The 113,603-nt window shown below is 50.4% G+C and overlaps 10 protein-coding genes and 1 non-coding gene across 16 annotated transcripts; 2 read left to right on the top strand and 9 right to left on the bottom strand.

Annotated features, from left to right (window-relative positions):
* Positions 1–3,122: 3,122 nt before the first annotated feature.
* On the top strand, positions 3,123–17,941 carry LPCAT3 (lysophosphatidylcholine acyltransferase 3). Its single transcript, XM_057404446.1, has 13 exons — positions 3,123–3,283; positions 12,073–12,180; positions 12,280–12,386; positions 12,540–12,633; positions 12,755–12,792; positions 13,850–14,028; positions 14,435–14,543; positions 15,217–15,303; positions 15,624–15,790; positions 16,408–16,555; positions 17,054–17,212; positions 17,331–17,457; positions 17,592–17,941. Exons 1-12 carry the CDS (start codon positions 3,187–3,189, stop codon positions 17,445–17,447), a joined length of 1,410 nt encoding a protein of 469 aa, XP_057260429.1. The 5' UTR covers positions 3,123–3,186; the 3' UTR covers positions 17,448–17,457; positions 17,592–17,941.
* A 226-nt stretch (positions 17,942–18,167) lies between these two features.
* EMG1 (EMG1 N1-specific pseudouridine methyltransferase) lies at positions 18,168–20,251 on the bottom strand. 2 transcript variants are annotated; one of them, XM_057404447.1, is made up of 6 exons: positions 20,092–20,251; positions 19,899–20,000; positions 19,476–19,617; positions 19,051–19,109; positions 18,792–18,941; positions 18,168–18,485 (listed from the first exon to the last, which is right to left on the bottom strand). In XM_057404447.1, the coding sequence occupies exons 1-6, from the start codon at positions 20,230–20,232 to the stop codon at positions 18,372–18,374; spliced, it is 708 nt and encodes a 235-aa protein (XP_057260430.1). In that variant the 5' UTR covers positions 20,233–20,251; the 3' UTR covers positions 18,168–18,371. The 2 variants fall into 2 exon arrangements, with proteins under 2 accessions (XP_057260430.1, XP_057260431.1); XM_057404448.1 differs by having other exon boundaries at positions 19,476–19,566.
* Positions 20,252–20,415: 164 nt separating this feature from the next.
* Positions 20,416–26,507, top strand: PHB2 (prohibitin 2). Its single transcript, XM_057404445.1, has 9 exons — positions 20,416–20,602; positions 20,682–20,766; positions 20,857–20,936; positions 21,032–21,216; positions 23,161–23,290; positions 23,780–23,883; positions 24,282–24,359; positions 24,893–24,969; positions 25,919–26,507. Exons 1-9 carry the CDS (start codon positions 20,476–20,478, stop codon positions 25,947–25,949), a joined length of 897 nt encoding a protein of 298 aa, XP_057260428.1. The 5' UTR covers positions 20,416–20,475; the 3' UTR covers positions 25,950–26,507.
* A 994-nt stretch (positions 26,508–27,501) lies between these two features.
* PTPN6 (protein tyrosine phosphatase non-receptor type 6) lies at positions 27,502–41,924 on the bottom strand. 4 transcript variants are annotated; one of them, XM_057404435.1, is made up of 16 exons: positions 41,705–41,924; positions 41,429–41,529; positions 36,627–36,749; positions 36,151–36,345; positions 33,092–33,314; positions 32,326–32,442; positions 32,050–32,163; positions 31,563–31,659; positions 31,094–31,173; positions 30,855–31,004; positions 30,605–30,736; positions 30,193–30,347; positions 29,843–29,910; positions 29,298–29,449; positions 28,563–28,660; positions 27,502–28,442 (listed from the first exon to the last, which is right to left on the bottom strand). In XM_057404435.1, exons 2-16 carry the CDS (start codon positions 41,440–41,442, stop codon positions 28,337–28,339), a joined length of 1,824 nt encoding a protein of 607 aa, XP_057260418.1. In that variant the 5' UTR covers positions 41,443–41,529; positions 41,705–41,924; the 3' UTR covers positions 27,502–28,336. The 4 variants fall into 4 exon arrangements, with proteins under 4 accessions (XP_057260418.1, XP_057260421.1, XP_057260422.1 ...); XM_057404438.1 differs by lacking the exon at positions 41,705–41,924 and adding an exon at positions 37,016–37,312 and having other exon boundaries at positions 27,503–28,442; positions 41,429–41,526; XM_057404439.1 differs by lacking the exon at positions 41,705–41,924 and adding an exon at positions 37,016–37,277 and having other exon boundaries at positions 27,503–28,442; positions 41,429–41,517.
* An 863-nt stretch (positions 41,925–42,787) lies between these two features.
* Positions 42,788–70,189, bottom strand: CUNH12orf57 (chromosome unknown C12orf57 homolog). The gene is made up of 4 exons (XM_057404443.1): positions 70,185–70,189; positions 43,413–43,485; positions 43,153–43,329; positions 42,788–43,079 (listed from the first exon to the last, which is right to left on the bottom strand). Exons 2-4 carry the CDS (start codon positions 43,465–43,467, stop codon positions 42,931–42,933), a joined length of 381 nt encoding a protein of 126 aa, XP_057260426.1. The 5' UTR covers positions 43,468–43,485; positions 70,185–70,189; the 3' UTR covers positions 42,788–42,930.
* Positions 43,580–43,638, bottom strand: LOC130596662 (U7 small nuclear RNA). Its single transcript, XR_008971579.1, has one exon. It is a non-coding gene; the product is annotated as a U7 small nuclear RNA (small nuclear RNA).
* On the bottom strand, positions 44,104–52,173 carry ATN1 (atrophin 1). Its single transcript, XM_057404432.1, has 9 exons — positions 52,025–52,173; positions 51,696–51,833; positions 51,227–51,340; positions 48,922–50,924; positions 48,504–48,720; positions 47,708–48,425; positions 46,272–46,415; positions 45,810–45,990; positions 44,104–45,278 (listed from the first exon to the last, which is right to left on the bottom strand). Exons 1-9 carry the CDS (start codon positions 52,100–52,102, stop codon positions 45,245–45,247), a joined length of 3,627 nt encoding a protein of 1,208 aa, XP_057260415.1. The 5' UTR covers positions 52,103–52,173; the 3' UTR covers positions 44,104–45,244.
* Positions 70,190–77,030: 6,841 nt separating the features above from the next.
* Positions 77,031–86,609, bottom strand: ENO2 (enolase 2). Its single transcript, XM_057404440.1, has 12 exons — positions 86,446–86,609; positions 83,620–83,711; positions 82,832–82,927; positions 82,533–82,591; positions 81,468–81,537; positions 81,167–81,300; positions 79,756–79,978; positions 79,115–79,312; positions 78,787–78,988; positions 78,470–78,578; positions 78,273–78,331; positions 77,031–77,980 (listed from the first exon to the last, which is right to left on the bottom strand). Exons 2-12 carry the CDS (start codon positions 83,702–83,704, stop codon positions 77,911–77,913), a joined length of 1,305 nt encoding a protein of 434 aa, XP_057260423.1. The 5' UTR covers positions 83,705–83,711; positions 86,446–86,609; the 3' UTR covers positions 77,031–77,910.
* A 171-nt stretch (positions 86,610–86,780) lies between these two features.
* Positions 86,781–92,961, bottom strand: LRRC23 (leucine rich repeat containing 23). Its single transcript, XM_057404441.1, has 7 exons — positions 92,759–92,961; positions 92,570–92,682; positions 91,078–91,331; positions 90,851–90,981; positions 88,207–88,343; positions 87,408–87,630; positions 86,781–87,135 (listed from the first exon to the last, which is right to left on the bottom strand). The coding sequence occupies exons 1-7, from the start codon at positions 92,834–92,836 to the stop codon at positions 87,097–87,099; spliced, it is 975 nt and encodes a 324-aa protein (XP_057260424.1). The 5' UTR covers positions 92,837–92,961; the 3' UTR covers positions 86,781–87,096.
* A 4,237-nt stretch (positions 92,962–97,198) lies between these two features.
* TPI1 (triosephosphate isomerase 1) lies at positions 97,199–100,009 on the bottom strand. The gene is made up of 7 exons (XM_057404442.1): positions 99,798–100,009; positions 99,078–99,201; positions 98,908–98,992; positions 98,647–98,779; positions 98,312–98,397; positions 98,025–98,112; positions 97,199–97,764 (listed from the first exon to the last, which is right to left on the bottom strand). The coding sequence occupies exons 1-7, from the start codon at positions 99,907–99,909 to the stop codon at positions 97,646–97,648; spliced, it is 747 nt and encodes a 248-aa protein (XP_057260425.1). The 5' UTR covers positions 99,910–100,009; the 3' UTR covers positions 97,199–97,645.
* A 140-nt stretch (positions 100,010–100,149) lies between these two features.
* Positions 100,150–112,847, bottom strand: USP5 (ubiquitin specific peptidase 5). Of its 2 annotated transcripts, none has more exons than XM_057404433.1 (19): positions 112,700–112,847; positions 112,340–112,406; positions 109,893–110,026; positions 109,443–109,588; positions 108,980–109,164; positions 108,308–108,402; positions 107,607–107,800; positions 107,383–107,454; positions 106,088–106,169; positions 105,742–105,867; positions 105,161–105,314; positions 104,610–104,784; positions 103,227–103,315; positions 102,837–103,028; positions 102,142–102,285; positions 101,839–101,984; positions 101,605–101,755; positions 100,886–100,970; positions 100,150–100,746 (listed from the first exon to the last, which is right to left on the bottom strand). In XM_057404433.1, the coding sequence occupies exons 1-19, from the start codon at positions 112,796–112,798 to the stop codon at positions 100,653–100,655; spliced, it is 2,430 nt and encodes an 809-aa protein (XP_057260416.1). In that variant the 5' UTR covers positions 112,799–112,847; the 3' UTR covers positions 100,150–100,652. The 2 variants fall into 2 exon arrangements, with proteins under 2 accessions (XP_057260416.1, XP_057260417.1); XM_057404434.1 differs by having other exon boundaries at positions 102,906–103,028.
* Between the last annotated feature and the right edge of the window lie 756 nt (positions 112,848–113,603).

The following is a 113,603-nucleotide window of genomic DNA, read 5'->3' as shown; positions in this document are numbered from 1 at the left end:
GTATGGCATTGCACTGTACCCAAAGAGAAGTATTTTAAATTAATAAGTATTCTTAAATTATTCCTTCAGTTTTTTAACTGAAGTTCTGCATGTCAGAACTGTGCAGTCTACAGCCTGTGACTGACTTGTAGCCCATCAGCACCTTAGTCTGTTTAATGTGAACTTAGAAAGAAGCAAACAAACTTTTTTTGGTGAGGACATTGTATGGAGGTGGCATGACCTGAAAAAATAGGCACTGTGCAGTGGGAGAGTGGAAGATGAAGAGAGGCATGGGAAATGGGGATAAACTAAAACTTTAGGGGGAAAAGCTAGAGACAGGAGGAGAGCTAAAGGGTATGAGGCTGATGTGTGATGGCACAGAGAAGCAAGAATTCAAGCTGTAGAAGTGGGATCCACATTAAAGATGTGTATATACATAACAGGAAAAGCTGGACTCCGGCATGGTGGAAGTGATGATGGATAGGGGCTTTTTACCCTTTTCCCCACTATCTGCATAACAGATTGGATGCACTGAATAAACTATGAGTCCCGTGCTGTAGAAGCACTGGACTAGAGAAGGAAGGCACAGGAGTAGGAATTTAATGTCACTGCACATACGTCTAATCAAACTGTAATAGCTGTAGAACTAGACCATTAGCCATAGAATAATAATAAGAAGCTGGTCCTCTCCTGTGAATGTCCAGTGCCCATGTTTAAAAATTTAATTTCAGGCCTTGAGGAAAGAGAGATGTATTTCTAACAGAAGCCAGCAACTGGTTGTCTCTAACAATCCACCCATGCTTTTGAGTTGTGCATCTATGTAGTCATCCTCTGCTGCTTCCCGAATCTTCTGTGTGCAGTCTTTCAAGGATGGCTGCTGAACATGCACATACCATCTTGTGGCTTTTATTTTTTTCCTCTTCCTTCTACTTTTCTTTAGATCTGTACTTCACTTAGAAGTGTTTTCACACTGACAGGAGTAAACAGAAACTTCTCCATCCTGGCAAATTTCTGTCTTCCAGTTATCACATGTAGCATGACCAGGTATGAATGGAGTTGAGATAGATTGTCACTGAAGAAGCAATGCTACTTAAAACAGTGCCTAATGGATTGATCAAAATTTAAAATAAAAAAGATAGCAATGCTCTATGAGGTTTGCCACTCCCTTTTGTTTGTATCTCTGGAACAGAGAATGAAAGGTACAAGTGCTGCTGATTCCTCACTCCCCTGGGGTGATATTGCCTTTACCTATATCACATGAATTTCTTTCCAGGTAGCCTGCTTGCACAAGCACTAAAGCATGATAGCAGGCACCATGCCCATAGCGGAGAGTCTACACTGAAAGAAGGATTATGAGGCATAAGCTGTGTGGAAATGCTTCTTGTCCTCCCCTGCAAACAGAGGAGAGACTCTCACAGGTCTTGTTCTTCTCCAAGTCCATCCTGAGTGATGTGCTTCTTCCCCTTTCTGAAGTCACTCTTGTTTACAACTTATTCTTGAACTGAGGGGTTCTTTTTAAGGGGAGTGGAAAAAATGGAACTGGTTTCTTATTCCAGCGAGGAATCATCTCATTTGCCGTGGTATCTCTCCATCATTTTCCCATCTCTGTCTTTACATCAGAGGATATTCTAGTTAACATGAGCAGAATGTCTCTGCCTCCTTCCACTAATGTCTGCCCACTGATAACCCTTGGGCTGTGAGCCCTCAGGACAGGGCATATACACCCTGGAAGATATGGAACACCATAGGCCCCTGGAAGTCTGGAAATAGTTTAACAGCGAGGACCTCAAACAGACTTAAAGCTGGAGAATTGGTGGGACACAAACAGCTTAAAAAAAGTTGGTATACAAGGGACAAGAATTACCAAGAAGGTCCTGCCTATTCTCTATTCTTAAGAGCAAGAATGCAAAAATGCTAAATGCAAGATATAAAATGAAAGAGGATGAAGAAGCATAAAGGGAGAGAGAGGAAAAGTGAGAGAAAGGAGCAGAATAATTTGCACTGGAGGGGAAATTTTCAATGGAGTATTTTAAATAAGAGCAAGTATAAGTTTTATTAAAATTTGTTTTGGGTTCAAACACTCATTTTGCACCATCGTAAAAACACTGAATGTGGAGAGACATTTCGGGAATAAGCTGTGCATATACACATAGTGACAGAAGTTTATACTGACAATGCTTCTGTTGTTTGGGTTCCAGAAGAGTTCAAAATTCTAATAAACATTCTGCACAATGGTTTAAAAGCCAGTAAATAACTTAGCAGGCTGAATGCACTAGGATAAGCTAAAGCTAAAAGTTCATTCTTTCAAGGCAAGATGCGGAATGACGAGTTTCCTCCAGCAAGGGAAGGCTTGTCTCCTCATAAGCACTCTGGAGCAACAGTGATAAGCTGTGCAGTGGTTTGTGCAAATCAACAGATTCAGTGTTCGTTCAGCAACAAATGACACTTGTGCAAATGAAGCGAGTGTCATCAAAACCACCAAAATCTTTTAGGCAGCATTTGGTCTGAAAGGGTGGAGAGAGGTCATATATGTCAATGTCATCAAGACACGTAAGAGTTCCTGGGATCCCAGCCAGGTTGGAGGCAATTTTTTGATAGTATCTAGAGGCTGAATCTAACTCAGAGTACATTCACTGACAATGAAAACAGCCTTTATGAAAGTCAAGTTGTTTTATTTATACATATCTAGAGTCACACTGCATCCACAGTAATCTTGCTGTGCTGTGATCCCACCATTCATACTCAAATCAAATCATCAAGGTATGTACAAGGAATTCTGTAATTTCATGTTGTTTTTCAAGTGTTTGCGAGGGCGTTACATACATTTCTTTCATGTAGTCTGCCTTCTATAGAGAAATATGCGTTCACTAGAAATACTTGTTACAGTGACTAAGCCTATGAGAGCAGGGAATATTGGGAATGCCAGAAAAAGACCACTAATTGTTAAAAATCAAACTTTTTTTTTAAGAAGTTGCCCATCTTGTGTAGCAGATAACAGAGAAATTTCATTGTAACAGCAAATCAAAGTGGGTACATTAAGATTGTCTAATCAGGCTTAGACAAGAGATGTTGTAATATTGTTGTATTACTGCCAAAACTGTAGCAAGGGTGGGGTAAGAGAGGCCCCAATTGAAGAAGGGGCCGCGGTGGCTGGTGCCGCTGCCGGGTTCGAGGAGGTACCGGCCGGCGGGGCGGCCGGCAGAGAAGATGGCGGTGGCGGGGTCCGGCTGGGGCCTGGCCCAGCTGGCCGAGGCCCTGGGTTCGTCGGAGCAAGCGCTGCGCCTCATCGTGTCCATCCTGATGGGTAAGGGAGGGCAGAGGGTGCAGCGGCCAGGGCTGACGGATCTGGCGACCCGCCCGCCGTTCGACCGGGCCACCCCGCCGCTCCAGCGCCGTGCCGTGCCGTGCCGCGCGGCGCCACGCTGCGCGGGGTAGGGCCGGGGCTGAGGCCGAGCAGCGCCTTGCCAGCACGAAGCCCCAGCTGTGTCAGCGCCGTCGTGCCAGGCCACGTGTGCGCGGAGCCCCCCGCGGCTCCGGACCCGCCCCGGCGGAGGGTGCATGCGCCCGGGTTGTGCCGTGGCGCGGCGGGGAGTTCGGGACGTGCCTTGCAGCAGCTGTTGGTGGGAGCATCCCTGCTCTCCCGGTGGGGAGCGGGAGCGGGGCGGGCGAGCCGGTGGGTTTCCCCGCAGGAAGTCGGGGTGCGGGCCTGGCGGGCCGCCTGTGAAAGGGGTCCGCGGCGGGGGGGGAGCCTGGCTTTGAGATCTGCGCAGCCCCTTCGCCGTGGTGCTGGCACTCGGCGTGCTGCGAAACGAGTCCGGTTTGAGTCTGTGTCGTGAGCACTGTTTTGGGCACAAGAACTTGGTTTGCAATTGTGCCGATGGTGTTGAGTGAGTGACAGGTGCTTCATGTGCATCGCATTCCGCATGGGCATGTGTCTGGAGAGGGGTGTACGCTCCACAACCCTGTCTGAGTGCAGGGACGTCTCTGCCAAGAGGCATTAGTAGCGTCTGCAGGAGCGATGCAGGAGTGGCATGTCATCATCATGTCATCAGAGGGACTGCCAGGTAGGGTGAGCAAATCCTGCTAGCTAAGTGGCCAGGAGAACTGGGATGTTGTGCTGCACTCCACCTGCAATGTGAAGTGTGTTGCAAAACATACACTGCTTACACTTATCTACATGTGAGATAGTTCAGTCACGTGTAAAACGCTTAAGGCAGGGCTAGAGTTACAGTGTGGGCTAGCAGCTGAAGGCAGGTTATAGCTCCCAAAACATTATTTCAAGTGTATTTATACATGCTATCTACATACATCTCTGCAGATGCCCAGTGAAACTTCGGGTTTTGGAAGATTTTGGTGGTGTAGTCACCAGCGGAAAGGAAATTCAAACGTTCCTCTGAACCTGAATGTATATTTGAAGTGGTGCAGCTGGTGCGGTGTGATCTGTCAAAATCAAGTTGCTTTGGCTAGCCAGCAAGTATAATTTCTAAAAAGAGATGTAAGAATAGTTGTGTCACTTCAAAACCGTGGTCTGGACCAGACTTATTTCTGCCTGATGTTACACATTTATGATGTGTAAGATCAAACTGAACCAAACCATTCTTCATGTCAAGGGTATAGGGGACTGAACTGTTGAACTTAACATAGAAATTAGTTAAACCAAACTTCTTCTATAAAGAACATATGAAGTAGTAAAGAACATATACAGGACACACACATAAACCAGCATAAATTAATCTAGCAGCTCTCCACAGCTGAATGGGAAGAGTCCTGCTTTCCTGTCTCCTGTGTCTGTCTCTACTTTAATGCAATCTGATTGAATTTTCTTGCCTGGCAGAAACCTAAACCAGAAAAAGACGATAATTTACTGCCAGGTTAGTCAACTGAACCGGTCAAGGGAGTAGTCCAACAAGTATTGATGCAAAAAGGTATTAGGAAGCAGACACCTACATTAGAGTGATTCTTTTGCAGAATGCACCTTAAACATACTCCCAAAGTTCTTTCTTGCTTCTTACTAACAGTAAGCTAGAATATGGCATTGTAAGGCTGTTTCCTGCTTGGTGTATTATGGGTGAGCAAAAGCACTTCTCTGAAATGAATAGCAGGTAATTGTCACCTTAGTGATAGGAAGAGATGCCCAGTCCAGTCACTAGATTCTTTTCAAGTGTGAGATTCGTGTGTGTTGTTACAAGTGTTCCACATACAGTGTTGACACTAAGCCACTGAGATGGCAGTGTCCCTTCCTGAGGTAGGCCACTTTCTATTTTGCATGAAGTCTTAATGGATCTTTCTAATTTGTATTAAAAGTTTGGGGATCAGGGACTGGGAACGAACTCACACCTCTTTCTCCTCCATACCTGAAATGTGTACCAAACCAGGAGGCTAGAGCTGCACTCTTCCCTGTCCTTTCTCCATAACCCAGTATCTGTTAATTATATGCAATTGAAAGCATAACTTCAGTTAGGCTAAAGGCATGCAAAACCGCCTCCACTGTACTTTGGTACTCATGCAAGTCATGTAGATTGAACCACTGAGGCAGAGGGGATTGACTCCAGCTTTTCTGCTTAATGGATTGGTAGTAAAGCATTATATTATTACATTAAAAGGAAGGGCCAAGTACCACTCCAGAGCAACATGAGAGGAGAGTGAGAAGAGCTTCTTAATCCAGTGCTAGCAAAGAAATGTTCATTTAATTGCAGTTTAGTTTATAATCCTTGAAATCCTTGAGCCTTTTGGTAATGCACCTATTGCAGATGACCATTTGGTAGGATAGCATAAGGTATAAATGAAAGGCATTTCTAAAAGCTGGAAGTGGCATTAGGTATGGCTTTTCCTTCACTTCCTCCATTTCAGGTGTTTGTATAGATTCAGGAAGAAAATCATTTTTGTTGGCTGCAGCTAATACTGCTGAATTCTTTCAGAACAAGACCATGAGGATGAAGCACAGTACCCTGTTCCAAAGATGGATTTAAAAGTTGTTTCTTATTTCTCCCTCTGTGATGCATTTTACTATCTCCGCTGCGCAGTTTGACTGAAACAGCTGTTCTAGGGCTTCACTGTTCAGGAGATCACCAGAAATTGGTAAAAATAGCCTTCTGAGAAAGAGGCAGAATCGCAAAGGACTTTGCAACTTCTTACATTGATTTCCAGAGAAAGCAAAATTGATGTTGAAAAAATAGTCTGAATGGGCTTGATTCAGAATAAGAGTGTTCACTTAGTCATGATCTGAAATAAGCAAAAGAGGTAAATGAATGCTGTTAACATTCTGCCATTAATGAAAACAGAAACAAATACAGGGGAGAAGGAGAAAGCATGAAGAAAGAGCAATCAAGAACAAAAACTAGAGTAGTCCTAAAGGGCACGTTGCTGAGTAAAATACAGGCATTTTAATCACAGCTTTGTATTTAAATCGGACACCTTTTATACATCCTGCAATTCTGAAGTGCAGAATCCAATTTGAATAGAGCCCATTACTCAGATTATACGAGATTAAACATTTACTTCAGGTTTCTTGTATGTGAAAATTTGCATAAACAATCTTTGAATAAATGAGACTGTAATTTGGCAAATACTATCAACAGCAGGAATACTTGAATTTAAATTGTCATTTAAAAAAAACCTGGTGTGTCTAGTACATTAACATCTGCTGATCCTATAAAAATGTCTTTTGAGAGACTTATTCTACCTTGCATTCTTCAGTAAGCCAGGGTCCAGTGTTCCCCCAGGGGAAACTGTCTTTAGGTCAGCATGGAAGTCACCAGTGGCCTCAGCTCTGTACTTGCAGAGTTACTTTCCAGTTGCTGGAATAAATGATCTGAACCAATGCTGTCCTAGTCTCTTGGCAGAGAAGAGGAAGGAGCCCCTCCAAGTGGTGCAAAGGAGAGAAGATGGTTTCTGTGCTGCTGCTCTTCTGCTCTCACTGCTCAGTGTGTAAGCAAGGATACAGGAGGCCTCGTGGCACTGTGTATTTCAGACTTTAGGTTGGTCTTATTTCTTGCATGGCTATATGGTCCCAAAGAATTAAAGATATTTATCTGGCCATACTATTACACAGTGGCATGCAAGCTACCTGGCATGTTCTGCTGCATAATATGGAGGAGGGCCAACATACTGTTCACAGCCCTGAGCCAGAACTGACCCTGCTGATCTGCCCAAGATCTGCCAGGAAGAGCACTGGTGAAGCGTTCCCTCATCTACACACATAGCAGTGACCAGCAGAAACTAACATATTCACACTGAATAGGTGCCAGAAACCAGCTGCTTTGCTTGCAGGTGGTGGTGTCTCCCCCTCTTCTACCTGTCACCATTTATTTCTTTTTATTTTGCACATCCTTTGATTATTCTTGCTCTTTGCATCCTGAAGATTTTCAGGCTCAGTGAAATTCTCCCTGTGGTTACATCTAGCTGAGGACTTAGCCCAAATCAAGTCCCCAGCTACTCAGCCAAGCAAGAACCTTACTGAAGGGGAGTCAAGCAACTGATTTTAATGGGTAAGAGATGTCCCATCTTAACACGTGGTTAAACCAGCCAAACCACAAAGCACTCATGTGCTGCCTTTTTTAATCTCTTACCTTCAAATGCTGCTTAAATAAATAGAGATTTCTGTAATGCTACACACTGTGTCTACATTAGCAAGTAAAATGGTACAATAGGAGCAGATCCATAGAGCAGACTCATTTGTGTGCTGTACCTGATGGGTTTGGGACATTTACTTTGGATTTGCTTCAGTCTGGTCATATGGACTGAGCACCCACTGCAGTGCATTTTCAGTTCAGTTTTGTTTGAAGAGAGCCTTGTTTACATGCTTTGAGACAGTTGTGCTATGCAAACTAAAGCACTATAAGTGGACTTTAAAAGTGCACTCCTGAGCCGAATTAAAATACTCATATATATGCACCCAGTGTTAAGCAAGGTGTGGGAGTTTTGCAGTATTATAGACAGAAAAAGAGAATACTTTTGAAGTCAAAATATTAGGTAAAGGCTTATACTTCAACATGTCTTTTTCCTGTTGTCTCTTTCTTTTTAGTTCTAGCATTCTTACAGGAAAACGGACACAATTTATCTGCTAGATGTTAACAAAGGTAGAGTTAACTGATCAGCAAAAGGAAGAAGAGGAAAAATAGTCTGATCTGCTCCCTTGAAGATGAAACAGAGCTAACACATATAAAAGGGAAAATAAAGGGAGCCGAGATGAAAAGAATGGTATTCTTACTTGCAGCTTTATCTCCAGAAAAAGAGAGGCATCTTAATCACCCATTCCAGAAGATGCAAACCTGACAGCGCTATTTTTGCTTGGAATTAGAACTTTCCTCCTCCTTAATCCAGCCTCTTGATCCTTTACTTCTTTTGCTCAAGTAGATTGTTGTATGTGTGAACAACCTGGGCACTGTGCAGTGACCCATTCCTCTCCCAGATGGCTGTGGCCAAGAAGCTGACCTTGTCCTTTGCTTCTAGCATCAGGGTTCTCTTAACCAGAGATCTCCTCTTGTTCCTGTGAAAAAGTTAAAAAAGAAGCAGGGATTTATCAGCAGCAGCATCTCCCAACTAATATGTACCTTTTCTATCAATTGATAATTCCCTTCTACAGGAAGTATAACTAGAGGCAAAACCCAAGTCCGCATGCAGACTGCTTTTCACCTCCATAGTGCATAGGGGAGGAGAATTACTTCAGATCAGGGGGTCACCTTCTGTTTTCTCTAGAGAGCCAGTTTCCTCCTTGGTCTGCTCTGCCTGAGGGAGCTGTGAAAGAGGAGTTGGCCAGACTGGGAGCTGCTGGGCAGGGTCCCTCTAGGAGCAGGGAACTTTAGTCCTGTTGCTTCTGAATGGCAAAAGCAAAGCAGAATGGCATCCTGCTGCTGACATACCCAAATGTGACAGCAAGCTTGGCAGGAGGCAGAGATAACCGCTCTCCTGCTTCTGCTGTGCTAACCCAGGCTGCTTCAAGAGCACTGTAGTTGGGCAGGAGCACGGCTGTTGTTACTGGTAGGACCACCTCCTTATCTAATAAATAGTTTATTAGTGTTCAAAAGGGCACAGGCCGCAGCAGAATGGCCACTGATACTCAGAATCCACTGCCATTCGGGGTTAAAGTTTCTATCTGCAAATGGCTCAGTTGTAAAAGTGAGAAAACTATGTTGTGTGCAGCAAACCTGGAACTAAATTGCAGTCCAGAGTACTAGCAGGTTGCTCTGTATTGCAGAAGAATTTAGGCTGATGTTGTGACTTTGGAACTGGAACAGCACCCACGTAGTGGGTAGCATTCTAAAAACATACCTGCTCTGCACATTAGTAGCTGTCATATTTGCAGGGACTCATAATTCTTTTTCCTTCAGAGAAGCATTACCTAAGCCATGATATGATCTGCTGTGTAGAGCTGAAAAGGAGTACACGTGACAAGTGAGACAGGTCTTTGAAAGAGTAGGAATGTTAGCTGGGGATGCAAGAAAATAAATGTCTGGCTTTTAGAAATCTGAGGTATAAAATAGTATTCAGTGATAATTTAATTCTGTCTACAGAAATAGCTAGAGCCAAAACCCGGTGAAAATGGAGTATTTTGTTGGCTTGTACTGATTTTTGAGAGTGGGAAACCCTTGAAAAATGTGATTTTAAAACCATATATGTAGACGAACAACAATAAATTGTGCTTTGCCTGTATATCTGTTCTGCTCTTTCCCCCCCCTTGATCGACAGGGTAAACATTTTCCTACAATAAACCTCAGTATTTTAAGTTTGGATCTAGACTGATGGTAATACTTTGTATTCTTTTTTACCACTTTCACAAAGGCAGCTGTTAATACAGTTAATAGCAGGAAGGAAAAGGGATGGTTTGGGTATGGCATTTTGTAGGACAATGTGGAGCCACTGTTGCAGAAGGGAAGAGCAAGCTGGATGAGCAGGAGCAAGGTTGCCAGGCTCTGCAGGCGAGGGGCCATGGTATGTGGGGCTGGCGGGCTGCTGAGACCAAGAAAGCAGCCTGTGGCGTGGAAACCAGTGTGGGACACAAAAGCAGGAAGGAACAGGAACAAGGAGGCAGGGAAAACCGAAAGAGAGGTAGCAAGAGGCTGAGGAAATGGGAGCAGCAGCTCAGTTTCAGGAAGCAGCAGGTACACATCTGGGCTCAGCAGTGTGCTGCCACCCGGGATCCGCAAGGGAACCCAAACATCCCAAAATCTGGAACTCCCTCCCAAGGGATCTTGGAGGGAGGAAGAGGATCTTAAAATGTCTCCAGTCACACCTCAGCGTGTTAGTGCTGCCTGACTGCAAGACACGCATTTTACATAATGTGACAGAGTTTCTCGTTTCCTGTCACAGTAGTGACTAGATTTGGCCTTGCTTGTTGGAAACCTTCCATCCATCAAATGCTTCTTGGCAAAATGGGCATTTCATCACCTTTTATTACTGCTCCATATAAAACATGACTACCTACTGCTACTATTACTCCATGAGTGTAAGTAGCAGAGATCTATCCACTGCTACAGATTTCATCTAGGCTAATAAGTAGCATGGATGCCAATATTGTGGTATATGATTAATTTCTTTTTTTGGTTGGGTTTTTTGTTGGTATAAGAGAGTTTTTTGTTGTTTTGTTCTTAATCAAGATGAAAGCAACAAGCTTGCAAAGTAGAGCAGTAGTAAGTTACAAAATGCTAGAATTTAAATGGATTCTGCTATCCCAATTCAGCTCATGGTATACATGCCTTTAGGAGCGCTAATTGCCTGAACAGACTTCACATACTCATGAGATGGACAATGCTGCTTGTGTCAGTATCATGGAATGGTTTGGGTTGGAAGAAACCATAAAGCTCATCCAGTTCCAGCCCCCTGCCATGGGCAGGGACACCTTCCACTAGAGCAGGTTGCTCCAAGCCCTGTCCAACCTGGCCTTGAACACTGCCAAGGATGGAGCAGCCACAGCTTCTGTGGGCATCTTGTGCCAGCGCCTCAGCACCCTCACAGGGAAGAGCTTCTGCCTGAGCTCTCATCTCAGCTTCCCCTCTGTCAGGTTAAAGCCATTCCCCCTTGTCCTGTCCCTACAGGTGCTTGGCAAGATTCCTCTCCAGGTGCCTTTGGTGCCTTTAGGCACTGGAGCTGCTCTGAGGTCTCCCCTTAAGGAGCATTCTCTTCGTCAGGCTGAACAAGCCCAGCTCTCTCAGCCTGGCTCCAGAGCAGAGTACAACATAATATAGTTATTGTATCATACGTAGCAATGTTTAATGCACGTTATGTGAATCTCACCTAGACGACAAAATTGCCTTGACTCATGGGTTTCTGTATGGCACTTCTCCCCGTACTACCAGAGTGCTTCACAAATGTTTGCTTCTCACTAGAGCCACAGATGAATAATCTGGAGGCATTCCTAAAATACAGCAGGAGCCAACCAGCAGAAAATGCAAGGAAAAATTCCTTCTATGAATCTTAGCAGCTCCATATGCAATGCTTCTGACTTTGATATTGTTAAAAAAACACTACATCCTGGTCCCAGTGGATGTTAGTTACAGCTTTGTGTGCCCAGGAGTTCACAAATCGGATGCAAATCTGAGGCTGGAGAGTTAGAAAAGAAAGAGTGCACTACTGGAGGTCACTTGAGGCACTCTGGTCAGCATCATGTAAGAGCGCATTGAAGTGAGAGCAGGGATTGAATGTTAGGGTAATGTAATGGTATTAACCATAAAATATCATCCTTCCCACCTTTTTTTTTAATCTAGCTTCTTGCCACATTCACTGTGTTTGTCACTGAATCTGGAAGTGAATCAGAGACTAAAGTGTCTGATTCATGTATTTCAGCATTATCCATCTCATGTATTGAATGAGGCCAGAAACTGTACCCCTGGAATTTCTTGCACTTCAGCGTCGACTTTGACATAATTATGTTCCTGTTGAAGTATTTTTGTCTCTATAATATACAGAGTATATGGCATCTTACCTCCCAGTATGGAAATACAAGATCAGAAATGTACAACATGACCTGGGTTCATAATGTATGAACATAAAGTACATGTTCCTATTAACATGTTGAAGAAAGCTGTAATCTGGACCATCACAAATACTTGTCTATGCTCATTTACAACACTTTCATCTTTTTTGTTTTCTCCTCAGGATATCCTTTTGCCTTGTTCCAGCGCTATTTCCTTTTCCAGAAGGATACCTACCTCATCCATCTCTATAATATGTTCACAGGACTCTCAATTGCTTACTTCAATTTTGGTAAGATGAGTTTGGGAAGAGAGAGCTGCCTGGCCCAGGGTGTGCTGCAGTTTGTGTCGTTTCTACTTCATCTCTTTCTCTTTCTTTCCCGTCCCACAGGGATGCAGTTCTTTCATTCCCTGCTGTGTGTCCTAATCCAGTTCCTCATACTGAGACTAATGGGTCGCACCATCACTGCCGTCTTCACAACGTTCTTCTTTCAGATGGTAAAACTCTCTTTCTTACTGCATCAGTTTGTAGAAAGGAGCCCTCTGTTCAGTTTTATACTTCCCAGTAGCAACTGTGGGTGGAAAAGTGGAGGCAGATCAAAACCAGCTGGGGGAATTAGTTTGACTAACCCAAACAATGGTCTCTTTCAGATATACCTTATGGCTGGATATTATTTCACAGCCACAGACCATTATGATATCAAATGGACAATGCCACATTGTGTCTTGACGCTCAAGTTGATTGGTGAGTGACACCTCCTTCCTATCTCTTGTACTCTGCAAGCCATGTGTCAGGGAAGGGAGGACTGCTTGTTCAGCCCAACAAGCCCATCCCAGGCCTTCAAATAATTGTTTCTCACCTCCAGGTCTGGCCATCGATTACTATGATGGAGGAAAAGATCCGGTAAGACACCATTTCTCCTTCATTCCTTCTCCCTTCTTCTGTGTCATCCCAGTGAGCTAGAGGTCAGCAAATCAGGTTCAAAGGATGCAAGTTAGCAAGCCACATGCATTGTTTGGTAAAAGCCGTAGTTGAGAGGGGAGCCTTTGTGAGTGTCTAAGGGCACTGAATTCTGGAGTGGAAAGAAATAATTTGAAACAGAGACAGTAGTGATTAGAGAGAGAAAAAAGTTGTTTCAATCATGTCAGAATATTCTGCTCCCTTCCAAATACCCCAACCATCTCCTTCCCCCAAAACTGTTGCTTTAGATTCCCAGTCCCTGATGCTTTGTGTCTTGTGGGTAGTGTACTTGCAGACCATCAGCACTGGATCTCAGTTCCCATCTTCCTTGCCTTTGTTTAGCCTTACTATATCCTTGCCCTTTACCATTTGTTAGGGCCCTGTTTTTAGAGCTGATGAAGCAGTGAGGGAAGAAGCACAATGTGAGGGAGAGAGCAGAACACTTACTACAGTCCCTTAATCCTGCTTCAAGTATCTGCATTCCTCATCTCCTGTTGGGGCCTGACCAAGATTTTAGCATCCATGGAATCGCTATTGACTGCAAGAAAACAAGCTTGAGCTGAAATTTCCTAAACTGAAGTTTCAAGTATTTAAATACAATGAATTCTTGCATCAAGAAGTAGGAATTGTAGGACAATAAGGTCTTTGGAGAATACATGCAATTGCAGTCAGGAACTGGAATAGGTCAGATAGAGTGCTTTTACAATGCTTAGCATGCTGGCAGGGATGCATGTCAATAGATCCCTTCCATGTTTTGAGCTTATTTAGGAAGAGAGATCTGTGCAACTGCTGTCAACCATTGGATCTCGTTGCTATTTAGAGGGGGTGGGGATAGAGAGGGCTGGGGACAGGGATGGTTGTGAAGTACGAAGTGGAAAGTTATATATATATATATGGAGGGCAAGAACTGAAACCATTGAGGAGGTAGGCTGAGAGCCTAACATCCAGAGTTAGTATGAGATCCCCTAGGATGATGTTAATGCCACTCCCTTTGGTGCAGGAGTTCCTGACCCCTGAGCAGCGGCAATTTGCTGTCCGGGGAGTTCCTACCTTGCTGGAGGTCTCGGGATTCTCCTATTTCTATGGTGCCTTCATGGTGGGGCCTCAGTTCTCCATGACAGACTATCAGAAACTGGCAAGGGGTGAGATGACTGACGTTCAAGGCCAGAGACCCAATAGGTAATACAAAGCCACTTAGCTCCTCACCTTCCTAAGATCCCAGAATGCTGAATCCTCCACATGTTCCCTGCAGCAGAGTGCCTTCTTACCTGGAGACTAAAGTACTGTGATCAAAAGTGATTTCTAAGACAAGGCTGTCTTTCAAAAGTTGCTCATAACAATCTGGTTAATGTCCTCGCATTGTTCCAGGACATGAACGTCAACCAACCGTTTGACATGTTTAGTACAGACTCGGTCCCAACCTGCCAATGTTAGCATCCCAGCTTCCAAATGAAGTCATTTGCTGCAGTGGAACACGGTGACTCCCTTATCGCTATCTCCCCTAACTGCTCCACTTCTGTTCTTCAAATTATGATGGTTGCCTTCCATCGCTTTCTTTTTTGACCTTCATATTTTTCTTTCTCAGTTTTGTGCCCGCTCTGAAGCGCCTGAGTTTGGGTCTCTTGTTTCTAGTAATATATACCTTGTCAAGCCAGTACATCTCTGACGAATACCTCACCTCAGATGATTATATGGTATGTATTCATTTGGCAGTACTGGGGTGTGGAAGAATTCTGCTTCTCTTGTGGGCATTGGATCTACAAGAGTGGGTTTTTTTTCTTAGTTTTGCTTCAATTTAAGAATAAGGTAAGTCATCAACTAGTGATAAGCCTTTCCACAACTGATTTGGCTTTACTGCTTGTCCTCTGGATTCCATTTGATGCAGGACAGGAATGTGTTGAACTGAAAACAAATCTTAGATGCTACTGTTGTTCTTGAAACCTTACGCATTTTGTGACCTTCTAATGATCTTCCATTTAACCATTACATGCAAATAACTTCACTAGAGTAACTTGCAAGGCTTACCAGTCTTTGACATTCTTAGAAGACTCTTAACAAGTCATTCCTACCTCCAGATTATCAGTGGTTTTGTGTCAGTCTGAATAAATGAAGGTATGAATTCTGCAGTGATTATGGTAACCCCAGAATCGTCCCAAAGTACCTATTTCAGTACAGCCAAGTGTTACCAAAGGAAGGAGAATGATGTGTGAACTTGCGTAAACCCATAGCCTAGCAGCCAAGCCCATAGAGCAGTCTCAACACATGCATCAAATTAAAACAGAGTGAAGAGATCTCATCTACTCTGTCTTGTTATTGCCATTTGGCTCCATTTTTCATTTTGATTCTGTTTCACTCTCACCTCTGCAGGAGAAGCCTTTCTGGTTCCGATGTGCTTACATGTTGATCTGGGGCAAAATTATACTCTACAAATACGTAACTTGCTGGCTTGTGACGGTGAGTCTAGATGTTGTTCCAGAGACAAAAGACAAATGAACAAAGGTCACACTTTTGCAGCTAATTAGTATGCTATTGGACTTAGCCCTAATGGAAATAGCCCAAGTATCTGGAGATCAGTGCAGGTCAGTTTGCTTGCTCTAAGTTAGCAAAGGCAAGCAAACTAAAAAGCAGGCAGTTTTTCAACCATTTGTTCCATCTGCAGTGGTGCTCTCCACTCACCACAGTGAGAGTCAGAGCCTGCCCAGCTCTGCCTTTCAAAACAAACTAAAAAAGGAGGGGGAACAATGTTTTCCTTCTTTTTGAATCTTTTTCCATAGGAAGGTGTCTGCATCCTTGTTGGTCTGGGGTACAATGGGAAGGACCAGAATGGAAAGCCTTTGTGGAATGCCTGTGCCAACATGAAGGTCTGGCTGTATGAGACAACACCCTTATTCACAGGGACCATTGCTTCTTTCAACATCAACACCAATACTTGGGTGGCCCGGTGAGCAGGACAAAATTCCCATTCTAGCCTGGTTTGGTAACATCTGTGTCAACAGAACCAAGATCCTACGCTGAGAGGGAGCATTAGGGGAAGAACCTGCCAGTTTTCCTTTCTTCCACTCTTTCTTCCATGTTTTGCTGCTGTGCCATTTGGAACAGCTTACCGGGTTAGATCTTTTCATTCAGTCTAAAAGGGCAGTTCATTAATAACAGTCAAGCAGTTGACTGCAGCAGGAGGGCAGACTGAATATAGCGAGCCCTTGCGCCTGCCTGGTCAAAGTGCCATAGAGCTGCCTCTACCAGCTGGATCCTGTATCCTTGTGATGCTCCCTTAAGCAACGACTTGACCAGGTTTTGTTTCAGCACTTGCGGGACACACAACTGAAGTGTAAGATCTCATTTCTGGGTGCATTGTGGGATAACCACTTCTCCCCAGGAACTGGGATTTCTTTAAGGCAAGGGCTGCTGTACATTTTGCCCTGGTACGGGGAGCTGCCTTGTTCTTTCTGTCACCACAGGGTGTGCAAAGGTGTACAGCCCCCTGGGCCCTGCATCCTTGACATGGGGAGGGGAGGGTAGACAATAAACCAGAAGCACTTTGTTTCTTTTCCACTCTAGCTACATCTTCAAGCGTCTGAAGTTCCTGGGTAACAAACTGCTGTCACAGGCACTGGCCCTGTTCTTCCTGGCCATTTGGCACGGGCTGCACTCTGGCTACCTGGTGTGCTTCCAGATGGAGCTGCTGATAGTCATCATTGAAAGACAGGTGGGCTTTGTCTGATTGACCAGGATTGGGTGGCCTGCAGGAGACTTTCCCTGTGAGCTGGGAACTGCCACGCCGAAGGCTTTACTTGGAGTAAAACCAGGAAAAATAGCTGCTCACTTTGGGATTGGTTTTCAAGCACGAGATGGTTCTGTTCTCTACAGAGAGTTCAGTAGGTGGCTTCTGCATGGGTAAGCCATACATTTGTTGCAGAAGCTGAAAGGAAGGGAAGAAGTTGGCATATGGGTAGAGGGCAGCTGAAGCGCTTGGCAGCTGGAAAGGTTGGAGGACATGAGTTGAATGCCTCTGCTAAATGTCCCAGTACTGAGAGAACAATACTTGAACTATTGTTTGGAGGGGGTTGAGCAGCTACTTTTTTAGACTAACTGCTCACTGAAATCCATTTTACACAGCTGGATAGATAATATTGGCCCCAGAGTATGCATGTACAGGCACAGGACATTCAACTGACAAGAATTTTGTTGCTTTTCTCTAAATTAGATCATAAAGCTTATACAGGACAGTCCCACCCTCAGCACTTTGACCTCTATCACTGTCTTGCGGCCCATCTTCTACGTGCTGCAGCAAGCTAACCACTGGCTGTTTCTGAGTTACTCTCTGGTGCCATTTTGCCTTTTCACCTGGGACAAATGGATTAAGGTATTTAGTAGCCACAAACAGACAACACGTGCAACCAACCCTTTTTCCTCCAACCTGTCTCAGATGTTCCTGGCTCAGAGCTGCTTGCTGGTCCTTAACCCTGCCTTTCTCTTTCCAGGTGTACAAGTCTATTTATTTCTTCGGCCACGTGTCGCTCTTCATCTTATTACTGGTGTTGCCTTACATTCGCAGACTACTGGTGCCACGAAAAGAAAAGCTAAAAAAAGCAGAGTAACAGCCAAAAGGTAAGGCTGTCCTAGGCAGAGACATGCCCACGCCTGGGCTGGGAGATGAAGTAGGGCAGCAATGTTACAGGCCAAGGTGAAAGGCAAAGCTGAAAAATCAAGCAAACCAAATCTAGCACTTTTCTCTTTTGCAGATTGTACCACCTGTGCATTTGTAGGAGTTACTGAACACTCCGGAAGCAAAGCATCACCTGCCAAGTTTGCTGTGTTGAAGTATGACTTCTTTTCAACGTGAGGAGGGGGAAAGAGAAAGCACAGGGTCAGAGACCCAAAAGGAGGGGAATGGAGCCAACCTCCTTCCACATCCTCCACCTTCTGTATGTTGCCTTATCTCTCTGCCGCCCTCCGATGGACACTCGTGTCTCTCTGCTGATACCCGATGATTGTAAAACATTCAAGGCAGGCACTGTATTGGATTGGAGCCACCTTCTTCTGACTTTTCTACGTTTTGTCATCCAAGATAAAAATTGCTCCTGGTCTTTTTTCATATGGGCTTCAGCTCCTTTCCTGTTGGGTGCCTCGGTGGGGGAATGTGAACTGTCACACACCACCAACTACGGGGATTCTACAGGACTGAGCAACACCACCTGCACGGCAACCAGGGTGCAGCTGAGAATTTCATTTCCATGACAGATTTGGGCAGAGTTCCTGCTATAAAGGGATCGAGCCTACCCATGTATGAAACATGAAAAAGTAAAATACACGAGCACTCTTATAAAAAATGGCCTTTAATAGGAGGAAAAAGGGTGAGTAGGGCAGTCCGTTCAGTCTCATTGCTCCAGAAGCTACAAGGAGAAACTGATGCCTTTTCCCTTCAAAGAGCCCAAAGTTGCACCAGGTCCATCCCTAATTGAAAGAGCCTTTCCAGAATATGGAGTCACTGCACAGAAGTCCACCACAGCAGCAGCAGAAACTCATACTATTCCCCAGACTTCTTCAAAGGCAGTGGTAATTTTAGCACACGTCAGGGCAGCAGAGAGGGGATAATTGCTGATGGAAACCATCTTTTCTGTATAGTCAACACTGACCTGGGGAAGAGAGAGAAAGAAAAGAAGCCGCAAAGTATCAGGCTGCAAGTTTTCACTTAGTCACATCTATCTATCGCCATTGGCTGGGGAGGCACAGTATTCCTGCAGGACAGCTGCCAGCCCTCACTAGCTCCTTGGGAGGGAGAGAAGTACCAAGTGTTACAGCATTGGGTTGGGGAGGGTGGGTGGACAAGGGAGACCAAGCCAAAAAAAGAGCAGAAGTAAAACAACCCATACTCAGAACAAGAGTGAAATCTATGCTGTTAAAGGGTCTTACAGCTCTAAATAAGGGATGCATGCACTTACCGAACCATGAGCAAAAGCTCCAACAACAATGGCAACTGGCTCTGCTGTAGGAACCAGTTCACGCAGATCTGACACTTTTGGGACTGCAAAAGAGGTACCTAGCTTCAGGCAGCCCACAGGGAGATGGTCACTGACTGGGTTTTTAATCACCTGCAGAAAGCAGAAGGTTACTAGAGGTGCAGAGGTAAGATACCCTGCCGCATAGCTAACGCCACTGCTTGTACAAAGCAAGCCCAACATGAGCTGTCAGAGTGTTTACCTTCAACAGTTTCTGAGGCCCATCAGCTGCTCGAACGCTGAGCTTGTGCAGCAACTGAACTGGCAAAAGAAGAAAATGACTTAAGCTGTCTGTTGTTTTGCTGGAGGAACCCTATCCTCTGCCTAGAGCTGAAGCAGACAAAAGTCCATCTTTAGCGTTCCCTTTAAAGTATCATCTAAAACAGTCCAAAAGAATACTAATCAGTCACTTTGCTGCTAGCTCAGTCTCCTGCAGGCGCTCCCCCCTGTGCTAAGGAACACACAGTTGGACATGGAACTCACAAAAAGACACTTTGGTTTCTTGGCTCTTTTCTCACTTTCACATGTTTAAGGTTGGTCCAACTGTGCGCCTCTTCCCAACGTTCCTGCACTCCTAAGCACCTTCCCGCATTACCCTCTGGCTGGTGCGAAGTTTGCATCGCTTACCCATAAGACCACAGAACCGATCAAAAGTTCTCGGGATTCTGGTTTGGGGATTGATTTCAATTAGAACATTCTTCTGGGTATGGATGTAAACCTGCAGGAGACCAGCCCGATTCAGTGGGCTGTCCATAAGCATCAGGAGACTCTGAAGGACAAAAACACACAGTAGTGGAAACAGACAAGGCACATGGGAGATGACTTTTGGAAAAGTTCAGAGTTATGCCCCACGAGTGCAGAAAGAACTTACGCTGAAGCAGAAATAAGTTCATTTGGCTGCGTAACGCTAACCGAAAGCAATCCCATTCCCAACCACACACTAAACGCACAAGCCACAAAGCGCAGCGGGCAGGACCAAACTTGCCCCGTTCAGAGGCACACGCAGACCCGCACACCTGAAGGGCAGCCCCGGCCACCAAACCCCGGTACCTGGTGGGTGATGTCCGGCCGCACCTCCGCGGGGTCCCGGCCGTTCCGCAGCAGCAGCGCCTTGTGCTTGTCGCAGTTGAGGAGCTCGAACGTTTTCCCCACCTACGGCCGACCACGGACAGGTGGGCAAAGGCTACCGCAGCCGCCTTCGGCCCGGCCAGACACACACACACACCCCTCCCTCCTCCCGCACCTTCACAGTCTCCAGACTCGCCCCCTCCAGCACCACCAGGAGCCGCCGCTGCCCGCGGGGCCGCTTCGCCTCCAGCGAAACATCTGCGGGCACCGCTCCCTCCCCGTCCTCCTCCTCACGCTGCCGCCGAGGCGCTGCCATCTTGTCACGGCCGCATGCGCGGCACCAAGCGCACCGCGCCAGCCCCGCCCTCAGGCCGCCCACCCAAGATGGCTCCGGGGGCGCGCCCCTAATATGGCTCCGGCCGGACGCACTTCCAGGGCGTGGAGCAGTCTCTCCGGAATACGGCGGCGGGACGGAACGAGGCTGTTTCCTCACCGGAGCGCCTTGTTCGACGGCAGCTTCCGGTGTCCTTCCCGGTGGGGCGCGCGGCGCGGCGCGGCCATGGCGCAGAACCTGAAGGACCTGGCGGGGCGGTTGCCGGCCGGGCCGCGCGGCGTCGGTACCGCGCTCAAGCTGCTGCTGGGCGCCGGCGCCCTGGCCTACGGCGTGCGAGAGTCCGTGTTCATCGGTGAGTCGTGCCCCACTGCCCCCGCTCCCGGTAACCCGCCTTCCGCGCTCATCCGTGCCTCTCCCCCCTCTCTCTGCAGTGGAAGGCGGCCAGCGGGCCATCTTCTTCAACCGGATCGGCGGCGTGCAGCAGGACACCATCCTCGCCGAGGGGCTGCACTTCAGGTAGGGCCCGGCTCCCCCGCCCCGAGCGCGGGCCCGCGGGCCCGGCCCCGATGGGTGCCCGCGCCGTGACACGCCTCCCGCCCCTCGCAGGATCCCCTGGTTCCAGTATCCCATCATCTACGACATTCGGGCCCGGCCGCGGAAGATCTCCTCCCCCACCGGCTCCAAAGGTGAGAGCGGGCCCCGCGGGCAAGCACGGGGACCGGGGAGAGCGGGCAGGAGCCCGGCTCCGGCGCCGGCAGCGCTCATCTCCCCCCATCTTCAGACTTGCAGATGGTGAACATCTCGCTGCGTGTCCTCACCCGTCCCAACGCTGCGGAGCTGCCCAGCATGTACCAGCGCCTGGGGCTGGACTACGAGGAGCGGGTCCTGCCTTCCATCGTTAACGAGGTGCTCAAGAGCGTGGTGGCCAAGTTTAATGCTTCACAGCTCATCACTCAGAGAGCCCAGGTAAACTCGCACTCAAAAGGCAAAGAAACAGCTGTGCATATGGGGAACCTTATATAGGGGATAAACGTGTTAGGTTGGTAGGTGGTGTATTTAAATGAAAAAGGCATGGAACTGTATCCCACTTGGAGTTTTGATTCCAGTACAGATGCAAACACTAAAGCTTCTGAGAGGAAAACTGGATTTGTTGGTATATGGAGTGCAGAACTGCACTATAATGTAATGGGGGAGAGAGAGCTGATTTACATCATAATCCACACATAAAAGTAGATCTGCCTTAAAAAAAAGTATTACCTGGCTTTTCATGGGTCTTGGAATTGCTGTCAGAGCGTATCAGTTTTAAAGGACCTGGAAAGTGAAGTGGATGAGCAGTTAACAAAGCAGTAACTTTTCTGTAATGGGTGGTACAGAAGGGCAACAAATATTTCTAGTTAGGAAAAGGTTAGAGGGTAGCCTGGGGACAGGTTGCAAAATAGAAATATTTAGCTTTAAAAAAGCCTGTATCTGAAAGTTTGTGTTCTCATAATTTGATTGCCAGGGATTCTGAGAATATTCATCACCTGTCGCAGCTGAGGGAGAGAGAAGTTAATGGTCTTCCTTTAAAAGGCTTTAGAGGAGACCCTGCATGAGACTGCTAAAGAGGATAAGTTGTCAGATGAAATATGAAGCATCTCTTAACTAGTTACAAAAAGAGGAGAACTAAGTGTCCAGGTCTTGTTGTGAGAACTGTTCTATAGCAGGGACTCCAGGGTTTTGTGCTAGGCCACATGCTATGTGCTGAAATGATTTGTTAACAGTTGTATAAAGAGAATGAGTGGAAAGGGGGAATGTGACTGCTTTGTCTGCAGGGGATTTAGGTTTATCAGAAGCAATGACAACTGTTAAGTATCTGAAACTTCTGAACAAACTGAATTGAGTGCAACCTTGTCATATGTTCATTTGTTAATGTGAAGTTATTTGTTCATTTGTTAATGTGAAGTGATGGATATTGTGGCCCATGGGTATTGACTTTACAGTTATGCACTTGGGGCTCACACAGTGAAGGTTTCTGGCAGCATTTTAGAGCTGTGCTCAGAAACAGCTGCAGCAGAAGTAAAAGCAGATACTAGGCTGGCCCAGCATGTGATACTGCAGCAGCTACTTTTATTGAAGCCAGTATTTGGTGCAGGACTTGTCAGCCTGCCTGAGATAGATGCTGACAAGTTAAAGGTAGAACCAGTCAAAAATACCTACCAACAACACTCTTCCAAAGAGACTGATACAGGTGGAGTACCCACACTGGAGGGGTCGCTACAGTAATGAAGAGAGATGTGATACATAGTTAACAAAAAATTATGTGGGTTTTTTTTCCCCTGCATCTGAATACAGATGTGAGGAGACAGTCGAACTGCCAACAGTGGCAAATGCAAGGTGGACAAGGAAATACTTGTTGCCAAAACATGAAACGTGGAAACTATGGAACTAGATGTGGTAGAATGTGAAAGCAAAAAACAAACCCAAACCAGAAGATTTATTTTTTCAATATGAACTGTATAGTTAATAATAACTGTAAATAAGATGTGATATACTTTTGGATACATCGCTTTGGCTATGCAGCGACAGATTCAGAGATGATATTAATGATAAATGGCCATGGTTCAGGGTTTGTTCTAGGTAATGTCTCTCTCTGTGAATGAGCTGTGAGGAGCAGTTGTGCTTCACTTGTGGGGTGCACAGGAGGGTGAAGTAGCCTGTGTTTGTACTCTTCCTGCTGTATTTGTACTCTTCCTGCTGTATTTGTACTCTTCCTGCTGTATTTGTACTCTTCCTGCTGTATTTGTACTCTTCCTGCTGTATTTGTACTCTTCCTGCTGTATTTGTACTCTTCCTGCTGTATTTGTACTCTTCCTGCTGTATTTGTACTCTTCCTGCTGTATTTGTACTCTTCTTGCTGTATTTGTCTTTCAGGTGTCTCTGCTCATTAGGCGAGAACTGACAGAGAGAGCCAAAGACTTCAGCCTCATCCTGGATGATGTGGCTATCACAGAGCTTAGTTTCAGTCGTGAATACACAGCAGCTGTGGAAGCTAAGCAAGTGGGTGAGTTCCATTTATGCCTGAAAAGAGTGGAGCGCTGCCTTTGCCCTTCCTCTGAACTGGTGAACAAGGAAGCAGAATTTGGGCTAAAGGAATCAGAATTTGGGCTGGCATGTCTCTGCTTCTGCATTGATACAGCTACAGAATGATCAATCCCAGCCTCTTTTATAAATGCTGTCAGAAAACTCTGGGCTATAGCCAGTGGGATAGACCATCAGAGGGACCGAGCTCCCAAGACCAGGCTTCCTCTTCAAACTGGGACTCACCACTTACTGTGGGGATTATGTGTAGAGGGTCTGGATGCTTCTGACTTTATCTAAGAAAAAAACTAAAGGACACTCAAATGCATTTCACAGTTGCAGATCTGGCCCCAGAATGCCATCAGTGCTTCTGGAAGCAGAGCCCCCAGGCCTCGGCTCCAGGGTTCCAGTTCTGGTGAAGGGTTCCAAAGATGGAATCCATTTCCAGTGTTTTTGGCCATTCTCTTTGCAGCCCAGCAGGAGGCACAGCGTGCACAGTTTCTGGTGGAGAAGGCCAAGCAGGAGCAGAAGCAGAAGATTGTTCAAGCTGAAGGGGAAGCTACAGCTGCCAAGATGATATCCTGCTTTGGGAGATTTTGTGGGATGTGGCTTATGAGCTTGACACAGTCTGTCACATCGGGTCCATGCTTAGGAGACTGTTACAAGATGATAGCTTCAAGTAGGTCACAATTTATCATCCTCACCCCACAGCTGGCTGGAGTTTGATTTGTCTGAGCTTACAGGTCAGACCAGAGAAGGCCATGAGCCTTCTCCCTGTTGTAAGGTTTAGCTTCTATTGGCTGTGTGTGACCGTAATCCATAATGTTGTTATTGATTTAGAGAAGTAGAAATATGCCTGCCCGGAGGTCTGTGTTAGATGGAGATTACTTTCCACCCTAAGATGTCTCTAGGAAGAATTCCTTGGGGGTATGTGGCTTTTGTTAGGATTTTCCTTAACTTTGGCTCTGCTGTACCTGGGGGAAGCTCTCAGCAGGAATCCAGGCTACATCAAGCTACGTAAGATCCGAGCTGCTCAAAACATCTCAAAAACGGTGAGCATGGAATTCCCTTTGTCCTTTTGCAAGTCCCGAAGCTGTTCGCTCAGCCCAGTGGCCACATGATGAATTTAAGGCGAATGTGACCTGCCCTGTCCTGATCTCTGTTCCTGTGCAACCCTTCTCTACTCAAGTAGACCTTAAGATTTAGCTTGCAATGATCGGCAGTTAGAGGTGAGGCCAGGAGCTCACGCCCTCCGTATGACAAGGCCAGATCCACATCAGATTCCATCACCCACCCTCAGCTGCAGCCACCAAAAGCTCCTGGTTTCCTGCAGGCTGAGAAAAGGGAACAAATAAGTGTGGGATCAAAGGTCTTTCTGACAGAGAGACAGAATGAGCACTTCTTTCAGAAAGTCTGATGGCACTGGGATAAAGTCCAGAGTTGTTTTGGCGAATTGCATTGATTTAACTGAGGTCTCAAGTGAGTAAATCAACTGCTGTATCTAGAGGGGGAGAGAAGTTCTTGATTAGTGTTGCATGTGCATTTATACTCTTTGTGCCATCTCTGCCATGGATTTCTTTTTCAGATTGCTGCCTCACAAAACCGTGTCTATCTCACAGCAGATAACTTGGTACTGAACCTACAGGATGAGGGTTTCACCAGGTAAAGGGGCCAGATGGCTGCATTTATCTGCACCCTACTTGTGAAGCTGATCCCAGAGGATACAGCTAAGCAGGGAGCTGTCTGTCTTACTTAAGAAATGACATTTTTGTTGAACTGTTATATCTAATCAATGTACTCTTTGTTTCCCCCCCTTCTCCATTACTGCATCTCCTGACACTCAGAGGAAGGTGAGGCACTGTTTCTTTTGGTCCTTTTGTTTGTGTACTTGGAACAGGGGTGTTGATGTTTGCCTAGTGCCTGGGATGTTTCTGGCATGGGCCTTTGTGGCCACGGGACATTTATTCCATGTCTACCTCAAGTCCCATTAATGATGTGAAGCCTGAAACCTTACTTGCAGGGGCAGGGAGGATATACTGAGTAACTGGAGCTCTCTGTGTGTCCGATAGGGAACCTTGTATGGGAAAGGCAGGTAGAAATAACTGAGGAATGTCCCTGTGTAGACAGGGCATCCTGCATGTATGGCAGAAAAGGCTGTAAGAAGGCAATTAGATGGTTGTAGGAATTCTGGTTGAGTTGGGGTAATGGTCCTACGAAAGGTGCTTTTGTTACTCACCAAAAGCTTCCCAACTCCATCGTAGAAAACCCCATTCCCTGCTTTCAGAGCTGGCAGGTGTTTGGTGGCTTTGTGTAACCCGTCCAGTGGTTACGGACAAGGCAGTGCCAGCTGAGCAGCTGAAAACTTACATTTCTTAGAATCAAAAAAGGAAGCCAGAGCTGGTTTCTTTTTGCTGGCATCTCTGATGATTCTTTAGCTCTGACCAGATTGTCTTGCTCATCCGAGAAGGCACAGGGGACTTTGCTGGTAGGAACAATGTGGAAGCCCATAACCTTTGGATGTGACACCCCACATTCCCAAGTCTGTAGTGTAGGCCTGGTTCAGCTTTGTTTGTGCTTTCTGGACTAACGACTCTTTTCTGTCTCCTTTCAGTGACAGTCTCCTACCCAAGCAGAAGAAATGAAAGAAACTAAAGCCTCCCAGAACCAGCGGCGCTACCCAGCAGCAGATAGGAGTGAGGAGCTTCAACCTCCCTCCACTGGCATTGTTTGCCCTCACTTTGAAGTTGTTAATCCAGTAGCCAGATTTGGTTCTCGTGCCCCTGCTCCATTTGTGGTGGTCCAGTTAAAGGACTGGGCTCTGCCTCTGGGCAGCTGTGATTCCTTCCTCACCCTACCAGTTAAATATGGGGAGGGGGGAAGAGGGGACTTACTAGGATTAACTCATGTGGATATAGTAATTCACCTCTAATCTTCATTAATCTGTAGATTTTTATAGGTAAAATCAGAATTTTTTCTTTTTTTTTTTTGGCCAAGTGAGGGAGTTCTGCTGCCAAGAGCACCAGGCTTCTTTGATAGTAAATCACATTTCTCTTTCACTCTTGAATCCCAAGAGAACCTGGGCCTGAATTCAGGAAAATGTCATCCATTGGGTGCCTGTTACTGCTGGAAGGTCTGTTTGTGTCACTGTCTGCTCAGTGATTCATTCAAACATTTGTAACAATTAAACCCCCCCCCAAATTTACACTGTGTCCTGGTGTGTTTAGTGTCTGAAAAAGAGGTTATTTTGCGTAAGGGGAGGTAGAAAAAGAACTTCTACTTGGTTGAAGACAGAATTGGGAAGTTGTGGAGAAAGGAGCAAGAGACACAACCTCCTGTTCACTGAGAGATCACAGGGCGGGGAGAGAATGTGGACAATCATGTAGCTGCATGGGCACTGAAGAGCAGAAATCAGCACCTCCCTCTGCTCCCTCTCATGAGGGAAGCGTAGATAGCTGTGAGGACAATCCTCAGCCGCCTCTAACAAAACAAGCCTGGTAAACTCAGCTCTTCCTCTTAAGTCAGGCCTTTCACCATCTTTGTTGCCCTCTTTCAGACACTAATATTTTCGTATCTTTATATTGTGGAGTCCAGAAGTGCACGCAGGACTCAAGGTGAGGCTGGAACACTACTGAGTATAGCGGGATCATCACCTTTGACTGATTAACTACTGTACCTAATGCATCCCACTATAATGATTTCAGTTTTGCCTGACAGGGCACATTTTTGACTGGTAGAGCTTACCATCAACTAAAATGCCCAGATCCCTTTCTGCAGGATTGCACTCTAGCCTCTTGTTCCCCAATTTACATGTCCAGCCAGGATTACACTGTTCAGGTACAGAATCTAGCATTTGTTCTTGTTAAATTCCATGTGGAATATGTGCAGAAGCCTTTGTGTGGGTTTGTCACAGCTGACTTTCTGTGCTCAGGCTTACCTGACAACTACCAACGCTCAAGCCTCAAAGCAAGGAGCCACCATAACTGATTGCAGCTTCTGGTCAGGAGTCTGAAGGCTGCAGAAAAGTGATGAAAATCAAGCTAGAGCCATTCTTGTAAGTTCTTGCAGAGCTGCAAGTGAAGCCAGGAGTGCAGCTATACTCAGAGAGAGAAAAAGCTTTTGGGACTCAGCATTCAAAGAACTACAAGTTTATTTACAACCAAAGGAGAAAACATGGCAATCACATCCAATTCGGGTGTATTTACAGCATCCAATCAAATAGAAAAGGGATCATGAGAAGAGGGCCTCTTCATCAGGGACTGTAGCAACAGGACAAGGGGTGATGGGTTTAAATTTAAATGGGAAGTTCAGGTTAGATACAAGGAAAAAGTTCTTTACTGTGAGGGTGGTGAGGCACAGGCACAGGTTGCCCAGAGAAGTGGTGAATGCTCCATCCCTGGCAGTGCTCAAGGCCAGGCTGGATGGGGCTTGGAGCAACCTGGATTCGTGGAAGGTGTCCCTGCCCATGGCAGGGGGTTGAGAACTGGATGACTTTAAGGTCCTTTCCAACCCAACCCACTCAATGATTCTATAGGGCAGAGGGTTGGTATTAAGGAGAAAGGAAGTTTCCTGTTGAACTGTAGAGTTGCTGAGCTGAAACAGGCCAAACCCTCTATACTTTAAAAGCTGAGGCTTCAGGGAACACTACTAACAGGCTAAATTCTAACTCACAGCAGTGGGCAGAGATGTAGCTCCTGTAAAAAGCTTCCTTCACCCTTCTTCAAGTTCACTGGAGCTGACCCAGCAGAGGTGAGCTTGGGCCCCAGTGCTCAGCAAGGGGAAGAAGGGGCCTTATTAACGTTACTGAAGGATGAAGGGGCAGCAGGAGACACTGCTGGCCTGCACAGGCAAGGGATGAGGAAGTCAGTCAGCTGAGCTGGAAAGCAGTCTGGTTCAGGGCTGGAAGGTGGGATGGAAAACAAGGAAAAGACCTAATTTCAGTCCAAGGGTGAGGAATGCAAGACAGCCCAGCCTGGATGTGAGCTTCAGCCCTGCACCCCTGGTTCAAACCCCCCAGGGGGCTACCTGCAACCTATTTTTTCTTCAGCGAGCCTTTCAGCTTTTTCTCCAAGGAGTGCTGCTTCTGTGCCTTCTCCTTCTTCCCCAGGTTCTCATAGACCCTTGACTCCTCTTTCTGCCTGGAAACCAGGGAAAAAGAAGGAGAAAAAGTGAGCAACAGTAGGAAACCTGCCAAGGCAGCAGGGAGACTTTTGTCAGAGGCAGGCCAAGCTGTGCCTCTGCTTTAGGTGAGCTCTTACTTGGAGGGTTTCCGTGAAGCTTTGGCATGCATGTTCCTTGCTGCAGGGGGATAGGTAATGTTCCCATACTCAGACTCTTTTGGCTTCCCTTTCTGAGACTACAGGAGAGAAATACCAAACAGAGATGAGTGTCGTCTGGGGAAAGCAGATGGGGAAAGAAGGGTTCTGGCTGTTTAACCATGCTCCATGCTAGGATCTCAGTGGAGGTTGGTGGATTGCTGAAGGCTTCAGGCTCAGTGCACTCTGCCCACTGCTGTCACAGGGGGCTGCAAATGCATCCTTGTAACAGGGGCAACCAATATCACTGGAACACCTGAGAGTGCCACATGTCAGCCAAAGAATATGAAACAGCAGCAGCTACTGGATGCTGCTAGAGGCTACAAAGAGAGATAAAAGATGCCACTTATCAGGTAGCAGGAGAAAATCCTGCAACTGCAGAACCAGCACAGGAAAGACAAAGACGAAAGGACAGGGCAAAGTCTTGTAATCAGATAATGCTTGGTGGAGGTGTCATGTAGAACATAGCTGAAATAACTGCATTAAAACTGTCTAGTAGTTCAGAAGGGGTTGGTACTCGAGCTGCTAATGTTGTGCTCTGAATTTCAAGACAGGAACAGGCACTCAGACCTGGGTGCAGCATCATAGTCTGTGTAGGTCCCAGTGCTAGCCTGGAAACAGAACACTCCATCCCAGACCTCAGCTCACAGGACAGGAAAGCAGAGTCCCCTTTCTTACCTGGATAACTTCCAGCTTTTTCTTGGTTGTCTCTATGAACTGGCAGATAGCCATATAGATGAACTTGTACTGGGCCTCTGTCTGCACCATCCCTGAGCGCTGGGCCCTCACCATCTGGATGGTCTTCTGGATGTCAATGTCACAGTCCAGCCCTAGCAGGAGATATCAGGAAAGCTTATGGACATGTCCACTGGCCCCTCTCCCAGTTCTCCACCAAAAGCAGTCTCAGTGGAGGTCAGTCAAGAAGTTTCCACCTCCCTCCATACTCTTTACTCCTGTATGGACCTCCTATCCCTCCTTCCTGCTCAGCATTTTTCAAGTCTGGCCCTGGAGAAAGAGCCCAAGCTCAGGAAAAGCTGAAGTAAGTGGGTATGGTGCAGAGATCCAGCGGCTGCCACACAGCAAAGACAGTGCAACCTGCTTAGGGCTGTGGCAGGATCTCTTCCACTGATACCTGATGGTTTTCATCCATTTGCAGCTGGACTTAAGGGCACAGCCCTACTGGGTAGGCCAGCTCACTTCAAGATACTCTGGGGTCCTCTTACCCTTGGTGGAGATTGTTTCCACTATCATATCAATGATGATGATAGTCCCAGTGCGGCCAATCCCAGCACTGCAAGGAGAGGACAAGCAGAAGTCAGAGCAATACAGCTCCTGAAACAAAATGCAGCTGCTTCTGGGGAAGGACACAGCACTTGTAGAAGCTGTTCAGCAATGCCACAGAGTCATAGATTCAACAGGCAGAATTTGATTTGGGGGCATCAAAGAGGACAAAGTAAGTATCAGAGCTGGCACATTCTTCATTCACAAGTCCTGGGAACAGCTGGTGGAGCAGGAGAGACTTTCTATACCTCACCCTAGAGAAGGGATGGAGAATGCTTCAAACCCTACTAACCTGCAATGCACCAGAATAGGCCCCGCATCAGGGATGCTCTCTTGCTTCTGGTTGATTTGGTCAAGGAAGCTGAGCACTCCTCCTGGATCGCTGGGTACACCGTGGTCAGGCCAGCTCAGGTACTGGTAGTGCCAGATCTCACGCACAGCCTTACCCTGATAATAACAAGACACCCCACTGGTAAAACTGCAATCCAGTCCTATCCTTGGCCTCTGTCCCAGCGAGAGGTGGGTCTGAAGCCAGAAGGAATCTCTGTCTCCTGTGCATTTCTTGGCCACTCCACCAGCTCAAAACAGGTGGGAACAGCCACCCAATGATGACTCAGCAACACCACCAGCAGTTCCCAGCCTTAGACAGACAGTGACTGTCAGACCCCCTGGTTCAATGGCAGCCCTCTACCAGGTATACTCACGTTATCTTTTGGACACACACAGAGGTAACGGAGTTTGTACTCCAATGCATCATGCTCCCCAGTGTTCTCCACGAGGTAGGGACCATATTCCTTCATGCTGCCCACCTCTGGCCAGTAAGGCACACATTTGTTCTGTGTAGGCAGAGAGGATGGGGTGAGGACGGGCACAAAGCAGGAAAGAGAGAAGATGCAGAGCAATGGCTGAAGGAGAAGAAGGGGCAGCTCTGAGACACCACAAGCCACTGCTTACCCGTCCTTTTTCTACCTCCCGTGTAGTCATCACGATAGTGCGTGTGTTCTCCTGCCACACCATTTGCCAGAAGTCATTGACTGTGGCATCCAGGCAGCCCTGGCTGGCAATGTAGGTCTTGGTGCACTCATCTGGGCTGGCCAGGTTGTTCTGAGTGTGGACAAAGGAAGATCGGAGGGCTGCAGGACCAAGAGGCCTTCCCCCATTCTGGGCATGCAGGCATCTTTCAAGAGCCTCACCTTGATATAGTTGGCATTGATATAGTCAGATCCGGGTATATTTGGGTCCCTTCCTTGGAGAATGACTCTGGAATGATCAACTGGGGATGCAGTGGGAAAACAAGCAGAGCACTGAGATGCTCCAATTCTCAGAGCCACGTGAAGCTTTGTCATTACCCCACTCATCCATACTACCCTGTGCACGCAGCATGCCTCTTATTTTCACCTCTCCTTCTCTCACCCTGTCCTCTCATCTCTCTACCCCTATTATGGCACATTGGAAGCTAATGCAACCCAACAATGCAACCCTCCTTCCTTCAAAGACATGAAAAGGCTGTGACCTCTCCCATCAGCTCTTACATCCTCAGTGCACACCTTTAAACCTGCTCTGAAGGCTAGAGCAGGCTGAGGCAGAGCCAGGGATGACTCAGGCAGCTCTTCGCTGCCTGTGTCTGTTTTAGGATTTTTATGGTGGAAAAGCAAGACTCACAGGGCAAGATGTTCTTGTATCGGTTCTTGCTCTTGTTTTCAGGTCTCTGACCCTCGTGGCGGTCAAACAGCTGCTTGGCTTCCTGTTTTTGCAGGCTCTGAGAGCAGAAAGAACAGTCATGGCAAGGTCACAGTGTATGACAAAGGAGGTGGGCACTCACAGGAACAGTGGTGACTCTGGGACACATGGACGGGCTTGTGGGAGAGCAGAGAAGAGAAAAGGAAACCTAGACCTGGAAAGTCCAAGGCTCAAGCCCTTGCTGTCTTGGTAACTTCCAACCATGAAAAGCACATTTCTGCCTCTCTGGGTTTGCTTAAAGGTGACCCAGAGGAACAGGCTCCAGAGACTTCTTTCAAGAGATGAATTGTCAAGAATTGACAAGACACCCGAGAAGTTTGTGTCCAGGAAGAAATCCAGGATGGAGAATAAAGGTGGTGCACAGGGACTTCCCAAAAGGCCAGAATCATGTCCCCCAGCAGTTTCTTACATCAAACTCCTCCCAGAATCCAGCCTTGGATGCCTCCTCAGATAGACTCTTCTTGTTCAGTTCCTGCACTCTATTCTCAATGTCAGCAGCATTCACCCTCGTAGTATAGTAGGGCTGGGGAAGGGAAAACACAATGGGTTGGCATGAGAGAGAAGCTGCTGGAGAGCAAAGTCTCCTCTGTGTGCTGTGGAGAAAAGGAGGAGGACACAAAGCAGAAACAAACAGCAAGTGGGTCCCTCCAAAGGATCCGTGAGAAACAGAGGAAACAGGATTTACCTGCTTCAGGTACACAAAGGAGCCAGACACCTCTTCAATTCCAGTCTTCTTGAAGTGCTCCACCAGATCTGCCAAGCTGTCAAACGTTTCAGCATCTCCAACTGTGTAGCGTCCGTTCTAAATAGAAGAAGGATGTGTAATAGCCCACTCACAACCCCATATAGAGAAAGCTGATACTGCTCAAGGGTTCAAAGCCATAGGCACTACCCTGTGCCATCCAGAAAAGCATCCTCCCTCCGGCAGGGAGGTCAAATGGCAGAGAACACGAAGTTCACAGCATGGTGAACTGCCTCCTGTTCTCAGTGGATGGAAGCCCCCAGAAGGAGTATTGCTCTCAGCTCCCATTTAAGGTCACTTGTCATTGAAATCTCCCTCCACTATCTGCACCATCCCACATGAAAGAAATAGAACTGGGGCCAGCCAGGTTGGTCACATCCTTCAGACCAAGCGTGAAGGCCTTGCAGATGCTCCTCCTCCAAGAGCTTTGAACTCTTCTGATGAATTCAGACTTAAATTGTGAATCCTCCTCTGTCTTTCACCACAGACTCCTTGTACCGGAGTTCTCAGTCACACTGAGCCCTGAGCACCCAGCCCATAGTCACCCAGACTGGGGTGAGGACACAAAGAACCTGTTTTCAGGATCCAGTCTCAGGAACACTGCTGCTAGTAACCAAGCTGTCAGAGCCCATGCTTTTGAGGACACAACCAGCAGGGATCGGCAGAGACTTCTTCCATTCCCTTTCCTTTTCCTCTCCCAACTGCTCACCTCACACATGATCTTGATGTGTGTGACTTTGAGCCAGGCTCCTGCAGCACTGGTTGCCCCAGCTGGTGGAGCATCAGAGCCAGGTTTAAGCTGGTCAGTGAGGACAGACAAGACAAAATCCCCAGGTTTGCTGAGGCTCTCCCGCACCAAAAAGGTCCAAGGGGTGGCTTTGGCCTGGAGAAGCGACTCAGCTGCAGAGCCTGACAGATGCCCATGGTACCATCTAGGAGAAACAAGAAGGGGGAGATGCAGGTAAGTGCTCTTGAGTTGATGAATGAAGGACAGCAGTGCTGGGGAAGGGTGAGAGAAAAGGAAGGAAAGGGGAGAGAGAGGGGAAGGAAAGAGATAGGGAAGAAAACCAGGGGAGGAGCAGGATCTTGGGACCCAGGGAGCAGAATGATGGTACCAGAGGACAGAGTGGGAAAGCACCAACTGTGATCCAGTTGTGTGATACATGCAAGCACAAGTAAGCAACACTTGCTGGCTTGAAGACCAGTTGGGAGAGGGTAGTCCATGGGTTTCAGCACCCCCCAGCACTACTGGCATTCTTGCCTTACTGCTGCAAGGTGCTTTGGAAGCTCAAGCACCAAAGTCAGAAACTCTCCCATAGGATTTGGCAGTATCCAGATGGTTGTGTTGAGATCAGATCCATTAAAGAGCCACCCCAGCAGCCCCTCTTTCTGAAACTCAGTCACCTCTTCAATCAAAGGATAATTCCCATTCCCTGGGCACACTACACCACAGCAATCAGCCTAGCCATGGGATTGGACACCAGGAGCCACCTAAAGCCCATATTCTGCTCCGGGTACTTATCACTGTTGTTGATCCATGTGCACATTCCTGTCCTTGGTGCAAACATCCACTCTGCAGCTCTTTCTCTCAGCACAAGTTGAGGAGCATCCCTCATTGACCAATGGGCTCTCTGCCTTGCTGCAGGAGTGTCCCCGGGTGAAGAGGGATACAAACATGGTGCAAACGGCACCACTGCTGCCAAGCTCCTTCCCTCCCCACAAAGCTCTCAGGGCAGTGTGTGTGCCAGGTGGGATCCCATTGCACTGTGTGGTGTGGGGGGAAGTGACAGGCACCAGAAGCAGGCTGGGAGGTCAGGTCATCTCTGTGCAGATCCTCTGTTTCCTCATGCCTGTCCCAGGCTTCACAGTCTCCCTGGACCACACCAGAAGGTCTGGGGGGGCACTTCTGAGTTGACAAGTAGAGATGCAGAAGGCCACGGTAACTGCAGCTCTGTCCTGCTTCCACAAATCTTGCTTGGAAGCTGGAGCTAAAGATACAGACTACAGAAAGCCAAGAGCTGCAAGGTGCTCTGGACACTGGGAAACACTCTGGATCATCCCACTTCTCCATTACCCATTTTCTGGTGGAGCCTCTGCTGGGTCTGACACATAGAATCATAGAATGGGTTGGGCTGGAAGGAACCTTCAAGATCATCCAGTTCCAGCATGTCTCAGCCCAAGGGTCACCACAGGCCTGGGGCTCCTGCCCTGGACCCTTCATTCCCTCCCAGTTCAGTGTCAGGGAGGGGATTGGGGCACTTCCCCTCCAGCAGGGATGGGTCCTGGGCTGGAGATACAGCTGCTGAGTTTGGCCATTTTCCGTGGTGAGCAGCGTTTCCAAAGCAGGCATCTGATGCATCGGACTGACTTGTAATGCTCCTCCCTGCTCCTGCTCCTTGCAGGTACCACAAGCATCAGTGATGCTCCGTACGTCACTGCATGCAGTGCTGTCTAGGCCAGGCTGATGCTCCCAGAGCTGTGTGAGCAGGTTTGATACCCACGGAACAGCTAACAGTGGAGGTCTAGAGCAATACTGGTTTCTATGGTGAGCTACAAATTAAGCTATCTGTCCCCAAGAACTGAAATGGAGCCCAGGAGGCTCAAGTCACAGAAGCAGCTGTGGCATTCATTCACCCCAGCATCTGGCCAGAGCAACACATTCCTCTACACAACCTCTAGGAATCATTTTGACAGCAATACGTGGCAGACAGTTACTGTGCCTGGGCAAGTAATTCCTGTTTGATCCTCACTTCATGCACTGCAAGGAGCAATGACATTCACTGCATGGCAGCTGTTAACTCTTGAACCTCCTCCCAAAGAAGCGTTCAGCCACCATGTGCCAGTGCTCAGATGCTCCCCAGGGAATGATTGACCCCTCCTGCCCATCAGAGAGGTCTCCAGGCCTCCCCTCCTCAGGTAGGAAGGGGTTAATGGCTCCCAGTTAAGCCCAACTCTTCAAAGCCACGTGATGGAAAATCACTTGGGGAGAGAGTGAGAGGAGCTTTCGTAAGAGCCTTGCGGGCAGGGAGAAGTTTCCAACCGCAGAGAGGAAGGGAGGAAACTGCAGGGCCACAACCCAACGGCCCTGAGTGGAGAGGACAGCCGGCAGACAGATGCTGGCCCCTCTGCAGACCCATCCACAGAGCAAGCGGGGGCATACACAGGCGCTTTGCCCAGGGAATCTTTGTCCTGTTTCCAGGACCCAGCCACCCCAGAGCACCGTGTGAACTGCTCCCCAGCCTGCATCAAAGAGCCTGAAGACACAGCAGCAAGAGCAAACCCACCTGATTCGATTTAGGAACTTGGCGTCAGAGGGATATGCAAAGTGGAGAGAGGAAAGAGACTAAGCAGGCTAGGAACAGCTGGGGAACATGGTCCTGCTCTCAGCTACGCAAGTCACTCAGGCCTGGAGTAACCAAGGAGGTCTGCGGCAAGGCTGAGGGCTTCCCCATAATATGTCACTCTACAGGCTGCTGCAGACCCATAGCTCACACCATAAACCTTTGCTTTTAGGAACAGTATATAAATAGCAAAGGCAACAGGAAACCAGAAGCAAAAGTAAAGCCCTCTTAGGTCTGTTGTGATGGGTCAAGTTATAGTCAGCTATTGCTGGAGATGCTGCCCCTGTGGAAACATAAGGAGGCTACAGGAAGCAGGAAATACTTTTTGCAGGGTTTGCCCTGGGGATACAGGCAGGGCAGAAAGACAGACTTGAAGCACAGAGGAGGTCTCATCACAGACACGTTGGCTGCTTTCCTTTCTCCATACCTCTCCGTAGTAGGGTCAGAACAGTTAAGCGGGTATCGCAAGTCAATGATGGTTCCATCTTTGTCCTGCAGTGAGCCCTGTTGCTGCGTGTAGTACTCCACCAGTTCTGACAAGGTGGCAAACTTCTCCCCTCCATACAGGTCATAGAAATCCCCGGTGTTCTGGATGCGGATGTGAGTTACCTGATCACCAACCCTGTGGGATGATGCACAGTGAGGTGGTTGCAAAAGAGGCATAAAATGTTCTGTGTTACCTTCTGCCACAGAGCCAGAGCAAATAGACCCAATGAAAGGAGGCAAGAGAGAAACTCCTGGGGCAACTCCCAGGGTCTAGAAGATCCTGGGAAGCCCAGGTCCTTTGGAAAGAACTCAAAGGAATAAGGACAGAATGAAAACGATGCCACAGGATGCGTGAGGATCGAAGCATCCTGTGTATGTAACCCTGGGAAGACAGCAGCTGTGGTCCAAGTTACTTACCGGACTGAAAGAGAAAAATCCCCCTGATTCTTCCGACTGGGTCTGGCCAGAAAGCTCCCATGGACACCTCGTCCCTTCAGTAAGGCTTCAGCTTCCAGCCCACTCAGGTCACGGTGAAACCACCTACCAGAGGAGGTGGAAACAAGACCAAGTGAATAAAAATGACTAGGCACTATTACAGAGACTTGTACAGCAAAGCATGGCCCCAGTCAGCACCCCTAGAGATACCCATGCGGATGATGGCAGCATCCCTTTCTACCTGACACCTCCCTCACACTATGAAAGGTTTCCATTGAGATACAACTTCCAGGATGATTGATCACCCCAGTCTGTCCTACTTCCCTGGTTCCCCCTCTTTACACACACACACATTTCTCAGTCCCTCTTACCTCACCATCGTGGAGAGCCGATGAAGAAGGGGACAAGCGTCTACAACCAAGGCAACTCAAAAAACACAGAGGAGAACTCGGTTTGCGCTGGTGAGAAACGGGAAGTTGGAGGTCTGCGCTGGAGCACCCAACACCACGCTGGTTCTGCGCCTCTCGGGGGCTGGCCGTGCATCTCTCCTGGTGTCTACCATCAGTCCATTCTGACCCTTTCCATCCACCTGTGTCTGGATCGGTGCCTTGATCTCTGGCCCTCTGCACAGTGCTGTGGGGCACAGGCAGGTGCGAGCCTGCGCGCAGCTTGGCACACGCGGCTCCAGGGACAGGAAGCGCTCTGAGCCATCACCTCCCCAGCCCCAAGCTGCTTTGCACACACTTCTGCTTCTCCTTTTGTGTCTTTCCTCCCCCCATCCCCTGTTACTCTCTGGTTCCCTGTCTTCTTTCACACCAGGACTGACTCTCCAAGTGCATCTTGGGTCCCAGCTGCACGTTCTCTGGTCCCCTTCTTCCCCAGAAGGCCAATGACAGGCATGAGTGCTCCCCACCTCCAAGCCCTTGCCATGGTGCCAAGCTGCCTGAGGTCACTCACATGCCTGCAAGGCTGAAGCAAGCAGTACATGGTGACATACACTGAGCAATGAGGTACCCCACTGCAGGTTACATCTGCCCAGCTACACAGCTTGGCTCTGCTGGGCTGCCCTCATCTACCTACCTGAAACCTCCATACTCTATTTCACTGATGAACTCTCTGGGCAGTTAAATGTTCAATGTGCCCTGTACAGCCACAGGGGGAAATCTGTGCAAACACAGATGCTGAGGTGCAGGCAAGCATTTTGAGCAGAGCTCTGCCTTCTCAAAACAGCCTGTTGGAGGATGTGACTGATGTGAGCAGTGCTAGCTCAAAAGGGATGGGGTGGGAGGTAGCCTTAAAGCTGCCCAGAGAAGAAGGCAGACACCAGAACAAATAGCTACTACCTACAGTGTGCCCATTCAACACCAAGTTTGCTTAGCCTAGGACCTTCAAGATCCCAGTGTAGCATACTGAAGCCAACCTGGACAACCAGACACAAAGAAGGAAAACTACCCATTTCCAGTTACCTAGCAGCCATTTCCAACCATAGCTCATGACTGCTCTTTTCGACAGCACTGGTTTCAAGGTCTGCAGATCTCAAGAAAGAATGGGAGTTAAGCAGTGGCCAAAGAGGGAAATCCAGCTGGCAAAGGAGCCTGGCTTTTAACTGGGGCCACTGTGGCTACCCTGTGTGGTGGTGTGGGCAGGAGGAACAGCAAGAGATGTGCTCATCTCAACCAGCAGCCTTCCCTGCACCCCACCAGAATGGGAAACTGAACAGGCTGCTAGCAAGGATTGAGACAAAGCTCGTGGCCAAGACAGGAACTAACAACAAAGGGAAGTACAGGGGAGACGAGTGGGAAGCTAAACCTTATTGCTAGAAAGGCAACCCAGTCACCTACAGGAGCTTCCTTTGAAATGCTTCTATTTTCACACACATGATGGATCAGGGTGTGGGGAGCTGCAGGGATCCAGCTGTCCTGACTTAAATCCGATAGTAAAAACAAGGAGAGTTTAAAGGCTTAGAGACCTGTGGCTCTTGGGAACAACCTCTACGCAGAAGTGTAGAAGCTGCACCTAAAAGACTGCAGCTAAGTCAGAGCCACTCTAAGCACTGACACAGGAAAGAAATATTGTTTACTTAGGAAAGAAATGACAGAAATCCCAGAAGAGAATTCCTGATATCAAAAGATTATGTGGGATCAATATGAAGCCATGGCAGACAAAAACTAAAACCTAGACATTCCTACATCTTATGAACTGGCTGAAGGAAAAAAAGTTGTCTGAGGAAAAGAACATCAGTGGGACACAGAGGAAGAGGGAAAGAACAAGGTAGCAAAGAGCCCAGATTAACAGGTTAAGAGGTTTCAGCAAAGAGACTGCTCCTATGCTGCTGTTTCAGTACAGCACAGGTGGCAGAACCTCATCTTGTAAAATCTTAATGGAGCCAAGCCACAGCTAGCAAAGGAGCAAAGGAGATAAATGAAATAACCAATTAAAAGATACACACATCTGGACTGCTGTAAAAGAAAGGACACTGAGAAACTGGACAGAATCCAGTATAAGGCCACTAAGGCAGTGAAGAACATGGAACTCAGCAAAGACAGAGGAAGATGGGCTTGTTCAGCTTGGAGAAAAGATGCTTGAGGAGAGATTTAACAGCTGCCTGAGACTACCTAAAAGGGGACTTGTGGGGTTTACAAAGAATAAACCAGATTCTTCTTTGTGGGACACATTAAAAGGTCAAGAGGCACCAGGCACAGCTTGCAGCAACGGAAATTCTGATTAGATGTGGAGAAAAGCTACACACATGCTCCCCCGCCCCAAGGGTGGTTCAGCAATTGCCACAGGTGCCCAGGGAAGCTGAGGAACCTCCACTCTTGAAGATGTTCAGAACTCACCTGAACAAGGCTCTGAGCAATCTGATACAGCTTTGGGGTTAGCTCTGCTGTGAGCAGGGCGTTGGAGTAGATGATCCAGAAGCCAAAGTGGTTATCAAAGGAGGAGTAGAGGAAGAGGTTATGTATAGAGTTTCTTTTCCCTCTCTATTCCCTAAACCTCCATTTGCAGCTACTTGTAGACTCAACCCTCAAATCCATAACAAATTTAGCATCCTTCGGCAAGGAGTTCCAGGGCCCACCTACAGAAACACTCCCTCCTTTGGCTTGCTTATAACCTGCTCCCTGCCTCATTTTTATTAATGTCTGGTTATTGTAAGAAAGAAAAACCACTGACTGATTCCTGACCCCTATTCACCCCATCCAAACTGCTCATTACACTGACCTGTAACATCCATATCCTTCCTCAGCGTTTTGCTGGGCTGAAGACTCTGACCCTGTTCTATACCTCTGATCATTCTTGCTGTCCCTTTCTGAGATGTTTCCAAGACTGGTGTGTTGTTTTGGAGATAAGAGTGAAAGATGGCACAGAACTGCAGCGTTCCAAGATGCTGGTGAGTCACAGACAGTGGGGATTTCTGCTAATTCTTCACCACTACCAAGCATTAAGCCAGCAATTACACATGCTTATGTATGACCACAGGCTTACTCCAGAGAGGTTATGATTAGTTCACAGTTCATTGGTTTAGATGTAAATGTTGAATTCTTTTTCTGCATGAACATTGTTTTACATATGCCTATATGGGATTCCGGCTGCTCTTCTAATGCCCACTCGTTCACTATCATAAGGTCCTTCTGCAATTATTCAGTCAGCTCCCACCCTATTATCCTGAATAACTCTCTACCACCAGTCAGTTTTCTCACCTCACCAAGCTCTATTTCCGGGTCATTTGGGAATATACTGAACAGCAGAGACTCCCAGTTAAGCCTGTGATTCGACCACTGATGACTTCCCTTTGCTGTAAGAACCGAATGCTTATTCCCACCTTCCAGTTCTTATTTTCTACTAATTCTTCACCCATGAAAGTCTTCATCTTCTTTCTTATGCCACAACTGTAGCTTTAGTTAAAGACTTGGATGAAAAAATCTTGTCAACTGATTTTTTGGAGCTCCAAGGAATCTGTCTCAACCAGACCTGCCTTATCCACAAAACTGGAGTTTTACAAAAAAGTTATCTTTCCAAAAGCAGATGCCGACTCTTTCTTTAATATCACACTCACTCACTTCTCCAGTCTACTCTCTACCCTCTTGCCCAGATACCAACTTGGTTGCTTTGTGCTTCCCTGAAGCCTAGGGATCTCATTTGGAGACCTTTTTGAGCACCAGCATTGCATTTGATACTTCAAATCCTCACCACTGAGATGATTTTAGTCAGGAGGTTTTGCTGTTCCACACAGAACTGCATCCTAGTTCAGCTGTTGGCGCAGAGGGAAGGCCATCTGGGCTTGGGGATGGGCAGATGGAACGTGGGACCCCAGGACCACCGTGGTTTCCCAGACTGTTACCGTAGAGTAGCAAATCCCATTCCTGTACATCATGCTGCTGCAGTTTCCAGAGCAGAGCAACTGGTTGGACTGACCCTGATGATTTTATGTCCTGCTGTTCTATGAAGGGCTTGAGAGACTGCAGTGAATCAAGCAATAACCACCCTCCCTCCTGCCCTGTCTCTGTACGGGGACACTCAGAAACATTGGCAGAAAACCTGTAGCAAAAGGGGCATCACAAATCTGCTTGCTTTTTAGCAAAGTGAAACTGCTGTTTCACTTTGATAAAAAGCAAGAAACCGTAACAGCAGTAAGAATCTAAACCACTCTCAATTCCAGTCCTCCAGCTACTCTGAAGCTCCTATCAGAAGGTGAGTTCTGCCCACTTCCTACTGCCAGTATTTGTGGTTTTCTCCCCAACAAGTCCTGTTTGCTTCCCCTGAGGAGCATTCACAGCACTCACCCACAGGATGCCATCAGGATCTTGACTCACAGATCCCCTCTGCCGGAGGACTGACAGCAGCTGGCGGAGAAAATACCACCGCTCTTAACCAGGGGGTCCTACTAAAGAAAATAAAGCAGTATTGGAATGAGCAAGTCAGTATCTTGAGACAGACTTGGGGGAGAGACCACAGACCCTGACAGAGAAGGATGGAATTGCAGCCTCCCCAAGGGGCTGGATGCTCCTGCGTTGAGTGCCACAGAGCGGCCGGGGGCTGCACCACCTCCTGTGACTCACCTGCGTCCGATCCCGCAGTCCCGAACTCCGCCTGTTCCTGGGCGGACTGAGGAGAAGGCAACTCCAGGTCAGCCAAACCGCAGAGGGCTTAATTCTCACCTTTTGGAAAGCACTTCCTGGGGTGTAGTTAATGAGTAATTAGGGAGGTGGAGGAAGGCCAAGGCGGGAGAGGTAGATGGAGTCGGAAGAGACCGACTGCGCTTCCTGCCTCCTATCCACTGAGCTCACGCCCTTGCTGTCTACATTCCTGCCTGGTTTGTAACTGGAAGGCAGAACCGGAGACAGCTTTCTCACACCTGGCTCGCAGCTACCTGTTCTCTCAGGCCCGGCTTCATCACCCCCAGCCCTGCCATGATGGCCCACATCACCCTCCCCAAAGACCTCAACGCTTCCAAGGGCAACAGGCTAATGAGGCTACAAGCAGAAGCATCTGATGTCCCTCCATTTGGATCAAGTCCGATAAACCAAACATTGCCATGGAGCAAGGCTGCCCTGCTAGTTTTGTCTCTCTTCAGTTCCGTAAGACATAGGATGCGATTTGATGTTGTTTGCATTGCTCTAATCCAGGCTGCAGCCAAACTGGGCACAGTCCTCCCACACCACTCCCCCTGCTGCTTTTTTCATTAGGGCTGGTATGTCTGATAGCACATTCAGCTGTGAAACAATGCAGCCAGTGGGTAGAGGTGGGAGGAATAACCTGCACCCACCCTGCTGACGAGAGGGGACTCACAGGCAGTTGCAGCACTTGCTGAACAGCACTAGCTTATGTTTTACAGACACATTAGGTAGTGCATTTCAGATAACACATTTGCAAAGCTTGCTCCAGACAGGGCTTAGCACCGCTGAAATAGAAAATAAAGTCACTTTATTTTATATCACATCAAGTCCCAGGGCTTCACACTAAGACTTTGCTTAAATGATTACCTTTCTGCAGAATTAGGTACAACTAGGCCCCTCAAAGCACCAGCACAGGTTTTGTCAGGCATAAGGCAGGCACTTCTGTAACCATTTCTGCACCAGGGAGAGGCATCTGTGCCCCAAACACACCACTAAGTTTGTGTCCATTCATAAAACAAGGGCAACTTCGAGACATGGTTTATTCAGGAGCAGACACACAAGCAGGCACAAACCGCCCCGTTCCTGTCGGGTCAGCGCCTCCCCCGTTCGACTGCTCCAAAGCATCCGAGCATCGCGGCCCGCCGGGGCTGGAGGAGAGGTCGCCGGGCTCAGGAGGTGGCCACTCCGCCGGTACCGGCGCCGTGCGGCGGCAGCGTCATGGGCGGCAGGAACATGGCTTTGAGCTTGCCCGACATGCCGGCGATCTCCGGGTCCTGCGACTCGTACGACTTGATCAGCCGGGCGAACTTCAGGACCCCTGCGAGAGAAGGGCTGGGAAGGACGGAGGCGGCCGCCCGTCGGCGGGCCCGGCGCTCCGGGGCACTACCCACCTTCGCCGTCGCTGCTGAAGCCGTAGGCTTTGATCACGTCCTGCTGGATCTGGGTAGCCACAGGCAGGAGGAACTGCAGCATCTTGCCCATGTCGTTACAGGCGTTGTCCCGCGCCTCCTCCATGCGCTGCGCGTTCTCGGGCGCACCGAAGGCCTTGATCACCTCCGCCAGCACCGCTGCGGAAAGCAAACGCACACTCAACCGCCGCGCAGCGCAACGCAGCGCAGCGCTCCCGGAGCCTCCTGCGGCCCTCACCTACCCTTGGCCTGCTCCGCGCTCAGCGGCGCCGCCGGGGCCGGCGCGGACGCCGCCATGGGGCGCTGCGGACCGGCTACCGCTCCACCCTCCCGAGCGCCGCGTCCCCTCTACCCCGACACCGCTCATGCGCGGCCCGGCCCCTCTCCGCTCTGTCATTGCACCGGTGGGGGTGGCTTCCCGCGGGCGGGAAACCTGCTAGACAAATACTAAAAGAGCTGAAATCACTGCGGAGCTCCCCCCTCAGCGCCGCACCCCACTGGCGCCGACCCGCCCCAAGGCGAGGGTGAGGGCCGCCCGGCCCGCTCCTCAACACGCCGTCCTTCGCACGGCTCCCCCTTCGGTCCCGCCTGGTTGCCCCGCCCCGCATCGGCGACAACGGCGAAAAGCCGGGCCCGGACTCACCGCCTTGGTCGTATGCAAATATACCGCTTCCCATTGGTGCCGAGCGGCGTAAGTTCCGCCCCCTCCGGCGGAGAGGGCTGGGGGTTGCCATGGCACCCCCTGCCGGCCACGCCTCCGCAGGCTCTTCCCCCGCCGGCCCAGGCCGGTGCTCAGCGGCTCCCCCCCCCCGCTCCTCCTGCCGGCCCCGGCTGCCATCCCCGGGGCTCACCCCCTGCCTGCAGAGAGCGAGCGTCTGCCCCATGCACGGGTCGCTCCTGGCCCCGGTGAAAATAAATGAACACAACGCAGTCTGTTTCTGCAAGGGTTTTTTTGATCCTTTTTTTCCCCCCCTCTTTTTTAAGATCTTCATATAGATATTTATATATATAAATTATTAGAATGCATGTCGGGGCTTGGGAGTGCGTGGGGAACTTTGTTCGGGTGGTTTCTTTTTCTATAGCTGGGTTGTTGGTTGGTTTTTTTCTCTTCCTTTTAATGGTTAATTAAGTAAATATATATATATATGGGGACCAATCAAGAGATACAATTGTGAAATCAGACACGCACGCGGGGATGGGAGGGGGCAAGGGGATCACAAGTTGCTACATAAAACTGCCACGTCTAACAGGATGTGCATGAGTTTTAAAAGTACATCAATTAGAAGGGGTGAGGGGAAAGGGGGCAGCCATCATCTTCAAGACAGTCCCAAGGACGCAGTGTCATTGCTCTGGGCCACACTGGCTCTCCCGATGGGACTTGGGGGGATCACGGTGGTGACTGTGGTCTGGGAAACAGCCTCCCAGTGCTTTGCACCTTGTGGGGAAGCACAGCCACCACCTCGCAAACAGTCTGCGGTGCTTTGCACCCCGATGGCTGGGACCGGGCTCTGCATCGGATGGGATGCTGGAGAGCAGGAAGCCACCCCAGCTAATGGGGGAAAGTTCCACATTGCTTTTCCATATCGCTAAGCAGTATCTTACACCTAAAGGGGGGTGGGGTGTGAGGAAAAAAGGCTGTTGGGTTGAGTTCCTCCTCGCAGAAGCAGGAAAGGTGGCAGCATCATGCACATGAAGTCCTGCGATGCTCTGCGCTTCTTATTTAATGCAACTGTTCCCCCGAAACAAAGGATGGAGCTGCTGCCACCCTGAATTCATGTCTTTGTCGCTTTGAGCTCTGTGCAATGCTGATGCCATTTCCTCCAGAGCTCTGCTGAAATCACGTACCGATCAGTTCATGTCCGTTAAGTGGCGTATCAGTCCCTCCCCATTTTCTGTCCTCTGCTCTCTGCTCCCAGGATGCCATCCTGTACTGTTCGTCCGTCTTCTCTGGCACTCTGCTGCATGGTGGGATCAGGATGTGTCACTGCAGCTTCCCCTCCCCCAGGATTTGGTTGATTGATTGCTCCTCTTGAGAGAAAGACATGATGATGTCACGCCCACAGTAGAAGTCCGCTTAAAGGGGTTTGTCACTTTCTTTCTTCAGGTGGCTGGAAGAAAGAAGAGGAACAAGGTGATTGAGAAAAAAGGCAATTCAGGCTCTCCTTCTGCCTTCTGTTAGTCCAGACCTCCACAACACCACTGGCTCGGAGGGTTTTTCAAATCCTTGAAGAAGGAGATGCTATTGAAAAGGAACAACCACTGCACATCTTTCTCTCTCACTTGTAAAAGCCTCATCTTGGCAAAAGCATCCAACCCTCGCAAATGTTTGGTACTTTGGCAGGGGTTATCAGTTAGTGGGAACTGCGTTAGCATGGGTGCAACATGTCAGTTTATCCCGTCCCCAGAGGGGAGGAGATGAGACCCCACACAAGATTAGCCATGGAACAGCCACTTGCCAAGAATGACCTTCCTGGTAGCCAACCCACTGCTGTGCCCCTGGGGCACGGATCCCTGCTCCTGGGTGTGGGCTCAGGCTCGGTCACTCACTTCAGAGGCAATGCTTCCCTGGGCCCAAAGGTGTTCTGGCGAGGACAGCGCATCCACCCACCCCACAGTGAGGAGAGAGCAGATCCATGCACCTGTAGTAATCCTCCTGCGTCGGGAGCGGCACGCCGTGCAGAGGGTGATGCGCGTGGAGCCACTGCTGCTGTTCCAGAGCCAGGCGCTGCAGCTCAGCTGACTGCGCATGCATGGCCTGGAGCTGATGTGCTGCGGACATGGGTGCCGAGAGGGAGCCCGGCAGGTCCCTGTAGGGTGCAGCTGCAGCCAAAGATGAAACATAAAATAAACAGGTTAGTGTGATGGCTCCTTCCTCATCCATGGCCCCCCAGCTCAGTCAAGACCCTACTGCGCATGCTTTTCCAGCTCTGTTCATGTGCAGGACTTGCTCACCAAATAGTGTAAGCCCGTTCTATGCCATGCCAAGGATCTGTTTAGTAGACCTCAGTTCGGTCCTGTAATCCTCTCATAACCACCCTGACCCTTGGAGCTCTGCTGAGACTCTTTAGAGGAGACCAGCAGTCCCTGTGAGCATCCCCTACCAAAAAGCTGGTGGCGCAGCACTTCGTTCTCATGTAGAGGGTGAGGCAGGAGAGGGTTTGGGATGGTTCCAGCTGGGTATGGTATCCGGGTCAGGTGTGATCCCGAGGCGAGTGGGTCAATAAGAGGGTGAACAGAGGCTGAGGCTGGGAAGAGAAGATACCACAAGATAATTGTCCCATGCTTTCTAAGAGGCCACACACAGAAAGGTGCAACAAAACAGACATGGAGAGGGTTGGAGTGCATTAGGGATGGAATGATTTCAAGGCTAGAAACACAGTACCGTGTCCTTCTGAATGTTACTCTTTTTAGTGCACTGAATCTCATGTGAACCAGCCTGGCATAGCTCTGTCCCTACACTCCTCAGGGAGAAGTACTGCTTCATAAAGTCAATCCTGCAAGGACCTGCTCTCCAATCACGTCCATACCCAGTACTGTGCCTATCTGCCAGCCTGGCTGTCATTCACGTGCCTCCACAGACTGGGTGCTTCCATTTCCAGATCTCACCCAGCACAGAGGCTCAATGCCAGGCACTCACGTTTGCAAGTGCTTTCTAAGGCTGCAGTGTAAGGTACCACCTACATGAAAACTGCTCTTCCCAGTGTTTTGGACTCACTGCCAGAGTGCTGGTTGGAGGAGCCCAGCTCCAGAGCGTGGGGGGAACGAGCTTGATTTGCACCTGATGCCATCTCCAAGTAGCTGCAGCTGCTTAGAGTGGGTGTCTGTCAAGTGTCTCTGCCACCAGATCCCACTGACCACTCACAGTACCCACACAGGCATGGCACATTTCCCTCTAGCACTGTAGTTTGGGCTTTGCTTCTCTGAGCTTTTCATCCCTAAACTTCCTTTTATTTTGCTTTCCTGAGGAGGGGAAAACTGAAGGGATCACCACCTCAATTCTGAAGGACATCAGTCTCCAGCTGCTTACAATCAGTCCACCTTCTGTCCCATCCCATCCCATCACCTGCAGAAAGAGCCACAGGAGCAAACTGGAGAACCAAGATTTCATTAGTCCTAAGGATACTGATGAAACCCACTGTTTAGGAGGGTTCCCACTCCCTCTGCAGACCACAGTGTGAGGGATGCACTCCGCAGCAGCACCAGCCCCCAGGTAGGCAGAGGGACCCTAGCACTGACATTGCATCCCCAGAGATCCAAAACTAAAGGACATAGTGCAAACAACTCTGCTTGCCTATAAGCAGCAAACTCACAGATGCCCCGACACTTGTAACAGGTATCAACGTCTTTGGTGGGACGGGAGCTAGGGCAAAAGTGAATGACCATGATGTTGACCTCTTCTGGCTGAAGTGATGGATCTGGGCCCTGAAAGTCTCTGCAGCTTTTGGGCTTCCCCAGGGCCAGAGGGAGGAAGTGCAAGGAGAGCACAGTAGGAGGAAGAGTGAGGTTTTGTGCAGGGCACCCTCACCATGGTCCTCACCTGCATGTATGGCATCCTGCTGGTGGAGATGGAGGTGGGAATGGATGTGGGAATGCTGATGATGATGAGGTGTCACATTGAGCATCTGCAGCCGGGCCAGAGGGTCATTGCTGAGAGCAGCCACCCGCTCAGCATGCTGGCGCTCAGCTGCCAAGCGCTCGGCATAGGACATGTCGGGACGAAGGGTCGGGCCGGCTGCCAGCGCCAGCCTCTCCCGCTCCAAGTGGCCCAGCCCTGGGTGGAACGGAAAAGCGGGATGAAGGCCGGGAGCTGTCTGCAGACTCAGCCCGCCGTGGCGTGGGAACGGATCCATGGCAGCAGCTGGCACGGCGTGGAGCTGCTCCAACTCGGCTGGCTTGACTTCAAAGCCGGGCTTGAGACGTTCACGCAGGTCCCGGTCCCTCAGGTCTCGTTCACGGGCTTCCCGCTCCCTCAGCTCCCGCTCCCGCGTCGCTGGATCACTGCTGTAGATGGCCGGGACGTTGTACCCCAGCAGGCCTGGGTCGACTGCACCAAGCGGCACATAGAAAGGGTGGTTGCGGTTGCTGGGGGACATGACGTGGGGCCGGGCATATTCGCTGAGGGTGCGCAGAGCCGGGGTGTCAGGACCCAGGTATGGGGGAACAGTCGCTACGGCACTGCCCTGCTCAAAGGAGGGGCGGTGGGGGACCGGCCCCAGGGATGAGCACTCAACCGGCCGGCCCTCCTGGGCCATCTTCTGCAAGAGAGCAGACACCAGCGTCAGGGAGCAGCCGAGGGGGTCCTCAAGCATCGGTAATGGGACCCCCAGACTTACCACGCTCCTCTCCAGCTCTCGCTCCTTCTCCCGCTCCCGCTCCTTCTCCCGCTCCCGCTCCCGTTCCTTCTCTTCCCGTGCCTTCTGCTCAGCCTCTCGCCTCACTTTCTCCACCAAGTCTGCCCTTTTCTTGGCCAACTTGGAGCCATCGAGGGGCACGAAGTACAGATCCGTGCGGGAGCAGGAGTTGAAGCCACGGTCCAGGTGCTTGTTGAATCTAGGGGCAAGAGGCAAAGCCTGTCAGTGCAGAAGGGGCTGGAGGGCAGGAATGGGGACGGGGCAGATAAAACCAAGCCCAAAAGTGTAAGAAAGGGAAGAGCATCACGGAAAAAGCAAAAGGGTGCAGGTGTACCCCACGCTTGGGGCGCCCTCCCTTTCCCTGCCCCATATGTCCCTCCCCAGCGCAGGGACACCTCACCTGGCTGACTGGCTGGCGTGGCTGGGCACATCCACCACCTTGGGAGGCGGCGAGGGGCTGCGAGCCGGCGGCACGGGGCTCTCGGGGGGCTCGTACTCCTCTGACGGCTCCTGCTTGATCTGTGCAGCGCTGAGGGGCAGCGGGGGCGCAGGGGGGGCCGGGGCGGCCATGCTCCCCGGCAGGGCTGCTGGGGCAGAGGGGGCAGGCGAGGGGGCTTTATAGCCCCCTGCCACGGGGGAGGAAGCCACCCGGTAGCCGGGAGGGGTGGCTGCTCGGAAAGGGGCAGCTGAGGAAGCAGGGGGGGACCCTGGCTTGTAGGGGACCGGGGGCTGGAAGGTGGGGACAGGCGAGGCCGCCCGCTTTCCATAGGGGACCACAGCCGACGGGGGTACCGGGGGTGAGACTGTCTTGTAGGGGGCTGCCGAGGGGGAGGCCATGGTAGCGATGACAGTGGAGAGGGTGGTGGCAGTAGAGGTGACCGGAGGGCCAGCCCCATGGGCAGGGGAGGGGGGTGGCGGCGGGGGGAAGGTGTAGGTGGCAGGACTCTGGCCCGGCGGGTGAGCGCACATGCTGGGATAGCTTCCCTGGGAAGAGGAGGCGGAGGAGGATGAAGAGGAAGAGGAGGAGGATGAGGAGGAGGAAGAGGGGGGTGCAGCGGCAGTGGCTGAGGGAGCCTGGCTGTAGGCAGCCTGGCTGTGGGGAGGGTAGAGGCGCAGCCCATAGGTAGCATGGGAAGGATGATGGCTGTTTGACTCCAATCCATGGGGGTAACCCCCAGGGGCCTGGGGGGGAGCTGCGGCTGCTGGGGAGACCCCCCCACCGCTCCCATGCCCGTGGTGATGCTGCTGGGGGGGCTGCTGGTGATGGGGGGGCTGGCCAGGGAAGGGGGCAGCTGGGTGGGAGCCTGCATTGCCCAAGGGGCGGCTGTAGGGGGGTGGCCCCTGGCTCCAGACGGGCTGGGAGGGCAGGGAGGGCTGGGTGTACTTGGGGGGCTGGCTGGACACAGACAGGCCACTGGGTGGGGGGAAGGAGTGCCCATAGGAAGCACTGTAACTGGGCAGGGGCTGGGCCGGGGAGGGCTGCGGGTACTGAGCTGAGGAGCTCGAGGGTGGCAGCGGTGGGGGGGCATAGGGATAGCGGGAGGGGGCTAGGGCCGGTGCCTTGTCCTGCCCCATGCCGTGGGGCGAAGGAAGATGGGTGCTCAGGGCCTGCCCCACCATGCCCGGGGAGCTGGAGGCAGCCGCAGCATTGTTGAGCGGGCGCAGGGCTGGGGGAGGAGGCAGATTGGCAGAGACGTGGGGGAAGGAAGGGGCCGAAGCAGGGGGGGCGGCTGGAGGGTTGGCTGGGGGCGTCTTCTGGGGGGGGAGCCCCCCAACCACTGACGCCAGAGAGATGGGGGTGGTGGGTGGCGGGTTGTGCTTGGCACCGAGGGTCTGCTCGCGTACCCCCGGTGTGGGGAGACCCCCCACGCCACCGGGAATCTTGGTCCCAACCTGGACCACATTGGCTGTAGGGTAAAGAGGAGCATGGGAGGAGGAGGATGAGGAGGAAGAGGAGGAAGAGGAGGAGGAGGAGGAGGAAGGAGGAGCAGGAGGGGCAGCGGCAGCAGAGGAGGATGTGGGTGTCTGTGGGGCTTGAGCCTGGAAGAGGCGTGAGGGCTGGCCATCCAGCTGGGAGTGGTAGCTCCCCGCCGGGGGTCCCTGGGGGTGCACCTCGCCCGGGAGCCCGAAGCTGGGCTCGGGTGGACGGGGCAGGCTGTCAGGAGCGGGAGCTACCGGCGGGCTCTGTGGGAAGAGTGGAGGGTGGTGGTAGGAGTGAGACGGCCCCTGGGACAGCACGGAGGAGGAGTCGGAGTCATTCTCCACGCTGCCAGGGCTGTAGACGCTGGGCGAGGTGCTCCTGTTATCCTGGTCAATGTCCCGAGGGTCACTGCTCATCTCATCGTTGAAGCTGTGGCCATCGAGGCTGTCAACATCAGACGGGGATGGAGGACAGGGCAACTCCTGAAGTAGGGAGAAGGAGGAGAGGGGCATTATGTGGCCTCCCAGACCATGTGTGCATGAGCCAGGTTCTTGCCACTGAGCTGGGAAAGTCAGGGCATGTGCCCAGCTTCCAGAGCGTGGCAGTTCCCTGTAGGCAAGGCAAAAGAGAGAGAGAGCCTCTATCTGCTCAGTCATTGCTCCCGGTGGCAGCTCTGTATCCAGGCAGATGCCATTTAGGTTGGAGGAGATGCACAGGTAGGGAGCAGGAGACTCCTCTGCCCTAGACCTGGGACGCGCCAGCAGCCACAGATGGGAGAGCTCACCTCGGTCTTGGTTTTTTTGGGAGCATTGGTGTCCTCCCCTTCACTCTCTGAGATCTCTTCTGCTCGGCCCTGCTTGCTGCCCTTCGGGGCGCAGGATTCCTCCACCCGGCCTTTCTGCAAGGGAGAGGACAACAGGGAGGTGGACAGTCATAAGGGAACACAACCTGCAGCAAGCCAGATACAGCCACCGTGGTGCTTGTGTTGAAGACCTTAGCAGAGGAACAGTGAGTGAGGATTAGGGCAAAAATTTGCACTGAAAAGGGCTGGTGGGACTGAAGACCAGTGCTTGGGAGCTGGCAGGAAGCGTAAGACGCTGAGGATGAAGGAGGGATCCCCTCCTTTCCAGAGAGTTAACCCAGCATGGATCCTTGGTGGATCCCTTCTGGTTTGCTTCCCTGGATCCCTGGATGGATCCCACACCATCTGAGCAGCGCTGGGGCACCCCAACTCAGGCACTAACTCACGCTACCTTTGTCGCTTGCCGGGACTTCTCAGCCTTGCCATCACTGCTGGAGGTGCTGACACCCCCAGGGGAAGCTCGGCCCCGTGACCTGAGCTCCTCTCGGGGCCCTGGAGTCTCTTTCTTCCGTCCACTCCGCATTGACATCTACGAGAGGGATCACTGGATCAGTCCTGCTTTGTATCTCCCTCCACCCTGCCCTGTCCCCAGCCTCGCAAAGCCCCTGAACCCCTGGCACTGCAACACACCAAGCTCACGTCCACCCTCTTTGCTGTGAGCCTCAGTCCCAAACCAAGGCTTGGCTCTGGTGTCCCACCCCCCTCTCCCATCTCACGTACTGAGTCCTTGTTCTGTCGCGTCTTCATTCTTTTGGGTGTGGGACCCCCATTCTCCTTGGCCCGGTTTGATGAAAACATAAATCTTTATCACTCCGTGACCCCCTTCAGCTGCTCCTGGGGACACAGACACTGGGAAGAGCGGTTCTTCAGGAAGAAGGTCCTGGTGAATCCTGAAAAGCAGACAAGCAGGTGAGAGGGAAGAAACACAGAGTGGTTTACTATAGAAACATGACAAAATTATTACTGTTTCCTTCATTATCACCTACAGACGCAAGCATCTTTACCAAGAACATAATAAACTTCCCCAGGAGTGGGGGAAAAGATCTGGCCACTGCCACATCTCATTTCCAATTGCTTGGAAGAATACCCACCTAGTGCAAGGCAGTCAGGGCCCCACAGTGCTCTGGAGGAAGCAGGGGGGAATGGTTAGCAGGGTGCTAACTGGCCTCTGGAATTATTTCAGTGTTTTGATTTCCTTTTTTTACTGGATCTTCAGAAAGAGAGAGGAAAAAATAATGGGAAAGTGCTTTAAAATATTCCTAATGGCATGGGAGTTCTGACTTCCTAAGTTCCTCTTTGCACTTGTTGTCAGTGAAGTAAGTTACACTACCCTTAGCTGGCTGTGTGCTGTCATTAGCTAGCTCTGTATAATGAGCCCCCAGTGGCCTTTGCTCAGGGGGTATTACACAGTCCTGCCCTCTCAAGAGCATATGCACATGCATATACACACCGGCATGTTACGCAGTCTGATGATGAGGCTTGCTTAGGCTGTTCAATGCCCAAGGTACCCAAGTAGCTGTGAGAAAATGTATTTAGCTTTAATCTCACATGACACAAGCAGAATCAGCTCTGTTTAGTTTGAAGTGCCTGCCCGTGTCTCATTCTCCTCCATACACTGGACTGTGTCTCAGTGTACCAAACAGGGTCATGCTCAGAGATGCAGGGTACATTCCTAACACTTTGCAGCAGTAGGAAGAGTTCTGAGATACCTCTGAATAAATTCACAACTTTGTGCTATGTCCAAAAGCACTGCAGGTATTTAACACCCTGTTACACCACACAGTTCCTAGTTCAGGGTATGAAAGCACCGCGACTGTATTAGCCTGGGAAATGGACTGAAGTGACTCAGGGATGATGCTCCAGAAGCTGGTTTGCTTGGCTCCACCCAGCTTGAGATCTTTTGCACTGCACTGCACAGAGGTTAACCAAAAAGAAACTGTCCTTCCCCAGCCTGTCCTATACTCGGCCTCTCGAATGGACAATGTATAAGACAAGGAAACGTGTCCTGTGGATGAGGCATCAGGACTAAAGCAACACATCTCCTGGGTTATATTCTCTGATCTGGAAGCATGGAGAAATTTTGTCAACAAATATCTCCAACCTGGGACTCCTAAAGGCCATCCCAGACCTGGAAACATCAGCTTCCACCTGGCCAGGGCAGGAGCAGTCTGGATGCACTCTCATTTTTCTGAGAAGGGAACTGAAACCAGGGATCAAGACAAAGGCAACAGACAGAGTTCTTGTACCTCCTGTGCAGCCCTGCTGTTGGACTGTGTGACCCCAGGGTCACTGCCTTCCACTGCCTCCATCTCCCTACCTGGGAAAAGGGAGTAATGACACTGACCTGTTTCTTCTGTGGCTCCACATTTTCCCTGACCAATGCTCAGAGCAACTCATTGGAAAAGTACTTGGGAAGAGCAGGGGATTGTTTGTGTTAATTTCATTAATATTTTATTTGACCCTCATTGTGAAAGCCACAGGGGACTCATCCTGCATTAATTCCCACACACAACAATTCATTAATGGAGACCTCTTTCTTAATAGAAAACTAGCTCAGGATGGTTTAGAGCTGACTTGCCAGAGGCAGAGCACTCTCCTCATCCCTCCCAGCTGACACCTTTTGCAGCCTTCCATTTCTGTCTCACTACGGCCTTTGGTTGCTAACTCAGCTGGCTACACCGATGCTATTCTAGATAAGCATCTAGAATTAACATCTCTCACATGAAGCAAACAATGTAAGTCAGGCTATCCTAATTTAACTCAGCTTCAACACACGCCACGTTGGCAACCTTCGAGTATTAGCTCAGCTCTGAATACACAGAAGCAGCAATGGTGCATTACCAATATGTCAGTGCTCTTTATGTGCTACCCACACCTCCCACACCAAAGAACTGGGCATCATAACACAGCACACGGGTCTCACTTCAGCTTTCCAGGAACCTTGGTATGATAATTATGGTCTTCTTCCCAGAGAAGCATCTGTGGCCAACCACATACTGAAACTTCCCTTTAAAAACAGAGATACCAACTCAGTACTTATGTCAACCAGTGAATATGCAGCACCAAACAAAGGCAGACACAAACAGGCATGATTCAGTAGGCAGAATTAACCACTGGGGCAGAAGTTTCTATCACTTAAGAGAGCAAATGCTTTGCTAAAACACGTCCCAGAACTGACACACACATTACTAGGCACTGTACAGCAACTGTTATGTCAGGGGGCAGGTGAGAGGATCACGACACTGCCTTCTAATTTTAACATCTATGAAATAAAAGCTTGCAATGTGAGCCTTGACAATTAACAAAGTCACACCTAACCCTTCCCATCACTGAAGATCCCTGTAATCGTCTCTGAAGAGTTCTTAGGGCTCTGTGATTTTGGAAAGGAAATGAGACATTTGGCAGGTTTGCTGTCAAAGGGACAACCTTTTCCTGGCCCTATGAAGCCCTTTACAGGTTTAACGGCATTATGAGGCACTGCAAACGGCTATTTGCTTTTTGCGTTTTGTACAACCCAGCTTGGTTTGGCTTCATGCCCAAACCCCTCCATATTCTCTTGTAAGCTCTGGTGCAGTCTCCTCCAAGCAACACACACTCAACAGGCATCCCCACATGGGATCCAAAATGGATCCTGCTCCTCCTCTCCCCCAGCTTCAAGCAGTTCTCCTTGCCAAAGGTGGACTGTCCTGCACAGGCAGCCAGGAGCTCACAGGAGGCTCCAGATCCTCTTTTGCTGAGGGATGCAGGTTAAGTTCTCTTCTTCCCAGGCTACTGTATGAAGCAACTCTCCACAGGTAACAAAACCAGAGTCAGGTCCATCTCAAAGGAGATGCACTCAAGTTAAGCATATACCCTTGGTCTATCCAGAACACTGGGTGGATGTTTGTGCTTGGCTCAGGGCAGCCAAGTCAGACTGAAGACTGACTGATGTCTTGGACTGAGGGCCTGAGAAAATAAACCTTCCTAAATGGCAAGAGAAGCAGCAGAAATGGGAATGGAACCAAGCTGTCCACGACGGGTTTTGGGGGCTTGGCCAGCACTGTAAATGATAAATGAGTCGTGCCCCAAATCCACAGAGGGCTGAAAGGCTTTTTCACTTTGGCCAGAGCTCAATGGCAGAGCAAGCGCCAGGATAGGCTGCTCCAGTCTGCCTGAGAAGGTTAAAAGCCACCTAAGGTCAACTAGATCTCCCTGGGGCCAGTGACAGGAGAAGGGAGATTTGAAGGCTGCTTCAGAGCTAGCACCACCATTACTTCAGCAGCATGTCTTTAGCTAGCAGACATTTGACAGCTGATCTCAGTGAGGACTGAATCAGGACTTAAGAGTTACCATGGTCTCTTCCCCTTCTTTTGCATTACTCCTCTCTTGGGAACAAAAAAACCCAACACCCAAACCAAACGAGCAAACAAAAGGCCACCCAAGAAAACAAACCGAACATCTGCTTGGTTTTATGATCTGCTATTCTTGATCTCCAACTGAAATGCCCCAGCAATCCCAGGCAGATTCAGACCTGGTCCAAGCACGACGGGAGGTGCACCAAGCAGAATGCGACTCTGGCACATGACATGAGAGCCCTGAGTCAGTCAGCAATGATTTGGGGGTGGAAGGGAATAGCACTGATGTAGCCTACTCTCTCCACTGAAGCTCTGCCTGGTAGACCATGCACCAGTTGGAGGTGAAGATGTCAAAGTGTATGGCTGGATCACTCAGTCTCAAAGAAAATTAAGCAAAAGCTCTGCCACCCATCAGGACCACAAATACTGCAAGAAGGAGCAGTCTGACAGCATCTGCACTTTGAAACAAAAGGGATAGGGCCTACTGTCTGGTCCTGGGGGTGACTGGCATTACACAGCTTGCACCCAGATAGCAAAATCCTCCTATCCTCCAAAACGGGACATCTAACCTGGCCACTGGCTATCAGTGTATTCCTATGCTAAGTCCTACACCATGCTCAGGCATCATCCAGGACAGTGCTCTCTGGGACAGACCGAAGACTATACAAAGGAACACCATCCTAATGGACAGACAGTGGTGCGCACCAGTGCTGGGGCCCACTTCATTTGTTACTAGAGACATAGCCAGTGTTATCTTCCACTAGATCGTAGTCCACAGAAAGCAAGTTTGAAGTAAGGAGTCAGTGAAACTGTTTCTCCTTCAGCCCAAGTACAAATGCTCTGAAGTTCAATTCTCTTCTTTTTCTCCAGTTGGGAACTGCTGAAATCCAAAATGAACAGCATTTGGCATGCAAAGGCAGACTTGGAAGTCAGAAGATGAAAGAACTAAAAGGAGTGTTTCTCTGCAATTCATTAGCTCTGTGTTCCCATCCTGATTTTTCTCTTCCCCCTTTTGCAAAGCAATGGGTTAGCACTGGAGGGAGGAACCAGGGTGGTGAAACAAACACGGCTGCTTTCTAACACATTGCAGATGCTGGAAAGTGTTCTGAAAGTAAGATGGGGTGATAACCAATGGATCCCTCTTGATGGGTAAAGATCACTCAGAAGGGGGTGAGCAGTGGAGCAGTACAGCCAGGGGACACGTACTGTGGGTGGGAGGTCAGAAGGTGGCATATATATATATACACACATATACACACACATACACACATATACTGCCCAGTGAATGATCCCAGACATTTTTAATCCCTGTCTCCTTTTCCCTCATTGTATAAAATAAAGGGAATATTCCACAAAATGTAATGGAGTTTAACAACTGTGCAGCACCTTGAAAACATGACGTTTTATCTAAAATACTGCAATCAGACAACCTGAATCACAGCATCTCCCAATGGCTAATGACTTAACTTCATGCTTTAACTCTGGCATCTTCTATAGGCCATGGTGGAGAAAGCAAGAGACGCAAGAGGAAGGGCACAGTGTGAGACAGCAATGACCAAACAGGTCAGGATGCATGTCAGAGTCTTTTGTCAGTCTTTTGACATGTACATATAGCATGACATTACTGTAAAAGCAAAAATGATTGTGTGAGCAAAGGGATTAGGATGTCAAAATGGTTGAATACCAAGATGGCAGCAGGCAAACACTTGGGGCTAATGTTATTTTGGGTGTGAATATTCCCAGGAGTTGCAAGCTTTTTATTACTCGGTAAATTTTGTTGAGAAGAAATGTATTTATATGACATGAAATAAAAGGCAGTTTTGAAATACAGGCATTTTTGTTTAACATCCAAGCTGAATGAAGTCTCTTGATTTAGATCTATCTGTGTATGTAAGAAAGGAGCAGGTTCACAATCCCTTCGTAAGACGGTCATAAGGTTCGAGACCACCTGAGGAATCTGAACACACAAGTCACAGAATCATAGAATAGTTAAGGTTGGAAAGGATTTTAAGATCATTGAGTTCCAACCCCCTGCCATGGGCAGGGACACCTCACACTAGACCATGTTGCCCAAGGCTCTGTCCAACCCGGCCTTGAACACTGCCAGGGATGGAGCATTTACCACTTCTCTAGGCAACCCGTTCCAGTGTCTCACCACCCTCACAGTAAAGAACTTCTGCCTTATATCCAGCCTGACCTCCCCTCTTTTGGTTTGAACCCATCACTCCTTGTCCTATTGCTACAGTCCCTGCTGAGGAGTCCCTCTCCAGCATCCCTGTAGCCCCCTTCACATACTGGAAGCTGCTCTGAGGTCTCCACGCAGCTTCCCTTCTCCAGGCTGAACAGCCCCAACTTTCTCAGCCTGAGACCCATGAGACCCAGTGAAATGCATCCCAGAGTCCTGAGGGAATTGGCCAATGCATCTGTCATCATATCTGAAAAGTCGTGGCAGTCAGGCCAAGTCCCCAGTGACTGCAGGAAAGGGAATATGGCCCCATTGCTAAAACGTAACAAGGACCCTGTGAACTACAGACCAGTCAGCCTCACCTCAGTGCCTGGCATGATCATGGAGCAAATCCTGCTGGAAGACATGTCAAAACATACGGAAGACAGGGCAGTGATTAGAGACAGCCAACACAGCTTCACCAAAGGCAAGTTTGGACTGACTAATCGAGTGGCCTTCTATGATGGAGTAACTGCATCAGAGGACAAGGGAGAATGTACTGATGTCATCTACCTGGACTTCTGTAAGGCCTTTGACACAACATTCTCACCACTAAATTGGAGTGATATGGGTTTGATAGATAAGGAATGGAATAGATGGCTCTGTGCATCTGAGAGTTATAGTCAACAGCCCAATGTCCAAGTAGAAACCAGTAATGAGTGGTGTCCCTCAGCAGTCTATACTGGGACCAATACTATTTAATATCAGGTCAAGGGAGGTGATTCTGCCCCTCTACTCTGTTCCTCTGAGACCTCAACTGGAGTACTGCATTCAGCTCTGGGGTCCCCAACACAAGAGGGATGTGGGTCCAGAGAAGGGCTATGAAAAAGATCAGGGGGCTGCAGCAGCTCTCCTATGAATACAGGCTGAGAGAGCTGGGCTTGTTCAGCCTGGAGAAGGCTCTGGGGAGACCTTAGGGCAGCTCCAGTGCCTAAAGAAATCTGTACAAGAAACCTGGTGAGGGTCTTTGGACAAGGTCCTGTAGGGACAGGACAAGGGGAATGTCTTTAACCCGACAGAGGGGAGATTGAGATGAGCTCTTACGCAGAAGCTCTTCCCTGTGAGAGTGCTGAGGCAGTGGCACAGGGTGCCCAGAGAAGCTGTGGCTGCCCCATCCCTGGCAGTGTTCAAGGCCAGGTTGGATGCAGCTTGGAGCAACCTGCTCTAGCAGAAGGTGTCCCTGCCCGTGGCAGGGGGCTGGACTAAGGTGATCTTTAAAAGGTCACTTCCAACCCAAACCAGTCTGCAATTCCATGGTTCTATGCCTAAAATAATACCTCCAATGCAAAAAAAGAACTCAGACTGAGCCAAGAGCTTTAATCCTTTTCTTATACGTACTTGTTGACCTATCTGTCAGCAGCACCTGTTGACAAACTCACCTGTCATGCTACCTAGGTGCTCCTCCTTCCTAGTAAAATAATAAAGGAAAACTCAAATGTTCACATTTCAGGAAAGGATGCCAAATCAGAGCACTAAAAATAAGCCTGCAGAGTGCTGGCAGACTTGGAAGACAAAGCCAGTTTATGTTTTATGAAGTCTATATTAACATTTTGTTTTCTTAATTCTGTACAACCATGAGGAGTAAGAACATTATTTTAAGCATGAAAGTTGTAATTCTGGTACCTCCATTCAACGAAAAACAGATCTGAGCAAAAAAAAAAAAAAAAAGGTCTTTTCTGACAAGCAGAGTGAAGTAAAAACAATTAGAGCTACAGCAAGGTAATAAATAATTAAAAAAACATGCATTTAACAATAGCTTAATTTACAGCATAAAAGAATATATTAGTTTTGGCAGGCATAAATGAAACTGAAGTTTGATTCACTCAATGAAGGTTGGATGTACTAAAGCAGGTCCCGTTAATCATAAAACGATTCCTGAGGGCACACTAAAGTGACTGTAAGTATGGAACAGATTTGCTTAAAAATCTCCAAAGAATCATTCCATTTCCCCAGAGGAGGCCTCGGGATCTCTTGGAGACACAGGCTGGCAGAGCCCAGTGGAGGATCACAGAATGCAACACACTGGGCTCTTCCCTTTGTGAGTGAGATGGAGGCCTGTGGGTGCACCATGCAGAAGAAAGATACTCCACTCTCCATAGTCACTGTTTTGAGAAGTGCTGCATCTTCTTTATTAGGAACACCTCAGCTCACCTCACCTGTGGAGCTGTCAGGGTTTAAGGGTCTATTGTAATACCTGACACTTGTTTTTATACACATATACCCCTTCACTAAGGAACGCAAAGGAAATTACTCAAAGACATAACTTCCTAATTGCCCAGGGACTTAAAGGAAGATGTAAGGCACAGCTACAGGTCTCTGCTCCAAACTCCTGCTCACTGCTGAGCTGACCCCGTATCTAGATGGGGCTGCTGAGAGCTTTGTCCAGACAAGTCCTAAACATCTCAAAGAATAAAGCTTCCCCAGCTGACCTGGGATACCCATTCCAGTGTGGAAACACTCACTAACAGCTGTAATTTCCTTGTTGCAACTTATGACTGTGATTCCATGTACGATAGCTCCTTGCTGTTGACACACGGAAGTTATTCACCTGAGGGCTCAGAGCCCTCAGTCCCAGGCAAAGCAATCAGTATGTGGAGAAGAACCAGAGGGAAGGAAGCCCAATAGCTAGAAGGATCAAACTCTGCAAATGGTTATGAATTAATGAAATGCTGGAAGTCCCCGGCTAGGTGGAAGAAAGCCTGATGGCATCTCACAAGGATCAATGTCCAAGAGCAAGGCCCTGCACATCTGGATCAGGGCAATCCCAAGCACAAGTACAGGCTGGGCACAGAACAGACTGAGAGCAGCCCTGAGGAGAAGGACCTGGGGGTGTTGATCGGTGAGAAAGTGAACATGACCCAGCCTCAGTGTGTGCTTGAGCCCAGAATCCTGCCGGGTCCTGGGCTGCATCAAAAGGAGCATGACCAGCAGGTCAAGGGAGGTGGACCTGCCCCTCTACTCTGCTCTTGTCAGACCCCACTTGGAGCACTGTGTGCAGTTCTGGTGTCCTCAACATAAGAAGGACATGGAGCTGCTGGAGCAAGTGCAGAAGAGGGGCCACAAAGATGACCAGAGGGCTAAAGCATCTCTCCTATGAACACAGGCTCAGTGTTGGCCTTGTTCAGGCTGGAGAAGAGAAGGCTCTGGGGAGACCTTAAAGCAGCTCCACTGCCTAAAAAAATCTGTACAAGAAATCTGTAGAGGGACATTTTACAAGGGCCCGTAGTGACAGGACAAGGGGAATGGCTTTCATCTTAGAGAGGACAGAATTAGATTGGATGTAAGGCAGAAGCTCTTCCCTGTGAGGGTGCTGAGGCACTGGCACAGGGTGCCCAGAGAAGCTGTGGCTGCCCCATCCCTAGCTCAAGGCTAGGTTGGATAGGGCTTGGAGCAACATGCTCTAGCGGAAGGGGTCCCTCCTGATGGAACTGGATAAGCTTTAATATCCCTTCCAACCCAGACCATTCTGTGATTCTATGATGTCCTACCTGGCAATGGCATTACATTAGGACACACTGTTAGTATCGCAGAGAATCACAATTTAAGAGATAAGAGAATACAATACTAAAGAAGCAAAACAAGGATGGATACAGCAAAAGGGCAAAGGGAAATCTATGTGGCTGATGAAAGCCAGTTAATGATGGTAATAACAAGGATGAGAACTGAGAACTGTAAAAGGACTTTCCAAGAGTGACTGTGGGCAACTGATAACAGGCAATTAAACAGCACATGAATTTTATCTAGATAAATATTATGCAGTGCATACACAGAGAAAAAAACAACTCCATCTCCATATATAAAATGATGGACCCTCACTCAGGAGTGATCCCCTTGGGATAGGAGAGGCAAATCCATGAAAATGTCACCTTTGTCTTGAGCAGCCATCAGGAAACTGAACCACATGCTAGAAATTCATGAGAAAGGAACTGGAAACAAAACAGAGAAAGTCATCATGCTCTTGCACAAACCCATGGCTTCCCCACATCTTCGAATGTGTGTGCAGTTCTGCTCCTTCCACAGGAGCTAGAAAGGGCAATGAAGAGGCATGATCGAGCAGATTAGACATCTCCATCCAGAGAAAAAGTTATTGAGTGAGTATGTGATCAAGGACTGGAAAACCAGGAAAAGCAGAGGGTAGGTAGGAAATTATTTTCCACTGTCTTTTCCAGCACAAGGACGTAGGACCATCAGATAACACTACAAGGAAACAATTTCAAAAACAACCACCAGACAGGTGTTCTTGAACTGGGTGGCTGCAGAATTCCCAGTCAAAGGACACTACAGGTGTTAGAAGATAGCATGGATTTGCCAGGAAACTCGATAATTTCATGGAAGAAAGAATAACTGGTGCTTTCTGAATGGCTAGAGACCACATCCAGCTATAGCAGTCCCTCTGCCAAAACCAGTTTGAAGCTGCAACTAGATGGACCTAATAGAGTCATTGTCATGTCTTTAAAAAGTTCAGTCAGACGGGGTATTTCAGCTAACTGAGAAGGCTGGTATAAGAACAAATGGGTATAACAAGGCCACCAACAGTTTGAAGATGGAAATGAGAAGACCCTTGGCCATACCGTGAAGCTCAAAACCAGCCATCACTGAAGCAAAACAGAGGCAAAAGCAAATCATTAAGACAGAATTCAGTCTGTCTGCAAACAGGTATGGTGCCCAAAGAGACTGGGAGGCAGGCCTGAAGGGCAAAGGACTCCAGGAAGGCTGGGCATTCTTCAAGAAGGACATCTTAAAGGTGCAGAAGCAGGCCAACCCCATGTGCTCAGACATGTGCTAGCAAGGAAGAAGACTGGCCTGGCTGAACAGAGAGCTGTGACTGGAATTTGGGGGGGGGGGAATGAAGAGTTTATGGCTTTTAGAAGAAGGGGCAGGCAACTCAAGAGGACTACAAGGATGTTGTGTGGTTATGCAGGGAGAAAATGAGAAGGGCTAAAGCCCAACTAGAATCTGGTTACTGCCATAGACAGACAATAGACAACAAGACAAAAAAATGATTCTATAAATACATTAGTAACAAAGGGAGGACTATGGAGAGTCTCCATACTTCAGTGTTGGAGGAAACAAAGTGATAAAGGATGAGAAAAGGCTGCAGTACTTAATGCCTTCTTTGCCTCAGTCTTTAACAGCCAGAGCAGTTGTTCTTCAAGTACCCAGCCCCCTGAGCTAGAAGACAGGAACAAGGAACACAATGAAGCCTTCATAATCCAAGGGGAAATAGTCAACAACCTGCTACTACTTCAAACAAGTCTATGGAGTCAGGTGGGATCCAAGGGCACTGAGGGAGCTGGCACAAACGCTCACTAAGCCACTTTCCTATCATTTACCAACAGTCCTGACCAGGGAGGTCCCAGTTGACCGGAGGGTAGCAAATGTGATGCCCAGCAACAAGAGGAGCCAGAGGAGGATCTGGGGAACTCCAGGCCTGTCAGTCTGACCAGGGAAGCAGATTATGGAGCAGATCATCTTGAGCACCATCACATGGCACGTACAGGACCGCCAGGTTCTCTGCTGCTCCAGTCAGCAGAGGTTTATGAAAAGCAGGTTCTGCTTGACCAACCTCATCTCCTTCTATAACAAGGTGACCCACTCAGTCGATGAGGGAAAGGCTGTGGATATTTGTTTATCTGGACTTCAGTGAGGACTTTGACACAGTTTCTAACGGCATTCTCCTAGAGAAACTGGCTGCTCATGGCTTAGATGGGCATATGCTTCACTGGGTGAAAGACTGGCTGGATTACTGAGCCCAAAGGTGTGGAGTTCAATCCGGCTCGTGGCCGGTTACAAGTGGTGTTCCTACAGCTCAGTTCTGGGGCCAGTTCTGTTTATCAGTGATCTGGATGAGGGGATTGAGATCACCCTCAGGAAGTCTGCAGACCAAGCTGGGCGGAGTGTTGATGTGTTTGAGGGGGGAAAGGCTTTACAGAGGGATCTGGACAGGCTGGATCGATGGGCTGAGGCCAGTGGTATGTGGTTCAACAAGGCCAAGTGCTGGGTCCTGCATTTGGGCCACAACTTCCTGCAATGCTCCAGGCTTGGGGGAGAGTGGCTGGAACGCTGCTCATGGAAAAGGACCTGGGGGTGCTGACTGATTGAACACAAGAAGCTCGTGCCCAGGCAGCACAAGCCAACAGCATCTTGCCTGTATCAGCACCAGTGTGGCAGCAGGGCCAGGGCAGTGACTCCCTCTGTGCTGGGCACTGGTGAGGCTGCACCTCAAATCTTGTGTTCAGTTCTGGGTTCCTCACTACAAGAAAGACATTGAGGTGCTGGAGCGGGGCCAGAAAGGGCAATGGATCTGCTGTAGGGTTTAGAGAACAAATCTCATGAGGAGCTGCTGAGGTAACTGGGGTTGTTCAGTCTAGAGAAAGGGAGGTAGAAGGGAGACCTTACCGCTCCCTTCCTACAACTACCTGAGAGTGTAGCAATGTGGGCATTGGGCTCTGCTCCCAAGTAACAAACATTTGGGCAATTTGCACCAGGGGAGGTTTAGCCTGGATATTAGGAAAAATTTCTTCACCAAAAGGGTTACCAAGAACTGGAACAGGCTGCCCAGGGAAGTGGTGGAGTCACCACTTCTGGAGGGATTTGAAAGATGTGCTTTTAGGGACATAGTTTAGTGGTAGACTTGACAGTGTTAGGTTAACTGTTGGACTTGATGATCTTAAATGTCTTCTCCAGCTTAAATGAGTCTATGATTCTGTGACTTTGCAGACAGTGCCCAAGGACACTCTTGATTCTGTTTCTAGAGATTCGCGACTGACAGCAAAGCCAATGCAAGTGCCATCTGTGCAAAGGGCAAGTATCTGACCATGATGATGACAAACAGACACATCCAGAAGTAAAGGAGTGAACTGATGCCAGGAGATGGGCACAGAAACAATCATCCAGCAGACCTGAGACTGATAAGCTTTGATTCACTCCCTTGCCTGGGATCCCACAGCTTTTCCTTGATTTACAGAACTGGTGAAGTGGGATGATTCTGTTCTCACCTCTGGGGCTGAGGGAGGGGAAACCCAATGGTGTGTCTATGAAGATTAACATGGAAAGAGATCACTGGAAGTCTCCACTCAAAGTCCCTGCTCATAGTAAACTGTAAAGCTAGGTGAGGTTGTCACAAGCATCTCAGAAAACAGAATGTCCCCATCCTCCCTGGCAACCTATGCCAGTGCTGAACCACCTTTGGGAGGAAGGAGAGGTTTTTATCTTACATATTTCACCAAGTTCATGATGAAGTATGATTTTCATTCTAATGATTTTATGAAATCAGAACACACAATGGCTAAAACAAGGTCTTCCTGGTCATGATGCAATGAAGGATTAAAAGTCACAAGTATCTAAACTTCTCCCTGACCCCAAGAGAATTCAAAGCAAGCAATTCATGCCAAAATGCTACCACCTCCAGATAATATAACCTGCCTTACCAATCAGAGACACCAGCCTCCACCTCTCATGTGGGCACCTGAGCCCAAAGACTGAGCCCAAAGTATTGAGGATTTTTACATCATGGAATCAACAAGGCTGGAAAAGACCTTTAAAATCAAGAAGAGAAGACTGTAGAATGCTTTCAAGGATGAAGATCCAAGGATACCTTGTAATTAACAGCTGATAGCAAACAGAACATGAGTTCCCAGTACAAGACTTCTGAGGGGGTTACTCCTGAATGAATGAAACCACTGGTGCATAGAGAGGAATCTTCTTCAGGAGGAGGAATAGAGAGACCATTTTTACCTGACTACATACATGACTGGTGTGACCTTTATGGGAGTAGCATGGGCAATTTCCACTCGTGTACTCCAAAAAAAATGCTGACAAATTGAAAACTACCAAAATAGAACAAAGAAGGATTTCTAGAATCTCCTCTCCCCCTTACAGAAAGAGCCTTAAAAAGCCCAGTATATTTAGCTTATCACAGAAAAGGTTAAAAGACACATTAAACATGGCCTACAAGTACTACAAAGGGAGAAGGCTGCTGACAGCAGAGGGCTCTTTAACATGCAAGACCCAATGGATCTAGCTGAAACTAGACAAATTCCACACAGAAAACGTGCAAAATCTGAAAAGTAGGAGGAAGCAGTCACTTGGAAAACTTGCCCAGGGATCTAATGTATACCTGGAAATCTTTAAGGGCTTTATTTATTCTATTCTAAAATAAATACCTTTAATATTTTCTGTAAAGACCACCAGGTGACACTTCCTGCCATGTGCTGTGCACGAGAGGACCACCCAGTTGCTCACACCACGTTTTTCAATACTAAAGTCATTAGCAGTTCTATAGATAGAGAGGTTGGCCAAGAGGTGATGGAGTCTACAAGACCTGGGTGAAAATGTACTTTGAAAGCAATGGTGCAGGAAAGCTTGATGGATAATCACAACTGGATAAACCACTCTTTATAGTGGGTGGACCCTCCTCATGTGTCTGGCCATCTCTGAACAGTTCTGAGGGAATTCACTTCATCTACTGCACTGCCTGAAAGAAAAACAGTAGTATAACCGAAATACTACGCTGTAGATACACTTGTATCTGATACACTGTGTTATATATCTCAACATAAAATTTAAGATATAACATTGTGTATTATATACTGTATAATACAGGCTATTATAGATGTTGTGATATATACGCACAGGCATTAATATATATACACACAGTATATCCAATCCACTGTTCAAAGAGATGCAACCTTCACTTAAGTGATCTATAACACAGAGAGACCTTGTGGAAGAAACATCAATCAGGGTATCACCAACTGCCGGGAAGGGAGGGAAGCACAAGACTAACATTTTCCAGCTAAATTGATCTAGGGTGTCACCAGTGGAAGAGACATGAAGAAAGACTGAAAGCACCCAGCTACCCTTCCTCAGCCAAGCCCAGACAGACCGTCGTCGGCTGAAATTGCTCAGAGAAGACTCCGAATTACCCTTTGGTTTGTAGGTGAAAATACTACCACAACAATCAATCAAATATTGATATTTTTACAGGAGACAATAACAAATCAGTGTTTGCTGCCACAACAAATGCAGAAAACAGCCTGTCAGAGATTTCTGCAGGAGCACTACTAGTGGAGTTCTGGAGGTAAGTCAAGGCTTCTGAAGCGACTGTTTCCTCACAAACCTGACTTGTGTCCAACTTCTTAACATATGCCAGATCCTCCCCCCCAAAATGTTGGAAGCCCAAATCAGCCAACCAGACTAAGGGAGAGAGGAGAAGCTCAAAGTACTTGAGCTGAAAGCATCCCCTTCTGTCTCATCACTCTCCACACACATCCGAGGACATGGCTTGTGGGCTCGCAATTGCCCACCACATGACTGGAAGGACAAAAGATTCTCCAGTGTTCAGCTCAGTGCGACACAAAGAGCAATGGGACATGTGCCTGGCCAACCCAGCAACACGTCTTGGGGACTGCTGCAGCTTCAGTAACAAGCAAGGCACTTAGATGGAGCAATTCATGTTCATGTTAACCCATCCGCTGTGACCAGGCTCGGGCAGTGATCACACAAATTCATTCTGCACAGAATACAGACCACTGGTTTAACAGCATGACGTTTTCAGAGATGCTGCCACTTTTAAACACACTTGGAGCTTGTGCTGCCTTTTCCTTTGGTCTTTCAGAAATCTGTACTGCATTACTATTCTGTACTTCACGAGTAACACTCCTCAACAAGTACAGATGGAAGAGGCAGAGTGATAAACACAGGAAATACACTTCATACCTCCATAGCATCTCCTAAGGGGGGGAAGAAAGAGATCAGAAAATCTACTGGAGGCAAGAAAGTAGTTTATTTGTCTGGAAGAGAATGGGAGAAAGAAACAATAGAACTGGGGCAGACACAGCCTGACAGAGGAGGAAACCAGGTCCTCAGAAAAAAAGGCAGACACCCAAAGAGGAAAAATACAAGAGCGGGTAAACATTCAGGTACATATTTAAGGAGGGGCCCAATTGAATAAATGCTCAGACCAGTTTCAGAGAGTACCTTTGCAAAGGTATTACACCTCAGATGTAGTAAATAAATAATCCTTCCCTATACACGTCTGTATTCCACAGCGACTGCTCCTCTTGACTCCAGGAGGTACCAGGGGGGTATACAAGGAGTGCCACAGGCTGAGCTTTTGGAAGAAGAAAACCTACCTGATTGATTTCAGCTACAAATAAAAACAGAATGGAATACTTCAGTTGGAAGGGACCTACAATGACCATCTAGTGCAACTGGACTAGATGCTCCTCCTCTTGAGGAAAAACACATATCAGGGTGCTTTTAGTGATGCCACTATGCTACAGAATCATAACCCCTTGCATGCCCATTATTATTTTGGAACACAAGTATGCCAACAAGAAACCTTACTGTAATTCCTTGTGCAGACAAACCTGAAGGTTTCAGAGATATCCAAGGGGTACAAAATCTAGGGGCGGAGGTAAATGCATATGAAGAAAGGTAAAGGCAGGCCACTGCAGCAGGTTAGACCTGTTAATCATCTTCATTAGGATTCACTGCACATTTCATTTTCAAATGTTTGGAGGGGTTTTATGATTTCTAGCAAGAACCATGGCACTGCACTGTTCACTTCTTGGCCATCCTTGAAAAGCTTCATCATGAAACACAACTGGGAAAGCCTGGTGTGAAAGACCAGATCATTCCCAAGAACTTGGGGAAATACACTAACGACTGGTTGTGCAGTCACCTATAACAAATATAGCAATAACAAAAATAACAATTTGGTCAAGAAACAGGGGCGGGGAAGGACGAAATTCATTCCAGTGAACAATTTGACCATTTACATTTACGTGCATCCATCCATGGTCACGATGGTCGTGGAGCTCCAGTCCCTCAGGAGTGCACGTGCAGCACAACAGCGATGCACAACACCCTCTTAGAAGAAGACTTAGAAGAAAGGAGGTTGCAGCCTTCAACTCAAACAATTGTGGGATTCAGCTGATGTGCTGACACACTGAATCCGGTGGGAAGTCAGGGCTGAACTCTAACGCTTTAGGCATAGGCATACCCGAAGGGTGTGTAACCAAGCTCCACCATTCAGGCGGACACGAAACAAATGGCATTTCCAACCCCTTCCCCCCTGCTCTCCTGCTACACACCACAGGATAATGGTCCGCTACTTCTTCCTCACTTTTTCTGTGCTGGAAAGCACAGCAGTTCCCATGTAATCCACCCAAGACAATCAGAGATAACAAAAACAGATCTGAGTGGCTAGCTTGGTAAGGACACGCTGCTCCTCAAGAACCACAGCACTGCAAAATAGACCCTGCAGACAAAAGGAATACAAATTCTTACAGTAGCCATCCTGGGAACTAAGTAACTGGCTGTGGAACTCCAGGCAGCCCCAGCACCAAGACAAACAGCAAGAAAGACACTGCCCATCTCAGAAGCAACTTGAGGCAACATACAATAGCCACCAAGGCAGAACTCGATGGCAAGCAAAGGCAGTGTGCAAAAGTGATGCCACAGTGACCAAATGGCTGCCAGTTCCAACAGCACAGCGGCCACTCGACAAAATACAACTGGCAATGCGCTGGGCAGCAGCAGCCACAGGCCGGCAGCCTGCAGAAGCCGGTGGGGCAGAACTGCCACTGCTCGCCCCATGGCACAGCCACAGCTGGGAAATACAGATGCTGCTTCTCCAAAACCCCTCAGCAGCAGACAAGCAGCCCTACACGCTGAAGGATCGCAGCCGGTTCAAAGGGAGCTCAACCACCATCCTGATGTCGCCCAACCATTCGGGTCTGGTCTGCTGCGCGGTCCCCAGGCAGCAACCTGGCTTCCAAAGGAGTGGGCAGCGGGTCCACCGACCGAGAGTGGCATCGTGGAGGGGGCGAATCCCACCCGTGCCTGCCACGGAAACGGAGGACGAGCGAACACACAGCTCCGTGCCCCGCTTCCCCCGATGGAAAACATTCCCAAATATTCCAGCCCGCACCTGCATAAGCGGGAACAATACGAGGCTCGCCGGTAGAAGGGGGCGGTTTTGGGGGCCGGCAGCGTGCCGCCCGGTCCCGTCCGTCCTCCCCCCCCACCATCTCCGGCATCGCTGCGGGTCCCTCCCCACTCAGTGCGGGGCTGCGAACTCTCAAGTCCCGCCTGGCCCCCCCGGGTCCCTTCGCCGCTGGGCACCGCCCCCCCCCCGGCCCCGCTGAACTTTCCGTTGCAGGGAAGGGGGGCTCCGCGGGCGGTGACGTCACGTAGGCGCTCAACGGGGGGTGTCCCCGCCCCGGGACCCCCGCGGCGGGCGAGGAGCCCCCTGCCCGTCCCCCATAGCCCGCTCCTCTTCCGGAGGGACGGGGGGGGTGGCGCGGAGCGGAGCGGCCGCCGCCAAAGCTAACGAGCCCCGGGCGGGCAGCATCCCCCCTTCCCGGTAATTTACGAGCGGTCCCGTCCGCCGGGGGGAGCAGGATGGGGCCGATGGGCCGCCCCCCCCTCCCCGTGCCTCCGTGACCCGCGGCGTGCCGGCGGCCTCGCCGCATCCATAACCCCGCCGGGGCAGGCACCGCCGGGGGCCCTTCCCCAGCGCCGCGGGGGTACCCCCCGCCCCCCAAACTTTGCTGTTCCCCCTCCCCACCGCTTCGCCCCCCTCCCGACAGACGGACCGGGGGGGTGGGGGAAAACACCCACCCGCGGAAGAATGCAGCGAGTAGGCGAAAATGACAAGCAGGGCGGGAGCGGCTGTGAGCGGCCGAGGGACTCACCGGCGGCTCCGGAGGGGAGGTCGAATGAAGGGAGGAATGGAGGCGGCGAGGAGCGGGGGGAAGGGATTTAAACGCTGCCCCCCTCCCTTTTTCTCGCCCCCCCCCCCCCTTCCCTTTTCCTCCCTCCTCCTTTTCCGCGCTCCCTCGTATCCTCTCGCGTCTCCGGAATAACCGGTCGGCGGCGGGGGAGGGGGGGGCAGCGGCTCCGGGGGTGCGGCGGGGAGCGGGGCCCCCGCGCCTCAGTCGCCCCCTCTCCCGCCTCGCACCCCGCGCTCAGGCGCCGCCGCCTCTGCCCCGCCGCCCTCCCACCGCTCCGACCGCGGCCCGCCTTAGCCACCTCCCATTTCCGAAGAGCCCAGAACCAGCCCCCCCCCCCGCCCCTCCGCTCTGTCACCCCCCAGCCGCGCTCGCCTCCGCCCCTCCCCGCGGGGGCCCCGCCGCACGACCCCCAACCCACCCGCGGGAGCGTGGGGTGGGGAGGAGACACGGGAGCGCGGCGAGCAGCCAGCCCGGCCCCCGCCCCGCGCCCCCGGCACAAAGGCCCAGAGAGGGGGAGAGCCCCGAGAAGCCTTTTTGGCAGGACGAACATGGGGCGACCGAGCCCCTTTGGGGGGGGGGGAGTGCGAAGAAGGAACCGGCGGCCAGGACCGCGCTCCCCGCGGCTGCGGGAGGGGACTCGACGGGCGGGGGAGGCGGTGCGGGACCGGGGCCTCCCGGGGGGCGGCGGCCGCCTGCCTGGCGCTCCTCAGCTCCCGCCCCTCCCTCAGCCCTGCCGGCCGCCTCCCATCCCCCGCCCGGTTACCAGGCAACGGCACAAAGGGAGAGCCTCGCGCGGGGACCGACCGGCCGCCCCGCCCGCGCCGGGCCGCGGCATGGCCCCGGGGTCGGACGGTGGGGTCCCGCTTCCCACCACCCATCGCAAAGCGGACCCACGCCAGCGGAGGGGTCGGTGGGGGCCTCGCCACATCGCACCCCCACCGCCACCCGCCGCCACTTCAAGGCGGCCGCACGGTGCGGGAGAGCGCCTGAACCCCCCGCCCCCGGCGGCCGAGTTGGGCCCCACCGGCGGCGGACATGGCCGGTTTTGAACGGTTGCCGCCGAAGGAAGGCGGCGGGTAGAGGGAAGGGGGTGGCCGGGAGCCTATGAAGGGTCTGACCCAACCTCCTGCGGGCCGGAGGGAAGCTACAAGTGAGCAGGCGCTGCCCTTGCTGCCCAAGTTGGGTCCGTAAAGCAAGGACTGGGGGGACATGCACAGCCCAGACTGCACCGTGCGTCTGTCTGCATTAAATAGAGAGGCTCCGAGTGTGTATGGGCAAGCTCTTGTATAGCTTGCTGATAGACCAGTCACAAAGCGTTTCCTCGGGTGGACCTTCCAACGCAGGCTGGATGCTGCTCTCTCAGCGGGTTTTTATTCAGGAATTCCTATTGTCCGTTACATGGCTCCAAGCACTATTTACAGCATCCAAACCCGGCAGCGAATAGAGACGTATTCATCTCCTCTCACGGGTTCTTCTGTAGCGCTAATCACCCAAGCACTTCAAAAACGTTAATAACGAAGTCCCTGCAACATGCTTGTAAGCCCATGGCTCCCAACGTGTTTGTTCTACACCCTTTTCCCCAGGGGCACTGTGGCATTTTGAGGCCTCCCTGTTTATCCTGGGCACAGCATTGCTCTCAGTGCCTCTCGTTCCCAAGCCAGCCCTGTTGGCACACAGCACCCCATTGCACAACATGAGCACGCCTCATGTCTCCAGCCTTCATTCATTCTTTCATCCACCCTTCTCCCCAACCTGCCTCTTTGTCTTGACCCTCGCCAGAGCCTCCGCCTTGCCAGCAGTAATCTGCGATGCTATTGTTCCCTACGACGTTCTGGTTTCCACACGTCCAGTGGGGGACTGAAAACACCACAGATAATGTGCAAAAATGCCCACTGGTTTTGGGGTCTTCAGTAGGAAACATTTCAGAGTATCATTTTGCAGAGGTGCTCTGTGTTGGCAAGATCACACTGTTGATGCCTAGCACAGAGGTAAGCATTACACTGGGTATGAGGAGCAATTCCTTTCCAAAGGGTGCTCAGGCATTGGAACAGCTGCCCAGGGCAGTGCTGGAGTCACAGTGCCTGGAAGTGTTCACACACCGTGTGGAGGAGGCTCTCAGAGACATGGGTTAGTGGTGGCGTTGGCAGTGCTGGGCAATGGTTGGACTTGATCTTAAAGGTCTCTTCCAACCTGGTTGATTCTGTGGTTCTATGATTACCTGCTTCACAGAGTGGCTCGCTCAGCTGAGCCCCAGGAAACAAAAAAGAATATTACTATTATTGCTGTTGAGCTAGTAGTGCTTGCAGTTGTGGCTGCTTCAAACTGCTACCTTAGGAGTTGACAGCCTTACCTCCTGAGGTGATAGTGAGTATGACCCTTAGAGTCCAAAGTGATGATTCATGAATAAGGAAGGTCTTGTCAAAATCCTTGTTTTCTGGATGCTAAACAAAATATCCAGATCCCTGAGGTCTGCGATTTTGGGAAATGCCTTTGTGAAAGCCGGTATTGCTTCAGCCCCAGGGTCCTCAGGATCAGTGACATGTGACACCAAGTTGATTAACCACAAAGTCAACCCCCAAATGGTTTTCATGTCATCATTTCCCATAACCAGGTCTGTTGCTTGAGTTAACAAAAGTTGTCTTAAACAAATGTTAAATGAAAAACAATGAGCGACTGAAGACAAGTGCAGCTTCTCAAGGCCTGTTTTGGATCTCTGGCTGGCTGAGGACAGGCTATAGACACAGGGGTGACATGGGTGCTGTCAGCCTTCCCAAAGGCTGCACCGGCTCAGGAATCCTCATGGCCAAATGGCTACTAGGTAAACCCCCCCTGCTTTGACTCAGGGTGGCATGCATAAGTGGAAAATAAACAAGGGGAACAGAAGTGGTCGTGTGTGCTGGTGCAGAGAGGCCAAGGACTGGCTGCAGAACATGGGAAATAAACTTCTCTCACCTTTGAAATGAAGATATTGAAGACCTTGGGCAAATCAAGAGCATTATTAGCTCATGATTAGCATTATCCATATTTCAGGATGGATAAATGACTCATGGAATCTGTGAGCCAGCCAGGAGGCCTCAGCAAGCAGATACCAAGCTTGCTGGGATGCATCCAGTCCTTCTTCGGAGCAGGGGGATGGGACATGCCACCTCGTGAGGTCTCTCCAGGTGCATCATCCCACTGCTTTCCAGTTCTACCAGGGGACACGCAGTAGTGTGTGAAATGAGAGGCCTTGGCTGGGATGTAGAAATGCAGCACAAGAGAGATGCTGATAAACTGCAAAGAGTCCTGCAGGGAATCAGTGAGATAGGTAAGGTGCTCAAGCCCATGGCATACAAGGAGAGGCTGAAGGAGCTGAGTCTTCCAGCCTGGAGAAAAGGAAGGTTAGGGGGAAGTAATTACTCTCTGCAGCTGTTTCTTGTGGGAGGGGTATAGAGAACTCAGGGTCAAGCTCTTCTGACAGATGCAGAAAGGGTGAAGAGGTGAAAGGGTTCAAAAATTTACAAGGGAAATTCTGACTAGATAAAGGGAAAACCTCCTCCCTGAAGGTAGTTCAGCACTAGCACAGGTGCTGATAAGGGCTGGATCTAGGCCTGGGACCAGCCGTGCTGTGAGCAAGAGTTTGGAGCAGAGACCTCCAGACACCCCTTCCCATCTCAATCTTCCTGTGAAATTCTGATTCTAAAAATACAGAGCCCTGTTCCCCTTTTTGGCACACAGCACACAGTAGTCTCCTTGATGAGCCAAATGCTCTTCATTCAAGTAACATGCCCAGCACCCAGATTTTTGACCTCTTGTCAGATGTTCAGCAGAAGAGTATCTCTGACAGCCTCCAATGTTAAAGATTTTCTCAACACTGGTTTTTGACATTTTAACATCCAATGTTAAAGATGTGCTCTCAACACTGAACACCACCCCATGGTTCTTGAGAGAGGCAAAAAGATACCAGAGAAATTCAGTAGCTCTTCAGTAGGCTTCCCTGTGCACTTTACAACAAGCCTAATTCAGTTGCATCTCCCCTTCCAGATCCGTTATGGGTACACACACCTATTAGAAATGAAAGAATAATTCTGGAGGGGTGGTGGCTGGTGTTAAACGATCCCTTTAACTACTTGACATTGTTCTGAAAATGTCATCTAACCAGAGTATGACTTGAGAGTTAAAGAAAACCAATCTAAGAAATGTTTCCCTGCACAGATACTGTCACATCCCCAGCCCATCCCTGTGCTGTTCCTCATAGTGAAGCATACTGGAATGCATATTATAGGACAGCAGTCTGATGGAGACATAAGCTTATGCACCAGCAGCCCTCAGGTGTGGGAACAGCGAAGTGTTTGGACATTCCTATCACAAAGAAACAATAACCAAATCTCTGCCACTGAGGTGATGAGAAAGCAGCATACATCTTATGGTGCATTAGCTAAGATCTGCAGTGACCAGGCAAATGTATCAGGGACCCTATATTCCTTATATACATTGTGCCACTAGTGACAAAACCTTCAGCTTGAGAAAAGGCATCAAGGTGAGGCCCTGCCACAGGACAATGCGTTCTCAGCACCTCAGTGCTTTCAGGTGCCTTCCCTGACACAGGGTTGTGGCAATACTGACAGCTCTTCACTAACAAATTGTTACCACAGTGTGGGGACATATATACCGGTTCCCTGCTGTTAATGCTACGCTGTATTTAAATGGGCAACACAGACTACCTTAGGTACTTAAGTTTCTTTCCTTGCACAAGAAAAAGGCAAATGTGGGAAGGGGAGATGCTCTAGGGAACATAAAAGCTAAGAAACGTGATTTCCAAAAAGCTGCCCTGCTTGCTAAGCAACAGCCATATCACTCGCCAAAGTCCAGCCTCTAAAACAAAGGAACACAGCCGTTAGGTGTACAACTGGAAACAGGGTGTTCCCCCACCACCTGCACGCACCCAAAACGCACCTTCCTGCCCAAAACCAGCGTTGCCGTACCCAAACTCTTCTTTGAGGGAGGACGCGGCTACGAGGGACCACTGCAGAGGGGCAGGCACCCCCTTGACGCACCCCTCACATCCCCATCGCTGCCGGGGGCAGCATTCCGGTTCGCGGCAGGCCCCGGCACGGGAAAATGGAGCGTTCCCGGCGCGGCTCCCGGACTACAGCTCCCAGCGGCAGCCGCGGCGTGCGGGATGTGCCGGCCCCGCCGCCGTGTGCGGGCTGCTCCCCGCGGCCCTCACCCCGCGCTGGGCGGGAGGCGCCTCTCGTGGTGTGCCCGGCAGTGCCTCCGGGGGGTGCGGGGGTTTGTTCGGCCCTGGGCATGAGGCGCTGAGCGGGTAATGCTGCGATCAGGGGCAGGTTTCGAGTCCGGGAGGAGTTCTGCTCCGAGGGGCTGAAGGGGAGGCTTGACAGAGAGCACGGGCGAGAGATGGCCTGCGGCTAGGGCACAAGCTATTCATTAGCACCGAGATTTGTTCTGTATCCACTAGTGATCCCCTAGGAACCAATCCTGTCTCTACTCTTACGTTCTCCCTCCCACTCTTTTTTGTTCTGGGCATGTGTGCCACAGCCTTTGTCTTCCCTTCTTGAACCTACTCCCTTCCCCGTGCTATTTAGTGAAGAATCAGCAGTGAAATGGCAGTGGTTTAAGGTGTCGTCTTTTGATTTTAAAGTCTGAATCAGGACAGGTTTGAGAGGGCTTGGGATTTCCCCTGGCCTTGCTCATCACAAAAGACAAGGCGGTGTGGCTTAAGCAAGGGTCTGGAAACTTACTGTAGTGACATGGGGCAGGAGGTTTGCAGGACCTGCGTGTGCCCAAGTACATAGGGGGGCTACTGACATGAACTGGTAGCAGTGGGCAAGGTGGTTTTACCGCTTATTCCCCATCATAGCTTGGGTTGGATTTCTCACAGCAGCCTCCTGCCTTGGCTGGAGTCTGTCCACAATAACACTGCTGAGCAGGCTTGCTGGCTCTTGGCCTGCTGGGGCACAAGCTGAGCATGGGCTTCTTTTCCCAAGTACTGCTGTGTTGCCTCTGTGAAACAAGATGGAGCTGAGAGACACATTCCGTCTATCCCTCTAGTCACTGCTCTGCAAGGGGAGGAGGCTCTTCTCTCCCAGAAACTTGCAGTTCCAGGTTCCCATCACTTGAGAACAGCCTGGGGCCCACCCTGGAGGGCACAATTAAAGACCGCACAGCAGATCTTCATGCCATGTGGTTTGGTGGAGATGGTGGGGGCAATGCCCACCCTCCCCCCTGCCTTCCCCCCCGGCAGAGCAGCCTGGCTGTGGGACAAGGCTGGGAAAGGAGGTGGGAGTACCAGGGCCTTTTCTTGCTGGTTGCCTCTGCTTGTTTCAGTTACCTTTCTGCATGAGCCTCCCCTGCTCTGATGGCAAAATGTCCCCATTTCCCAAACACTGGCATGTAGAGAGAAACATCAGGCCAGGCCAGGCAACTCAGGTGTGAAATACATTTTAATTGAGTTTTAGGATCTGTAGTTTGTTTGTTGCTCAGCTGAGCATGGGCCGTTCAGAAGGTGAAGCAGACATTATGGGCAGAGGAGAGGGTGAAGGACTGCAAGAGGGGAGGAAATAGAGAGAAAAAGGTCACGAGAAGCAAACGAGTGCATGGATTTGTTTACGGATGTGTTTTAATATATCATCCCACAGTGCTGACCCGGAGACTGACAGCACACACACACACACACAGAGACCCAGTGAGGGACAGCAGTGCACTTCAACGCTAAGCTGCTGGCAAGCACATCCCAACACAGCACAGCACTTGGGGTGGAGAGGAGGGACACTGGGGTCCCACCAGAGCTCGGTGCAGACACAACCTGGGGCACAAGGATGCCATAGGCCAGCACACATGCACCTACACACGTGCACAACGAGAGCGAGCCACTGGTGACACTCGTTCTTACACAGGCACGGGTGCAACACTTGTCCAAACACAGCAGCCAATGCACATATGTTCACTGCCCGTGCTCCGGTGTGCAGGGGAAACACACCAGGCATCTGATGTGCTCCGCAGTCTCACACATGAACAGAGCGGCTCAGATGCAGCCCTGCACACAGAACCTCAACAGACACGCAATGCCTACATCCAGAAATGCTTATGACCCCAAAGCAAGGGACACAGGTATAGGCCTCTCTCTCATCCTTCACCTGGTACATCTAGCTGGGGACACCTGAACTCAAGGGAGTTTGAAATGAGAGGGAACCAGGTGGCAGAGTGGGGGAGAAAGAGCGAAAAAGGGAGCAGTGGAGCAAAGGAAGGTTCAGAGTCTGTGAGGTGGGAAAGAGCAGCAGGGTGGCTGTGCCCTGGGGACAGTGTTCAAAGAACACTTGGGTTGCGAAAGTTGTGTCCGGCAAAGCGTGCTTCGTCACCAAGCTCTTCCTCAATCCTGCAGGAGAAAGAGAGAACACATGTCAGGCCCTTGCTGTGAGGGAGCATTTGAAGCACCAGGATACCAGAGAGAGGCAGTGCATCAGCAAGAAGCTGACATGGGCTGGAGGAGCCAAGGAGGAGGGAAGGAGACTGCTCCAGAAATCTCCTTGGGATCCTACTGTCATCTCTGTGCCTTGTCTTCATAACATTTCCCCCACAGGCCTCATCTACCCTCAGGCTTTCAGCTTCTCCCACCCCAGTTACTCCTCCAGTCTCTCTTTTGCATTCCCACCCCCAGAGCCTCTTACCTCATGAGCTGGTTGTATTTAGCCAGACGTTCAGACCTGCAGGGAGCACCCGTCTTTATCTGCAAAGCATTCCCCAAAACAAGTAGTGTTAAGACACTGTCATAACTCGCACCAATTCCCCATGGGGAAGCAAGGGATTCTGCCTTCACACCCCTCTGCTCTCCTCCAGACTTGTGCATGGCCTGGGTCTCACCTACCTGCCCAGTGCACAGTCCTACAACCAGATCGGCAATGAACGTGTCTTCAGTCTCCCCAGATCGGTGGCTCACCATCACCCCCCAGCCATTCTCCTGGGCCAGCTTGCAGCTACAAGGAACGAGGGATGCAGTCAGCAGCTCTCACTCCTCTAATGCTGCCTGCATAAGGTGAGGTCCAGGCAGCCTCTCCTCCCACCCTCAGCACCCTACACTCTGGTAGAGACAAAAAGTCTATTCATCCAATGGATAGATGACACCCTGCTGTGATTCATCACCAACCCTTTCACAGGACAACAAGGGCAGTGGGCTGGACTTACGCTTGGATGGCCTCCGTGACAGATCCAATCTGGTTGACTTTCAGTAGGAGGCAGTTGCAGGCCTTCTCTTCGACAGCTCGCTCAATGCGCTTGGGGTTTGTCACTGTCAAATCATCTCCCACTATCTGAATCCCCACATTGGCCGTGAACTTGGACCAGGCTTCCCAGTCATCTTGGTCAAAGGGATCCTCAATGGAGACCACTGAAGGGACAACAGAAGAGACATGAGTCAAAGCTGCCTCCTTTCCCACCCCAGAAACAGAGGGCATGTACCTGTTAAGCATGCCACACAAGTGTTGATTCCCTGTTGCCAAGCACAGCAGCTCACCTGGATAATCACGTACAAAGCTTTGGTAGAGGTCACCCAGCTCATCTGCAGAGATGTAGCGGCTTGGGTCGTCTGGCGACTTGAAGTCCAGGTCGTACTTGCCATCACGGTAGAACTCGGAGGCTGCCACGTCCATACCAATGACAATCTTGTCCGTATAGCCTGCCTTGTCAATAGCTTCCTTGAGGAGCTCCAGAGCTGGGAGGAGGAGAGTTGCAGTCAGCCCATACAGAAAGCTCTGCCTTTCAGTGAGAACCTCCCCTGGGAGGGTTCTGGGAGACACTGAAGGGTCTGACAGTGAGATAGGAGAAGTAAAGGGAGCTCAGAGCACAACAGTAACATGCCACGGAGCTGTGGAGGCCATGTCCAAAGGGAGGAGGAAGAATACAGTCCCACAGCTCAGAGACAAGTTGGGGGAAGTCCTTGCAGAAGTGTGCACATACATAAAAAGTATTTATGAAAAGGCCATGACGGATCAAGACCACCACAAGTCAAAGTGGATTAGGAACCATTCCCTAACACAGGAGGTCAATGACACTGAGGCATCATATTTTTAATTGATCTTTGGGAAACGCTGTGAACTGGGTATAGGAAGCCACAGCATTGCAGACAGAGGTACCACATCTCTGCAGGGCTCTCACCTTCACTGTTTTCCAGGATGTTGGGGGCAAAGCCTCCCTCATCGCCCACGTTGGTAGCATCCTTGCCATACTTCTCCTTGATGACACTCTTGAGGTTGTGATAGACTTCAGCCCCGATGCGCATGGCATCGCGGAAGCTTTCAGCTCCTACAGGCAGGATCATGAACTCCTGCATGGCCAGTTTGTTGCCTGCGTGGGAACCTCCATTGATCACGTTAAAAGCCTGGAAGAGTCCGTAAGAGAATCAGAGCTGAAGGTGCCTGTCCTGGCACCACCTAGAGGAGGCTCTCACCATGCCCATTTGTGACATCCCACAGGGTAACAACACATCAGCTACAGCTCATCAGACCAAGGGCATGTAGGCCTGGGGTCTTCTTTCCAACAGTGGCTCACAGCAAATGGTTGGAGAGGACTTTCCCTCCTAATTCATAGATTCTTATCATAGAATGGTTTTGGTTGGAAGGGACCCTGAAAGAACCAAGCCCCTGACACAGGCAGGGACACCTTCCACTAGACCAGGTTGCTCCAAGCCCCATCCATCCTGGCCTTGAACACTGCCAGGGATGGGGCAGTCACAGCTTCTCCGGGCACCCTGTGCCAGCACCTCAGCACCCTCACAGGGAAGAGCTTCTACCTGAGATCTCATCTCAATCTGCCCTCTGGCAGGTTAAAGCCATTCCCCCTTGTGCTGTCCCTACAGGCCCTTGTCCAAAGCACCTCACCAGGTTTCTTGTACAGATTTCTTTATGCACTGGAGCTGCTCTAAAGTCTCCCCTTAAGGAGCCTTCTCTTCTCCAGGCTGAACCAGCCCAGCTCTCTCAGCACTTCTCCAGAGCAGAGGTGCTCCAGCCCTTGCAGCATCACCGTGGCCTCCCCTGGACTCACTTGAGCAGGTCCACATCCCTCTTGTGTTGGAGCCTCCAGGAGGATTCCCTGTAAGAGATCTCCTGAGCTATATGTGTTCATCTGTGCTATGTTTATCTGTATTTGTTTATCAGCAATGCAACATCAGCCCCTCCTCCAGGACCTTTCTCCTTGACTCTGAGAAAATGTTAGCACCCACAACACCCTTTGTGATGGAATTTCACAGAGCAGCTACCCCTGTTGTGAAGACCCATATGCCCTTGTTTTTAACCATGCTCCAGAGGGTTCACATGATGCCCTCTGGTTCTTGTGCTAAGTGAGATCTCACTTAGGTCAGCTCTCACCACAACCTCTGTCTTATCCTCCTCAGGCCCCTCTTTTCCATGTTGAAACCTGTCAAATCCCAGGCCTTGGTTTGCTTCTTTAAGTACAGTGCACTCAGCTGATGTTTCAGTCCTATATTCCTTCCTTCTCCACCTCCCAACACACTCCTTGAAGTTTCTTTTGGAGTTTCTGCAGGTGGATGTCAAGGACAGAGGGCTCTTACTGGCACAGGAAGGATGAGATCAGAGTTGCCAGCCAGGTCAGCAATGTGCCGGTACAGGGGGACATCCTTCTCTGCAGCTCCTGCCTTGCACACAGCCAGCGAGACTCCCAGGATAGCATTGGCACCGAACTTGGCTGTGGAGGAAACCAAGGAGGAGTTAGGCTTCTCACCAGCAACCTCCTGCCCAGCAGTGCCCTTGCCAGCCTTGGGCTCACCACAGTTCTGACAGTGCCCCCCGCTCCAGCCCCTTGCAGCCTCCCCTGCTCTTTACTTCCCAGGCCAAAAAAGAGGGATGGATTACATTTGTTCTCTGTGCCATCCATCTCAAGCATCAGATTGTCTATCTTCTCTTGATCCACAACAGAGAGGCCCTGCAAGAAAGAAAACGGCTTCTGAGAAGGGGAGGCTGAGAAGAGCTGTTGGCTCTGGTGTGCGAGACAGGAGACATTGATGAATAAAGCTGTGGGGTACAGGGACCTTTATAGCTTGTGGGGGAACATATACACACGTAGCTTTGGAAACTAGTGCCTTGGTATGTAGTCAAGTTAGGTCACCACGATGATGTTGCTGCAGTGCAGTGTAGATGTGCCCACACTGGAGGAGGGATCGGTCAAGGCCATGTGTTGCTGGGGACACAGGACTGCCTTGGGGATTTAGCCAGCCTTTTGGAAGCTTCCACGGAGCTTTGTGGTGCTATGACCACACAGAAGCTAGGCAGAACAACAGTACATGCTCAACCCCAAGCAAGCAATGTAGACTGGATGGAGCTGTCCCCGGGAGTGAGTATGGCCTCATCCGTGCCTTCCACCAGGCTGGGTGTTTTTCTGGGGTGGAGATCTCTGGGCTCTCAGCCAGACCTCCCCACAGGGTGTAACGTGTGGCTTTAGCTCAGCTCTCCTCAGAGCAGGCTCCAGGTCTTCAGATGTGAAGAGACTGCAGATGTGACACCACTGCTGTGCAGCCCAGTGCTGTGCCAGACCTGGCACGCTATGGTCATTGCTCATCACACCACGAGTGCTGGCTGGGATGAACAGGGTGTGAGGCCACAGACACATGGGTGAGATTTGGTGCTTGAGGAGGAGCACATCTGAAAGAGGGGAGGGAGCTCTACAGGGAGCATTGAGGGGGCTAGTTAGGCGGTAGAGGTGCTGCAGTGGGTCATGTAGCATTAAATCCTTTCCACCCAGAGGGAAGCTTGCTGTGGACACATACAGGCATGGAGGAAAGGAGGGGTGCGCTCAAGTTCACAGAGAGCATCACTATGTCTGTTAACCCAGTGAAATGAAGAGAGGCAGAAACAGAGATCAGGGGACAGAGATGGACCAGAGTAAGCGATGGACAAGGGAGAACAAAGAGAAATCCTTACAGAGCCCACGAGAGCTGGGGCAACAGTGCTGTTGATATGATCCACGGCCTGCAGGACCCCTAAAGAAGGGAAGAGACAGAGAAAAAGAGAGAGAGAGAGAGAGTGAGGCAAAAAGAGAAGAGTGGAAAGAGGGAGGGAGAGGACCAACAGAGAGACAGAGAGGGACAGCGAGGGAAGGTTGAGGCCTGATCTTTCACTTTAGCTCTGTGCCTCTGTGGTCCCCCTGAGGGTCACATCCGCACCACCGCAGCAGTTGAGTGGAACCCCCGACAGAGCCCTGTGCACAGGCATCTCCCCACCTTTCCCAAGGAAACGTGACTTGTCGTTGTCCCGCAGCTCCAGCGCTTCATAGATCCCGGTGGACGCGCCGCTGGGGACCGCTGCTCGGAACATGCCTGGGGGAACAGCAGAACACACATGTGAGGTGAGCAGAGGGAGGGAGAACCCTCACGGACCTGCTGGTGTCCTGCTGCCCTGGGAAAGGATGAGGTAACTGCTTGTGCACAAGGGTGGCCCCTCAGGGCTGGTTGTCTCAGAGGTGGAGCACCAGGCAGCAGAAATAAAAGCATCCAGGAATTCCAGGCTGAGGAACCTGGATCTAAGGCGCCCCGTGGTCCACGTTGAACCCAGCACTATGGGTGGCAAAGGGTGGAGGTCTGGCTTCTCAGCCCTCCTCCTGGTTCCAGAGGCAGCCTGACCCATGGCCAGCAGCTTCCTCCCCCTCAGACTAGGGCTGGATTCCTGTAAAGAAGGGGTGCCTGCTCTGGCCCCCCACTGCTCCTCACCCCTCAGCCCACCCACCTTTGGGCCCAGCACGGCTCTTCCAGTTGAGACACATGTGCGTGTCCATGCCTGCACAGGGGACAAACCTTCCCCTCCCTCATGAGCATGGCCATGGGTGCGTTTCCAAACTTATACTGTGTCCCAGCACTAAAAGCATAGCTGCAGCTGGACATCACAGGGGTTTGACAAGGGAAATACATCTGTGTTAATGACACTTTCCATCCCTGATGCTAGCAGGCACATGGCTCGGTCGCACAAGCTCCACTGGGTGGGCAGCACATCCCCTGTTGTCCTCACCACGTACCTTTGTGTGTGTACAGGTCCACCTCAACAGTGGGGTTCCCACGGGAGTCCAGGATCTCACGTGCATGGATCCTCTCGACTGCCATGGCGAGCCTGTGGAGAGGACAAGACATACCCAGCTCTGAGAGACCCCCAGGATCTGGTGCTTCTAATATCTAAACAGGACACTGTCAGGGAGAAGGGAGCTCAAGGAATACAGACCTGAGGAGCTGGAGCTAAAAGTAGGGGCTCAGGAAAATTGAGCAATTGGTACTAAACCGTCGTGGGTTTAGTGTGGAAATCTGCCCATGATCTGCCCAGGAACTGGTCATCTGTTCGAGTTCATTCTGCCCCTTCGCTGCCCGTGACACACCGGGAGCTCCCACTCCCCCTCTCCCTGCACCACTGCACTCCGCCCGTTTATCAGAGCTCTCGACAAGAGCAGAGATGAACGGCAGAGAGCGGGAGGGACACAGAGGCAGCGCTGAGGGCAGCAGAGGGAGGGATCAGCACGTCCTGCTTCCCCTTGCCGGGAGGTGAGGACGGTCCCTGCCAGGGCAGCCCAGCGTGGCGGCTGCAGGGGCAGAGGTAGGCAGCGGGTGGCTGGGTCATGGGGACCCTCAGCCCGGTCCTTGCAGCGTGTCCCTGCCCCGGCACCCGGCTCAGCCCTCCCGCCGGGTCAGGCAGCGCTGAGGTGGAGCTGGCCATCAGCCCGAGGAGCCATCTTGTTGAAGGCCCTCACACGGGAGAGAGGGCTCTGAAGGGAAGGGGGGGACCTGGCCCTTTGCTCTGCTCCTGACATGGGGGATGCATGACACTGGGAGGCACCTCTGTAGGATGGGAAGGGTGAGGAAACCTGGCTTTTTGGGACACTGAGTTAAACCTGAGGTGCAAAACAGGCTGGTGGGTGAGGATGGCTGTTTGAAAAAGCTTTTCTCGCTGAAGTTTGATCCTGAGGGGGTCCAAACCCACTCGTTTTCCTCCCCCATAGCACTGCCTTATTCCCCTGCCATGGAACCATGCGATGCTGGGGAGCTGCCCCCCCCACAGGAGAAGGAGCAGCAGGTAGGTGTGCATCACCCCATGTCCCCAGCCCTGGCAGGCTTTCCTCCTCCAGCCCCCAGCCATGATTCACCTCAGCAGGGCCGGCCCCACGCACAACCCGGTGCAGAGGCTGTGGTGCGTGTGAGCAGCAGCGGTGCAGCCAGCACTGGGGCTCAGCACGGGGTGGTGGGGCTGCAAATAACACATCATGGCACCGAGGGGAACGGAGAAACTGGCGGGGGGAAAGCAGGAGCCGGCTCTTGAGCCCTTTGCCTCAGGTGGTGGAGATGGTGCTGCGCTGGGGTTTCGGCTTCCCGTAGTGGGGAGTTTCAGTCAGCGACACCAGGGCTTTCTGAAGCCCACACAGGGCTCTCCACCATGTCCATCTGGGCTGGAATCCCCCATCAGCTGCTTTGGCAGCTCTCCTCATGCCATCTGGCACACGCCGTAGGAACTTCCTCCAGAGCCGTGCCTGTGCAGCTGCGAGCTTCCTTTGCAGCAGTGCCCTGGCCATGCCCCAACAGCCTCCACAGGAGACAGAGGAACAGGATTGCATTAACTTGCTCTTTGATAGCAAGACCTGTGCCAGATGTGGTGCCTCTCTGCTTCTGTGGTCAAGTTGCCCATGTCACATTCCTCTGCCCACATCCATCTGCCCCTGTTGAAGCCAGCTCAGAGGAAACCATATAACACGCCCAGATCCAGCCTTGCACACCCCACCCCATAACTCACTTGATCTCTTCTCCCCTCTAGTCCTTTAAATCCTTTTCTCCACTTGTGCTGCTGCCCTGTGTCCCTGCCTTTGCCCTCCTTTGAACAGTGCAAAGAACCACCCTGAAATCCCTGGCATCCGCTGCACTGTCCTAAAACGAGGTCAGAGGGGGATAAGCTAGGATAAGGGATTGGGACAGAGCCATGGCCGGGAGCCCGTAGACCACAGCGAGAAGCAGAGAGGAGCCAGGCTGAGGCTAGGGCTGGGCAGGGCATCCCAGGAGACAAGCGCTGCTGCGGTGCCATCCCGAGGGCACTGCTCCGCGGCACTGCCTGTGGCCAGGGCATCGCAGTCCCCCCTCCCCGCCAGGCAGACAAGCGTGGGTGAGACCTTTCCCCCAAGCTCCCGGTGCTGCTGCGATCCCCCCCCGGGCTGGGCACTGCTCCCAGGAAGCGCGCACTGCTGCAGTGTCGTGGCTGATGCAGCTATTGCTTGCTTGACTGTCACCTCCTCTCCCTGCTGCCCCCCTCCCTCCTCTGTGTGCTGTGGGGCTGTGCAGATGCGAAAACATCCCTTCTCCTCCCCTCCGCCCTCCCTTCCTGCCTTCTTTCCTCTCCGTGAGACCCGTGTTTGTGTCAACACCTCGGGAGGCTGGGGACTGGTCTGCTCTGAGGCTGGGTCCTTTCCCCAGCAGTGCCCGAACTGAGCTTTGCCTGCTCCCCACCCGCATCTCCTGATAAAGGTCCCTCCCGCAGAGCCTGTCGACAGTGCCCTTGGGAGCAGCGCCTATCCTTGTTGACTGCCCCCCCTCCTGCAATCCCCTGGGTTCACATCTGAAACGATGCTTTCCCGGGGTGGGGAAGGAGGGAGCACCTGAAATTAAAATACGAAAGAAAAGTGAGCAGAGTGGGGGTGAGGAGAAGAGGTGGGAGGAGCAGGGGGAGGAAGCGAGGGGAGTTCGGTTGTTAATGCCGCTCAGCGTGGACCTTCTCCGCAGGGACCCCAAAGTGCGTGTGGGGTTTGGAGGACACGGGGTGGGGGGCAGAAACGTGCATGCGGTGAGGAGGGCGCTGGCCGTGGAGAGACACTTACCTTCCTAGGGCAGGGGTGAACGAGAGACACTGAGAAAGTACTGGTGGAAAGGAGCGAGGACGGAGCTGAGGAGGGATGCAGGACCTCAAGGGGAGATGATGTGTCCTCTAAGCCAACGGCGGCGGCAGCAGCAGGATGGAGACGCCCCTGATAGGGCCGGGACAGCAGCATGTGACCCAGAGCTGCGATGAGTCAGGATTTAGCAAAGCTTTGCAAACAGCACGTAGAGGATGGAGAGAGAAAGAGGGAGAGACAGACAGGGGATAGACGTAGACAGACGAGGGTGAGGAAGCCGGGAATGGGAGTGGGTGTGCAGGATAAACAACTCCAGTCACTCCAGGCTCATTAATTATTTTTATTCAAATCAGAAAATGTTGTAGGATTTTTGGGAGGCATGAGTTGAACCACAGAACCTGTATCTTCACCCTTTTCCCTCTCAGGCCTACTGAGGAGAAGGCACATGAATGCAGTGACTGCAAAAGCCCACTGCAGTACTTCAGGGCAGATTCCAGGACCAGGGTGGGCAGCTCTCCTGTTTTCTTCTCCAGGGGCAAGCTGAGGTGAGGGTGGGTCTGGTACCTACAACTGCACGTGTGGGGGAAGGCATCTCCAAACCTAGACTGGCTCTGGGTACAGGTGTTAAAACCAGGGTCACTCAGTCGCATCACCCTGCTCTGATCTCTCCATTTCCTGAAGAAGGAAAGAGGGACAAGCTAAATGACTCCATGCCAGAATTCCTTTCACCACTCACTTCTGCAAGTGAGGATGGGGATGGCCAGAGGGTTGTGATGCTGTCCATCACAATCAGGCTGTGAAGCCTGGTCTCTGTTTCAGACTGTCTTTGCCCTTGGGACTGACATCTCTCAGCCTTCTCCTCATGTAATCTACAGAAGGAGAGGCTTGAGCAGCATGTCTGATCCTCTCTCTTTCCCCTTCACTTCCTCTGGCCATGCTAGTCTCACCTTTTCTTCTTCCTGCCTTCTGTGACGGATTTCTTTTGCCTCTGCTCGCTCCTCTTGCTCAACTACATCCTTGTCCAGGCGCTGCAGGTGTGGCAGCAGGGCCAGGACCTCCAGCCGGTAATCAGTCTCCTCAGAGCATGGATTGTCCAACAGCACCAGTGCCTGCAGCATGGGCAGGACCTGCAGTTTTGCCACCTCCTGAAAGCTACTGATCCTGTTGTTCCTGAAGAAGAGGAAGCACAGAGAGCAGGGCAAAGAGACATGTGCAAGTAGTGAGATCCCTTTGGAACAGTAGGGTGACAAGACAGACAAAGCAAGACTTGTCAGCATGATGGACTGTAGACTTTAGATCACAGACCTGTGATCTACAATACAGATCTGCCTGCAGCTCCTCAGACTGAGGGACAAAAAGGACATCTCTGGATTTCTCTGTGCTCAGACAGTCCACTGAGTTGTGTGGTATCGCCATCACCCTGTATGGCAAATGCCAAGATGTAAATAGCACTTCACTCATGTCCAGGACACAGAGAACATGCTGAGAGGGATACAGGGGAGCTATGGCAAGGAACAACAGGAAGCATGAGGTGGGGTGTGAGAGTGACTGAGGGGCAGATCTTTTCTGAAAAGCCCAGGAAAGGCCCTGGCTGTTATAAATCTCAACAGCCAACTGCTGAACACCAGTCAACCTATCCCAATCAGCTCTTCAACTTCCAAAGAAACCAAAAAATCCTAAAGATCTAAATAGGAATACAGCCTGATGAAAGGGTCTCTGGTCCCCATCAGATCAGGGAGGACCCACCGTAGGTTGAGGTACTGCAGACACCTCATACTACTAGAGAATCCATCCAGGGTCTCGAGCTGGTTGTCACGCAGGTGCAGAGTTGCCAGCTGCTCCAGCCCCTCAAGGCCTTCAAGGCTTGAAATGGTGTTCTGGGCCTGAGCACCAGGGAGGCAGGAAGAGAGAAGGAAAAAGTGGACATACAAGAGAGGGAACAGCAGTTATTTCTGGTCTTTAAAACTCTTTCTACCCTTCAGAATCCCTGCCACTCATAACACAGCCTTTTCTGAAGCCAGGTTGGGTTGCTCGGGGTCTTGGTCAAATGGGTTCTAAGTATTCAGATTGAAGGACCGAAAGTTTACTGGAAAAGTGTTTCCTGTAGCATCACTTGGTGACAAAGCCACGCCAGGTGAACACGCTGCTGCCAGCACAGTACCCCCTTCCATGGCAGTGCCAAATCTGAGTCCCTAAAGCCACAGAGAGCAACAGTTTGGAGGGGAAAGAATGGACCTAAGCCTGAAACCCTAACCAAATGCGGGCAAAACTAAACTAACCCGGAATAGTCTGGCCCAGGATTATCCGGCCCGGAATAATCTGGCCCGGGATGATCCAGCCCGGGATAATCCAGCCCGGGATAATCCGACCCGGGATAATTTGACCCGGGATAATCTGACCCGGGATAATCTGACCTGGGATAATCCGACCCGGGATAATCTGACCCGGGATAATCCGACCCGGGATAATCCGACCCGGATAATCCGACCCCTAACTGTTACCCTAATCCTAACCATAAAACCAACCCTAAACCTAATCCCATAACTCCTAACTCTAATCCTAAACACTAACTATAATTCCGTAACTCTAACCCCTAACAGTAAGCCTTACCCTAACCTTAATCCATTCTAACCCTAATCCATAACCCTAAATCTCTACTTCCATAGCCAAACAACCAGGATAAAAATCTGGTGCTTAGCCAGAGCCCTGCTGACAGGGCTCTGACAGGGAGCAGTAATCCTCACTGTCCGAATGGGACACAGCCAGCTCATAGTCTTCCTACTAGTAGGTATAGCTTTATTAGTGCTTCCTTTCATCTGCAACTATGCCATACATTAACCACATTTGGTTCCACTCCTTTAAGCTGAACCCTTTGTCTTGAACCCTGCCCTTGAGGCATCAGCTATATCTACCCATGGCTCAAGTAATACTGAAATCTTTATACAGAAAGCAAAGCATCTCCTGGAGAGAAAGCTCCCTCCAGAATGATATAGTGAGCATGTGGACATGGGAGGCAAATTCAAGCCCCAAAGATTCCTGAGAAATTAGTCAGTTATTCTTGTTTTAATAATCGCATCTTGCAATTTGGCTGCTTCACATGTGCAGCTCAGAAATCCCGCAGTCATAACCTTTAAATCATGGCATCACAGACTCATAGAATCATGGAATGGTTTGGATTGGAAGGAACTTTAAAGCTCATCCAGTTCCAACCCCCTGCCATGGGCAAAGACAACTTCCGCTAGACCAGCTTGCTCCAAAGCCCCATCCAGCCTGGCCTTGAACACTGCCAGGGCTGGGGCAGCCATAGCTTCTCTGGGCACCCTGTGACAGAACCTCACCACCCTCACAGGGCAGAACTTCTGCCTAAGAGCTCATTCATTTCAGTCTCCCTTCTGTCAGGTTAAAGCCATTCCCCCTTGTCCTGTCCCTACAGGCACTTGGCAAAAGTCCCTCACCAGATTTCTTGTAGACCCTGTGCTGTGTTTGCTTCCCTTCAATCATTCACTAAAGTCACTGTTTTCACTTTGAAATGCTGCGCTGTATCTAGTGACTTATCCGATTCATCCCTCCTTTGAGCACCTCTAGTCCTAAAATCTCAGCTTTCCACCAGAAAATTGCAGGCAATCTTAGCAAGCCATCTCCTCAGTGTTTTCTGACAGGGAGTCTTGATTCTAAAAGCCTTTAGAATCTGTAATTGCTTTTTAAGGGGTAGTGACTCAGGACACTCTATCTAGCCTTTGCAAGCTGTAGCACTGTGTGATGCATGGAACTAAGCTATGCCTACTTTCTTCACTCGTGTCTCTAGGAGTAAGTGTTCTCTGAAGCAATAGTTTATGATGTTCGGAAATTGCTTTTCCTGTCTTAGTTTCACTGCAGTGTTTAACCAGTTTCCTTTTGGCAGCTGAAAGCGTGAATCATCTGATTGTACTGGTTTTAAAACAGTATTTGATTAGGCCCATCAGAGAGGAGAAAGAGGCGTCACTTCCCCCTGTCACCCAGAGCAAACCTGTTGCTTTCCTCACGGACCTCTGGGGGTCTCGAGGCACAAGGAATACAGGCTTGCCTAACACTGCCAGAAGAGAATACCCACAGGAGAGGGGAACCTGACACACTGAACTCTCCTTGGCTGTTTGCAGAGCTAGTACTGGTCAGTGGCTGCTCCTTCCACACTGTCTGGGCAGACAGTGAGGAGCTACCCCAAAATAAGTGATTTTGTCTCTTTAGCAATCTGAAATCTGTTCCTCTCTCAGATTGAGAAGATTGAACTGATTGCACTAGCACAAAATCTGTGCTGCTTTGAAGGGCACAGTGTCTCCCTTCCTCACATGGTCTGGAGGTTCCAGGCTCTGGAGCAGCTCTGTCTCACTCCCCAAGCTGGCTGATCCCTTACCAGATAGAGGGTCTTGAGCTTGGGAAGACTGAGCCCTGCTGTGCTCTTTAGCTTGTTTCCTCGCAACTCCAGGATTTGCAGGCTGAACAACCGGTCATGACTCAGGCCCAGGGCTGTCTGGATTTTATTTTCTGAGTGCCAGAGGAAGAAGGAAACAATGAGAGAATTAATCCCACCTGAAGAGAGTGTCCTGTGGGCACAAGAATGAGGAGAGGGGTCTTTATCACCTTTCATGCTGAGGTTGGCTAAGCGGGGGTGAGTAATGCCCTCCATGCCCTTGATGCGGTTGCGAGCAAAGCTGATGACCTGGAGGTAAGGCAGCTCCTGCATGCAGGCACTGCTCAGCAGGTTCCCATCCACCTTCAGCCAGAGCAAGTGGGTTAGGCTGCTCAGGGGAGCCAAATCCTGCAGCTTGTTCTCCGACAAATCCACGTACCGCAGGTGAATGAAGCTTTCGAGGAGGCTGATATCTGTCAAGTCCCTGTGGGAGGAAGTATCTCTCAGTTCCCTCTGCTACTAGTTTACAGCTGCTGGAGGGAGGGCATCCTCCTCTCCCACTTCCCTGCTGTCCTGGGAAGCCTTGCTGGAGAGAAGGAAGAAAAAGGCAGGTGATAGGGACAGGCTAAAACAGTCTGTAAAGGCTGAATGGTTAAGATCAGACCCACTTTCCCAGCACACAGAGTACTTGCTCCCATTGAATTGTATCTGTTAGGAGAGGGCAGAACCAGAGCAGAGAGGTTAAGCTGGGGGAGAAGGGTGTCTGTTAGGCAGCAGTGGCAACACCAAGGGATGTGTGGAAGGACTTTCCAAGTGGGAAAAAGCTGGTTGAGATACCTATGAGGCTGCTGAAAGACACACTGTTACTGAGGCCTGTTAGTTAAATCTAGGGTATACTGATAGGGCTGAGGCTCCAAATTGTCCCAAGGCCATTGTGACACTGTATTTAAGTGCACACCTTAAAGGTTAGCAGTTAACAGCAGAAATACTGAACGGCATTTCTCAAAGTGACTGTGGGGATGTCACCATCTTTGGGTCCCCTTAGGAGACCACATTGAGGGCAGGCTCCCCTCAGTGAAGGGGGACATGGAAGTTCCCACCAGTGCACCCAGCCATGGTGGAGGCAGCCCCCAGCTCAGGGCTGAGGAGGGACAAGCTATGCTGAGGTGCAGACTGGAAGCCAGATGGCTGGAAAATACAGCCTGGAAACACTCCTGCCCCACACAGCCGATCACCAATGGCCTCCCAGCACAACTGCTCTGTGGCTACAGAGATGCCTGGCAAGGAGGAGGCTTTCTCTCCTATGAACACAGGCTGAGAAGAGAGGCCTGGAGAAAAGAAGGCTCCTTAAGGGGAGACCTTAGGGCAGCTCCCAGTGCCTAAAGGTGCTACAAAGAACCTGGAAAGGGGCTTTGGACAAGGGCCTGTAGGGACAGGACAAGGGAGAATGGCTTTAACCTGACAGAAGGGAGACTGAGATGAGACCTTATAAAGAAGTTCTTCCCTGTGAGGGTGCTGAGGCGCTGGCACAGGGTGCACAGAGAAGCTGTGGCTGCCCCATCCCTGGAAGTGTTCAAGGCCAGGTTGGATGCAGCTTGGAGCAACCTGCTCTAGTGGAAGGTGTCACTGCCCATGGCAGGGGGTTGGAACTGGATGAGCTTTAAGGTCCTTTCCAACGCAAACCATTCCATGCCTTTCCCGGGGCAGATGTTGCACACTCACTTGGATTTGGCTTCAAATTTGACATAGGCATGGGCCAGGCCGTTGCTGGTCTTACAGAGGAGAGAGAGACCCTCCTTCAGAACCTCCTCCGTCAGGGGACACGGAGCCGGCGCCTGGGAGAGAAGGAGAGAGCTCACCACCAGCGCCGGCCTAGCCGTAGCCAGGGGGTGCTGAAGCCCCCTCCCTCACCTGCTCCTCCTCCTCTGCCGCTTCTTCCTCCTCCTCCTCCTCCTCCTCCTCCTCCTCCTCCAGCTCCTCGTCCTCCATGCTCACCGGCCCCGCTCCCTGCCGCGCTGAGGCAGCTCCCTCAGGCTGCGCGGGCCGCGGCGTGCCGCTGCCATGGAAACCGGGCAGGCGGGGCCCGGACTCGCTGCCATAGCAACCGCGCTGAGCGACAGCCCCCGGGCAGGGCCTGCTGCTCCCGGCCGGGGCCTCAGCGCAGCCTCGGGTAGGGCGCTGCTTATCCCTCAGCGTTACCTCCGCCCCTAGCCCGGCTGCTGCCTCGGGCAGCGCATGTAGGAACTGCGGAGCCTCGTTCCCTCTGAGTAACCCCCCCCTCCGCCGCCCAAAAGAGAGGCTTCTCGAGCCGCACGGGCAGCGTTCCGGTTAGCGCGTCCCGCACCTAACGCTCGGCGTCGTGCAGCAAGGCGGGCGCTGCTGGTTTGCCCTGCGCCTGCCATCTATGCTTCCAGTGGGTTCTTTATTCACCATCCTGCTGGTAATGCTCCGCCCAGCTGACTGCTTGTGTTAGCTGGCTGCTCTGCCTGCAAGAGCTTGTCGTTTTGGTATTGAATTCCACGTGGAAAGCTCAGAGCATGGATCACCTGCATTAGAAGCACTTTCACAGAATATAGAATCATGGGATGGTTTGGGTTGGAAGGGACCTTAAAGCTCATCCAGTTCCAATCCCTGCCACGGGCAGGGGCACCTCCCACTAGAGCAGGTTGCTCCAAACCCCTGTGTCCAACCTGGCCTTGAACACTGCCAGGGATAGGGCATCCACACCTTCTCTGGGCACCCTGTGCCAGCGCCTCAGCACCCTCACAGGGAAGAGCTTCTTTATAAGGTCTCCTCTCAATCTCCCCTCTGGCCGGTTAAAGCCATTCCCCTTGTCTTGTCATTTTATGCCCTTGTAAAACGTTGCTTTCCAGGATCTTTTGTGATCCTGCTCTACTCTCCCAGGTGCTCCTGGGCCCTTCCTTGCTGGGTGATGTCCGCAATTATCAGAAGTGTGTCCAGAGAACTGAAGGATCCTTTCAGTGGGAAGAGACTGCTGGACGTTGTCCTGCCCACCTCAGACTGGGGCTGGCTTCAAAATTAGGCTGGGCTACACAGGGTGGTGGTCACTCATGCAGCAAATAATCTGTGTGGAAAGACATTCATTCCCCCTGGTAAATGCTTAATTAACATGTGGAGCAGAATGAGGCTCTCCATGGAACCTCCCATGACATGTCTCCTCAGATGCCAGGAAGTGCCTTTTGGGGCACGGCGTCCTGACCTGCTGTGGTGAGGCTGCTTCAGCCCTCTTCTTCAGGCTGGGGAGCTGGGGAGGGATGAGGCTGCACTGCCAGTGGGTGCCATCAGTGCCTGCGGGGCTGTGCCCCCTGTGTCTGACAAGCAGAGCCGGGTGTTTTGTGGTTAGTACCAAAGTCCAAGGCCCTGCTCCCTTTCCCTCCAGTGCACTTTGCCTCTCTGCAGCCCCTGGGCAATGTCCGTGTTAGATAAGCTGGTCCAAGCTCAGCTGGACACAACCATCAGACATGAGTCTCAGGCTCTTCCAGTGTCACCCCCCAGCGTTCCCCAGCGCTGGCCTCTTCTATGCTACACTTGCCCCATCTGAATTCACTCCCTGGCCATTAACCCACACATGATGTAGTTTTCCACCATATCCCCTGCAAAAGAACCCTCAACACATAAAGCACTCCAGGCCCTCTTGCCTTTGCTTTCCAAGGAGCTCTTCAACAAATGAGTGCAGCAGGAAAAGCAACAACATGGTTTTCTTCCTGTCCCTTGTCATTTGATGCTGAAGAATGGACTGGTAGGAGTTGTCTGTGTCTTCGTGCACGTTTTACATGTTCTTGCAGCAAGATCATATGGCTCAATTGCCTTGTTTCTAGATGACCATAGAATTAAAAAAGGAAAAAGAGAAATTAAACACAGGAACTGAACGCTCTTAGAGAGAAATTTTGTTTAGTTTTATATATATATATATGTACATATATAACTAAAAGACCTCAAATCTAACTGTACTGATCATTAAGGAGGTTATGTGCTAAAACCTCATTTGCACACCCAGAGGAACACAGGGAGATGATGACTGGGGGGGGGACCACAAACAGCACACTGCTGAGCTGCCCCCAGGCCTATAGAAGGAGCCATCAGCCCACCAAAGGAGTACAGGGGCACAGTTGCAGGTGGGAACCCAAATTAAGGACTCGGAGGAAGGGACATCCTGTGACCCTCCCAGGGGACCCTCAGCTCCAGAGTGCCTTTAGGGCTGGGGGGTTGCTGTGTTCAGGGCTGTGGGACACATGATGGGATACAGGGGAAGAGTGCTGGGGATTGCACAGGATTCATTAGGGTGTGTTCAGGAGAGGAGCCAAAAGCAGAAAAAGGATGGATCTAGGTGATGTGCACAGGATCAAGTGTGGGAAAACGAATACAGGACTGAAAAGGACTGATTGCATGTAAATGGTTTGAGGTGGTTTGGCCTTGTCCATCCCATCTGTTCACTAAACTCCTTTAATAAACTTTTCCCTGGGTGAGGGATGCTTGTTGCCATGTGCAGGCGTGTGGAGGGGCTGTGGGTGCCAGTGTCCCATGGGGGAGGTGAGTGTGTGGGTGGCAGCAAGGGTGCAGTTGGACCAGGCAACGAGGGGGCATGAGGGAGGCTGCAAGGGAGGAGATGGCACCAGGGGCACTGGTTGAGTCCCAGCAGCTGCTGAAGAGGCTGGGGGGAGTCCTGGGGGGGGGTCCCTGGGCGTCCAGAGCACCACAGGGGAGCTGGCTACTGAGGAACCAGGGGGTCTGGAGGGGCTGGGATTGAGGGGCAGCTGCTGGGCAGGCTGCGTGAGCCCAGCTGCTGGAGGGAGCCATGCTGTACATGTGTGTATGTATAGATCTATAGACACACACACATATATATATGTGCATGCTCACTAGTGCACCTTCATCCTACTCAGCTGATAGAGGGGGTGGGATGAGGCCCCTGGTGCTGTGCTTGTGTGACTGAGCTCTGTGTGTCCATCCATGTACAGATGTTGGTGTATATGTGTGCTTGTGTGTGTGTGACTACTGGGAATACAACTGCAGCCTGGCTGCTGGTTGGGGCTGATGACATGGAGCTACAGCAGCCTCCCTCAGGCTGTGTCACATCAGGCACAATGCAGCAACCCCGTTCAGGATCCAACCACCACAATTTGCAGTGAGGATCTGGCAGTATTCCCACTCCACAGAGCCATGGCCTTGCCAGAAAGCAGACAAAACCGAAACAAACCAAGATCTTTCATTCCTGCTAATGCATTACTGTCCATGAGTTTATTCCTCATTAAAGGAATGCTTTTACGCCTCTGTGTTCTCCGCACAGCAACAAGATCGATGCGCGGCTCCCATCCTATTTTCCCTATGTCGGTCACGCCCCGGGCTCCGTGGCGCGGCGGGCACACACCGCGGAGCTGCAGCCGGTCCCGGTGAACCATCCTCCCATCTTACAGCCGGCGCAGGGCCCGGCAGCCGCCTGAGGGCGCCCCAGCACCGGCCACCGCCCGCGCCGGTCCCTGCTCCTCCCCGGGAGCGGAACGCGCGGTCCCAATGGGGATGGGCAGGTGGGCCCTGGAAGGCCACAGCAGGAGCCGGTGTCCCTCCTCCGCTGCCCCCTCCCGCCTCTCGTCCCTCGGGTGATGCGGGAAGGGGAGGAACGTACCACATCTGCATGAACCACAGACCAGAACACGAGCTAGGAGAGCGCATCGCAGCTGTGCGCTGCCAGCCCCTCCACACGTCTGCTTCCGACCAGGGGCACTGCCTTTCAGCGCCCAAGGATGCACCACCCCACTGCGAAGCTCGTCCTTGTGAGGCACTTCCTTTCTCGTTACCCTTAGCTAAAGGCCGCCTAGCTGGTGCAGCAGCTGGGAAGAAACATCTAGTCCTGCCTTCTGGTACAGCAAGCACAACCTCATCACATGGCCTGAAAATCTTTCCCTGCACGGAGAGGGCGCTGCACTGCTCTGCATTTAACGAGCAGCAACGTCAATCACCAGTTGTCACAGGCAAAGAGCGGGCATGAGGGCATGGAAAGATCAGCCCATGAGAGTGACAGGCAAGTGCTGGAATAAAGAGATGTGGAAAAGATGCACACAAATGACTACGGGCTCAAAGAGGTGCTGTAACATGACAGAAGATACTCAGGGCATGCTGCAGGTGAAGCCTGTAATACCAGATCAAGCCTGTAATAGCAGGTCAAACCTGTGCAGTGGCCACTGTGGCAATGGTGGGCCCTCAAAGAGAGGCCACCAAACCCTCACTACCTGCCCTGGAAGCAGGTACCTTCACAAGTAGTAAGTTCTGTGAAGTTCTGTACACTCCTTGTCCCCAGCTGCTTCCAAGTAAGAGCCAGGACACACCTTTGCTTTTTCTTTTTTTCATTTATTGTTCAGTAGGGGACATGGGTGAGGTAAGACATCTCACAAGGGACTAAGCTGACAGGCTCCTTGCTGATGGAGCTGAAGGATGCAAGAGACTAGAGTTCTTTCTTTCTTCCTTCCCCCAGCACCAGTGGCCCCCTCTCCCTGCAGCACAGCAGAGAAAGGGGGAGGTACTGGCCAGGTTGACTGTGGGCTTCTATGGGTCAACAGGCAACCAAGGATTTTGCCAACAGAGAGAGGAGGCTGTCAAGACTCTGCTGAGACAGGCCCCCACTAACAGGACTCCAACATGGTGTGTGAGGGGTTAGCAGCACAGCTACAACAATGACCGTGAATGGGGGAAGCCTCAGAACAGAGACGTGTGCAATGAAGGGTCCCTTTTTGCTTCCATGTCTTGCTTTTAACCACAAGGGACTGTTCCTCACCGGCTGCTTTAGTGCCTGGCATTGATAATATCCACAAACTCGGGCTTGAGAGACGCTCCACCAACGAGGAAGCCATCCACATCATGCTGAGAGGCCAGCTCCTTACAGTTGCTGCCAGTGACTGAACCTGAGGAGGGAGCAGTATTTTAAGGTCAGATGTGGCCAGCTCCAAAAAATGGGGGCAGGGCAAGATCTGCAATGTGCCAGCCACCTTTCGCTATGCATACAGCAAGACTGTCTCCCATTTACCCAAACAAGCTAGTAAGTGGTTCTTCATGCTCTGACAGGCTCCAGTTTCCTCACTAGCAGAGCATGCTGTACAACTGCAGCAATAAGCAGAGAAACAAAGTGCTTCTTGCACTGGAAAGAGGCTTCAGAGTCATTTACCTCCATAGATGATCCTAGTTGACTGAGCAACAGCATCAGACACATGGCTTTTCAGCCATCCCCTGAGCTTCTCATGAACTTCCTGAGCCTGCAATGGAACAGAAAGGGTTGCACTGAGGGCTGGCCATTTGACACACCATTCCCTTTCAAAGAGGATGGAAAAACTCTTTGAGACAATCTTAAGAGATCCTCTAAATCTTTATTCTTTAGAGAGGACCTTCAAGAAGCTCTCCTGAGCGGGAAGGGTCAGTGGGCCATTTATAGTCAGTCATTTCCCTTCCTCCTACCTGTTGTGGAGTTGCAGTTTTACCAGTTCCAATAGCCCAAACTGGTTCATAGGCAAGTACCACTTTACCCCAGTCCTTCACATTATCTGGAGAGGAGGGAGAAGGCATAGGTGAACACAGTACATGCTGGAAAAGGCAGAACTAGAAAACTTCCTGGAGCATATAGGCCTTTCATCAACATGATCACATTAATGTTGTGTGTGAACACTGACAGCAATGTATCTGCACGCCTTACAAGGAAGGCTAGGATGGCCATTACAGCCTTCCAGTTGAGGCTGGGATGGCCATTTCCCAAGAGTCCAAAGCAGTAAAAAGTACCCATTTTCTTCCCTTACCAGCAATGGCCTTGGTCTGTTCAAAAACCACCTTCTCTGTTATGCCAGCTTCTCTCTCATCCAGCTTCTCTCCAATGCAGGCAATGACTCCAAGGCCTTCAGCTAATGCATGAGCCACCTTCTGCCCAATCAACTGGGCATAGAAAAGAAGCAAGGCAGCTAAGTCAGACCTACTCTTGTAGCCTTATTTTAACTGCTCACCCCTCCAGCTTTCACAGGCACCTCTGATCTGAACCATTTCTCCATTCCAGGGTCACTCACCTCATCAGACTCCCCAAAAACATGCCTTCGCTCTGAGTGGCCCAGGATCACCCATGCGGCTCCAATATCTTTAATCATTGCTGGGCTGGGGAGAAAGGAGACTACTTACACCTCTGGAGGAAATTCATGCCCCAGAGGCACCCTGGCTTCACCCTCCTGTGGGGGCTCACCTGATCTCTCCTGTGAAAGCGCCCTTTGGTACCTTGTAACAGTTCTGTGCTGCAACTCCAATCTTTGCATCGAGCTTCTGACGGGCGAAGTCAAGGTAGATGGAGGGGGCTCCACAAACCACCTCTGGAAGGCAAAGACAGTGCTTACCCTTGAGATGGGCGAAGCGCAGACACCCGGATCCCAGCCCCAAAAGCTCATCCCTCCCTCCCCTGCTCCTGGGAAGGCTCAGCCCGCCCTCGCTGACACGTGGGGACCTCATGCAGCAGGAGCAGCCCCGCTACGTGAGGACTCAACAGCAGGAAGCCCTGCCCAGGGCACAGAGAAATGGTACCAGGCCCATGGCCAGGCCCTTCTGCCGGTTCACACCGGTCCCTTGGGAAGGGTCTAGCTAAGAAATCGTGCGGTAATCACGCCCCGCTGCCCAGACCCGACAGAACCGGGGAGAACAGCGCCGCGCTTTGCAACCGGGTGCGGCGGTGAGGCCGGGGCAAGGTCCCGCAGCCTGCCCCAGCAGCACAGCTCGGCTGAAGCACGGAGCTCCGCGGCTCCGGGTGGGAGAGGGGACCGGGAGCACCGGGGCTGGGCAAGGCCGATTCGCGGGTATATTTAGCCCCGCCGCCGGTTATATTTAGGCCCCCGCCGCCCTCTGACATTTGCCGGGCCCCGCCGGGCCGTGAGGCGCCGCGCGGGACGTGCGCTACGTGCGGCCGCGCCCTCACCGGTGTCGGCGGAGAGCTTGGCGCCGTTCAGCGTGTGGATGAGCTCGCCCAGGCTCTTCTTGTCGCCATTCATCTTCCAGTTGCCCCCCACGAAGAACTTCCTGGGCGCCATGGCGGGAGCGGGCAGCGGCCGGCACCGGACGGAACGCGAAGGTCAACGGCGGCAGCGGCACACGGCGCTCCCGACTCGCTGTTATAGCCCGGCAGCGATTGAAGCCCCGCCCCGCCTCCGCAGACCACGCCCCCTCCGCAGGCTCCGCCCCCCCCCCCCGGGCTGTTTGCGGCCCCGGGTCCCGGTGCCGGTCGCGCGTTGCTCCCGGTCCCGGCGCTGCGGAGGGCAGGCAGACAGAGCGGGGATTCCGACCTTTATTTTGTCCCTCGTGTATTCTGGCATGTAAAGGGCACACAACGCGGGGGGAAGGGGGCGCTGCTCGGAGCCCACCTTGCTGCCTACCCCGCGCCCTCGCCCCGGCAGGGCAGGCAGGAGGAAACCCCCCCCCCATATACAAGCCACACATACACACAAGCCCCACTCTTCCCCTTCCAGACAGCAAGGAGATGGCATCATCCCATCAAGCAGCAAAGCTAGGGCTGTGCGTCACGGGGGTGGGGACAGGGAGATTTCTTATAGAAACAGATATTCCCACACACACAACCCCCCCCCGGGACCCCCTTCATTCATGTCCATGGGGATTACAGACCCCAGTCTGTTAGGGAACTCATCTCCTCCCTGTGTGTCTCCATAAAGAGGCTGCAAAGGGATGAGTGAGGAAAGAAGAGTAGGGGAGAGAAGGACCCTGCTCTCATCCGCAATGCCCCCACCCCTTCCCCCCACCACACACAGCAAGAGATGTTCTAGCTGGGAATCCGCTGATAGAAGTAGATGTAGCCCAGGTCCTTGGGGGGCTTCTCAGAAGCACAGACTTTCTGGTCATTGTAGATCACCCACCTGCAATGGCAGAAGGGGAGACTCAGGGATGGCATTCTGTGGCTGAGACAGGACTGGTGCCCCTTGCCTGCTCTCATCCCTTATCCCCCCAAGACCCCTGAAAGAAACAGAGAAGGTCAGTGATTTAAATCCCTCCTACCTGCCGTCTTTCTTGATGTGACAAACATAGTGTCCACACATAGTTGATGTGCCCATGTGGCTGATGAAGGCAAACAGCTGATACTCTGGAAAGGAGGAGGGAAGAGAGGATGGTCAGGGAAAGGCATCTGACCCCAGAACACCACATGCAAGGCCCTCTCTAGAGAAGAATCCTTGGAGGAAGCTCTGCTGGGTAGTAATTTAGAACTGGGTCTCCATCAAGTGTGACTGTGCATGGTCTTAAGGCCAGATGTGCAGGGAAATAGGAGATGGTAACTTCCATTTAGCCTTTCTCTCTTTCAACTGTGTATTTGGCCCACGGGCTGCAGATGGGTAGTGGCAGCTCCTGTGACACCCGCAGCTGAGCAGCTTTGGCACCGATTCTGCAAACCAGACTGGAGCCTGGTTTGTCAATGGGAGCCTGAAGAGCAGAAAAGCCTCCCAGGACAACTGGGAAAAAGCAGCACGGCTCTTTGCATCCTTCACTTGATGGCACTTCCTCTGCCTCTCTCTTACTGACTTCCAGGTACACCCTAGCCTGAAGGGTCTAGACCCTACTTTGTCATCCCTCTCCTTTTCCTCCCTGCATCCACCTTCACAACCAGATTAGTTTCCAGGACAGCTACTGCTGCTAAAACCTGTGGTACTGCATGGATTAGGGAGCATAAAGCTTTGTTGAGTTTGCCCCCAAAATCTATATTCCTACTGTTTGGAACTTACTTCCGGGCCCATCGCGCACTTTAGGACCCACAGGTACTTCAGAGATGGACTCAGCTGCTGAGCGCCCTTCTGAGATGTCCATAGCAGCTTCTGCATCAAGGTCATCAATGTGACTGAAGATCCAATCCACAGCACGCTCCAGACTGTTGTTCTGGAATAAAGACAAGACTGTGAATTTGGGAATCCCTGTTCCTGAGAATATTCTTTCACTCTGGTATCACTCAGGCTTCTCACCGTGGCTCTAAGTGCTTTCATAGCCTGGTCCCGGGAGAAGCCCATGGAGACAATGGTAGCCACACTGTCTTCTGAAGGAGGGTCTGGGCAGGCAATAGTTGACCCTGGTCCACTGGATCCAGGGAGGACTAATGGGTTAGCAAAGTCTGCAGCAGTAAACAGAACACAGCCCCGAGCAGTTAGATCTCCCCCAGAGGGATGCAGTCTGAGTCCAGACTACTTCAGTTTTCCACTGTGGTAGTGGGACAGGAAGCACAACGGCCCAGATGCAGTAAGCCTCACCATGGCCATATGGCCTCATACCTGGATCATCCATGTGTGACATGACCCAGTTCATGGCAGCCTCAACCCCAGTGTTCCCTGTGTAATACACGGCTTTGCGGCAGGCATCCATGGGAAAGCCCATCTCCACAAGCTGGATAATCACTGACTCATCCAACATAGGTGCTGTGGGAAGACAGAGATGACAGCCACCCACTCCCACCCAACCCTGCCTGCTCTGTTTTGTGCAGTGTCACACACACCTCCCAGCCACCATTTTCTGGCTTTGTTTCACACCAAGTTCCATCTCTCTGCTCTTCTCACCCTTTACTACCTTTCTGCTTCAACAGTGCAGTCTCTCCCACAGGCACCCCAGGGAACAAAAGGATTCAACTCATGAACTCAGCACTGGCTCTTCCCTAGCCTCCAAACCCTACCTCCCAGTATGGTTTGTGAAAATAAGACACCTCTAGTAGTTAAGTTCTGCATAAAGCCCAGCTCTGCCCTTTCTAAGTGCACTGGACATGCCACCTCCCCATCTTGCACAGAACAGGAATCAACAAACTCCCTTGCATAATACCCTTGCATAACAGGCATGCAAGGGAGGCAGCCGGCATTCGCTGACAGAGGGACAGGAAAAGTTTGAGCAAGTGGGAAAACTGCTAGCATGGGAGACAAGGCTAGGAGAGCAAGGAAATGAGTCAGGCATTGGGGAAGAGAGGAGGAGAATCACTAACATGTCGGAGAGGAGAAGTGAGGGGAGCAGAAGGAGTCGTCGTCCTCGTTGCCATAGAACCCCAGGCTACCTTTGGGCTCATCTGGAGTCACCAGTGGGGGTGCGATGTCTGGCATTTCTTCTTCTCCATCTTGCAGTCCAGTTCCCTGCAGTGCAGAGATGTCCAGCTCCTCTGGCATTTCAATGGAGACATCTGCAAGATACAGTCTTGCTCAGCCTCCCCATAAGGGCAGAAACAAAGAACTTGGTTTGGAGATCTAAAAGGGTAAGTCCCTGGGATACCAAATGTCAAAGTCTGCAGCTCCTTTTGGGGTAGTTACTTTCCTCTTTTGCAGTGATGACCACAATACCCATATATAACTCCCAATACCTATGTGGTTCTCCTTCTTACCAAGTTTTTTGGGCACCCAGTCCAGACCAAAAGTGAATTTCTTGATCTGGATCACCAGATAATCTGGGAAAGAGGCGAACCGTGTTGTTCTGAAAGAGACAAATAACACAGTTAAATAGGCTGTCAGCAACAACTGAGGGCACCTAGTTGATTCAAGAAATCAGTGAGTAGGGTGGAGGGATATGCATTATCTTTGCAGGTATGCTGTGCTGAGCTTAACGTTCCTCAAACACGGAACTATTTCTAAAGTGGATGCTCTGACAAGATGAGGAGAAATGCAACATATACAAAATCTTGGGGATGCAGAAAAAGTTCTCTAGCTTCTAGTTAAGTATTTTACCTTCTCAGATTTTAGTATTTAATTAAAAGTCTAACCCTTAAGGAATGCAGAGAAAAAAAAGATCTTTTATTAGACCAACAGCTGCAGGAATGGACAAACTTTCAAGCACAAGAACGCTTCAGATATGAAGCAGAAGCAGCTAACTGAATCTGATAGGACATTATTTAGTCAGACACTCTGAGAGAGAGGGTGTCTGGAATACATGAAACAGAGAAGAGTGTTTGTGTATGGACAAGCAGTAATAAGAGAGACATTTGGTGACAGTTGTAACAAGCCATAAGATTAATGTAAGCAGTGATATATATTCAATGCTAATTCTTTCTGAGCATTTGAACACAACCCACTACTTAAAGCAAACCAAAATGTTACTTCCCAATGTGACTGTGTTACTGTTTGTTTATAGGAGCTATTGCTTAAGAATAGAGTATTTGTTAGAAAGACAATTCCAGTTCTTTGAGGACTCCTCTTTCATTGCAGAGGAACAGTCAGTAGCATCCCAGTAGGAAGCTGCTGGCATTTGTAATCCTCTTGCTATACCTTTGCACTGTCATATGTGCTGCAGACAGTGAGACAAATTAAAGCTGGCTCTTAACCTTGCTATTAGCATTTAAGTTGGCGTTCCTTAATATAACTAATGCATCTCTTACAGCGCTTTGCTCAGACTTTAACAGCTAAAAACTTTCTTTAAAGAACTTTTAGAGACCATGCAAGACCAGTGTTGCCATCCTGTCAGTACTGATTTTAAAGCTGAATTTGAATCAAAAATATAAGCTGCTGGTTTTCTGGTAGGCTCACAGCAACTACAATCTGATGGTAAAGACTTCACTAGCACTGCTGTTCTGCACACTGAAATCCCTTACAGGAAATCACTCCAGCACTGACTATCTGATTCCCCTCTTTGCTTCAATGTTCTATGGGTCCAGGGTGTGGAACACTACAAAGCTTTGGTACCGCTTCTTCCTCAAGCACCTAAAATAAGTCTCCCAAGATGCAGCTATTGCCAGTTCATCACAGCGTTGCTGGTAACTCACACACACACTCACTTGAGAGCCACAGACTTGGCCTGCAAGGCTGTGCTCCAGAAATCATCCACCTGCTCTGGAGCTCCATAGGCCTCTAGGCAGGAGCTGAAAGGCACCTTAGCTCGCACCAGCTCAGGCAGTGGCTGCTTCTCTTCCTCTGCCTGCCTCTTCTTCTCCTCATATTCCAGTAGTTCATCTAGAGAATAAAGCAGAGGAGTCAAGAACCACCTCTAGCAACAGGTATAAGCTACACCCAGAGGCAGAATAGGTGTATAGATATATGCCACCAAGAACAGAGCACAAAGCAGACAATGTCTTCCAGAGCACTGTTCTGTTACTGCAGTCCTGTTTTGCTGTTGAATCACAGCTCAGCTTGTGGTGCTGGAGGGAAAGGCTCTAGAGGGACATCACGGTGTCACACCACCTCTGAAATCAGCCTGATCCCACAAAGGCAGATGAAGGATCTAGCTTCAGAAGTGGCAAAGAAGTTTGTTTCTCATTTAAAGAGTGCCATCAGAAGAGTACAATATCCATAGTATTTGCTACTGTTCTGGCCTTGGCACACTACTGACCTTTGTTGAGTGCAGCATCCATGGGCACAGGCAGCTGCATGATGTAGTCCACACGCTGGGTATATTTCACCTTTTCTGTGGCCAGGCACTTCAGCTTCTCCTCCACCAGAAAACGGAAGACCTCATTCGGGTTCTCCGAGCTGCGGCAGTTCCTCTGAAGATTAGAGGGGCAGATGTAACATCAAACTGGCAGAAATACGTATCTACAGTAGCAGCGGTCCCACAGAGGACATGCCTAAAGAGTATTAACTTCTGTACCCAGTCCACTGGAAAAGAGAGCGAAGAGTAAACTTGAGCCAATTCATCTACCCCAGGAACCCATGCCACTCCAGCTCCTAAAGAAGAAAACTTACAATTCCAGCTTTGCCACTCCCCAGAAAGATTCCACTAAGGAATCAGCCCTGAAAACATGGCCAAGCATCTCTCCTTCTCTGCTCCCACAGGTGCTAGCTGGCCCGTTTCCCCGTGTTCTCTCCCTTCCTCTACTCCAATGGCCAGCTTCTCATGTCCACTTCTCACTCCCCGCTGTGGGGAGAAAACAAAGCTGGGCTTTTCCATGATTTGACAGACTCAGCTATTACCTCCACCATATTGATGAAGTGCAAAAAGAATTCCTGGGCATCCTGCTGTCGGTTAGTGGAAAATTCTGGGTGCCCCTTTCCAATGAGGGACTTAAACATACGTGGAGCAATGCCATTCTGCACACCCTGCAAATAAAAAGTGGAAGAGGAAGGTGGTCATAATTTGCCAAACATGTGTCCTCGCATGTAGCGCTCTACTCTTAGCCCTACTTTTCTTCAGGTGACAGGGCCCTGGAATGAGCCCCAGCACATGTCTTTCAGAAAGGGTTCTCCCTCCTTACCCATGTGACACACACAGCACCTCATGCAATACACACATTGCAAGGATGCCATACCCAAGTCTCACCTTCTGATCAGGCTGCTGTTCCCCATCTGCAGGAGCTGGCTTTGAATACTCCCCAGAAAGCAATCCATGGCCTAGCTTGGCTCTGGAATGATGAAGTCACTGTTAGCATCAAAATGGTTTCTTCAATCCCACATACTTCAGAAGCCACATCAACTCATCAGCTTTAATGCTGCCATGGACTATCAGCTCATTGCAGAGATGAGCTTTCTCTACTGCACCATCAATATGATCTTATCTTGGCCTGCTCTCTGGTCCCATGAGACACCACTGATTTGAAAGCTACTAGGACTTGTGGGTACCACTCTCAAACAGCAGCTGCACAACAGCCAAACTAGGCTGCAGCCTGACACTGGTAAAGTAGCAGTGTATCTGACTGACTGTGCAGGAGACAACAGGGAAGAGTGAACTTGTCTGAGCCAGAAATTGCATTGCCGTGAGCAGACTGCTCACATCTTCCCAGAGGAAAGATTAAGAATGACTGCATGAAGCATTTAATGGATGGCAGCGAGTTCCTCTTATGCTCAGACTCTCCTTCTATGCCCCTTCAGCCCTCCCCCATCGCTGCCGCCATTTGCCTGGAACCAAACCCTACCTCCCTTTGCCCAGGAAATAATCCTGGCTGTCTCAACTTAATCCCCTCCCTAGTGAACACCTTACTCCAGGCTGTCCAAATTTAGAACTATCCCTTAGTGCTGAACTCCCACCAATTCCACCTTCCGCTGCTCCACTCCAAGCCTCCATATACTGCTTTGCTGTTTAAGAGCAGATGTAGAACAGAATTCATGCATTTAAAATGCAATACCCTCCCAAATCTTGTATTCCTTCTTCTGTACATTCTCCTGCTATTGCTTGCACAATATCTCCTGCAGGAAGCCTCTTGAAGCATATATAAATTATTCACTAAGAATAAAGTTGCCTAAATCGATGTATTTCTTTGCTCTCAGCCAACTCATCCTGTTGCAGACAGCAAGCACCTTTCTACTGTTACACAGATAGAACGAGTCTACCAGAAATCCCCCCGTGGTAACAGATGGTACTGCGCTCCCCACATAATACAGAGAAGAGCCTCTCAAGAACACTGAGGTGCCCTTTGCCCTCTCCATCTACGCCATTCAGCTGAACTTTCTTGGCTTAGATCCTTATTGATCACTGAAGATCAGTGTCTCTGGTGACAGCCATGGAAACAGAGAGGTGAGGCTCAGGGGAGAAACCTGCAGCAAAGCACACTGGAGCAGCGCAGAGGGGACGCAGCCAGGCAGCCTCAGCCTTCCTTCTCTCACCAAAACTCTACGTACACTTGTGTGCTGAAGTCCTGTGTGGGGTCCGATGGTGCACTTTGGAATATCTTCTCCAGCTTGTCCACATACCTGCAAAGCAAACCAGAGCAATGTAAGGGACACGTGGGTTCCTCTAGTAAAGATGCAGTTCTGAGCCTGACTACTGTAACAGAAGCTCCCAGCTCTAGGAGACCTTTGTACTTATCCCAGGCTAATGGAAAGGAGTGATGAAGCTCACTTACTTTCTCTGGAAGTCTGGGATACTGAACAGCACCTGCACCACAGAATTGAGGTAGCAACTGTTGCCCAAGTTACGGATACCAGTGTACCCAGGCCCATAGAGGGGCTTGAGCTGCACACCAGACTCCTGGATGAGCTCCCACTCCCCAATGCGCTGGTTCATGTCTATTTCCAGTTCTGTCATTGTCTTGTCTGTCTGTGGAGGGAAAGAACAGGAAAAACCCTCAAAGAAGACTCAAGGGGATATCAGAAGTGTGAAAAATGCAATGCTAGAGTCACAGAGTCAAATCCATTCTGGTTTATTAAACCAGAAGAGCAGGAAGATACAAAAATTATTTTCAAATATCTGAATAGCTGATACAGAAAAGAGGAATGATTAGAAATAGATGAGAAATCTGAACCACCTTCTCTAAAAGGGGCATGGAAATCACACACTGAACAAAGCTGAATGCCCGGGAACCTCCCTACCCACAGTACTGACACAAAACCTTGAGGAAATAAGCCTGAAGGACAGGAAAGACAAAAAACACAATGAAGAAAGAGAGGCAGATGAGAGAACTCTGCCTGACAAAAAAAAACCCACAGGGTTTATTTACCAGGAATGGTTCTGCACAGCCACAGAAAGCTGGGATCCAAATAAGATACCTCAGAGTTGCTTTTCTTTCCCTCTGGACCTAGGGAGAACCACCCCTCTCCCACTCACCTTCTGCATCTTGAGCATGTCAATCCCAAAGTGAGCAAGGTGTTCTGCCAGGTTGGGATCCAGCACCATGTCATCCTCATCGTAGGAGTAGACGTCTATGCAGGAACACAGAGAAAAAAGAGAGACTTATAATGGCCTGTCATCTAAAATTCACTGTGGATGAAGGAACAGAGTGCTCAGAACTGTGAGCTTTGACAAATTGAGCAGTTGGGGTTTCTCTCCTTCCACAGGAGAGTAGCATAAAAGACAGGATATTGAGATTCCTTCAAAACATGGGACAAGACAAACAACTTTTGTCATTGATCAAGGTACAGAGTATGCTTGGAGTGAGCAAAGTGGGTTACTGTGCATATACTCTCTGCTCAGGCTTTGGACACGCAATTCTTTGCTAAACATCCCACCACAGAAAATAAAATGGCAACCTGGATAACCATTATAAGCCCTCTGAAGTTCCAACGTGGGGCAGGAGGAAGGCAAGATTTTATCAGCTGACTCTCTGGCCTGCCATGAGAAGCAGTTCAGAGTGGGCAAGTTCATGGTAGGATGATACTGCATGTTCCGGTTCATAACACGGGCAACACCAGCCTGATACCTGGAAATCCTCCTCAGAGACCCCAGTGGTGCCTGAGTGGTGCCTGGAAGCTAGAGCCCTCAGAGGATCCCCCTTCTCACCAGCCCCATCAGGAGTAATTGTTCCCAGTTTCACAGCCAGTGGGTAACCAGTTTCCCGGTAGTGCTCCACCGCATGGTTGTTGCCACCGCTGCCATCAAAATAGCGCCGACCACAGAGGATGGCTCCATCAGTCATGTTCAGCCACAGGTTCTCTCTCATGTCACATTTGCTACACTTCCAGCCACTATTGCAAAGGACAGAGAAAAAGAGATTAGGGTGAAAGGGATTGAGTTCTACCTCACTACCCCCACTGACCACAGTATAAGCAATCTCATTGCTCTTTTATCTCAGAATACTGAGCATCGTGAAACACCTCAGTTTGTCATTCCCTGAATTCACTATGACAAGGCACACAGAGAGACTCACAAAAGAAGTCTCCTCTGCTGCTGCAATCCAGGACAGGAGAAGAAGGTGATGGGGGTGGGATACAGAGAACACAGCTAGTTTCAGTACTGTGCTCACCACGGTGGGATGCGGACGTCATTCTGAAGTTGGTGCAGGGAAAAAGCGTGTTTGGAAACCCGTCGGACCTCCCCATCCCACGCCTGCACCTCCTGCTTCCGGGAGGCCGAATCTGCTGTCAGGATGGCCTCAACTGCACTGGCAATCTGGAATTAGTACAGAAGGGAAAAAAATGAAGGGCACAAGGAAAGAAGCTTCCAGTGCTGCAACACTCCATGTTTAGTCTCAGATCAGCAAGTCAGTTGTGCTAGGGCAGCATTTGGAGCCTCAGTCACATGTGAGGACGCCGTAGCACAAAGCACTGTGTAAGTGCAGAACAGTCATGCTTATTACAAGGCAAGACTTCACAGCAGCTCTGTAGGACCCCTTTTACAGGACAGCAGTTTCTTCTCTGTAATGGTGCATTTACACCTTATCAGAAAGAAATCACAATCCTTGATCCAAACATACCCTGTCTCTGACCATGTCTGGTAGTCCCTCCAGCCCATCACGAGGAATATCCAAATGCTCGGGGAAAATTACTATTTTTACATCTTCATCATATTCAAACTTTTCCTCTGTGATGTCAAATCCACCTTCTACACCTACATAAAAGAAAAAACACTGCGGTAACAGGTAAAACAAAATAGCTTGCAAAGCTTCTTTGCCCAGGTATGAAATAAGGCACATGACATAAGGCACCGTGACTAAGACAAAGCTCTACATCAACAATCCACTTCTGGATCCCAAAGTTTCTGCTGGTGATATGGACTTTGCGGAAGCAAATATAAGCCTAGGAACAATAGGTTTGCTTTTCTCAGCTCTTTTTACAGATGTTTAGAAGGAAACTCCAGACCCTGGCTACAACCAGAAAAAAGACTTGCTCTAGAGAGACACTGGCAAGAGAAGAGCCACAATAAAGCACTGCTGCTCATCTTTCACAGTACATCCAAAATGATGAATGAAGATGTGCATGAAGAGATCATACTCTAAGCCAGCGCAAAGGTCTAGTCTACCAGCATCTTTAAGGAGTCTGGCTCTGCTTCTTGTCTCTTCCAGGAAGGACAGTTCAGAGTCCTGAACCCAAGCAAGGAGAACCAGGAGTTCATCTGGAACCAGAACGCTCAGAATTACAGAAACTGGTCCACCAGGAACAGGAATACGTGACATGAAGAACAGAGGTACTCCCCCCAGCTCATTATAAAAGGGGGAATAAAACACCGCCAAAAGGAGTACCTTCAAGGGGACTCAAGAAGGGCACCTCCACAAGGACACCCACCTCTGACAGACTCTTGGGGTCACTCTGCTCCAATATTGACTACAAACCCTGTAGGACTACCACCACTGACGATGACGATGGATCCCCGGGACACCGCTGGATCCACAGTGGTGTCTCTCTCCCTGCATCCCAAAAATCCTTCCTTCATTTTCTACCTTTTTTCCAATCTTTCCTACCACTATCCCCTTTATTACAATAATCCCCCTTTTTTAAAATTGTCTTTTTGTAATTTGTAATAAACAAACTGACTGATTAAGGTACTTGACCTCATTTTTGTCTTAATTTCACTCTTAGGATCACGAACTGAAACAGGGTCCGGCACTGGGGTTGTCTCCAATTGGACCTTGACACAGCCAGTAACATTTTGCTCCTAAATCTTTCTAGTACTTTAAAAAGATCTCCCATGTCAGAATTAGCAAACCACACGACCACAGGTTAGCTAAAGAAGAGGAAAAAAAATCTCTCCTGGATTTAAGACCACTGTCTCCCAAGGCTAATACTTTCTTTTACTCTCTCCCACTCTGTTCACACCACTAGCTGTTATCACAGGCAGATATTTGCTGACCCCGTGACAACACTTGTCTCAAGACCTTCATAGAATAGAATAGAAATAACTCATAATGCAAACCAGGCCTCATCTCTCCCAAAGCAGCATAATATACATAAAAGCATTGGCTAGCTGAAGAAACATAGATTCTAGTATCAGTTTTGCTAGAAGTGACCTTTGGGACTTCATTCATCTCAGTATTAAAACAGGGAGCATATGACAGTGTTAATACTGGTGTTTGTGCTGTGGCAGCAGTGGAGTCACTGGGCGTCTGCTACACAATGGCAGTCAGGGAAAAAGTGAGCAAAAAGACGTGCAGAGTCCAGGTTCTGGATTTCCCTCTAGTGGTCAGCTCCCAGCAAGCCAAGAACCTGTTACTGCTAAATATGTTCCTATCCTCTGTTATGGACATCCATAATGGCTCAGAAATTACTAGCCGAGACTGCTACAGATAAGCAACATCTTCACTGACGGCCATAACAGCCTTTTCAGTCAGTGCAAGACAGCAACAGAACACCTGCCCAGTTCTGCCAAAAAACAGCTTGTTGTTAATACTCTAATCCTTCAGTATCAGCTTTGTATTTCAAAGGCTTATCAAGCTGTAAATGTTAATATGCCATTTACCAGTAATTTCTTCCCCATCTATACAAATAACACTAGTTCAACAGCTGAGAAGTTTAAGAAGTAGTTTTTCAATCTGAAACTTCAACCTTATTTTTCTCAGACTTCCATGTTTTCCGAGGCTTACTTCAACCCCACACTGGACACGTTCATATTAAGCAACAGCCCCACACTGGATCTACCCACACCAAGCTGTGTCAGGCATATTGGAGTTAGGAGAGGATGCAAAACATTTATCTACAGAAAACACAATGCAACTTTGAACCCAGAACAAAACTACCACCTCCACAACTGCTTTGCAGAAACTGCCCACCTAAGACACATTAGAGAATGTGAAGTTTGAACTCAGTCAGGGACAGTGGCTTCAACTAGCCCAGAAAAGGAAAAGCAAAAGAGATGTGCCACAAAGCCAGGCAGCTCCAGAGGACTGGTTCAAAACAAGGATGATACAGTACACAGGTGCTTCCTTACCAATAGCTAAGCGAGTTGGTTTCTTCCTTGGGGGGTCCCCAGCACTGGAGTTAGCATCTTCTTCCTTCTATTACATTAGAAGAAATAGGGAAATAGAGTTAGGGGGACAGACAAACTGTGGCAAGCCTAAAGGCTTAAAATTAAGCTACTCTGAAAACAGAAAGAGGCCACGCAGAAATAGCATGGGCAATCCACACAACAATTCGGCATAAGAGCTGAAGAACTCTTGGTGTACCTCAGTTCACCAAGAAAAATGTCAGTTACATTTGAAGAGAAAAAACTCCATCTGATTGAACACAGAGATGTAGCCCAGCTCCCAAATCCACATCAAGATTGACTGCATGGATTTTTATTGTTTACCAGTTTACGTGTCCTTTTGAGGTGCAGGTAGACCCGCTGGCCTGTTTTCTGAAAGTGCTTTTCCACATACTGCTTCCCAAAGCCCAGGAATGTATTCATGCAGATATATAAGCCACCATCTGACTCCTGGAAGGAAGGAGAGATAAAAACTGGAAGGAGGTGGTAAGGAATGCCATTCCAACTGCTCAGATAGGTAGCTACCTCTAGGAGCACTAGTCATTAAATCATGGCTACAGCTCATTCCTTCATACCAGCCACTTAACAATTAGTCAGAAATATGGTGGCAAGCCCCAGCCTCAGCTCAGAAGGTCAGAACATGATACAACCACTACCAGCAGAACTGTGGCACTCTGAAAGCACAACTCCCAGTGCCATAGAAAAAGTTGCCAAACTACAGAGTGAGGCAGGTCAACAGATCAGTTTATTTTTGCTGCTGAGTACCTCTGAAACAGAATGGAAAGCACAACACTCAATCAGCAGAGATATATATTTTTTAAATTGAAAAACCAAGGGACCCAAATGCAGAGACTGGAAAAGGGGGAAACCACAAAGAAGTTCTCAGCCTGCTCCCTTCCCAACATGAAGCAGCTGGAACGGACTCAGAGCAGGGAGCACATGGACAGGCACCACCGTGGGGCTCGGGAGAGCAAAGAGAAACAAGCTGCTGTGTGCTGTTTCCTCGAAGGAAGGACCCGTATCTTCCAGCCGCAGCCCGTTTCTTCTGGTGGGCTGGGGCACAGCCTGGATGGGCGCCTGCGGAGGAGGTCAAGGGAAAGACCTCGCCCCCCGCCGCCGGGGCCTCCCCAGGTCCGCCTAGGCCAGGCGGGGATAGGGAGGGAGGAGCAGGGATGCCAGCGGGGTGGAGACGCCTGGAGAAGGGACCACTGCCATCTTAATGACACAG

Source organism: Pezoporus wallicus, unplaced genomic scaffold, assembly GCF_028554395.1.
Source record: "Pezoporus wallicus isolate ANWC-B61680 ecotype Strahan unplaced genomic scaffold, APGP_CSIRO_Pwel_v1 contig_5787, whole genome shotgun sequence".
Taxonomy (NCBI): domain Eukaryota; kingdom Metazoa; phylum Chordata; class Aves; order Psittaciformes; family Psittacidae; genus Pezoporus; species Pezoporus wallicus.
Note: the sequence above shows the minus strand (reverse complement) of the source record. Positions and strands in the feature narration are given on the sequence as shown.

Coding starts and splice junctions, on each gene's coding strand:
- LPCAT3 (XM_057404446.1), top strand. CDS start 3,187: ATGGCGGTGGCGGGGTCCGGCTGGGGCCTGGCCCAGCTGGCCGAGGCC. Junction 12,634..12,754: donor CTTGACGCTCAAGTTGATTG/GTGAGTGACACC, acceptor TCTCACCTCCAG/GTCTGGCCATCGATTACTAT. Junction 14,029..14,434: donor CAAGGCCAGAGACCCAATAG/GTAATACAAAGC, acceptor TTTCTTTCTCAG/TTTTGTGCCCGCTCTGAAGC.
- EMG1 (XM_057404447.1), bottom strand. CDS start 20,232: ATGGCAGCGCCTCGGCGGCAGCGTGAGGAGGAGGACGGGGAGGGAGCG. Junction 19,110..19,475: donor TCGGTTCTGTGGTCTTATGG/GTAAGCGATGCA, acceptor TTCTTTTGCCAG/TTCAGTTGCTGCACAAGCTC. Junction 18,942..19,050: donor GGCCTCAGAAACTGTTGAAG/GTAAACACTCTG, acceptor TGCTTTCTGCAG/GTGATTAAAAACCCAGTCAG.
- PHB2 (XM_057404445.1), top strand. CDS start 20,476: ATGGCGCAGAACCTGAAGGACCTGGCGGGGCGGTTGCCGGCCGGGCCG. Junction 20,603..20,681: donor GCGAGAGTCCGTGTTCATCG/GTGAGTCGTGCC, acceptor CTCTCTCTGCAG/TGGAAGGCGGCCAGCGGGCC. Junction 24,970..25,918: donor CAGGATGAGGGTTTCACCAG/GTAAAGGGGCCA, acceptor GTCTCCTTTCAG/TGACAGTCTCCTACCCAAGC.
- PTPN6 (XM_057404435.1), bottom strand. Junction 36,346..36,626: donor GATTTTTCTCTTTCAGTCCG/GTAAGTAACTTG, acceptor ATCATCCCACAG/GGTTGGTGATCAGGTAACTC. Junction 32,443..33,091: donor ACATCAAGATCATGTGTGAG/GTGAGCAGTTGG, acceptor TCTTCTATTTAG/AACGGACGCTACACAGTTGG.
- CUNH12orf57 (XM_057404443.1), bottom strand. CDS start 43,467: ATGGCGGCGTCCGCGCCGGCCCCGGCGGCGCCGCTGAGCGCGGAGCAG. Junction 43,330..43,412: donor GAGCGCGGAGCAGGCCAAGG/GTAGGTGAGGGC, acceptor TGCTTTCCGCAG/CGGTGCTGGCGGAGGTGATC. Junction 43,080..43,152: donor CTTCAGCAGCGACGGCGAAG/GTGGGTAGTGCC, acceptor CTTCTCTCGCAG/GGGTCCTGAAGTTCGCCCGG.
- ATN1 (XM_057404432.1), bottom strand. CDS start 52,102: ATGTTTTCATCAAACCGGGCCAAGGAGAATGGGGGTCCCACACCCAAA. Junction 48,721..48,921: donor CACGCCAGCCAGTCAGCCAG/GTGAGGTGTCCC, acceptor TCTTGCCCCTAG/ATTCAACAAGCACCTGGACC. Junction 45,991..46,271: donor GCTGCGCCACCAGCTTTTTG/GTAGGGGATGCT, acceptor CTTTGGCTGCAG/CTGCACCCTACAGGGACCTG.
- ENO2 (XM_057404440.1), bottom strand. CDS start 83,704: ATGGCAGTCGAGAGGATCCATGCACGTGAGATCCTGGACTCCCGTGGG. Junction 82,592..82,831: donor GTCACGTTTCCTTGGGAAAG/GTGGGGAGATGC, acceptor TCCCTTCTTTAG/GGGTCCTGCAGGCCGTGGAT. Junction 81,538..82,532: donor CCCCAGCTCTCGTGGGCTCT/GTAAGGATTTCT, acceptor TCTTTCTTGCAG/GGCCTCTCTGTTGTGGATCA.
- LRRC23 (XM_057404441.1), bottom strand. CDS start 92,836: ATGGAGGACGAGGAGCTGGAGGAGGAGGAGGAGGAGGAGGAGGAGGAG. Junction 90,982..91,077: donor AGCCAACCTCAGCATGAAAG/GTGATAAAGACC, acceptor TCTGGCACTCAG/AAAATAAAATCCAGACAGCC. Junction 87,136..87,407: donor GAAGGCAGGAAGAAGAAAAG/GTGAGACTAGCA, acceptor TTCCTTCTTCAG/GAAATGGAGAGATCAGAGCA.
- TPI1 (XM_057404442.1), bottom strand. CDS start 99,909: ATGGCGCCCAGGAAGTTCTTCGTGGGGGGCAACTGGAAGATGAATGGC. Junction 99,202..99,797: donor CAAGCTCTCCGCCGACACCG/GTGAGGGCGCGG, acceptor TTTGCCTTCCAG/AGGTGGTTTGTGGAGCCCCC. Junction 98,993..99,077: donor GCTTTCACAGGAGAGATCAG/GTGAGCCCCCAC, acceptor CTTTCTCCCCAG/CCCAGCAATGATTAAAGATA.
- USP5 (XM_057404433.1), bottom strand. CDS start 112,798: ATGAATACATTCCTGGGCTTTGGGAAGCAGTATGTGGAAAAGCACTTT. Junction 104,785..105,160: donor GGATGCTGCACTCAACAAAG/GTCAGTAGTGTG, acceptor TTTATTCTCTAG/ATGAACTACTGGAATATGAG. Junction 101,985..102,141: donor GTCACACATGGATGATCCAG/GTATGAGGCCAT, acceptor TTACTGCTGCAG/ACTTTGCTAACCCATTAGTC.